Raw genomic sequence first — 144179 nt, 5'->3', positions numbered from 1 at the left:
GGATGCTGAGGATCTGGTTTGAAATCTTGAGGTCATCAGCTTGAGCCCGGGCTCATTTGGCTTGAGTATGGTGTCACCAGCTTAAGCATGGGATCATAGACATGAGCCCATGGTCACTGGCTTGAGCCCAAAGTTTGCTGGCCTGAAGCTCAAAATTGCTGGCTTGAGCCCAAGGTTGCTGGCTTGAGCAAGGGGTCATTCACTCTGCTGTAGCTCCCCAACCCCGTCAAGGCACATATGAGGAAGCAATCAATGAACAACCAAAGTGTTGCAACTACAAGTTGATGTTTCTAATCTCTCTCCATTCCTGTCTATCTGTCCCTGTCTGTTTGTCTGTTTCTCTCTCTCTTTCTCTAAAAAAGAAAAGAAAAAAAGAAAGAAATTAAATTTAACAGGGTAACATTGACCAAGAATACATAGGTTTCAGGTAAACATCTCTATAACATTTGAGAAATTGATTCCATTGTGTGCCCATCAACTAAAGTCAAATTATTTTCTGTCACCATATATCTGTCCCTCTTTACTTACTTCCCCCTGTACTCCTCCCTTTGGTAACCACTTCACTTTTATCTATGTCCTTTAGTTTCAGTTTTATATCCCACCTATGTGTGAAATCATACAGTTCTAGTTTTTTCTGATTTACTTATTTTGCTTAGTATAATATTCTCAAGGTTCATTCATGTTGCTGTAAATGGCAATATATCATCATTTCTTAGGGGGTTAAATTTTAATATATAATATTTATCAAGTTCAAAAAACTTTCTTTCTTTTAGATGTATAACAGTTTTTAATCATAAATATATTCTGAGTTTTATCAAATGTTTTCTTTCTATACATAATTAAAATTATTTTATACTTCTCTTAATCAATTAATATGGTAAATTGTTCTTATAAGTTCTATGATGCTGAAACACCTTCACATTCCTGGGATAAACCCTATTTGACTATGATGTATTTTTTATTTTGTTATTTATGAATTTATCATAAATATTCAACATTATATATTTACTAAAATAATCATTTCAATTATGTGATCATTAACCTAGAAGAAGTGTCAACAGCCTCTTAAGACTAATAAGAGATTTCAGAAAGATTATTAACTACACGATCAATTTTTTCTACATTATGATATAATTCAAAGTATGGGTGCCACTGGGATCTGGCTTAGGGAAAATGGAGTTGGTGATTCATTCAATTTGAGTTTACTCAAGTATATTGTATATTTCTGGTTCACAGCCACTCCCACATGTAGTCAAGTGACTGCTAGCCTTCTTAGAATAGGAATGACATCCAAGAATCCTACTACAGTTAACTGTGCTAATCAACTTGTCATTATGACACAGAGAGACAGGAAGTGTCCTACATCACCCAGCAGTAAATATTTGCATAAAGGAAGAAAACCAAGGCCTTAAATGTACAGAGTCAGAAATTCATTTGGAAAAAATTCTGCCAACTATTACATTTATAAAACTGTAAGCAAAAGACCCAGTTCTCATTAATGTCTAAACAAAGAGAAACTATTTCCTGTTAGGAATATACATGATAATGCAACTAATACAGTTATAAAAGTACTATATATTTTTCCCTTTCTTGAATTTTATAAAATATATTTTATCATAATTCCTGAGTGTGTAAAGCAAAACCTATAGTTGCACCAATAACTTTGAGTTTGTGTGTGTGTGAACATTCCTGCATTCTAATTATTATAACAATTTTTGACTAATCATGCAAAATATGCAATTACTTTTCCATTCTCCCTGTATGTGAAATATATTACAAAATTGTCTGCACTGAAGAGGTGATTAAAAGTATATAGCACTTTACAGTTTCAGCTCTGACATGTAAACACCTTGAAAATATCATTCCAATCCTTACAATGAAAAAAAATGCATTTTATTTCTTCTTATCTGATTGCTCTGGCTCATACTTCCAGTACTATGTTGAATAAGAATGGTAAAAGCAGAAATAAAAGGCATTTAAATTGGAAAAGAGCAGGTAAAATTGTCATTATCCACAGATGACATTAAAATGTACATAGAAAACCCTAAAAACTCCACACACAAAAATACTAGATCTAATAAATGAATTTGGCAAAGTAGGAAGGTACAAAGTTAATATTCAGATATTGGTGTCATTTTTATACACCAATAATGAACTACCAAAAAGGCAAATTAAGAAAAACAATTCCACAGCCCTGGCTGGTTGGCTCAGCAGTAGAGCATCAGCCCGACATGTGGAAGTCCTGGTTCGATTCCCAGCCAGGGCACACAGGAGAAGCACCCATCTGCTTCTCCCCCCTCTCCCCTCTCCTTTCTCTCTATCTCTCTCTTCCACTCCCACAGCCAAGACTCCATTGGAGCAAAGTTGGACCGGGCACTGAGGATGGCTCCATGACCTCTATCTCAGGTGCTAGAATGGCTCTGATTGCAGCAGATCAACACCCAAGATGGGCCAAGTATCACCCCCTGATGGGCATGCCGGGTTGATCCCAGTCGGGCGCATGCAGGATTCTGTCTATCTGCCTCCCCCTGCTTCTCACTTTGGAAAAATACACAAAAAAAAATTCCATTTAAAGTTGCAACAAAAAATGAGGTACCTAGGTATAAATTTAACCAAGGAAGTAAAAGAGCTGTGTTCAGAAACTTATAAGACACTGAAGAAAGAATATAAGGAAGATACAAATAAGTGGGAGCACATACCATATTCATGGGTAGAAAAAATTAACATAATTAAAATGCCCATCCTACCCAAAGTAACCTGCAGATTCAACACAACTCTAATTAAAATAACAATGGCATATCTTATAGATATAGAGCAAATATTTCAAGAATATATATGGAACACAAAAGACCCTGAATAGCCTCATCAATCTTAAGAGAAAAAAAGTTTCAGGTCTCACACTGCCTGATACCAAACTATATTACAAAGTCATAGTAATCAAAACAGCATGGTATTGGCACAAGAACAGGAAAATAGATCAATGGAGCAGAATAAAAAGCCCAGAAATGAACACACGCATTTATGGTCAATTAACCCTCTGAATAGTGAGTTTTTTTCATGCTTGCTGACCCCTGGGAGTGAGGTTGGTTTTTTTTTTTCAAAAAATGAAATTAGTTCCAGTTCCAGTTTAATTAACTTAAAATCATGTTTGTTTGATAACCAATTTATGGAAACAAGAATAACATACATTTGCTTTTTTAAAAAGTTGCCTTACACATTTTTTTTATTTATTCATTTTAGAGAGGAGAGGGAGAGACAGAGAGAGAGAAGTGGGGGAGGAGCTGGAAGCAACAACTCCCATATGTGCCTTGACCAGGCAAGCCCAGGGTTTCAAACTGGCGACTTCAGCATTTTCAGGTCGACACTTTATCCACTGTGCCACCACAGGTCAAGCACCTTACACATTTTTAAAATAAAAATTTTTGTATGATCATGCTCTAGGTCAGGAGACACAAGGACATACATAAACGTCAGAACTACTCAAAGGATTAATATTTGACAGAGAGGCAAAAACATACAATGGAGTAAAGGCAGGCTATTCAATAAATGGTGTTGGGAAAATTAGACAGATACATACAAAAAAAATGAAACTAGAACATGTTCTTACACCATACACAAGAACAAACTCAAAATGGATTAAAGATTTAAATGCTAGTCACAAAATCATAAAAATACTAGAAGAAAACATAGGCAGTAAAACTTCAGACATTTCTCATAGCAATAATCTTTTCTGATATAGCTCCTTGGGCAAGGAAAACAAAGAAAAAATAAACGAATGGGACTACATCAAACTAAAAAGCTTTGCACAGCAAAGAAAACCATCAACAAAATAAAAAGGCTATCCAATGAACAGGAGAACATATTTGCTAATGATACATATGATAAGGGATTAATTTTCAAAATATATGAAGAATGTGTACTCAATGTCAGGAAGACAAACAACCCAATTAAAAAATGGGCAAAGGACCTGAATAGACACTTTTCCAAAGACAGCATATGGAAGGCCAATAAACATATGAAAAAATGCTCAAAACTTAGATTTAATCAAAAGATTACAAAATACTTCACCTCCTCCACTCCTTATTACCATATCAGGAGGGTTAAATATAATATTAGTAATTAAAGCTTAAAGAGCTGTAGAGCAAAGACTGTATTTAAAAAGTACTTCTTAGGGAAACCCAAAGACAACAGCAGAGACAAAAACAAAACACCAGAGAAATCTGAAGACCCACATCTAAAACTATAATGTTAAACACATGCAACTCCTAGCCAGATTAACAAAAACCTCACAGTAAAGGCCTATTTAACTCAGTTCCTATCACCTGATATATCATTTCCAGCTTTCAATAACTACAACAACAACAAAAAACATAGGGCTTTTAACCCTATTAAAAGGCAGAAAAGAAAACATAGGCTGAAGACATAAAGTAAGTATCAGAACCACATTCAGCTATGACACAGATTTTGGAATTATCAAACAGGGGATACAAAATAACTATGAATAAAAAATACGAGCTCTAATGGAAAAATCAGACAAAATACAGAAACAAATAGATTGTGTAGATTTCATGCTCATGAATTAGAAGACTAATTATTGTTAGGATGTCAGTTTTTCCAACTAAGGTGCTGCAATAAAGAATTGATGCTTCTCATCTCTGTCTCTTCCTGTCTGTCTGTCCCTCTCTGTATCTCTGTGTGTGTGTCTCTCTGTTCCTGTCTCTCTTGATAAAAAAAAGTCAGTTTTTCTCAATTTGACCTATAGATTCAACACAATCCCAATCAAAATACCTGCAATCTATTTTATAGATATTGACAAACTGATTGTAAAGTTTACATGGAAAGGCAAAAGACCCAGAGTAGCCAACACAATGCTGTAGAACTTTGTTCTTCAGTTCAAAGTTCAAAGCACTGAACAAAATGTAGGACTGACACTACCTGACTTCAATAACCATGAAATGATATAGTAATCAAAAGGACATGGATTTAGAATAAACACATAGATCAATGAAACAGAATAGAGAGCCCAAAAATAGACCCACAATTATATAATCAACTAAATTTTAACAAAGAATCAGGGGCAATTCAATGGAGAAAGAATATTCCTTTCAAGAACGAATACTGGGCCTGACCTGTGGTGGCATCAACCTGAAATGCTGAGGTCGCTGGTCTGAAACCCTGGGCTTGCCCAGTCAAAGCACATGCAAGAAGCAACAAATTGATATTTCCCACTCCTCCCACACCCCCACCTTTCTCTCTCTTCTCTCTAAAATTAATAAATAAAATCTTTAAAACAAAATTTAAAAAGAATGAGAGCTGAAAGCCCATATGCAAAAAAAAAAAGAGAGGGAGAAAGAAAAAATTGTAACCTTCTGACTTCAACACTATCAAGGATGCTAGTAATCCAACCCATCTCTCTGATTTATATTTCTATATCCAGACCTTTAGATGTGTTTAAGTCACAATGCAGTAGAAAAATATCATTCATTGCCCACCAAGGCCCTTCAAATTACTAAAAATAATCAGTCATCTCTTTTTATGACAATCTTTACTTGGATAGGCTCTATTTTTAAGCAACCTAAATTTTAATGGATCTTAGTTTTTAAGTTGAACATTTTCACTTAGGACACAGATTTATTTTCCAACTGCTCTACCTTCAAATATCCATTGTATCCATTGCAATACCCCACTGTCCTCCCTATTCCGGTTTACATAAACAAATAACAAATATTCCTATTTGTCTTCCATTGCTTCACTGCAACTCTGTGAATTAAAAACCTCTTATTTTTATGGATGAGAAAATTATTTGAGATAATTATTAGGCTCCTTATGAGGAGGCACATGTTTACAGTCTAAAAACACATCTTAAATACAGTAATTTATTCAGTAATCCTGAGTTCTTTAAGTATTTCATTTGCCATGATAACATCATTAATAAAGCACCCATGGAAACAGCCATTGTCTGATACACATCGCACTGTGCAACATACATCGTATGGTTTACATGAAGAAAAAACACGAGTTTCCTGGGGAAAATACATACTGCAACTTTCCTGAAATTAATCACAAATAAAAAGACTGATTCGCATTTAAGCAAATACCAAAATCATTTAGCAGTTAAATTCTTGCTAATATGCTTTCTTATGTGCATTATCTAACACTTAAGTCAGTCTCTGCTGGAAGAGAATTTTGAACAGTCGACTACACAAAATCACCAATCTAATATATCCATATAACAAAGTTTACTGCTGTTATATTAATTTGGAATAATGCCAAAACATGATTTAAAATAATTGTCTTTGTACAACAGCATTAATTGTTGAAAGGACCTAGATGAGTTTTTACCTAAAAGAAAGTCATTCATCTTTTTGCCACACCGAGATTCTCTTCTTTGTTAATGCAAGATGCAAATGTTTATGTACTATTATTTTGTAGAGGCATTATAAATTAGTTGTTCCATGTACCATAATTAACTTGGTCTATTCAGGTGATCACAAAGGAAAAAGGAAAGTACCATTACTTGAGAAGTTCTATCCATTTAAAGTTACTTTTTCCCAAATACAGGTCATTCAACCTCTACAAAATGTGATTTTCGTACCATGAGAACATGTCCTTGATGCTGCTGACAACAAAATAAAAATACACTATTTGTCTAGACAACATACTAAAGTCCAGAATTTTAACAACATACTAAAATCCAAGTTCAACTTAAATAAAAATGTTACTGGTTCTGGCCAGTTGGCTCAGTGGTAGAGCGTCGGCCTGGCATGCAGGAGTCCCAGGTTCGATTCCTGGCCAGGGCACACAGGAGAAGCGCCCATCTGCTTCTCCCCCCCCCCTGCCCCTCTCCTTCCTCTCTGTCTCTCTCTTCCCCTCCTGCAGCCAAGGCTCCATTGGAGCAAAGTTGGCCTGGGCGCTGAGGATGGCTCCATGGCCTCTGCCCCAGGCATTAGAATGGCTCTGATTGCTGCAGAGCAACGCCCCAAGATGGGCAGAGCATCACCCCCTGGTGGGCATGCCAGGTGGATCCCGGTTGGGTGCATGCGGGGGTCTGTCTGACTGCCTCCCCGTTTCCAGCTTCCGAAAAATACAAAATAATAATAATAATAATAATAATAATAAGGTTACTGTGATTTACCAAAGATTTAAGTTAGAATATGTATCACTAATGCTCAAAAAAATATTATGAATGTATGTTTTAAACTGGCCCAAACTAATTTGACTCTGAAAACTGTCAAATTTTTTGATAACTATCAACAACCTCCAACAATCTTAAAATATACTGGCTGACACTAACACACTGTGCTAGGTTTCTTTTAGTTGAGATTTGCTTCTTTTTTCCATTCTTTTACTTTCAAACTTTCTGTGTCCCTATACTTTACATGCTTGTATGTTTTGTATATAACAGATAGCTAACTTTATTTTTGTTGTATTTTATCTTTCAATCTGGAAATCTCTGGCTTTTAACTGGGAGAATTTGGCACACCTGCTTTGATTATGATTCATCAAACTTCTTTCTAAAAACTTTTAAATGTATGTTCTGATTTTTATATTGTTTATTAATTAATTGCATATTAATTATGAATTTCACTTGTTATAATGAGAGGATACTGGCACTGTTCTATGATAATGTGATTAAATGAACACTTGCTCATTTCTAAGAAAATTACACAATTCCAAAACAAAATATTCCAAATATATTTGTAATAGCTCCATGGGCAAAATATAAGCTTTGCTTTGATTATGTTATCTAGAAATGTTTGATTTGTGTTACTTTTCCATCATTTTCTACTTGTGTGATGAGAACTAATACCTCAGTGCATAGCTGAACTACATATAGTATGAAGTCAATTATTTCTAATCCATTGATTAAAGACATAAACTTCACATGTAAATATCTTATATTAGCTTCACCTATAAATTTACCAGACAAGTAGTAATAATAAAAATTTGTATATGGCACATACTATGTGCCAGGCATTGCTCTATGTACTTCACATATTTTCATTCATTTTATACAGCAAGTCAATTATCTTGCCATTATAGATATCAAATGATTCTATTATTTTAAATTCTTTCCATCATCTCAGAATTATGACTTCTCCACTCTCTGCCTTCAGCTGTACTTTTATCTCTCTCCTCTCTCTATGGCCTTTTTTCTAGTTTTAGGAATAGGTAGTGTTATGACCTGAGTGTTTGTGTCCTCTCAAAATTCATAGGTTGAAATCCTAAACTCCAATGTCATGGTATTATGTGTCATTGAGCCCTCATGGATGGTACTAGTGCCCTTATAATTGAAGCCCCAGAGAACTTTCTCTTGCTTCTTCTATCTTGTGAGGACACAACAAGAAGATAGCTAACTATGAACCAGAAAGTAGACCTTCATCAGACACCAAATCTGCCTGAGCCTTGATCTTGAACTTTCCAGCCTCCAAAGCTGTGAGAAATAAATTTCTGTTGCTTATAAGCCCTCAGTCTGTGGTATTTTGTCATAGCAGCCCACAGGAACTGAGACAGGTAGTGTAGTAAAAATGAAAGAGCAATGGAATCTGAAATCAGAGAGATAAGTTTTAAATCCCACTTCTAAACCAGTTGATGGTTTGGCAACCCTGAACAAGTTCCCACTCTGTTTCTTTCTCTGTAGAATGCAAATAACAATATCTACCTCAGAGTCATTGTTATAATTAAACAAGCTAATATATATACATATTAGTCTCTCCTTCTGGTCAAATTTATAGTTTGGAGTCAACAGAATTAAATAAATCTTACTCTAAAAATAACACAACATAAATTTTTGATCTGTAATTTCAACAAAAACATTTCCAGAAATGTTTTCTCTGACCATCATCCTATCTAAAATAAAACACACTCACATACAACACACACAGCTACATTAATGCACAAACAACATGTACAATACATACAACACACACAAAATATATACACACAATATACATACAACTGCACTCAACACAAATACTACAAACATAAGATACAACATAACACATAATAAACAACTTCTTACACAAATACACATATCCATACACATAAATCTATATACCTGAACCATACATTGTTTTCTTCACAGCATTTATTCAGTATCTGAAATTATACAATTGGTTGTATTACTTATTAACTACCTGTGTTCACTAGAATATGTGCATTAATAGAAAGGCAAAGTGGCCCAGCTGTGGTGCTGGAAAAAAGCTAAGTCTGACAGGATGATAAATGATTCATTTTTTTCTAAGTGAAATACTTTGTGCCCAAAAGCTGAGGACCAGGATAGTAGAAGAGAAAAAGTTTCTGTCCTCTTGATATTTACATTCTAATAGGCTCTATTTTATAGTTTTTAAGAAAATTATATATTCACTCAACTTAAACCTCAGAATTGAATAAAGTTTATTGTACTTTTAATAATAGGTACTGATTCCTCTATTTGTTAGAGTTAAGTCACTGGACAGTGACTTACCTTTTGAGCCTCAGTTTTTCAGCCTATAAAATAGAGAATTATAATCTTACTCCACAGAGATGGTGTGAGAACTAAGTTAATTGGTAGAAAACATAAACTAATACCTCAAACAGAGCTAAGTGCTCATTATACATTCACAAGGATTTACTATAATTTAACGCAGCAATTTTCAATCATTTTCACCTCATGGCACCCATAAACTAAGTACTAAAATTCTGTGGCATTCCAAAAAATACGATTTTTCCCCATCTGACAAAAACATATAGGTATAATTTTGAATCATTTACACCAGATGGCTATTGTTGTGTTGGCTGTTGTCATTTTTTTATTTGACAATATAAGGGAAAAAGGTCAGTGCTTCTGACTGAATAGTCAGGTATTGAATGTTTTAAAAATTCTTGCGGACCCTGGCCGGTTGGCTCAGTGGTAGAGCGTCAGCCTGGCGTGCGGAAGTCCCAGGTTCGATTCCCGGCCAGGGCACACAGGAGAGGTGCCCATCTGCTTCTCCACCCCTCCCCCTCTCCTTCCTCTCTGTCTCTCTCTTCCCCTCCCGCAGCCAGGGCTCCATTGGAGCAAAAGATGGCCCGGGCGCTGGGGATGGCTCCTTGGCCTCTGCCCCAGGCGCTAGAGTGGCTCTGGTCGTGACAGAGCGACGCCAGGGATAGGCAGAGCATCGTCCCCTGGTGGGCGTGCCGGGTGGATCCCGGTTGGGCACATGCGGGAGTCTGTCTGCCTCCCTGTTTCCAGCTTCAGAAAAATACACACACACACACACACACACACACACAAAAAAAATTCTTGCGGTACACCAGTGTGTCTGTTGTGGTACACTAGTAGAAAATCGCTGATTTAAAATATTCTCAGATGATCAGTATGGTTCTAATTTTACCCACTCAAGAGTACTTACTTTCACCTGACTAGGCAGTGGCACCATGAATAGAGGATCAGACTGGCTTGCGGAGGGCCCAGGTTCGAAACCCTGAGGTGACCGCCTTGAGAGTGGGCTCACCAGCTTGAGAGCAGGGTCACTTGTTTGAGTGTGGGATCATAGACATGACCACATGGTTGCTGGCTTGAGCCCAAGGTCACTGGCTTGAGCAAGGGGTCACTCGCTCTGCTGTAGCCCCCTCCATCCCCCCCCCCCCGTCAAAGCACATATGAGAAAGCAATCAGTGAACAACTAAGGTGCTGCAACAAAAGAATTGATGCTTCTCATCTCTCTCCCTTCCTGTCTCTCTGTTACTATCTGTCCCTCCCTCTGCCTCTCTCTCTGTCTCTGTCACAAAAAAGAGTACTTACTTTCAAGTCAATAAAATATTTTAAATTGACCTCAGAATTAACTAAAATCTATATTTTTATAAAGAGTATAAAGTTATTTCATGAACATATTTCAAACTCATGTATGTCCAGTTTTTTTCAAACTATTTAATATCATTCCAAATTTGTATACTTGATATATAAAACATTGAAAACAGATAAAAGCCTATCTTTTACTATTTGTTTATATATATGAAAAAGTTATATAATTATATATAAGAAACTATAATATTTCTGCAAGTACATTAGCAGGAGGATTTTTCACTTGTAATTTTAAGCCCTTCTGCATTATGGTTTTTACAAGTATTGCTCACATAATCAATAAAAACACTAAATACATATTTTTCCAAAAATAGTCATTATAAAATTAAATTTATACCATTTTTCTGAAGCATTTTCACATAAGTAGGTATATTAAAAATTATATTTCAAAAGACAAGACTTTTGACTTAAGTCATTACTTCATCTTCGTTTATAGCCTTTTATTATATTTATACAAATAAACTTTATTTCTTGGATACGTTTATGAACTCACACCTCTCACATTTAAAATTAGGACTGTTCCAGAGGGTGAATTTTGCAAGCCAATCAGTTAGAACCAAATGCAATGACTTCACATTTTAGGAAAGTTGACATATTTTAAAAAACAGTTTTTCATATGCTATACTTGGCACTAACTTCAGAATGCCCTGGATTGTTCTGGATCATTTCATGGCAAACTTAATTTCTGTATTACCTCACTTTCTCCCCCAGAGGATGCATTTTTTTTTCTGTTAAAGCTAAGCAGACATTAAAATCTCAGCAGGGAAAATATGACTCTTTTTAATTTTTACAATAGTCTTTTCAGTCCCAACCATTACAGTGTTGGTTACAGTTACTGCTCCATAGCTACAAAAGGTTCTTTTCGGTTCAGTGCGGTTCAACATTTATTGGTCATCTTATATACCACAAACTGGCTGGAATTTAAGACTTACAAAAATAGTTAAGTATTCTCTGCTACCCAAATAGCCACCAACTAAAAGAGGGTAAAAATATCAAAAGAGAATTTCAATACAAGCACTAAGGATTCACAAAGGACAGAAACCTCTCTCTAATTTCTAATTTTCAAAATAAGCATACATTCTTCCTTTCAAACTGATATTTCTCTCTTATAAGTTTCAAATGGGAAAAATCCCTTTATACCTTTGTGCCAAGCTTTCTAGATAACTATGAATAATCAGTCTTTAAATGATATTTCTTGTGAATGACAATGATAGAAAGTGAGAAGAAATATGGCAGAGACATATAGTGAGGGTCACAGAGTCATGTGAGACCAAGTTCACTATGAGAAGCTTAAATATTAAGAGCACAGAAAGAATGCAGTTTATGGGGGGGGGTGGAAGAGGAAAGAAATGAGAGAACGTGACAAAATAAAACAAATTAACCAGTTCTCTAATTTCTCTACCCTATAAGCAAAATTTCCAAGTCAGGAAATTTTGTTAGCTCCTATGCGACATGCGACTACTAAGATCTTGGTGTGGCTTCCAAATACCTATTTTGAACTATTTGTTTTTAAGCAATGGAACATTGTGTTGACTTTTTTTTGTGAGCACACAAGTGAAGAGAATTTATCCTTGAAATTAATTTCGCTTTGTTCAAGAAAATGTCCTAGGAAGGAATAGGAAGCAACCTGCCTAAAGCCTATCTGGGAAAGCAGCTATAAAAGAAGGATTAAGTCAAAGGTCACTTATGAATTGAAAAATAATATTTTAATGTAACGAAACTATAATATGAAAGCTGAAATGACACATAGTGCATGTGTGACAGATTTCACTAAATTTTAAGTTAATTGAATCATGATATTTCTTCCTTTTTTTTTTACTTTTTCCTTAAGTGAGAAGAAAAGGAGGCAGAGAGACTTTTGCTTGAGCCCTGACCAGAATCAACCTGGTAGGCCCCGTACCCGGTGATGCTGTGCTCATCTGAGGCGTTGTTCTGTGGCTCAGCAACCAAGCTATGTATTTTAGTGCCTGAAGTGAGGCCATGAAGCCATCCTCAGTGTCCAGGGCCAACTTGCTCCAACTAATCCATGGCTGCAGGAGGGGAAGAAAAAGATAAAAAGAGAGAAAGGGGAGGGTGAAGAAGCAGATGGGCACTTCTCCTGTGTGCCCTGATCAGGAATCAAACCCGGGACATCCACACGCCCGCCAACACTCTACCACTGAGTCAACTGGCCAGCGCCAAATCATTATTTTTCACATTTTTCTTTTCTAGCGGCAATCTCAAAGTTTAGATGTTTTGGGGAAAACATTCAAATTCCTACAATTACTGAAGTCCCTGTGGTCCAATTTTACCCTTTTTTGGTTTTAAGATCACTCTTAAAAAAAATACTAATCATTGCCTCAAAGAAAAAATCTTTAATAAGTTTTACTTACCATATTTACAGAAATGACTCCTAGAGAACAAATTTTATGGAATAATTGGGAAGTCACACTTCCAGAAAATGTGTTGTGAATGGGTGTATTTGCTTATTTGATAATTCAAAAAATTATCAAAGATTCTCTTTTTCCTCAGTAGTATAGGAAGGACACCAAATTAAAGCAAAGCTGAAGTACTAAAAAGAATTTTTTTTCCAAATAATTTTTTGTTATGACTTAAAGTAAGAGCTTTTCCACTTGAAACTCTTCTAAGATAAATATTCATTATTTACTGTCAGACGTATTCTCCAAATTAAAAGTGTGTATTCAGGTTATGGGAGATGTAAGCTAAAGAAGCTATGAATGAATGAATAAATAAATATAAACATACATTAATCACCAGTGTATAATAGTAGTTTACAAATGACCTTTTCACATTATGAATCTCTTTAAAAAATACTTTCTAAGCAAAGGAGAATGAAGCACTTTAATTTTCAATAAAATCAAAAGAAATATGACCACTTGGAAGATTCAATTGTCAAATATGGTATGCTTCAAGAATGAAAATCTGAATAAAAATGTAAAAAAATATTATATACCAAGAGATATATGTATCCAAATATATTTATAAATATATTTATAAATATATACATATATATTCACATATATGAAATACATGAATTGGAGGAAATTCAAACCTGAAATCAATGAAAGTAAGAAACAGCATGAGAGGGCCCATATTTATCTAAGAATAGTCTATAGATGTAAATTAAAGTGTAAAATGTAATTACTGTGATTAATTTAAATGACCAAAAACAACTCATTGAATAAACTAATTTTTTATCTCTATACCAATCTATTTTACCAAATAGCATTAATTCATAACTATATTTTGCTAGATAGCTTGGAGGTCCCATTTTTATTCATTGAACAATAATGTGTGTAAATTATAAATAATGTATTCATTTTATGATTGTTTCCTTATCTTCTAAATGGGGCAATGATTTCTGTCAACTAATGTCTGTGTTTTATTTATAGAATAACTTGTACACAATTTGTCAATGTTTAAATTTCAACAGAGAGAATGTTAATTTTTCAAATTGGTTTAGCTTTTAGGATAAGAGAAGAGTTTGCCCAGTACAGTATTATCAATTATTACAGTAGACATACTGGTCTGGAAAAGCTCTCTGGCTAATTTGGTCCAAGATTTTGCCTCAAGATAGCTCCAAAGTGGTTAATAAGGAACATGATTTAATATAAACTGTGATATTAGAAAGTAATTACTTAGACATCTGGAATTCAAAAGAAAGTTAAAAGGAAAAAGTTAGTTTTCTTCTGCATGACCTTTTCTACAAGCATGTTAACAAAGTTCCAAGATTAGCAGAGGTCAGTCAGAACAGTAGAAAAACTACCACCCCTCCTGGGGAAGCTTTCAACTTAGCCCAAACTTCAACTTGGCTCTCTCTCTTCCTTTCCTCCATGGGGAGAATAAAACCTCTTTGCTGGTGTCTATTTTCTGGCACATTGGGTGACTTTATGAGTCTAGCTTTTCCACAATGTATATAAGCAATGCTACCTTTAAGGCTTCAATAAAACATTATAATTTATTTTATTATCTGATTCTCCTTCATCAACCACTTGACTTTTTTATGCTTATTGTCTTTGTATTTTGCATGTTGGTTAGTATTGGTATTTCATCACCCTCTAAGACACATTTTAAATTCTGCTTCTCTTCATCCTTTTCTAGTCTCACTATCAATAATGAAGAACTTATATAATTATTCTCTCACCAAATATATTATATCTTCCATAGTTTGCCCACCATAAGACCTAAGAAGATGAGGCCTCCAAGCTATTTTGGTTAGTTAATTTTTTATCATATTCTTTATATGTTTTAAAAACAAAATAGAGTATATTTGTGGCATAAATAATAAAACTTTGACTTGTGCCCCAAAGTGCAATAACCAAGGATAGCAAAAATGTGGCTACAACTCCCCCCCCTTTTTTTTTGTAAACTTCCCCTTTTTAGCACACAGAAGATATTGCTAGTCAATTACAAATGCACTCTTTCCCTCTGCACCCAGATACAGCCCCAGAATCTTTTTCAAAACAATGCTGGAGGCAATCACTACTGCTCTATAAATGTTGGCACAGGAATATAGGCATATTTGTATTCTCTGGTATAGAAAAGTTACTGCAATTTTGAATTTATATTATCAATACATCTGTGAAAATTCTAGGTGAGTAGTTCTCAGTTTAAATGGAATAAATATTGGAATATTCCACTTTTTCTTTGGTAATTGGCAACACAGGCACTGACATCCACCTGAAATATGTAAAGTAATAAGAAGACATCCATAAGCAAGGCAAAGGAATGACATCCCATTTACAAAGTGTGCAAGGTGCCAACCCCAATAACTAGAAAATAGACTTGTGACATTATGTGATTTGTGTTTTTAAAAATTCATTGTTGTGTAAAAATATAAACTGCAGATATAAAGCCTTAAGGAAAAGGAAAATAAAATTAAGAACTAGGAGCCTTGTAAATTCACTAAAAGGGAATTATGCTACCTTTGTTTTCATAACATTAAGTAATAATAATGCTGAGTACAGAATAGCTCTTTACTTCATCTGGTATATTGTATTTCCTTCCTTCCATTCATCCATGTTTTCATTCATTCACTCTGAAAATCTTCTCTAAGCACTGGTACTAATCAGAAAAGCATAAGTATATCCCCAATGCATTATGCAGTTATTTTTTTTATTATTTTATTTAGAAAATTAAATTTAATAGGGTGACATTGATCAACAAGAGTACATAGGTTTCCAGCAAACATTTCTATAGCATTTGAATTGTTGATTATGTTATATACCCATCAGCTTTATGCAGTTCCGATCCCAAGAAATGTTAATGGAAGGACAACTGAAAAATTTCAAGCACTCAATCTCAAGTTCTATTAGCTGTGATCTAATATTGGAAATCAGGTATCTTCTGGGTCTTCTGGGGGATTTTTAAAAAATTACTTTTGGGAAGGCCCTAGCTGGTTGGCTCAGCAGTAGAGCATCAGCCCTGCGTGTGGAAGTCCCAGGTTCGATTCCCAGTCAGGGCACACAGGGAAAAAAAGTGCTCATCTGCTTCTCCACCCTTTCTCCTCTTCTCTCTCTCTATCTCTCTCTCTCTCTCTCTCTCTCTCTTTCTCTCTGTCTGTCTGTCTCTCTCTCTCTCTTCCCCTCCTGCAGTTGGCTCGGGCACTGAGGATGGCTCCATGGCTTTTGCCTCAGGTGCTAGAATGGCTCTGGTTGCAATGGAGCAATGCCCCAGATGGGCAGAGCATTGCCCCCTAGTGGGTATGTCAGGTTGGGTTGATCCCAGTTGGGCACATGCAATAACCTATGTCTATGCCCCCCCACCCACTTTTCACTTCAGAAAAATACCCAAAAAAATTACTTTTGGAAAGTAACATTCAGAGGGAAATATGAAAACACAAATATGAGGATACATTTTATTCATCATACTAAAAATAAAACTTTATAATAAAGTCACAATGAGCAAATGGCAAAGATTCTGGGAGTTTTTTCCAAGATCCATTTTACCTTCTCTTTCAGAGAATTTATCTGTTCTAATGTGTTTAGAATGCCCAAATTGATACTGTCAGTCCAACATGTAGAATAAAATAACTATAAATTTTAAATTGAAAAAAAGCAATTTGGCTTTATAACTCATAACTTTATAACTCATAACTCATAACATGGCATATGATCAATTTGAAATTTGTAAAGAGGTTCTTATATTATTGCTTATTCCTGTCATATTCCCAGGAGAAGAAAATACCATTCAACAAGAGCTCCTAGTCCCCACACCACAACCACATACATATTGATATCATTGATTGGGTCATTAATGAAAACAAATGCTATTCCAATCAAAACTGAAGATCACTGCAATGGGAAATGTTAACTCCTAATGACCTGCCGGCATCAGTGAATTTGTAATAATTCTAAATATATCTCAAGTCTAAAAGGAAGATATTATTGTATCAAGAAGATAGATTCCATCAACACATTTTATCTCTCATTAAATTTCATACTGGGAAGAATTCTGAATTGTGAAAACACATTAGTCAGTGGAAGCACATAGTTTATAACTCTGATGAACAAGATGACTGAGTCCTGGAACGGAAACAAGTTCTTACAGGCTTCCTGGATCTCTAGGGCCTGCCCAAAATCTGGCAAGCCAAGCACAAAACACTTCCTAAATAGAGCACAGCTTGTAAAATGGATGCCCAGAGGATGACTCTGTGTTTAAGTGCAGGCTCACCACCTTAGCAACATCAGAACCAGAAGCTCACTAGGACAGACCACAATAGCATAGCCAAGATGGCTTGGCCCTCCAAGCCAAGGCATGCATAGTCACAGCAGATCATACCTATGTGGTGACCAAAAGCACCAGTAAGGATAAAAACAGTAAGTAAATATTTATTTTTAATATGTATAAATAAAACAAAGATTATTGAAAAACCAAATTTTAGCAATTTTTTTTCAGATTTGAAGAGCAAATATAAATTTAATTGCTCACACATCCTATTGAAGAAAAGGCCCCCAGAGGATGGAGCAGAAGACTATTTAGAATTAAGGTGAATTAGCCCTGGCTAGTTGACTCAGCGGTGGAGTGTTGGCTCAGCATACAAGTCCCCGGTTTGATTTCTGGTCAGGGCACACAGGAGAAGTGACATCTGCTTCTCCACCCCTTTCCCTTCTGTGTGTGTGTGTGTGTGTGTGTGTGTGTGTCCCTCCCACAGTCATGGCTCAAATTGTTCTAGCAAACTTGGCCCTGGGTGCTGAGGATGGCTACATGGCCTTACCTCAGACACTAAAATAGCTTGGTTGCCAAACAACAATGCAGTGGTCCCAGAGGGACAGAGCATCACTCCCATAGAGGGATTTCCTGGTGGATCCTGGTAGGGACACATGTGGGAGTGTGTCTCTCTGCCTCCTCACCTCTCATTTAATTTAAAAAAAAAAGAATTAAGGTGAATCAAACAAATCCAGCTGCTGTTGCCTACCTAGCAAGGCATGGACACAGGTTGGGATGGAAGAAGGAGAAAAATAAAGTTATGAGGTAAAGGTTACAGTCAAAGAAAAGCCAAGCATTAAAAGTTGGGATAAGAACTGATGGTTGCCAGAGGGGATAGGGTTTGGAGGACTGGATGGAAAGGTGAAGGGAATAAGAAGTTCAGTTTGGTAGTTACAAAATAGTCATGGGGCTATAAAGTGCAACATAGAAAATATAGTCAATAATATTGTAATAGCTATGTATGGTACCAGCTGGGTACTAGAAATAATAAGGGGAAACATTTGATAAAGCATATGATTGTCTAATCACTTTGCTGTATACCTAATTACTTTGAAACTAATACAAAGTAATACTGAATATAAACTGTAATTCAAAAAAAAAACATTTGACCCTGGCCAGTGGCACAATGGATAGAGCCTCAGCCCGGTATAAGGACATCCAGGTTCAATTCCCAGTCAGGGAACACAGGAGAAGCAACCATCTGCTTCTCCCCTGCCTCCCCCTTCTTTCCCTCAATGGCTCAATTGGTTTCAGCCTGGGCTTGGGTTCTGAGGATAGCTACACTGGAGTTCATCAGCCTCAGATGCTGAGAATAGATTTGTAGTTAAGCATCAGCCCTCCTCTAAGAGGAAGGGAGATAGTAAGGCAGACAGACTTCTGCATGCACCTTGACTGGGGTCTACCTGGGGTCTACCTTTCTGGGGCCAATGCTCTGCCTATCTGGGACCATGCTTACAATTGGCTATTTTTAGCACCTGAGGTGGAAGCTCTACAGAGCCATCCTCAGCACCCAAGTGGATGTGCTTGAACCAATTGAGCCATAGCTGTGGGAAGGAAAGGGGGAGTGGAGAAGCAGATGGTTGCTTCTCCTGAGTGCCCTAACCAGGAATTGAACCTGGGACATCCACAGGCTGGGCTGATGCTATACCTTTGAGCCAACTGGCCAGGGCTAAAAAAAAAAAAAAAGTAAGTAAAGAAAGAAGCTATCCAAACACAGTGGTTGCCCTGCTCTTAAAAATCACAAGAAAATGTGGAATAGACTATGCTCACCTATATCCAAAGGCTAGTAATCTTAACCATCCAGTTTCCAAAGGCAGTATTCACTTTATAGTCTAACTGAACACAAGAAAATGAAAAAGCAAAGGTAAGAATAGGTAGTCAGTAGTTAGAAGTCATTTCCCTGATTTGTTTAGCAAATTATGCTATTAATAAAGCATCAGTCATTTATTTTTGGAATTCATTAAAAATGAACTTTTTTCATGTTCTAAAACTGTTACCTTGGAGTGTATGCTAATTTCTTAAAATAATAAAGTTTTCCTTTTGGTCAACAGGTTTATTTAGTTTAAATGTGAGTTTATTAAAGTTGACTTAAAAGGTAAGTCATTAATCATGAAAATTAGTGATTGCTATTTTTCAAAGATTTTTTTTTAAAAACCCACTCCTTTTTTAAAGTGTCTATAAAGCAATAGCACTACTTTGAGAGTAACATGCTCTAAGACTCAAATTTGGCTGGGTCTTTCAAGATGACTTTGAGGTGAAGATCTAAAATGGAGGTATGATGACAGGACACCTTCTAATCCTGTCTTCCGTGTGCATCTGACAGACATGCTACATAGGAACTAAGTTTAGTGTTGGAACTTCAGAGGCTCCTAGGCTGTGCAGCAGTGAGAATTACAGAGGACTGCTCTGACTTGTGGCTACAGTTCCACTGACACTTAAAATGAGAAACCAATGCTCTGATGAAATGAAAGAAATTGATTTGCTAGTTCCTTAAACAAATGCTGATGGATTGGGGTCACAAAGAATACATAGAACCAGGGTGAACAAGGTGATATATGAACAAAATAACAATCTAGTGTCTCAGAGGAGGTGATGTTCTAAACGTAATTTATTCTAGATTCCCTTTTAGGAAGAGAAACTGATTATCTGATACATTAAATACACCATTCTCAGAGACCATCCACCAGATTTCTCCCAGTAGGATAAGGAACAGCACTGTTTATTCTGAGAAGATGGATCTGAACGGCTTCTTAAGTATACTACTTATTACATCTTCTTTCTTATTTCTGGAATATAAAAAGAAAAATATTAAAACTTACTTTCAGAAAGATTTATATCACATTAACTCACACTACATGATAAAATTATTTAATTTGTTTTTGTTGATGCTGTTGCTAATTGGCCACTAGTTTTTTCCATTTAAATGAATATGTTTGCTTACATTACTTGTGCATCTCAATATTACTAAGCCTGACATATTGAAATGGTGTTGATCACTAGCCTATGTAAGTGATTAATGTTCAGCTGATATATTAGCTTATCCTTTATAAATATATTTCTCAGCCATGTTAACATATGATAATTTTCCTTTATTCCCACTATTTAAAAAGTAAAATTATTTAAGCAAATTTAATATTAGAATGTATACAACCATTTTTACTTTTATGTATCAAGTTACAAAATATATAAAAATTTAAATATTGAGCTTAATTCAACCACTCAAAATTCCATATAACCCTGGAAAGAAAAATTGAAAGATATGAAAAACTGACAATGCAGTCTATACTACAAGTGTCGTTACAACCATATTGATAGAACTTGGATTCAACCAGAACTGGGAATACATGTACAACATTCAGAAAATACTTCCTCAAAAATGTCATACTGACTTTGACCTCGTCTACTACATGAGCAGTTATGTACTCTTGCGATCCCGGTTGTCCCAAACATTCACATTCATTTAAAATGATTGTGTGTCCCCTTACCTTAACTCTGAAAATAAAACCAGAGTTTACATTTTTCTACCTCTAGTAAGATGTGTCTTTCTCCATCCTCTCATTTTAAAGGACAAATGTGCTTCCACATCCCCTGATCTAAAGAAGCAAATCCAGCCTGACCTGTGGTGACGCAGTGGATAAAGCATCGACCTGGAACGCTGAGGTCGCCGGTTCAAAACCCTGCGTTTGTCTGGTCAAGGCACATATGGGAGTTGATGCTTCCTGCTCCTCCTTCCTTCCTTTCTCTCTCTCTCTCTCTCTCTCTCTCTCTCTCTCTCTCTCTCTCTCTCTCTCCTCTTTGAAATGAATGATTAAAAAAATAAATAAAGAAAGAAGCAAATCCTCCTGTATATCACCAGTAAAAGTGGCCTCCCTCCATCCCATCACCCCCCGACTGTAAACAGCTTGGACCTGGCCTTGCCGCACAGTGGAAAGAGGGAAGGGGTAAGGGACAAGTAAGAATTCACTGCACTGGTAGTGGGATTCATAGACACAGTAACTCACACTCACCACATGGCCCAAGGTGCAAGCAATCATTTGAAGCACCATCTGTTTTATAACTCTGCTTGGAAAGCTTGTTTAGCATCCTCTCTTTGGATTTAGTATAATAGTAAATTACCCTATCACCTGGGCAGGTAAAGTACTTAACCTGACAGTGCTGTTACCAGGAAGGGGAATTAATTTAAGAGATGTCACATCTGTATAAAAAAAAAAAAGCTTAATTACGTATAGGTTGTCCTTACATTATTCTTGTTTATTGCACAAAACTCAACCCGCAAATGAAAAACTTTACTGTAAGAACAAATAAATTTAAATGAGTCCTTTGCCGACTTGATTCTAACTAGCAATGCCAATGTAACATCATAGTGTGCCCCTGGAATTCATACTCTCCCATTTTTTTGACACTTTTTTGAAACCTTCAAAAACATTTTACAGAAAAACATAAGTTGGTTCCAGCTGTGACTTCATTCTATATGTTTAAAGGTACTATGATTTGCTAGCAACATTTGGGTCTGGCAACATTTATGTATATTTTTTAGTCCAACACTTTTTAAAAATTAACTATAAAATGAAAGAAAACTTATAACTAAATAGGATAGACTGTGTCTCATTTTATAGTAGCCAGAAATTTTCATATTTTAAAGGTTTATACACATTCTCATCAATTGACTTTTTATTATTTTTATCAGCTTAAATACTGGCTAGAAACACAGAGACCTGTGTTTCTACAGTGTGACTAATATCTTTACTGAAATTTTACAAGACTTTCATTTCTACCCGAAGAGAATGTGAATCATTGTCAAAGAAGTATCTGTATAATGTCTGATGGTGGCTGAGAAGGGTTTGTGGTTTGAGCAAGGATATTTAAGTTGGATTCCCCTAGACAACAGTGATAAAATTTCCTTTTTTCCACAAAGAGGGAGAAAAAGGGGAGAAGTGGGAAGGCATCAACTCATAGTAGTTGCTTCCTGTCTGTGCCTTGACCAGGCAAACCCAGGGTTTCAAACCTGTAACCACAAACAGTTTTCTAATCAAGAAAAAACATTAGCCATGAAGTGATAACTGGATCTTTCAATAACAAGTTCTTAACCCTCCATTCTTACAGCTCCTCTTTAGTCTGCTATTCCTAGAAAGCAAAAAAAAAAAAAAAAAAAAAAAAAAAAGAATGTGTGCCTTCATTTTAGGCCCAAAATTAATTCCCTCAGTATTTCTCAGTTACAGTGCAAGACATATGGCAAAGACCTATTAATGCAATGCCCGGCTTTTCACAGCATACAGGGCCCTCACCACACTAGCTCCCAGCTGCTTGTCTGCATTAAGACTTAGAAAACAATCTGTCTATATGTCTCACTCCTTCTCAGCCATATTTTTAAAGCTTCCCCATCCTTAGTAGGCCATTTCCCTGTGTTCAACTGTATTAATCATAAATTAAATTAAGCCTTCCTTTGGGCACACCTTCCAATCACAAATTTCCATGGCAACCAATCCCTTATAATTGCTAACTAGTCACTATTGTATTTTCTTTTCAAAGGTTTTCCCCTCTAGCAGAAGAATTCAATTGGTCCTGGATAATGTTGATATTAAGATCATTGCAGTAAGCAATGCACTGTGAAAGGCATAATAAAAATTAAAGAATATTGAAAGATTCTGAAAAAAACCATTCTTTTAAGGTTCTTCATACAAAGCTTCCCTTTTAAAAATTAATACACTTAAAACAGTTATATTATAAACAGAACGTTCATGTTCCCCATTTTCAAAAAAAAATGTATGTTGAAAATCCTAATCCCCAATGTGAAAATATTTGGAAATAGAGCCATTGGGGGATAATTAGATCATGAGGGCAGAGCCAGATGATGGGATTTGTGCTCTCTAGGAGAGACATTAGAGCTTGGTTCCCCTCTCTGGTCTCTGCCATGAGAAGATACAATGAGAAGATGGCTATCTGCAAACCAGGAAGAACTTCACCAAGAATCCAGCCATGCTGGCACACTGATGGACTTCTATCTCTAGAACTGTGAAAAAGAAGTGGTTGTTGTCTAAAACCACCCAGTCTATGGTATTCTGTTAAACAACCCAAACTAAGTTGCATGAACTCAGAAAACTAATCATGTGACAAAGACAGACACTTATAAAACTTTCTTTGATGTATATAAGTTTATAAAGACACAAAGATTGAGGCAAGATGGAGTAGGAAAAAGGTTTGCAACAAAATGAGGTGAAGCTCATTGAAGGCTAATTCTACCTAATTAAAAATTGTTCCTGTCCCAGAGAGCATCATTTTGTTCAGAGCACTGTGCATACTCTAAACCAAGGGTCCCCAAACTTTTTACACAGGGGGCCAGTTCACTGTCCCTCAGACCATTGGAGGGCCGGACTATAAAAAAAACTATGAACAAATCCCTATGCACACTGCACATATCTTATTTTAAAGTAAAAAAACAAAACGGGAACAAATACAATATTTAAAATAAAGAACAAGTAAATTTAAATCAACAAACTAACCAGTATTTCAATGGGAACTATGGGTTTGCTTTTGGCTAATGAGATGGTCAATGTGCTCCTCTCACTGACCACCAATGAAAGAGGTGCTTCTTCCAGAAGTGCGGTGGGGGCCGGATAAATGGCCTCAGGGGGCCGCATGCGGCCCGCAGGCCATAGTTTGGGGACCCCTGCTCTAAACTAAGCTGAACAGCAACTAGTCTTGATTTACACACTTTATTTTAGTCATTCATTTTAGGTTTGTCTTTTCATGAGATGGTTTACAGCAGCTACAGAATTTGTGTTATTTTCTTAGAGCATAATGGTCATTATCGAAATTTGCACAAAGCTCTTTAGATTAAAACTAAGAAGAAAAACAAACACCAGAGAAATGTCTGAATAACTATGAACACAGTCATAGAAAAAAAAATTTTTAAGTCAATAAAATTACTTTCATATAAAGCTACGAGAGTAATTTAATTTAATTAAGAGATGAGAACCTGTCCAAAAATGGGCCTAAGATGTTAACATGTTCTGTGTCATACTTTATTGCACATTTTTTAAAACCATTTTTTTATTTTTTCACACTTTTCATGATTCTGTGAACAAGGATAATTTTTGCATTGTTAATTAGAATGAAGTAAATTTATAAAGAAAAGCATAGTGTAGGTATAAGGTGAAAAGCAATGAGTTTTTATCAAATAATGGTTTACCAATGTCACATCTTAATTGGCAAGCCAAATTTTAGTCTCTCCTCCTTTTTTTAAAAAAAACCATTATGAGACATACATTTTTATCCATACAAAAAATATATAAGCTCTTCTTTTGGTTTTTTTCTTAGTGATACTAGATGCAACTTGGAATTTTTTTAATCTCTATTGAATTATTTGTATTAGTTAACAGCATTAAAAAGTATAGTTAATAGTTCACATTTCTAAATAAAATTTGGAGCAAAAATAATATAGAAAGCTGTTTTTAAGAAGCTATTGGCTCATTTACAAATTTACACAAAAAGTGGTAGCTACATACTTTTTGGTTTTCTTAGTATTTAGAATATACCATTTGCAAAGAATATATAGAAAGCATTTACCAGATAGAAATCAGGAGATTTGAGTAAGAGTAGAAGTCAAGGCCCATTCATTCTGAATTCAAAACACTTTATCACCATTTGGAGGTATTCTAGTTTTTATATGCATACATATAATTATATAATGTATATATATATGTATATACTCACACATAATTTTTAGTAAATTATTTCTGCTTTTTTCTGTAATGGTGTAAAGTTAAACTACTTAGTCAATAAAGATATAATAGAAATAAAAACCTGTCTAGTTATCTGCCAAAAAAACATACAATCACCATCTCTACTCTTCTCTTAAGAGAACAGAACCACAGTGAACAGAACCACAGTGACATGTAGAGATAAAGGCACTCCAGAGAAGGCTTAACAGTGAATTATCTTGAGTTATTCAAGTACATGTATGAGTCTGTCAGGTGTTTTGATATAATGAATTTGAGAAAATATTGCAATACATATGTACATTTGTATATGGTATATAAAGAGAGAGTATTAGTATTAATAGTTAGTGTGCCAAATGGACTTTGGGTATTTTTTACATTTTACTTTTGTTAAATGTCTGGCATTTCATTTATGAACATATACAGCCTTTTCTATTTAAAAGACATTCTAAAACAAATGTGGAACTTCGGTATTCTACTTCTTACAAAATATTTTCATTCATTTTAAGATAATTGTATTTACTTTTGTTATTTATGCTTTGTGCATAAAATGATTTAGATGGTTCACACTAATTCCATCATCAAATATTTACATTCATCCAATATTTTCCTACTCCAGAGGTAGAGAAGGACTCTGGAGACAGACTGGATATAAGTATCAGTTTGTCATTTGCTAGTTATATTAAATGGGATGAATTATTTGTTATCTGTGTGACTCAGTATTCTCGTCTATAAAATAATAATTTTATCTAATTTGTAGGGTAGCTGTGAAAAATAAATCAGATAATCCAGTAGAAATGTTTTGCTGGCACATAGGAAATTCTCTGTAAGTATTGGTGATTATTATCAATAAAATTATTACTAATATAAAGGCATTAGAATTAATTGAATAAAAATAAATAAAAAGAAACAAAAAACACACAGTGACACAGGATATCCATTTACAATTAGATTTCCTTTAACAAGTTTAGTGTCACATACCTTCTTAAGATGACTGCATTCTATAGAACATTCTATATATTGGCCATGGGGAGGCATGCAGGAAATAGACCCAAAGGAACTGGGTTAAAAATACAAAGCAGAGGCATGTAAAATAACACAGTGCTAAATCAAAAAGAAAAACTCTTGCACACAATTTAATGCTTTTTAAGATATATGTTAATGTATTATATTTGGGGTTGTGTCCTAATTTACTGTAAAGTTATATTCTAACTTACAGTCTTCCCTTGCCATATGGTGGTTCACTTTTCATGGTCTCACTGTATCATGATTTTTTTTTGTATTTTTTTAATTAATTTTACTAGGGTGACATCAATAAATCAGGGTACATATGTTCAAAGAAAACATGTCCAGGTTATCTTGTCAATCAATTATGTTGCATACCCATCACCCAAACTCCGATTGTCCTCTGTCACCTTCTATCTAGTTTTTTTGTGCCCCTCCCCCTCCCCTTGCCCTCTCCCTCACTCCCCCCCCTTGTAACCACCACACTCTTATCAATGTCTCTTAGTCTCGTTTTTATGTCCCAACTACATATGGAATAATACAGTTCTTGGTTTTCTCTGATTTACTTATTTCACTTCGTATAATGTTATCAAGATCCCACCATTTTGCTGTAAACGATCCGATGTCATCATTTCTTATGGCTGAGTAGTATTCCATAGTGTATATGTGCCACATCTTCTTTATCCAGTCTTCTATGGAAGGGCTTTTTGGTTGTTTCCATGTCTTGGACACTGTGAACAATGCTGCAATGAACATGGGGCTGCATGTGTCATTATGTATCAATGTTTCTGAGTTTTGGGGTATATACCCAGTAGAGGGATGGCTGGGTCATAAGGTAGTTCTATTTTCAGTTTTTTGAGGAACCACCATACTTTCTTCCATAATGGTTGTACTACTTTACATTCCCACCAACAGTGAATGAGGGTTCCTTTTTCTCCACAGCCTCTCCAACATTTGCTATTATCTGTCTTGTTAATAATAGCTAATCTAACAAATGTGAAGTGGTATCTCATTGCAGTTTTGATTTGCATTTCTCTAATAACTAATGAAGATGAACATCTTTTCATATATCTGTTGGCCATTTGTATTTCTTACAGAGAGAAATGTCTGTTCATGTCCTCTTCCCATTTTTTTATTGGATTGTTTATTTGTTTGTTGTTGAGTTTTATGAGTTCTTTGTATATTTTGGATATTAGGCCCTTATCTGAGCTGTTGTTTGAAAAATCATTTCCCATTTAGTTGACTGTCTATTTGTTGTCAGTTTCTCTTGCTGAGCAAAAACTTCTTAGTCTGATGTAATCCCATTCATTTATTTTTGCCTTCATTCCCTTGCCTTTGGAGTCAAATTCATAAAATGCTTTTTAAAACTAAGGTCCATGAGTATAGAACCTATGTCTTCTTCTATGTACTTTATTGTTTCAGGTCTTATATTTAGGTCTTTGATCCATTTTGAATTAATTTTAGTACAAGGGGACAAACTGTAGTCCAGTTTCATTCTTTTGCATGTGGCTTTCCAGTTTTCCCAGCACCATTTGTTGAAGAGGCTTTCTTTTCTCCATTGTGTGTTGTTGACCGCTTTATCAAAAATTATTTGATCATATATATGTGGTTTTATTTCTGGACTTTCTATTCTGTTCCATTGGTCTGCATGTCTATTTTTCTGCCAATATCATGCTGTTTTGATTGTCGTGGCCCTATAATAGAGTTTGAAGTCAGGTATTGTAATGCCCCCAGCTTCATTCTTTTCTTTAGGATTGCTTTGGCTATTCGGGGTTTTTTATAGTTCCATATAAATCTGATGATTTTTTGCTCTATTTCTTTAAAAAATGTCATTGGAATTTTGATGGGAATTGCATTAAATTTGTATGTTGCTTTGGGTAATATGGCCATTTTGATTATATTTATTCTTCCTATCCAAGAACAAGGAATATTCTTCCATCTCATTGTATCTTTTTTGATTTCCCTTAACAATGGTTTGTGGTTTTCATTATATAAGTCCTTTACATTCTTTGTTATGTTTATTCCTAGGTATTTTTGTTGTTGTTGCAATTGTGAAGGGGATTATTTTTTTTAGTTCGTTTTCAAATGTTTCATTGTTGGCATATAGAAAGGCTATGGACTTTTGTATGTTAATTTTGTATCCTGTGACCTTACTGTATTGGCTTATTGTTTCTAGTAGTCTTTTTGTGGATTCTTTGGGGGTTTTGATGTATAGGATCATATCATCTGCAAAAAGTGATGCCTTTACTTCTTTTTTTCTGATATAGATGCATTTTATTTCTTTGTCTTGTCTGATTGCTCTGGCTAGGACCTCTAGCACCACATTAAATAAGAGTGGAGCGAGTGGACAATCCTGCCTTGTTCCTGATTTAAGGGGGAAAGCCTTCAGTTTTGTGCCATTTAATATGCTGTTAGCTGATGGTTTATTCTATATGGTCTTTATCATGCTGAGATATTTTCCTTCTATACCTATTTTGTTGAGAGTCTTAAACATAAAATTGTAATTTATTATATCAAATGCCTTTTCTGCATCTCTTGATACGATCATGTGGTGTTTGTTCTTTGTTTTGTTGATATGGTATATTATGTTAACCGTTTTACATATGTTGAACCATCCTTGAGATTCTGGGATGAATCCTACTTGATTGTGATGTATTATTTTTTTAATATGTTGTTGTATTCGATTTGCTAGTATTTTGTTTATTATTTTAGCATCTGTATTCATTAGAGATATTGATCTGTAGTTTTCCTTTTTTGTGCCATCCTTGCCTGGTTTCGGTATGAGGGTTATGTTGGCCTCATAAAATGTGTTTGGAAATATTGCTTCTTCTTCAATTTTTTGGAAGACTTTGAGTAGAATAGGAACCAAGTCTTCTTTGAATATTTGATAGAATTCGCTAGTATAACTGTCTGGGTCTGGATTTTTATTTTTGGGGAGGTTTTAAATAGTTTTTTCTATTTCTTCCCTACTAATTGGTCTGTTTAGGCTTTCTGCTTCTTCTTGACTCAGTCTAGGAAGGTTGTATTGTTCTAGGAATTTATACATTTCTTCGAGATTGTTGAATTTAGTGGCATAAAGTTTTTCATAGTATTCTACAATAATTCTTTGTATATCTATGATGTCCGTGGTGACTTCTCCTCTTTCATTTGGGACTTTGTTTATATGAGTTCTTTCTCTTTTTTCCTTGGTAAGTTTATGAATTTTGTTGATCTTTTCAAAGAACCAGCTCCTTGTTCTATTAATTTTTTTCTATAGTTTTTCTGTTCTCTATTTTATATATTTTTGCTCTGATTTTTATTATCTCCTTTCTTCGGCTGGTTTTGGGTTGTCTTTGTTTTTTTTTTTTTTTTTTTCCAGTTCCTTAAGGTGTGAAGTTAACTGGTTCACTTGGGCTTTCTCTTGTTTGTTCATATAGGCCTGAAGTGATATGAATTTCCCTCTTATCATGGCTTTTGCTGCATCCCACAAATTCTGATATGTCATATTGTCATTTTCACTTGTCTGTATATATCTTTTGATCTCTGTGCTTATTTCTTCTTTGACCCATTCATTTTTTAAAAGTATGTTGTTTAGTTTCCACATTTTTGTGGGGGTTTTTTCCTCTTTTTTGCAGTTGAATTCTAGTTTCATTGCTTTATAATCAGAAAATATGCTTGGTACAACTTCAATTTTTCTGTATTTGGTGATGTTGTTTTTGTGGCCCAACATATGGCCAATTCTTGAGAATGATCCATGAACACTGGAGAAAAATTTATACTTTGTCACTGTGGGATGAAATGTCCTGTAGATGTCTATCATATCCAGGTGCTCTAGTGTTTTGTTTAAGGCTAATATATTTTTATTGATTCTCTGTTTGGATGACCGATCTAGAGCTGTCAGCGGTGTATTGAGGTCTCCAAGTATGATTGTATTTTCATCAGTTTTTTTTTTAAGGTCAATAAGTAGCTGTCTTATATATTTTGGTGCTCCTTGGTTTGGTGCATATATATTAAGAATTGTTATGTCTTTTTGATTCAGCGTCCCCTTAATCATTATGAAATGACCATTTTTGTCTCTGAGTACTTTTGCTGTCTTGTAGTCAACATTATCAGATATTAGTATTGCTACGCCTTCTTTTTTTTGGGGGGGGGATGTTATTTTCTTGGAGCATTGTTTTCCAGACTTTCACTTTAAATTTGTTTTTATCCTTGTTGCTTAGATGAGTTTCTTGTAGGCAGCATACAGTTGGATTTTCTTTTTTAATCCATTCTGCTACTCTGTGCCTTTTTATTGGTGAGTTTAATCCATTTACGTTTAGTGTAATTATTGACACCTGTGAGTTCCCTATTGCCATTTTATAGATTGTTTTCTGTTAGTTTTGTGTCTTGTTTGATTCTTCTCTTTCGGTTTTCTATCTTTTGTTTTGTTTGGTTGTATTCCATACATCTTTCCTCTGTTGCTATCTTTTTTAAATCATGTGCTTCTGTGGTGGTTTTTTCAATGGTGTTTACCATTAAGTAATGAAAAGGGTTCCTACCCTGTTCATTGTAGTGCACTATCTTGTGAGTACTTTTGTACTCCATCGTCCTTTGCTACTGTTAATCTCCATCCTCTCCCCCTCTTTTTATTTTGTTGTTGTCACAGTTTAAATTTGGTTTTATTGTGTTCTTGGTGAAGCTTTTACTTGTGGTTTTGTTTTGTTTTGTTCTTTGTATCTGGATGGAAAACCCCTTTTTAGTAATTCCTGGAATGGGAGTTTTCTGATGATAAATTCCCTCATCTTTTCTGTATCTGTGAATGTTTTTATTTCTTCTTCATATTAGAAGAATAGCTTTGATGGGTATAGTATTCATGGCTGAAAGTTCCTCTCTTTCAGGACTTTAAATATTGGGGTCCACTCTCTTCTAGCTTGTAGAGTTTCTGTTGAGAAATCTGATGATAATCTAATGGTCCTTTCTTTATATGTTGTATTCTTCTTTTCCCTGGATGCTTTGAGAATTTTTTCTTTGCCATTGGTTTGTGCCAATTTCATTATGATGTGCCTTGGAGTAGGTTTGTTGCGGTTAAGAAAACTCGGAGTTCTGTTTGCTTCTTGAACTTGAGGCTTTAGTTCTTTCCACCGGCTTGGGAAGTTCTTATCTATTATTTGTTTGAATATGTTCTCCATTCCATTTTCTCTCTCTTCTCCCTCTGATATACCTATTATTCTTATGTTATTATTTTTGATGGATTCAGACAATTCCTGTAGGGCTTTCTCATTTTTTTTTTCAGTCTCTTTCTTCTTCTCTCTGTTGTGCCTCAAGTTGCTTGTCTTCTATTTCACTAATCCTACCTTCTATCTGGCCTGTTCTATTAGCTAAGCTTGTTATCTCATTTTTCAGCTCATGAATTGAGTTTTTCATCTCTGTTTGATTTGTTTTTATAGTTTCAATTTCCTTGGTAAAATATTCTTTGTGTTCATTGAGTTGTTTTCTGAGCTCTCTAAATTGCCTTTCTGTGTTTTCTTATATATCTCTGAGTATTTTTAAGATTTCTATTTTAAATTCTGTCATTTAGCTCCAAGGTTTCCAATATATTAAATATTTTCTCCATAGATTTTTCCTCATCTATCTGTGCTACCTCTCTGTCTTTTGTATTCATGATATTTTATTTTCTCTTTCTTAATGACATCGGAGGGTGGTTTCATTGATAGTACTAATGAGAATTAATAAAGAATAAAAAGTTAAAAAAATAAATATAAAAAATAAAATAAATAAATAAATAAATATTATTTCTCTTTTTTTCCCCCTCTCCTCTCCTCTCCCCTCCTTCTTGATAAAATCTTGTGGTGAACTGTGAATTATACTGTGCTAAATAGAACAAAAACCACCTATAATGGAGGGCCTGAGTTGGGGAGAAGTGATAAAGGGGCAAAAAAGAGTATGGACCTACAAAATGCAAAAAAGGAAAAAATTTGGGTCAATAATAAAATGATTTGCTTTTAGGTGATGTTTGACTAAGAGGTATGATGAGAGGAATAAGAGGGAAACAGGAAAAAGGGGAAAAATTAGTACTGTATTTTGTGGAGCAAGAACTAGATAAAAGGGAGAGCCAGGGTTGGGAAAACTGCTAGTGTGTTTAAAAAGTGAAGTAAAAAAAAAAACCCAAAGTGCCACAAAGAAAAATTTGAGTTTCAGATAAAGTAATTTGTTTGTGATTGAGGATTAAATGAGAGGAAAAGTAAAGGAGAAAAGAAGAAACTAATATAGAGGGGAAAAAAAGAAAGAGGAAAACACAAAAAGAAGAAAAAAGAATAAAAGGAGAGAGAGAGAGAGTTAAGGGTTTTGGAGTGCAACCCGCATAGAGAGAAAGGAAGAAGAAAGAAAAGATAATGGGAGATGTAACACTTGTGGGTAGTGTAGTTCAAGGAGAGGAGAGAGTAAGACCAGCAGAGAATTAAACTACCAAATTGGAAGAGGAAGAAAATAATCAAGACAAGAAGATAAGAGAAACAAACGAACAAATATAATAAAATGGGATAGGTTATAAAGTCTGTGGATTATTCTTGATTTTGAGAGGTTATCTTCTTGCTTTTTTTTTTCTCTCCTTCTTCCTGGTCGGTGACTCTGTACCCCAGGTTCTGCCTCTGTGGCACGCTCAGGTAGAGGTTTGCAGTTGATAAGTCTCTATGGTGATGTCATATATTGGGCTTCAGTCTCATTGGCAGTCAAGGCTCATTAGCAATTGCAGGCTCTGCCAATAAGAGAGTCCATATTCCCGGAGCTTCTCTCCTAGTCTTTCCTTCCTGAATTGGTAGCCTGATGATCCAGTTATGGGGTTGCTGCTGCCTCTGCCTGGAGAGTAAGAGGCTCAAAGATCTGATAAATCCACACTCTATTCCCACTGAGCACAGGGCTCTGAGTAAGGCTCAATCAGTCAGAGCCGCTAGTATAATCAGGCAGGGCTTCGGCCCACACAAAGACCTCTGACTCTGCCCCTCTGTTCGGGAACACGGGTTCACACTCCTGGGGGAATCTCTCACCCACTCTCCATGCTCACCAACCAGGATATGAGGCTGGCTGCCTCTCACTCCGAGTGAGGCGCCCCCACCCACATGGAAAAGTTTGAGTGTAGGGAATTTTGCTGCCACTCACTCCCCATGTGCTGCTTTTCAGGGCTCAGGGGTGACCCCGAGACTCCAGTTTTGGCCCACAGAGAGACCTCTGACCCTGCCCCTCTTTCTGGTAACATGGGCATCCACTCCTGGGGCTCTAGGAGGAATCTCTCGCCCACTATCTGCATGCGTCAACCAGGAGATCAGGGCGGATGGCTGTCCCAAGTACCTTTCTTTGTCTGGATTTGGTATGAGCATTAGCTTGTGTTGACTGGGTTGCCACAAGCACAGTTTTTCCTCGGCTTGGATGTCCGTGCCACAGCCTGGTTTGGACGTTTGTGCCTCAGACTGGTTCTATTCACACCCTATGCCCACCTTAGTTCCTATACTCTCAGTTCCAGTGAAAGCAGCCCTTATTTAGGTTAGTGAGAAAGGTGGAGTGTTTCTTCCTCCTTATTTCCTTCTGGGTTGATTATATATTTAGTCAATCTTTCGCTCGATCATACCTTCTCGTTTAGTGTGGAACTTCTGGAGGCTCCAAGTATAGAGTTTTCTGTCTCTGGTTGAAGATCTTGTTGAATTTTGGGGGAGATTTATCGGTATCACTTCTTACGGCACCATTTCTCTGACGTCATTCCTGTATCATGAATTTTTAAATTGTATATATCTAATTTTGTATCACAGATTTTTTCATCTATATCGTGGGATTTTGCAGCATATAGGTATTTTTATATATTTATTATTTTAATTATTTTTACTGTAAAATAAACATGGAAAGTGTTTATGAGTGTAGGAAAGGTTTATAAGAGTGTGGGGAGCATTTATAAAGCCTTAAAATATATATAAATAATAAAATAAATATAAGGTCACTACTTCGTGGATTTTTGCCTATTGTCGAGGGGGGGGGTTCTGGAACCTAACCCTCACAATAGACAAGAAACCACTGTATTGTATATTTCACAAGAAAGACAACAAGGTGGTAGATTCTATCTCTGAGATTGTACCATCTCAGATACTATTAAAATTTGACTGTATTCAGATTTTCAAGACCAGCAAAAAGCTTTTATTGCAAAAATCTGAAATATTAGTTTTAGGGCATATTTCCTACCGTGAGTTAAAATCTTATCCTTGCAGTGTTCCTTAGTCTAAAATCAAGTTCTTCTTCCTGCTATGTTCCACCAGAAGATGCTCTCCTTGAGATATTATAAGAAAATTTCTATATGGAAAAAGTTCTCTAAACATGATTGACCAAGCTCTGACATCTAGTCATGTGACTAGGAAGATTGTTCAAAAATTGTTAATACAATTACAAAGGTGTGGGAAGTTCACCAATGATATGCAAAATCATAACATTGCTGAGAAAAAGAACCCATAAAGGGTGGCAAGATGGCGATGGAGTAGGGGGACATACCAACTTCCACCTCCCAGAACCAAAGTGAATTATATTAATTCTAAGAACCATCATCCAAAAACCAACTTTGGACTAAACTAAGAGGAATATTTAACTAAGGATCAATGAAGAAGCCACACTGAGACTGGTAGAAAAAGCGGAAATGTGAAGAGGGCTGCCAGCTCCTGGGAGTGAACAGCAGCCCAGTGGGACTCACATGGCAGGAAGTGAGTTTAGCAGAGAGGGTAGAGTCCTGGGCCCCAGGAGCAAAGCCCCAGCCTGCAGCCCTAGAGCCTAGAAAAGGCATATAGACAGTATTTAGCTGGAAACAAGACAGGATACTGTTTGAGAGAAGGAGACAGATTTCTCAGACCCAGGATTCTTCTTAAAGGGACTGCGCAGAAAACCTCTTTCACAACCAGTCACCCAGAACTCTGGGGGATGGAGAGAAATGAGAGAACCAGAGTAGTAGGAAGAGAGTGTAATCTAGGAGGCATAAGGAGAAACACTTTGAAGGACAGCCACCCTAACCCCTGGGCTGAGTCACTCCCAAAATCTAAAGTGAATATTTCCCCTGGAACCAGCAATACCAGCAAAGGGAAGCAGGACACTAGCCAAACAGAAGCTCTCCTTAGGCACTCAAAGCAGAGTCACTTAGAAGGAGGGAGCCATCAAGGATATAGCATTGAGTGCTAAGGTCTCAGCTGCAACGCCCCCACCCACACTGCTGAGGGCTTGCCAGAGGGCGAGGGAAAGCAGGATGTAAAAGAGTGGTCCTGTCGGCAGGGGCGGAAGCCAGACCAGCCATGACTGAGGCCCAGTGTGAGCTCAGTCTCACACAGCGGGGGCAGAGGCTAAAGGTGGCTGTGGGGGTGGAAGGGGCTCAAAAAAGCGGTCTGACCTGGCTGCCAGCAGGGTGAGTAAGAGCGGTCCTGCCTGCAGTCCCGCTTGCAGGGGCAAAGCAGTGGTATAGGATAGATCACATGTTAGGGCACAAAAGTGGTCTCAAACAATTTAAGATTGAAATCATATCAAGCATCTTCTCTAATCACAATGCATGAAACCAGAAATCAACCATAACAGAAAAACTGAAAAATACTCAAACATGTGGAAACTAAATAGCATGTTATTAAATAAGTCGGGAAATTGGCAGAGACCCGCAGCTGAGCAGGGATACAAAGCTCTGCCCATGTTGCCGGGGCTTGTGGCCCCAGTGCAGTGCATGGGTGCAGCCCCATCTGTGGGGGCAAGGCAAAGGCTGAGGCTAGCCAGGGCTTGTAGCCCTGGCATGTGAACACAGCCAGGCCGGTGGAGGTGAGACAGAAACTGCAGCGACTGCCACAGTGGGCCAGTGCCAGCAAAGCCCATACCCAAATGCCCAAGGCAGTGGCAGAGACGGTGGCAAGCCTGCAGACAAACCACACCTAGGGAACACAAAGGCCACACCCATTGGACTCCTGTGGCCACAACCTTCTTATACACAGACAAAATGAAAGGCAGAGAAATGCAACCCAAATGAATCAAGAGAAATACCAGAAAAGGACTTGAATGAGTCGGATATAACCAAATTACTAGATGCAGAGTTTAAAATAATGATTGGATGGACATAACAAGCAACTAAATAAAGAGATAGCAAGTATAAAAAAGGACATTGAAATAATAAAAAAAGAATCAGTCAGAAATGAAAAATACAACATCAGAAAATAAGACCACAATGGAAGGAATTAAAAGCAGGATGGATGAAGCTGAGGATCAAATCAGTGAGTAAGTGGACAAGATAAACAAAGGCATGGAAGCAGAGAGCAAAAGGAAAAGAGACTCAAAAAGTCTGAGGAAACTCTAAGAGAGATCTGTGACAACATGAAGAGAAATAACATCTGCATCATAGGGGTTCCTGAAGAAGAAGAAAAAGAATGAGTGATAGAGACCTTTTTCGAAGAAATAAATCATAGCTGAAAACTTCTCTAAATTGATACAGGAAAAAGTCACTCAAGTTCAAAAAGCACAGAGAAATCTATTAAAGGAAAACTCAAAGATATCTACACCAAGACACATCATAATTAAAATACCAAAGCTAAGAGATAAAGAAAAAATACTAAAAGCTGTAAGAGAAAAGCAGTCTATTACCTACAAAGGAGCCCCAATAAGGATGACATCTGACTTCTCAACAGAAACACTTGAGGTCAGAAGGGAATGGCAAAATATATTCAAAGTAATGCAGAACAAGAGCCTATAATCAAGACTTCTTTATCCAGCAAGGCTATTGTTTAAAATGGAAGAAAAATAAAAAGCTTCCTATCAAAAAAAAAACAAACCTCAAAGAATTCATTAAAACCAAACCAAAGCTGCAAGAAATGTTAAGGAGCCTGTTGTAAACAGAATAAAAAGGGAAAAGACTATAGTAAAAGAGCAATGTAGCTTTAAAGAATAAAATGGAAATAAACAATCACATATCAATAATAACCTTAAATGTAAATGGATTAGATAATCCAATCAAAAGACACAGTGTAGCTGCATGGATAAAAAACGGGACCCATACATGTTCTGTTTACAAGAGACACACCTCAAAACAAAAAATACACAGACTGAAAGTAAAAGGTTGAAAAAAATATTTCATGCAAATGGAAATGAAAAACAAGCGGGGGTAGCAATACTTATATCAGACAAAATAAACTTTAAAACAAAAGCTATAGTAAGAGATAAAGAAGGTCACTACATAATGATAAAGGGAGCAATCCAACAGGAAGATGTAACCATTATAAATATCTATGCACCTAATATAGGAACACCTAAGTATATAAAGCAGACTTTGATGGATATAAAGGCTGAGATCAACAGCAATACTATAACAGTAGGGGATTTCAATACCCCATTAACATCAGTGGATAGATCCTCAAGAAAGAAAATTAACAAAAATCAGCAGACTTAAAGGACACACTAGCTCAACTGGATTTAATAGATATCTTTAGAATCTTTCACTGTGAAACAGCAGAATATACATTCTTTTAAAGTGCTCATGGTACATTCTCTAGGATAGACCATATGTTAGGGCACAAAAGTGGTCTCAAACAACTTAAGATTGAAATCATATCAAGCATCTTCTCTGATTACAATGGCATGAAACCAAAAGTCAACCACAACTGAAAAACTGAAAAATACTCAAACACGTGGAAACTAAATAGCATTTTATTAAATAATGAATGGGTTAATAAATCAAAAAAGAAATTTAAAAAATACTAGAAACAAAAGATAATGAGCATTAAACAACTCAAAATTTGTGGGACACAACAAAAGCAGTACTGAGAGGGAAGTTCATAGCAGTATAGTCATACCTTAAGAAGAGAGAAAAAACTCAAATAAATGACTTAGCCCTGCATCTAAAAGAACTAGAAAAAGAACAGCAAGTAAAGCCCAGAGGTAGTAGAAGGAAGAAAATAATAAAGATCAGAGTGGAAATAAATGAAATAGAGGCTAAAAAAACAATACAAAAGATCAATGAAACCAAGAGTTGGTTCTTTGAAAAGGTAAACAAGATTGATGAACTTTTGCCTGACCAGGTGGTGGCGCAGTGGATGGAGCATCAGACTGGAATGTGGATGTCGCCAGCTTGAGCGCAGGCTCATGGTTCGAGACCCAGAGGTTGCCAGCTTGAGCGTGGGCTCATCTCGCTTGAGTAAAAGCTCACCAGCTTGGACCCAAGGTCATTGGCTTGAGCAAGGGGTTACTCGGTCTGCTGCAGCCCCCACAGTCAGGGCACATATGAGACGGCAATCAATGAACTAAGGTGTTGCAACAAAAAGCTAATGATTGATGCATCTCATCTCTCTTTGTTCCTGTCTGTCTGTCCCTATCTGACTCTCTCTCTGTAAAAAAAAAAAAAAATGAGGAACTTTTAACCAGACTCATCAAGAAAAAAAGAGAGGACTCAAATAAATAAAATTAGAAATGAGAGTGGAGAAATAACAGCTGACACAACAGAAATACAAAGGATTGTAAAAAAATACTATGAAGAACTGTATGTCAAAAATTAGACAACCTACTTGAAATGGACAAATTCCTTGAAACATATAATCTTTCAAAAATCAATCTGAAAGAATCAGAAAACCTAAACAGACCAATTACAACAAATGAGATCAAAACAGTTATCAAAAAACTCCAAACAAACAAAAGCCCTGGGCCAGATGCCTTCACAGGTAAATTCTACCAAATATTCAAAGAAAAACTATCTCGTATCCTTCTCAAGCTATTTCAAGAAATTCAAGAGGAAGGAAGACTTCCAAGCTCCTTTTGTGAGGTGAGCATAATTCTGATTCCAAAACCAGGCAAAGACAACACAAAGAAAGAAAATAGTAGGACAATATCCCTGATGAATTTAGATGCTAAAATCCTCAACAAAATATTAGCAAACCAGATCCAGCAATATATGAAAAAAAATCATACATCATGATCAAGTGTGATTTATTGTGGGGAGGTAAGGCTGGTACAATATATGCTAATCAACATGTGATTCATCAAATAAACAAAAGGAAGTAGAAAAATCACGTGATAATTTCAATAGATGCAGAAAAAGGATTTGATAAAATCCAGCACCCATTCATGATCAAAACTCTCAGCAAAGTGGGAATACAGGGAACATACCTTAACATGATAAAAGCCATTATGAGGAACCCATGGCTAACATCATACTCACTGGGCAAAAATTAAAAGCAATCCCCTTAAGATCAGGAACAAGGCAGGGGTGACCCTTTCAGTACTCTTATTCAACATAGTTCTGGAAGTCCTAGCCACAGCAATCAGACAAGAAGAAAAAAATAAAAGGCATCCAAATTGGAAAAGAAGTAAAACTATCATTATTTACAGATGATATGTTATTGTATATAGAAAACCATAAAGTCACAGTCAAAAAACTACTGGACCTGATAAATGAATTCAGCAAGGTGGCAAGATATAAAATTAATACTCAGAAATCAGAGGCATTTTTATACACCAACAATAAACTCTCTGAAAGAGAAATTAGGCCCTGGCCGGTTGGCTCAGTGGTAGAGCGTCGGCCTGGCGTGCGGGGGACCCGGGTTCGATTCCCGGCCAGGGCACTTAGGAGAAGCGCCCATTTGCTTCTCCACCGCCACCCCCTCCTTCGTCTCTGTCTCTCTCTTCCCCTCCCGCAGCGAGGCTCCATTGGAGCAAGGATGGCCCGGGCGCTGGGGATGGCTCCTTGGCCTCTGCCCCAGGCACTAGAGTGGCTCTGGTCGCGACAGAGCGACGCCCCAGAGGGGCAGAGCATCCCCTACTGGTGGGCAGACTGTCGCCCCCTGGTGGGCATGCCGGGTGGATCCCGGTCGGGCACATGCGGGAGTCTGTCTGACTGTCTCTCCTCGTTTCCAGCTTCAGAAAAAAAAAATGCCATGAAAGAGAAATTAAGGAAACAATCCCCTTCACTATTGCAACAAAAAAAATAAAGTACCTAGGAGTAAATTTAACCAAGGAGATTAAAGACTTGTACTCAGAAAATTACAAAGCATTGATAAAAGAAATCAAGGAAGATACAAACAAGTGGAAGCATATACCATGCTCATGGATAGGAAGAATAAACATCATTAAAATATCTATATTACCCAATGCAATTTATAAATTCAATGCAATACCGATTAAAATACCAATGACATACTTCAAAGATATAGAACACATATTCCAAAAATTTATATGGAACCAAAAAAGAACACGAATAGCCTCAGCAATCTTGAAAAGAATAAAATAGAAGGTATCACACTTCCTGATATCAAGTTATACTACAAGGCCATTGTACTCAAAACAGCTTGGTATTGGCATAAGAACAGGAATATACATCAATGGAACAGAAGAGAGAACCCAGAAATAAACCCACACCTATGGACAACTGATATTTGACAAAGGAGGTAAGAGCATACAATGGAGTAAAGACAGCCTCTTTAACAAATGGTGTTGGAAAAATTGGACAGCTACCTGCAAAAAAAATGAAACTAGACCACCAACTTACACCATTCACAAAAATAAACTCAAAATGGATAAAAGACTTAAATATAAGCCGTGAAACCATAAGCATCATAGAAGAAAACAATGGCAGTAAGCTCTCCGACATCTCTCGGAGCAATATATAAATACTTGCTGATTTAACTCCATGGGCAAGTGAAATAAAAGACAGGATAAACAAATGGGACTATATCAAACTAAAAAGCTTTTGCACAGCTAAAGACAATAAGAACAGAATAAAAAGACAACTTACACAATGGGAGAACATATTTGACAATACGTCTGATAATGGGATAATAACCAAAATTTATAAAGAACTTATAAAACTCAACACCAGGAAGATAAACAATCTAATCAAAAAATGGGCAAAAGAAATAAATAGACACTTCTCCAAAGAGGACGTACAGATGGCCAATAAGCAGATGAAAAAATTCTCAACATCACTAATCATTAAAGAAATGCAAATTAAAACCACAATAAGATTATCACCTCACACCAGTCAGAATGGAGCTCATTAACAAAACAACACAGAATAGGTGCTGGGGAGGATGTGGAGAAAAGAGAACCCTCCTGCGCTACTGGTGGGAATGCAGACTGGTGCAGCCACTGTGGAAAACAGTATGGAGATTCCTCAAAAAATTAAAAATCGAACTGCCTTTTAACCCAGCCATCCCACTTTTAGGAATGTATCCCAAGAACACCATATCACTGATTCTAAAGGAGAAATGCACCCCCATTTTTATGGCAGCATTGTTCACAATAGTGAAGATCTGAAAACAGCCCAAGTGTCCATCAGTGGACAAGTGGGTTATAAAGCAGTGGTACATATATACAATGGAATACTATGGGGCCATGAAAAAAAAGGAAATCTTACCTTTTCTGACAACATGGATGGACCTGGAAACTATTATGTTGTGAAACAAGCCAGGCAGAGAAAGAAAAATATTATATTACCTCACTTATTTGAGGAATCCAATGAACAATATGAACTGAGGAACAGAATTGAGAGAGAGAGGAGAGATCAAAGGGACTAGAAGAAAAGGAAGGGGGAGAGCTTTGGAGAGGGGGCAAGGGAGGTGTTGAGGGGAATACAGGGGAGGGTGGATGCATTCAGGACGACACTAGAATCTATGTAAACACAATAAATTAAAATCAATAAAAGAAATCAATTTAAAAAATCCAAAAAAAAAAAAAAAAAGAAAAAGAACCCATAGACAAATAATCACAAAGCCAAGAAAGATGGAGAAATCAAGAAAGATGGAGCTATGATATAACAGTTTGAAGACACTGAAAGGATCACTTCCTATAAACTCAAAGAGAACAGAATTATAACTGACTTGCCTGTTTCAATCCGGATGTCTATTGAATGTGCATTAATTTGTACCATGTGTGTTGGCCATGTTCTTCCCAAGCAGAAAATGCAGTGAAAATTAAAAAAAATGTTTCGAGATCTTATACTATTTTTTTAAATGATTGTTTTTCAACCATTTTTAGATTGTTCAAACTTCATCTCTATAAAAGTTTGCTTATAAAGTGTTATTCAGTTAAAAACATAAACAGCTGTAGGAAGTACATGATAAAAAGAAACTGCAAAGTTTTTAAATCCTTTGCCTTGAGCCTGGAAAGTGTAAGAATAAGGAGGAGTTTGAGGGAAATGTTTATATCATTCAGAACATAGCTACAGCTGTTTTGCATCAAAGCAAAAGTTTTTAAAATGTGCTAAAAGCTAAGTTCCAAATAACTAAAAAAAGATTCACCACACATTGAAAGGAATACCCACCTTCTTGAAAACATGGCTTTCTAAGCTATTATGTTATTTGGCATTATTTAAGTGTGACCACGTGTTAACGTTTTAATCACAAAAGATAAAATTCTTTCTGCCTTTGAAAAAATCTAGTCTTCCATTAACACAGCAGCTGTGTATGATTAAGAATGTAAATAGGCTCAAGAGACTGATTCCATTTCCAGGTCCTCTGTTTATGAATCCCTACCCAGAAACATAATTTTAATGGAAACGGAATTTCTTTCTAAAGTAACAAATAAATTAACTTGCAGGAATACTACAGCAAGACAACACTTCTTTAGTAACACTGTTGTACTGAACAAACACGGGCTCCATTTTCTTTGCTTCAGACATTTGTAACAGTTGAAAAGTAGTCAAGAAATGGGGGTTTCTCTGTTTTTCATTTTCTGGGAAAAGGAAAATATTAAGGTTGCCTTTTCAGTAGTTGGAACATAACAAGAACTTAAGTTCTTACTACGGCAGCTAAAAGGTCCTTCACTGAGGATGGATGCGGTATTTTTCATGGGGAAAGTAGAATGCATTACCTAAGGCTGCTCAAACCATGACTGGGTTGACTGGCTCTATTTACTTCTATTTACCTGGTCCTCCTTGATCCAGATTCATGTGTTTGATTTAAATATCAGGAATAAATACACTCTAATGTGGGAAGGGGTGGCAGAAAAATGTTTACAAATATATTTATTTAGCCAGTTATTTGGCATTTAGGGATCCATTTCAAGTCAAAAGGCCATACTGTTTCTAAGTGAAGGACAAAGATAAAGCTGAGTAAAAATAATATTAAGTTATCTGAAATAAAAGGCTATAGCTAAAGTTGAAGCTAAAAGTAAGTTAATTCCATCTCAGAAATATTGATATCATAGTCATTTTATTATATACTATAACACCTGGCCAATGCAGTTTTCCTTTTTGCCTCTCAGATGTTATGGTGTCGAAAGAAATGCATACATAGCATTATCATGTAACTAGAGTTGGCATATTACATCCACACTCTGAAAAAATTGTGTGACAATCAAAAAATCAACTTGTGTACCTTAAATGTATAAAACTTTTTTTGTAAGTTATACTTCAATAAAGCTGTTTAAAAAAAAATCTGTGACTATTAATTCTTAATACTGGTCTGAATACCACAGGATATAAATCATAGAAAAGGAAAGCAGCCCATAGAACAAAGCTCAGTGACCACAGTGACCTTTAATAGTCATTCTCTAAATTGGAATATAATATAAATGTATCAAATCAGCATTGTATCTCTTAAACTTACACAGTGATATATGTCAATTATATCTCAAAAATATCTATAATAATAATTTTACATAAATAAGGATATTGGAATATAATAAAAATTAAAATACTACATGTAATGCCAGTGGCTGGGGCCAGGCAGGTCCATATTGGATTAGGGTAGATGGTAGAAAAACTGTAGAGCCACAAACCATTTGGCCATTAATGTTTAAGAAAGTCTTGTAATGGCAGACAAGGAAACAGGCAGGGGAAAACCTCTTCTCATAGCAACAAGTGAATGAACAGCAAAAATGACCACAATCCACAATCTACCATCTGCCCTAATGGCAAGTACTCATAGCCTTACATAGACTATACACATGTGGCACTGCCACATACTCACACACTAATTGTGCTAAGTGCTAGCAGCCGGTAAGCTAGCAAGCAAAACTAATATATCTGTTCTCCCAACATTCCACCCCTTTCGGGTTGCTCACTTCACAATTTACATAACAGGTATCTTTCTCAGGTCTCTGCATGAGGAGTGAGGTACATTACATAAACAAACAGGCTATAACAACAGCACAAGTTTACAATAATTACAAAGGAGTCCTTTACAATATCTCCCTGAGCACTCTACCCGGAGTTAACTGGAGGCTTACCTACCTCTAGCCCCCTAACCCATGGTAGGTGGGAGGGCCTGTATAATGCAGGGCTATGTCCATTGAAACCATAAAGTGTCCTTGGTGCGTCTCTACAACTGGATGAGAGCAGCTTCCCAGCACAAGAGGGTCTCCACAGGTGTGCCAACTCCTCTCCCCATCGAGGTCTCTTATAGTACTGTCCACAGCAGTGTGTCCATCCAGCAAGGGAGCTGGTGCCACCCTCTGGTCGCAGTCTAAGAGTCAATTATACTGCTCAATAATCAGTTCACAATAAACAGCCCAGCTGCCTCCATCAAGTAATCCTGCAACCCTGCAACCTGAACACCAGCCATCTTCTTGGCAGCTGCCAGGGCTGCCCTCCTCCCCCTGCTTTTTCAGCAGCTTGGACTTCTGTTCTGGCTCAAGCTGCCGCCAAAGCTCTAACAAGATTTCATTCGACTTGCCATCTAATTTTTTTTATCTGTCCCAGCCACGATCAAATCTACCCACATCAGTGTTTAGGTAACCTTTATAGGCCCATTTCTCTTGTTAGTTGTGAGGGCAACATGGGCAGCTACCCTCACAGCCTTAAGGTCCCATGCTGTCTCCAACTCCCCCAAATCTGTTGCCATCTGTGTAACTGCATTGATGGGCTGCCCCACAAAGGGTCTCAAGATAGCCACTAGTGACCCAAAAAGGGCTGATGAGGTGTTATGGAGAACAAGGTCCCTCATCCCTGCCATAAACACTTCATCTGGCTTACAGGATGTCCAGTTGAGAGCAGCATTCCTCAGACTGAGTTTGCGCAGGACCTTCGGCAGCTCAGCATATGACTGCTACCAACTCACTGCCCCTGGCAAGTCCCCAGCATTCTTCCAGACTGTACGAATGGCAGCCATCACCCACCCACTCTAATAGGGTATAGTTTCCTGGGTTGTCATGGCAGTTCTGAAGATGCTGCCTCAGGGAGGAGTGCATGGTAATGGCAGCCAATTTCTCCATCTCTCTTCTGGAGTGCATGATGCCAGACCTATGTCCCACAACCACAGCAACCAGGCTTCCAGGGGCTTGATGGGTTTCTGCCTGAATTATGCCCTCAACTCCATTAGGTCTGCCTGGGTATAGGGCCAGACCTCAGAGTGCTCAACTACCTCTGGAGGGGGCTGTGCCTGCCCCTGAGGGACTCTTGGCTGCTGGGTTTTCACCTTCTGGGTGACCACCAGCCAGGCTCTGAGTCTGCAGATGGCAGTTTCAGCTCAAACCTCCATCTCAGAAGAGGATTAGGAAGTGCTTGCTCCTGCTGACTCAAAGCCACTCTGCAGGCACAGATGCAGCTCAGTCTTCAGCCTCTGCTTCAGCTCCTGTGGCTGCCAGCTCATGGTCTGAAGCTAAAGTTTGAGCTCTTGAACCCACAGTTGTTTCTTCAACAACTATTGCTGCCAACATTCAGCTTCGAGGGAAAACTGGAGCTTACAAAACTATAATTCCTTCTCCAGAAACCATTCCAGTTCTAGGCACCATTGGTGCTCAGCCTGTATTTCACACTGCAGCTTGAGAACTTGGTCAGTCTCCTTCTGCAGCAACTATTGCAGTTCACACTGCTGTCAGCACTCTATCTGCAGCTCATTCTAGAGCTTTGGACCTTGGGAAGCCTCTCAAACAGGGCTCTTGGTTTCTTCTCACAGAGTTGTAAAAAACACCCAGCCCACGGCCCCCAAAAGGACAGTCATGGGAAACTATATGTTGGAGAACAATGACCACTTCTCTATCCCACCCTTCAAGGGTGTTGGCGGCTCCATACTGATCTGATCTGAATCCTGCTCACAGCGCCAGATGTACTGCTGGTGGTTGAGGCCAGGCAGGTCCACACTGCATTCAGACAGATGGTAGAAAAACTGTGGAGCCGGAAATAATTGGGCCATTACTGTTTAATGAAGTCTTGCAATGGTGGATGAGCAAACAGGCAGGGAAAACCTCTTCTCATGGCAGCAAGTGAACAAACAGCAAAAATGGTCCCTCACAGTAGTGAGCAGGCAATCCGCAATTCGCCATCTGTCCTGAAGGCAAGCACCTGTAGCCTTACATAGACATACACACACGTGGCACCGCCACGTGCTCACGCACTAATTGTGCTAAGTGCTTGCAGACTTAAGCCAGTAAGCAAGCATAACACAGCTGTTTTCCCAACACCATGATTCATATATACTGTTTTACTTTTTTTTGCCACCAACCTTACTTTAAATCATCTTTCTAAACACTGGATAGAAGTCAGACAAGATATAATCACCACCTTGACTATTTCCTTGACCTTATGTGGACCTGAACCACAGTGGTGTCTAGTGATGAAAGCCATTCCGTCTAAGTCCTGACACAATCATTTAACCACATTATCCTGAGTTATCCAGGAGTGCCTGTGAATGCATCCGGTGTTTCAACATAAAGAACTGGATTATTTAGTTAACTGATCTCTTGACTTCAGTTGTAAAAACCCAACCTGGAGACAATCAAAGAAAAGTGAACTAAAAGTGTCCAAGTTCTGAGTACTTTACAATTTTAATGACTACAGTTATTTACCTGAAGTTCAGCACCAACCCATTCCCTTATTTGACATTTTGTTTATAACATGTTCACTTCATGACATTTATTCTTGTTTAATGATATACATCTTTCTAAAAATCACCATTGTTTCTTTGTTTCAACATTAAAATTACACTCACAAAATGACACAGAATAGATTCCACTCACAGAATTCTACAAATACCTTAAATTTTATTGATTTTTATAAATCCACTCAATGCTAGAACATATGCTATTTATAGAACAGATTATCAACCTTTTTCATCTCCTGGCATGAAAAAGTTTAAACTAATTACTAAAATTCTGTGGCACACCCAAAAAACCCTATTTTTTGCTGCTCTAACAAAAAAAAAATAGGTATAATTTTGATTCATTTACACCAAACAGCTACTGTTGTGTTGACTGGTATCATTTTTTTTTTATTTGACAATCTAAGGGAAAAGAAGTCGGTGACCCTAAGTAGTCAGGTATTGCATGTTTTAAAAATTCTTGTGGCACACCAGTTGAAAATTGGTGCCCTAGTAAGTCAGAAATAGAAGTCTAATTGCTCAACTAGCATTGTTTCACAGTATTGTGTAAGGAATCCATGAAACAAAGTAATTATCTTTAGTTTCTCCTTAGTATTGTCTCTGAGAAGTGCTAGAGATGACAAATTTTATTTCTAATTGGGAGGCAAGGAAATCTTAAGTAATTCTAAAAATTTAGATTAAAACTATCAATTAATTTCTCAAAACCTATTCACTTCATCCAAGAAATAAAAATATTTTAATGTAAAAAAATAAAAGGACAATATTTATAACACCCCTTTTTAAGACTGTATTTATTTCTGATATTATTAGCCAATTATTTTTTCAAGTGGCTTTCATAAATAAAATTACTAAAGCTTTACTGTTTATTTATGAAATCATTCAAGCACACTAGAAAACCTAAAGAATGTCTTCATAATTTTATATCCACTCTTGAACCCCAGTTTAATGGAAACTTTAAAATGGAAAGGCAAACACTTAGAATCTGTTTGTTTTAGAACTATAATTCATGCTGAAAAAATAAAGAGGGAGTTCAATATCAGGCATTAAATGAAAGAGAGCAATATAAAGTTTTTCCTATTAATTTAGAAGTATGCTTTATTCTGATCTAATAGAAAAATAAGATACATATAATATTCTCAGGCCAAACTTCCAATAACATTTTTAAAGATATCCACATATGCCCCAACAAACAACATCACTTATTTCCATGCAACTAAAATTGTAGTGACATGATCAAGTTGTATGGTTTGAGAATAAAACAAATATTAAAGCCAGAAGTAGAAAATTTAACTTATTTTTATAAAATAGTAATGTGGAATTACCTAAAAAGCAGCTATAGAAACACTTTCATCAGTGATTCAAAAGCTAGACAAAATAACACAACTTTATTTTTTGAACATAGTTCCTCTACAAAACTTTGGATTTAGTTTTACTTTTTGAGAAAAATACTATATTAATAATTAAATCATTTCTGTTACATTTACCAGAGCAATCATTTAGCCAAGTTAGCCATTAATAAAGGCCAATTTATCAGTTAATTACCAATACATTATATTACACACCTGTATTATAATTATATAAGTGCCTAATACATATTTTTCACTAAAGATGTGCCTCTTAATCTAGAAGCTAAATGTCCACGGTCTTGAATTATTAAATATAAAAAAAATCTAGTCTGATCAGATGGTGGTACAGTGGATAGGGCATCGGACTGGGACATGAAGGACCAAGGTTCGAAAACCTGAAGTTGCCAGCTTGAGTGTGGGCTCACCAGCTTGAGCGCAGGGTCACTGGCTTGAGCATGGGATCATAGACATGACTTCATGGTCTCTGGCTTGAAGCCCAAGGTTGCTGGTTTGAACCCAATGTTGCTGGCCTGAACAAGGGGTCACTCGATCTGCTGTAGCCCCCTGGTCAAGGACATATGAGAAAGCAATCAATGAACAACTAAGGTGCTACAACAAAGAATTGATGCTTATCTCTCTCCCTTCCTGTCTGTCTATCTCTATCTGTCCCTCTCTCTGATACTCTGTCTCTATCAAAAAAAAAAAAACTTTAAAGAAAAATTCTAAGGAGCTTTTTATGCTTACATAACAAAGCAAAAATTATGTGAATATACATGAAATTGCATAAAATTTTAGTCAATTAATCCATTTTACTGATACATATAGAGGGTAATTCATTACCTAAAGAATATCAGCTATTATATCTGACTTAATTTTTACCATGCAGTAAAAGGGTCATATATAATCACCTTGAAATAACAAATTCAAACTTTATCATAAACCAAAATATGCATCAAAACTTTAAAACTATAATCAGTAATTTTTAATTAAACAAAGATTTTGCATTTATATCTCCAACCCTTTAGACATAATTAAATATGATCTCACCTTCTTTCTATTTTAATCACCTAATCCCCCACTACTACCATGTATCTGTTAAGAAAACCACAGCAGAGTTCTTCATGTTCCACAAATCCAGTGCTCATTCCATCCTGCTGCCTAGAAAATCTGCTTTCCCCCTCACTACCTAGAGAAATTCCCCTCCGTCATTCATTATCTAGCACCAATATCATCTTTATAAAGCCTTCTTTAGTTCTCCAGAATTATGGGTTAGGTCTTCTGTGCTGTCAGAGATTTTTAATTTGTGTTTCTTTTCTAAGTTATATTTACTGTTCCTTAAGACAAGTGTCTGTCCAGAAAAAAATCCTGTTTTGAGCTCAGCATAGTACTTGAAGTAGGCCCTTAACAAATACTTTTGAAAAGAGAAAAGGTGGCCCTGGTTGGTTGGCTCAGCGGTAGAGCATCGGCCTGGCATGCAGGAGTCCCAGGTTTGATTCCCGGCCAGGGCACACAGGAGAAGTGCCCATCTGCTTCTCCACCCCTCCCCCTCTCTTTCCTCTCTGTCTCTCTTCCCCTTCCCGCAGTCCAGGCTTCATTGGAGCAAAGTTGGACCGGGTGCTGAGGATGGTTCCATGGCCTCTGCCTCAGGAGCTAGAATGGCTCTGGTCGCAACAGAGCAACACCCCAGATGGGCAGAGCATCGCCCCCTCATGGGCATGCCCGGTGGATCCCGGTTGGGCGCATGCGGGAGTCTGACTGCCTCCCCGTTTCCAACTTCAGGAAAAAAAAAAGAAGAAAAGAGAAAAGATACCTGATCAGGCAGTGGCACAGTGGATACAGCATCAGACTGTGACATAGAGGACCCAGGTTCAAAACCCCAGGTTGTCGGCTTGAGTGCAGGCTCAACCAGCTTGAGCGCAGGGTTGCTGGCTTGAGCATGGAATCATAGACATGACCCCATGGTTGCTGGCTTGAGCCCAAGGTTGCTGGCTCTGCTGTAGCTCCCCCCCCCCATCAAGGCACATATAAGAAAGCAATCAATGAACAACTAAGGTGCTGCAAAGAAGAATTAATGCTTCTCATCTCTCTCCCTTCCTGTCTGTCTCTATCTGTCCCTCTAGCTGTCTCTCTCTCTCTCTGTCACAAAAAGGAGAAAGAAAAGAGAAAGAGAGGACAGAGTAAGAAGATACAATAGAAAAGAGTTAAACATTATTTCATTATTTTCAAATATAGTGCTTTAACATCTGTCACCACAGCAGTGAGAAGGTGCATAGGTGTTGCAAAAACATATGCTTTGACTGCTAATCTTTAAATAAATGAAAGTTTAGAGTTGTTATTTAAATGATAATATCAGTACGATCTAGTTTGGTTTTAAGAAAGCCTGTATTATTAGAGTGAAGAACTTCCTAATGAAAGAACAAAGCTTATGGGGAAGAAAAATAAAAGGATATGGTTATGAAGGAGTCTAAAACAGAGTTTAACATTTATTTGCAGAAACTGTTTCCCAGGAATGAATTGCTACATACTAATAGGGTCAAAGACACTGGAGTCTCTGGTTCTCCAGAGACCTTTTTCTATTCAAAAGGCCTTTCAAAATAAAATAGGGGTGGAAGCAGAGGCTAAGGAACTGTTCCTTCGTGCACCAAATACATTCTCAGAGTACTAACATCTGTTTCAGTTTACATACTTTAAGTATGACTTTATACATGGAAATTAAACTTCGGCAACATGCCTAAGAAGCCTGTCTGCAAAGAACTACGTGTACCATCAACAGCTGGAATTTGTATAGGTCCACACACTCACTACACAGCATAATTTCCTGTGAGTCACCAATGACCCCAGTCTCAAAATACAAATGTCAAAGATCAGCTCCAAATGTTCATGAAGCGTTTATTATTAAAGAGGGCTAAGATGGCGAGGGCAGAAGAATCTGATTCCAAAACAATACAGAGAAGTTCTAGAATTTAAAGAGCTGCTTTCTTTGTAAATAAAGACAATTAAAGATCCAAAGATATTTTTGAATTTCCTTATACTAAAAAAAAATGTTTATTCTGTAACATTCCAGTAAGCTTAGTTACTATCAGACATTGAAAACATGCCCTTGCCCTGGCTGGATTGCTCAGTTGGTTAGAGTAGTGTCCAGAAATGCAGAGGTTGCATGGGCTTGAACCCCATTCAGGACATAAAAACGCTTTTAAAAAATAATATATACATATATATATTATATATATATATATTATATATATATATATTATATATATATATATATATATATATATATATATATATATATATATATATATATATATATATATATTATATAGCCAGATAGCTTGGTTTGGTTAGAGTGTTGTCACGAATCGCACAGGTTGCCAGTTTGATCCCTGGTCAGGGCACATACAGCAGCAGATTGATGTTTCTGTCTCTCTTTTTCTCTCCTTTCCTTTCTAGCTAAAATCAATATATTTAAAAAAAAATTTTAATATCTTTTCAGTGTGCTAATAGGATAATTACAATTTCTGGTAGCTTGAAGTATAATATAAATCTGCAAAAATAATGATGTATCTTTGCTGCCACCATGTGGTTTGTCTATATTTTTGCACTTGTTCAACTGCATAATAATGGTCATACCTACAATAATAGTTCTGAAGTCACCATCAGCAACTCAGACCTCTGGTATGGAAATACTATTAAAGACATTAGGAATATAGGATCTTTTCCAAGATAATTTACATATAAATGAATCACAATCAATAATAGCTACCAGATGCCCAAAATGCAGGAAATATTCATTGTATTATGGTAGTTAGAACAGTATATATAATTTTGTCTTCAGAGAGCATACTGTACATCTGTTAACATAAAACACAAACAAATCAAGCATTAATGTGAGACAATTCAAGAGCAATTACATAATTCAGTGGCTATGAATGGTAAAACAAATTTTAAGTGCTATGAGTGGAAAAGCATATATGACAATGTTCATATAAGAGAACTGAGAGGTTTTTAGGCTCTTGGAAAGGGTTTAGGCGTGAGAATAAAAACGAGGGCATTTCAGATACAGGTATCATTAAATAAAAATACAAATCTAAAATCATCATCTGTATTGAGGAGAGAGTGTAACACAGTGTGTGTTGGGGAAGGAGAATGTAATGTAGGGTATGTTGGAGAAAAGAAGCATCAGATATCAGATAAAGGAACAAAACACTGGGACAATTGCGAGATGAGACTTGGATATACAAGTAAAAGTAAATTCAACCTGACCAGGTGGTGGAGCAGTGGATAGAGTGTTGGACTGGGACAGGAGGGCCCAGGTTTGAAACCCCCAGGTTGCCGGCTTGAGTGCAAGCTCATCCAGCTTGAGCACAGGGTTGCTGGCTTGAGCATGGAATCATAGACATGACCCCATGGTCGCTGACTTGAACCCAAGGTCACTAGTTTAAGCAAGGGGTCACTATGTCTGTTGGAGCCCCCTCGTCAAGGCACATATGACAAAGCAATTGATGAACTAAGGTAAGGTGACCAATCATCCTCCTTTAGGGAGGATAGTCCTTCTTTTGTAAGTTCCATCCTCCCTCAAAAAGTGTCATTCTACATGTCCTCCTTTTTTACATTGGAAGACTAATCTGTAAATCTCCATAGTCAACTGATGCAGAGTCGATCCATTCTATGTGATGTGACGTATTTGTATTTGACATGACGATTCATCAAAGATCAGTACAGTGTGACAGGACACGACTCCTCACGGGAGACCTTGAGAGAGCGCGTTATATACTGAGTGGGCAAAGGGCTTTGTATACTTCTTACTGAAACATGACCAGGGCACATACACATTATAGACTCACGATTATTTCTTTCTCAGTGAATATTCAATCATAGACATGTAAGCACAATTCACATTTTATTAATTCATTATCTATTTAATAATTTCTAAATACATATAATTTCATTTACACATATTTTCCCAAAATTTAACTTTTAAAGTGGAAATCTAATGCCAAACCATATCAATAATGCATTTTGATTAAATAGTTGCATAAGACTTTTTAAATTAGAATGACAAATACACCCAAACAGCACTCCAAATTAATGATTTTGTTTGATATTGTTTACTAAATGAGTATTTTTCTTACAATTATTAAAAATTAATAGGAATTAAGTATAATTACAATATAAAATATTACAAATATTTTTATTATGCATTTATCATATTATAGTATATTATTGTTGCAATGAATAAAATGTTTCTTTTATTTACAATATTGTTTTCTTCTATTTATTTTTGTCCTCCTTTTCATTGTAAAACAGTTGGTCGCCTTAACTAACATGGTGGAACAAAGAATTGATGCTTATCTCTCTCCCTTCCTATCTGTCCCTCCCTCTGTCAAATAAATAAATAAATAAAAGTAAATCCAGCATTGAGTCTATTTGCTTTACATGGTGGACGTAAAAATATTTAAGAAAAATAGAAAGCTTATTATTGAATTCTATATTAATTTGTTCTTAAAAATGAATTTACAAGCCCTGCCCGGTTGACTCAGTAGTGGGATATCCCAGGTTCCATCCCACGTCAGGGTCCAAAGAAGCAATCATCTGCTTCTCCACCCCCAAAGGCGGGAGGGAAATTTATCCGTGCTAGATAGAGATTTAGAGATTCCCTACTATAAACTAGTGCTTCTGCGTCTCTTTCACTGTCACCGAGTTCAAATCGACACAGCCCAAACGAAAGATGGCAGCGCAGGCGTCGGGTTCTACCATAGAGACGCAGACCTAGAGGCGCATGCGCGACGACTGTCACGTCCTTTCAGCCGGCCGTAAAGGAAGTCCGGGGCGGGGCTGCCGGCGGGCTTGCGGCGTCTCCGTGAAGATGGTGGAGGAGGAGGAGGAGAGCCTCCGCGTGGTTCGCAGTGGCGGCAGCGAGTTGAGTTTCCGAAGAGCGGTGTTTTCCGCGGATTCTAAGTATGGGCCCACTGCGCTTTGCTGCCGGCTGAGGGGGCGCGTCTCCGGGGCGGGGGAAGAAACTGTCAGGTGTCCAGGCTTGCCGGCGGCAGATCTGGACTCAGGGTGCGGGCGCGCGTGGGAGACCCCGGGGCACGCGGGCGGGAGCCGGTGTCTGTGCTGTGGGAGAAGAGGCCCTTCAGTCCCCTGACACCTCGGGCCTCGGCGCGCTGCCTTCTCCCCGGACGGGTTACCTGCGCAGGTAAATTGAGAGGCCCAAGGGGCGGACCTACGTGCCTGGAATCCGCTGTGTTGGGGCGACTAGAAAATGGTCCAAGCATGGATGACAGGGATAGCATCGTGACTCGGAATTATTAAACTATTAAATACTTCTCTTTATCCTCACTCTTCTACCCCACCACCACCACCCTCAAATACATTTTGACACCCTTTTGGAGCTTTGTGTCAATAGTGGTGTTAGAACCTGCGGGATAAAAGCATATGTAATCCCTGATCCTGACCTGGGTTCAAAACCTGGTTTCCCATTGTGTGCAAACATCTTTTGTAATTTCTTAACCTAAAAATATGGGTCGTTCTTGCCTTTCTCATTTCTAAATTATGAAGAGCTATCTGTCTTCCTTATTCAAAATGGTTTTACCTTGAAGCTCGTTCTAGATACTGCTGCTGTACTAGTTTTCCTCAAGTGTTACCATCATAACATTACCCTAACCCTATTCCTAATCTTGTTTAGAACCCTGGACCAGTCTTCCGTTGCCTTCCTTAATTATAGCCCTTCTGCCTGGTTTCAGGGCCAGCTAGCTTAACTCTGCATCATACCCACTTGTGTTTCCTTGTGCATGTCTTGTTGTTCGATAGGTACGTTCTTTGTCACTCATAGGAACCATGTTAATTATTTTCTCCTTTTCCTCGTGTTGCTGTTTGTTTTCCTTCTCAGCTCTTAAATCACACATCCTTCAGATCTTCATTTAAATCCAGGTTTCTGCTTAAGAATTTGCCTAAGTTCTTCTCTCCATCATCAAAGATGATTGAGTCCTGTGTGACAGGCACTGTGGTGGGTGCTTTACACATATTCCTGTCTGCAAGGTTTAGGTGTTATCCTTATTTTACAGAAGCATTTAGTGCAGCGGTTCTCAACCTGTGGCTCGCGACCCCAGCGGGGTCGCCTAGAGCCATCGGAAAATACATAGTGCATATCAGGTATTTACATTCCGAATCATAACTGTAGCAAAATTACAGTTATGAAGTAGCCACCAAAATTAGTTTTTGGTTTGGGGTCACCGCAACATGAGGAACTGTATTGCGGGGTCATGGCATTAGAAAGGTTGAGAACCCCTGATTTAGTGAGTACTTGCTATATAAGCTAAACCTGTATTTGCATGCTTTTTTTTCATTTACTCCTCATAATAACAGTATGAGAAGGTGGTACCTGCACTTTACAGAGGATAACAGGTTTAGGGAAGTTAAGTAAATTCACCAACATCGTTCAGCTAATACAGGGGTCCCAAACTACGGCCCGCGGGCCCACATGCAGCCCCCTGAGGCCATTTATCCGGCCCCTGCCACACTTCCGGAAGGGGCACCTCTTTCATTGGTGGTCAGTGAGAGGAGCATAGTTCCCATTGAAATACTGGTCAGTTTGTTGATTGAAATTTACTTGTTCTTTATTTTAAATATTGTATTTGTTCCCGTTTTTGTTTTTTTTTACTTTAAAATAAGATATGTGCAGTGTGCATAGGGATTTGTTCATAGGTTTTTTTTATAGTCCGGCCCTCCAACAGTCTGAGGGACAATGAACTGGCCCCCTGTGTAAAAAGTTTGGGGACCCCTGAGCTAATACATAGTAAAGCGGGCATTTAAACCCATTTGTGTTTGACTTCTTAAAAGGTTCACTTCTTCCACCATTCCATATTTCTAATATTGTTTATAATAAGTGAACAAAAATTTTTCCTATCAGGGATCTCACAGTCACTTAGGAGAGGTCTTCCATAATGCCGTGTTTGGTTAATGCTGTGACAGAGCCAAGCCCCCCATCCAGTAGAAGCACACTGAGGCGGGTGCTAATCTGGAATAAGAAAATGAGGGGAGGATTGTCGAGGAAAGACCTGAGCTGAATCTTAAAGAGTAGTTGGAAAGAAAGAAGTATGTAGAGAGCAGCATGTGCAAAAAGCCTCGAGAGTTTCCTTTGGAGACTTGCATTCAAATAATTAAAGCCATTAGTCTCTGCTGAGGATCATGGAAAGGAGGAAAGGAGATTCCTTTCCTTTGGGGAAGCATCTCAGAATCAATTATAGGGAGTTTTCTTGGCACATAGTACCCACCATCGTCTGAAGGAGACTCTGCCGAAAGGACCTGTTTATTGGTACTAATGGGGTATATCTTAGGGGGAGAAGGTTGTTGGAGTTATGAGCCACTTGACGCAGGGTTTAAGTGAACAGCTAGTCCCAGTCAGATGGGGGTCAGACCACCAAAGGCCTTTGGAGTTTGGATCATATCCTGAAGGCAGTGGGAAAACATTGAAGAATTTAAATTTAATTTTCTTAATTTAAGGAAGTAATATGATAAGATCCGCAATATTAGTCTCATACAAGTATGAAAGTTGAATAGAAGGGCCACATCTGGAGACTAGAGGAAGTCTTTAAAAGTGGTCCAGGCTGGAGATGGTAACACTGAACTAAGGTACTCAGGGGAATGGCGAGGAGATCCAGCTAGCAGGTAGACCATAGACCTCAGATACCCTGATGCTCACGCTCTCTTGATCTTACTGTAACAGTTGCACACAACCATGCCGTGATGGCCACCTAGCAAGAGCATTTATAAGATGCATCCTGCTTTCAAAGAGTGAACATGTGAAAAATCAAGAGTCTTAGAATTGGTAAAACAGTAGTGACCCCAGTCAGCATCAGAATATTTAATATTATTTTGTAATAACTGTTTATTGGTTCATTTTACCTACCTTTAAAGTTCAGGCAAGTTCTGTTCAACAAACTGGACTAGACATTGGGAATCAAACATAAATAATACCTCTGCTCTGTAGGATCTTACGGTCAGGTAAAGGAGGTATATTTTATATATATGTATGTAAACAAGTAATGTTAACACAGTGAGAAATACCTGGACTGAGTCATGCACAGGTTGATTTGGGATCACAAAGAAGAGGTCCAGCCTAAGGATTCTGTGACTGTACCTTCTACAGTGTATGGAGAAACAATGAGACATGGACAGTGTTAAATGTAATAGGCGAAAGCAATCACTTTATTTTATAGATACTAGAAGATTGACATTTCTGAGCCTTGTCCTATGGTTATATCTATTATGAAAATAGTCAAACAAATACCTCAACTTCACCACTCTTAATAATTTAGTAGTCTCTGCTGTATGGAAGGAAGCCACAAATCCAGAAAGGCAAAAGCAAAACTTGCATTTTAACAGTAAGAAAAGAGCTGTCATGATGTGTGCACTTTGCTAAAGAAAAGACCTCACTTACAAGAGAGAACCTTTGACTTGGTGTTTGTAAGCTGGTGTCCCCAGTGAACGTTGGAAAGTTGGGGGACATGTGAACATGCTGCTGTTAGCAGAACCATTAAATATAGTAGTAAGAACTGATAGTAAGTGCATAGCACAGTGTCTACATCCATTAGTGAGCAGACAGCTAGGTTAAGTTGGCTGTTTCTGCTGGATGGTTCCATAAGCCTATCCCTGGAACCCATCACAGGTACTACTTTTCCTCATTAATAACTTTTCAGAGTTAATGAACTATTCAGTCTTAGATGTCTCTAGAGACTTAAATAGCACACAAATTTGAATATGCAGTTTTTTAACTATGGCTTTGGAAAAAATTTTTGTTGCAGGTTATATATTTTCATGGACAATAAAGAGATTTTACAGCTATGGAGATGTGAAACTTTTCTCTCTTGTTTCTAGGTATATCTTCTGTGTCTCTGGAGACTTTGTTAAAGTGTACAGCACCGCTACAGAAGAATGTGTACACGTGCTGCAAGGGCACAGAAATCTGGTGACGGGAATCCAGCTCAACCCCAACAATCATCTACAGGTGCTAAAGCATTTATAATTGCATATTTTAATATTAGCTTTTTGGTTGCCAGAAAAATTTGAATTGAATTTGAATGGGAAACTCCCGTTTGTGATCAGGGCAAGAACTATGTAGATTTTCTGATTTAGGATATTTTTCAATTATTTTTAATTATCAAAATAGGGCCACAGCCCAGAACTACATACATTGCCTATGGTGCATTCTGTTAACAAGTTGTTACACAGAATGCTGACGGCTGTTAGTTGAATGAAAGGGTTCTTGGCTGTATGAGTTTCTGAAATTAAGGGTTTGGCACATAAGTGACTTTCGTGATTGGGGTCTTCTTAGGTTCCTTTATATATGTGAATATCCAAAAGGGGTGTATAGTATTTGGTGTTTCTCAATTTGTTTGACCTCTGAAGTCTTGTTTTTGGAACACATTTTTTTTTTAATGTTGACCAAGAGGTATTGATTTTGTAGATCTGTTACTTTAGAAATGAGGCTTTTTAGTTTTAATGCAAATGTCATCTAATGGTAAGGCCAGCCTGGACAAGAAGAAGGGATACTTTAGTCAGTGGATCAACCTGTTAATTTTAGGACAAACTTGGGCCTCCCCACCCCCTCCACAACACAGCTCTTCTCAGAATTCAAGAATAAAAAATGGTCATCTTAATTCTGTTCATGAGTTCCAGCAAAGCTGCCAAAGATTTATCTCAAAAATACTTTGCTCTTGCTCTTCTTTTTGATCAAGTTCCACTTTTCTGGATTAGTCACAGCCAACATGGAAGTTATTGCTGGATTTAAAAGTGGATTTGCATTGTCATCCATCACATTATCACAAAAAAAGTAGGACATAAAGTAACACTGATTTTTTTCTTTCCAAAACTAAATGAGCCGCTCTTGTAAGTCAATTAAGTAGTTTTTCTGCAGGGTTCAAGCACATTTTTTCCTTGCTGTACTCTGAGGGCTTGAGAACAGTTTATTGTCATGTGTAGCATTTTAATTATTTTGTAACAGGAATATCCTTTTGTTAAACTTGGAATTTGTGAAGTCTGTATTACTAAGTTTGATAGCAAAATGAAAAACTGTATACACATTGCATGCATAAAAGATCTATTTCATAGAACTGAAAGCTAATAAAATTAGGACAATTTTAACAACACGTTTGGTTGAGATAAAGGGTTAGGTGCTAGAGACTGTGGACTTTGGAGTCAGTGTTTGTATTAGCTGTAGTTTTTTATTGTTTATTTATTTATTTTGGTGAGTGGCGGAGTGATATTCATTCAATAGTATGCTATACAACCATTTTTTAAAATGCTAGATCTCTGTGTATTAACTTGAAAGATTATTTAACAAATATGTACTGAGTGTCTTCTATATGCTAGGTACTCTTTGATGTTGGGGATACATCGCTGAGCAAAATGGAAAAAAATTCCTGCCCTCTATGGAAACTTATGTTTTGGGGCGATGTGGGTGGTAGATAAGACAGCCAATTGACAATACAGTATTCTTTCAGACTTTCATAGTTGGACATAAACTTCATGTTCTCTTTAGTCATGTCAGTGCCCACCAGGGGGCGATGCTCAGCCCATCTGGGGCCCTTGTGCTGTTGCAACTGGAGCCATCCGAGCCTGAGGCGGAGGCCATGGAGCCATCCTCAGCGCCCAGGGCCAACTCACTTCAATCGAGCCATGGCTGCAGGAGGGGAGGAGAGAAATTAGGGAAAGGGGAAAAGCAAATGGGCGCTTCTCCTGTGTGCATTGACCAGGAATTGAACACAGAACATCCACATACCAGGTCGACACTCTATCACTGAGGCAGTCGGCCAAGGCCTGTATTAGCCATAGGTTTGACAGTGATTATATAGCTGCCTTATTTTAATAATCCATGTTCATGATTCCTAGATTATATGTAGTAATTGTGATGTGTAATTTTAACTTAATATAAATCTTTTACTTAGATAGATAATAATTTCTTCATTCTTTTATTTCAAGTCTGATTTCGTGTCCTCATTGGTAGAAATCTTAAAATTGCCAGTTTCCTTCAAAAAAATGAAAGTCCTTTGTAAACATTATAAGCAAAGTGTTTTCACAATAACAGCAACAAAAAATGTAGTGTCCACTGTGTCAAAAACAAAAATGTGTGTTAAGGTCTTCTGGTGCTATGGAAGTGTAGTGCACAGACCAGTGCCACAGTGGCTGGTGACTGGTCTGCAGTGAGATAAGTACAGAAATTGAGTATCCTAAACTTCAGGGCACTTTGACATCGCCACAGCATCCAAGTACATAACTTACATTGTGTTTCACAAAAGTATTGGTCCTTGATGTGTTGGAAATTTAAAAAAGAAAGAAAACTAATACAGTTCTGATCAATTGAGAAGCACTCCTTTAAATACCCATGTAAGATGAAAGCAGTTCTAATAAAATAAGGAAGATAACGAAAAGCTCTTAAGTGTTTTTCATATCAATACCATATCATCTCCCTCCTGAAGACAGAGGGTTGGCCTTTCCCCCCCTCGTTTTAATTAAAACTTTAAATCGATGGATCTGCTTCCTACAAAGAGCTGTGATGAGAATGTCACAAACAATGTGAGTTTTGAGGAAACAATATAAATGATCTCACCTCTCTAAAGCAAATAATGAATTAATTTTAAAAATGCCTTCTGTATCAGCAGTTACTTCATTTAATATCTTAATGGAGTTTCAATGTTTAATCAGTTTTGTGCTATTTTTACCCTTTTAGCTGTATTCTTGTTCCTTTGATGGTACAATTAAACTGTGGGACTATCTAGATGGCATTTTGATAAAGGTACGTAGATTGATCTTTCATTTTTATTATGTGAAAAGGAATGGCAACATAATTTAATGACAGATACATTACTCCTTTCTATAAGTTCGTTTAGATAGCATTTTTAAACAAGTTGTGAAATTCACACACTATCAAAGACTAATTTGATTATATGAAAATTTTAAACTTCCAACAAAACTGAATAATAAAACTAGAAGAAAATATTTATAAGAGATATTATCTAATAAATACACTGCTCTCAAAAATTAGGGGATATTTCAAAATGATATGAAGGGATAAAAAAAGAAGCATTGATTTTTTTTTTTATTAAACAACATCAGAAAAGCAAACTACAAGTCAAAGAAAGTTGTTTGATTATGCAAATGGGGTGAAAAACCAACTCTTATTTCACTGGTGAAAATGCACTGCGCAAAAAGCTGAAAGTACTGGAGTATGTATCCACATTCCCTGATCCCCTAGTCGTTGTGAGCAGTGTATAAAGAGATGCTTATAAACCTCATTAATAACTAAAGAAATGTATGTTATAACAGATGACCCTGTATTTTTCCCTACCAGTGTAGCCAAATTGCAGATTGAAAAAAAAAATCTATTGATAACTTAGAGAAACATACTTTTGAACACAACCAATGAAAATAAAACTGAAAATGAATACCTTTGCTCCAGCAATTCACCTCTGGGAATCTCTTGATGAAATAATGGCGTGTATATATGTAGTCCTTAAAACATTGTTTATGATAGAAAAAATAATTGAATAGAACGTTGATGTCAGTTAAAATGTGATATTCATTCAGTAGTATGCTATACAACCATTTTTTAAAATGCTAGATTTCTATATGTTAACTTGAAAGGTTATTTATGTACTGAGTGTCTTCTATATGCTAGGTGCTCTTCTGATACTGGGGATACATCAGTGAGCAAAATAGAAATAGAACAGCTGCCCTTTATGGAAACTTATGTTTTAGGGTGATGTGGGGGGTAGATAAGACAGCCAATTAACAATATGGTATTCTTTCAGACTTTCATAGTTGGACATAAACTTCATGCCCTCTTTACTCATGCCAATGCTGAGGATTCTGTCTTTGTTACAGTGAATAAAGAAAAACCAGGTATAGTTTAACTATTTTGTTTTATATAGCATTGAGTGACTCTACATTTTATAGTTTCTCAAATTCAGCAACGCCACTGCATCCTGTATTGTCCTTGATAAAATATGGTTTTCAGAATTCGAAGTACAAAGCAGCTTGGAGATGGTTACTGGGGCAGTCAGCTAGATTGGCTCACAGCTCATTAGCTACGTGAATCCTTTCCAGGGTCCTGGTTTTTGTATTTTGTGCGGGAAGGGGATTGTTTTCCTTTCTGGTGGGGTGGGGGAGTTGGCTGAAACAAATCTGCAGATTGTTATATATCATGGACCTTTAAGTAACCTGAGAATAGTCTAAACTTCAGCTAATTTTTCTTTTTTGTTAAAACTTATTTGGTGCCAAGTCTGTTAGTGAATAATTTATTTATTAAACTATTACATTAACAAAAAGCAGTAAGTATAGTTTTTTGTTTTGTTTCATTTTGTTTTTATGTAACTCATAAGCCATCTCTAAAGGATAGTCCAAAAATGTTCTGGAAATGGCAACATTTTAACATAATTAAGTTGCCTTCCCAATGACTACTTTAAAGGTAACACTTTAATATTAAGGTTCTGTTTTGTATATGATTATGTAGATTCTTAGTGTCTATCCACATACTTACTAAAAATTCAGATTCCTCTCTCCCTAACTGACAGTTAACTGATTCACTAGCTCTGAGATTCAGTCTAAGAATCTGCATTTTCATCACTGCATTTTCATTAGTATGTTCATCACTCATATTTGGTAATCATTCTTCATACTCACCCCATGATTCCTTAATTGAAAGAGGTTACCAATAGCAGAAACAAAACTTTTTATCCATATCAATGACACCAGTGATCCTTAACATTGTTTGCACATTGGAATCACTTCCGGGAAATTAAAATGTAAGATTCTCTATGATGCGGCCTATTTACTTAAATATTCCCCAGTAGAGTCAGTGTGTAAGCCACTGTAGCAAACTGCTGATCTAAAGTAAAGACCTTGGTCATTAGCCTTTTGAAGTTAACTGCAAACTTTTTGTGTGACAATCTGAATTGTATTTATGGTGGGGTTTAGTGTTACTTCCAGCACTCTGGCACATCATGGGCCCTCAGCATGTGAAAATCTAGTAATCTATTGCATAAACATGAATCGGGCTCTAAAAGATTTCATGTGATTCGATTCTCAAAATACACAGTTAACCCTTGAACAATGCAGGTTCACTTATGTGCAGATTTTTTTCAATAAATACAGTAAAGTATTTTTTTAAATAACATTTTTTCTCTAGCTTACTTTATTGTAAGAATATAATATATAATACATATAACATATAAAATATGTTACTGAACTGTTCATGTTATTGGTAAGGCTTCCTGACAATAGGTATTAAGTTTTTGGAGAGAGTCTAAAGTTGTAAACAGGTTTTCGACTTAGTGCTCACTGAAGGTCCTGAGAGGAGATTGAGCTGTGCAGCAATATTGGAGAAACATATTCTATAGCAGTAGTGTTCAACCTTTCTATACCTGGGGATTGATTAAATTACCCTGAGCATAAGCAAATTTGAGATCATTGAATCTATAATTTTCATACAACATCAGAGTGGTTAACTCTTTTATTGACCAGCCTTAAATTTCTGGTGGACCAGTCCATTGACCAGTAGTTGAAATGTTTGAGGGATAGCAGGGAGGCTGGATTGGAGTGAGCCAAGGGAGAATAGAGAATATAGAGCCTTGTAGGCCATTGAAGGACTGGTTTTTACTCTGACTAGATAAAAAGCCATTGATGGGTTTTGAGCTGGACGTTATCTGACTTAGTTGGAATACTGACTTCTGTGTTTAGAATACTAAAGGGGGACAAAGGTGGGAAGTAGGGAGAATTGTCATTGTTTCAGTCACTTAGAGTATGAAACATGATCATGGCTTTAGACTAGGTCTGGATATAGTTTTTAAGATAAAGCCAGACAGTGTTTGCTGATGGTTTAATGTGGGATCTGAGAAGTCAAAGATGACTTGAAGATTTAGTCCCAGCAGCTGGGTAAAGGGTGGTGCCATTTCCTGCAGTGGGCATTATAAGGGAAGACTGATTTTAGAACAGGGGTCTCAAACTCGCGGCCCACGGGCCGCATGCGGCCCGCCGAACAATTTTGTGCGGCCCGCAGACTAATCCACGAAGTTCAAAATATTTTGGATAAAATTAAGTAAGCCTTGGGGCCTACTTGTATTTTTCATTTCTCTAGCATCCTAGCTAGATATTAGCTTAGTTAACAGCAGTTGTGATGCGAACTACAGTTTCTGGTCGTTTTGTGACACTGAGTAAACTGCATGTACGATTGTGCTTGTTGTACTGATTTTTTTTTGTTTTCAACTGCAGTGAGAAAAGTGTTGCGTAACAGTTGCCTTTTGTAGACCTAGTGCGGCCCACCGAACGGCTGTGATCTTGCTCTGCGGCCCACATGCTGAGTTGAGTTTGAGACCCCTACAAAAGAATCAAGAATTCAGGGTTTGGACATGTAAAGTTTAAGATGACTAAGGCTAGAAGAATCACGAGTTCAGAGCATATACTAAATAAGCAGGCTGGGAAACAGGAAAATGGTTGATCATAAAGACTAGGAGGGTAAATAGCACAGTGAAATACTTCCCCCTTGTGGAAATTTTCTAAACAGGATGTAGAGAGAAGAAGCATGTCAGTATTATAGAAAATGAGGTTTATTCTGTGAATGTGTGGAAAGCCCATAGCATTTCTAAAAACTTGAATGGTTTGTTGCTTTTGGCTGTTTGGTTCACCAATATTATAATTCCATCTCAATTTTAAAGCTCAGCTTAGAACTTTGGAATATAGACTACACCAGTAAAACAAATTGTTTTCTGTTTTTATATATATTGAGCATATATGTATATGAGTTGTGGAATTAGACTTACATTTAAAACTTGTGTATTTAGCCTGTCTAGGCAGTGGCACAGTAGAGTGTCAGCCTGGAACGCTGAGGTCCCATGTTTGAAACCCCAAGGCTGCCAGCTTGAGCACAGGCTCATCCAGCTTGGGCATGGGGTCGTCTGCTTGAGCACAGGATCATAGACATGTCCCCATGGTTGCTGGCTTGAGCAAGGGGTCACTGGCTCTGCTGGAGCCCTTCAGTTAAGGCACATATGAGAACGCAAGCAATGAACAACTGCAAGCAATGAGGTGCTGCAGCTCTGAGTTGATGCTTCTCATCTCTCCTTCCTGTCTGTCCCTCTATATCTTTCCCTTCCTCCTTCCCTCCCCCATCTCTCTCTCTTGCTAAAAAAAAACCCAAAACCCTTGTATATTCAAAAGAAGAGTCCAACTTTAAGGTACATTTTGTTCAAGATGGGAGTTATCTTGGCATCCTGTGTATTCTAGAGTACTGGTTAAGTTTCATGTGAATGAATGCACTTATTTACTTTATCTAGCAAAGCTCTATATTAATTAATATAACTTGCTTTGGCTAGATGTATTTCAGCTGGTTTCAGTGAAACTGCCCAAATCATCAAGCCAGGAAGTAGAAGCCAAGGAGCTCTCCTTTGTTTTGGATTACATAAACCAGTCACCCAAGTGCATTGCCTTTGGAAGTGAGGTAAAATCTATTTTGTTGGTCCTCTTTTTTGTACATAAAATCTGTTTCCTACGATCTTTCCTCTGAACATTTTACATTATAGTGATTTAATAATACCTTGAGTTACATTACTTTTGTTAGTAACTAAGATACTTTGTTAGTAACTAAGAAGTCTTGTTTCATTAGTTTAGCATGTATTAATGGTAGAGGTTTTTAGGACTATCCTAATTTTGTCTGTTCTGTATTGCTTTCATGAACTCTCCGATTGCCCCAAACGTAATCAGTATTTTTGCATTTGCACTGTATTTCTTAGTCTGTCTCATGTAAAAGCTACTTGAATCTTTTCATTTAGACTATTTTTTCTTTAGAAAATATGACCTCCCTATCATTAATATGCCCATTATAGAAAATTTGGAAATGACAGGAAAATATAATGAAGAAATTAAATCTTATCAGTGATAATATATAAGGAATCTTCTACTTTTTCCTAAACATATATATAACTTTTCCCCAACTAAATTGTATCTCACAGCTTTTTCTTTTTTTAACTGAACATTGCAACATGAGTGTGTACTTTCATATTCATCAGAAATAAAGATTGTGTGATGTTCATACCGTGACTTATTCAGCCATCACCTATTAATAATCACTTTATTAAAATCAAGTACCACCAAAAGGCTCTAGAAAACGTTTCTTTAGTCTTAAGCTTTATAGCAGGGGTCCCCAAACTACGGCCCGCGGGCCACATGCAGCCCCCTGAGGCCATTTATGCGGCCCTCGCAGCACTTCCAGAAGGGGCACCTCTTTCATTGGTGGTCAGTGAGAGGAGCAGAGTTCCCATTGAAATACTGGTCAGTTTGTTGATTTAAATTTACTTGTTCTTTATTTTAAATATTGTATTTGTTCCTGTTTTGTTTTTTACTTTAAAATAAGATATGTGCAGTGTGCATAGGGATTTGTTCATAGTTTTTTTTATAGTCTGGCCCTCCAACGGTCTGAGGGACAGTGAACTGGCCCCCTGTGTAAAAAGTTTGGGGACCCCTGCTTTATAGCATTATTTTGGCTTTATCCTGAAAAGGGCTAATTTCTTAAGAGTAAACTCTTTAATGTTATAAAATCTTTAGCCTTATAGTCATCAGTTAAATGCAAATTAAGTTACAGTAAGGTACCACTTCATATTCACTAGAACAGCTAAAATTAAAAGAATTACAGTACTGAGTGTTGGCAAGATACGGAGCAAAGTTCAACACGCCTTTACACGGACCCAGCAGTTCCACTCCTTTGTAGAGAAATGAGAACGTTACCAGAGAATGACATGCAAGAATGATTAATATTCATCATAGATACAAAATGGAAATAACCCAAATGTACATCAGTAAGAGAATATATACAGTATATTCATTAGAATGCTGATTCATAATAAAAAGGAACTAATGATACACATAGAGTGTGGGTGACTCTCAGAAAGGAGATGCTGAGCTAAAGAGTTCAGAAACGATGAAGTATTTACTGTACCATTCTGTTTGTGTGACGTTCTAGAAGAGGCAGGGATATGGTTATAGAAACCAATAGTTGCTGGCCAGGGTGAGGACATTGGGGAACTACTGGAAGGAGAAACAAGGGAACGTTAATCCTTATTGGTAGTGATGGTTACATGGATATACACATATGTGTGAGACATTGCATTTTATTATATGTAAGTTATGCCATAATGGAAAAAATTTAAATCATATTTTTATTGAATTTACTGGGGTGACATTGGTTAATAAATCAGTACACTGTATTTCCCCATGTACAAGACACTCTCATGTATAAGATGCACCTTAATTTTGGGGCCTGAAATTTGGGGAAAAATGTATTACATAAGGTTTTGAACTCAAGTTTTATTCATCGTAAAATTCATACAACTCCTCATTACTGTCAAAAAAGCGGGAAATGCAAGTACAATATCTACCACCACTGTATAAGACGCACACAGTTGTTAGACCCCAGTGTTTTGGGGAAGGATGCGTCTTATACATGGGGAAATACGGTAGGTTCCAGGTCTATGGTTTTATAATACTTCATCTGTACATTGTATTGTGTGTTCACCAACAAGGGCAAGTCTCCTTCCTTCACCATTTGTCCCCTTCTACCTTCCCTTCTTTCCCCTTTCCCTCTGGTAATCGACACACTGTTGTCTGTGTCTGTGAGTCGTTTTCCTCTGTTTAATCCCGTCACCTTTTTCACCCAGTTCCCAACCCCCTGTCCTCTGACAGCTGTCAGTCTGTTCTCTATGGTCTATTTCTATTATGTTCATTAGATTTTGTTCATTAGATTTCACATGTGAGTGAAATCATATGGTACTTGTCTTTTATACCTAAAGCTGGACAGCCTAGTCTTAGGATTTAGGACCTAAGTTCTTTTAATTTCTATGATACTAAAGTAGGATTAGTATATTCATAGCTTAACTATGATAAGTTGTTTTATATTAATACTCTTAATTTGCAAATAAAATTATTGTTTCTAAGAGTGTTGGCTATTTTTGTGAACGTTACCTTCTCTGAATCCCCAGGGAGAATATGTTGCTGCAGTACGGGACTTTTACTTATCTGTTTATTTTTTCAAAAGGAAAAAAACATCAAGGTACGAAATCCTTCCTGATAGCTTTATTTACTCGAGATTTTTATTTTGCCTGACCAGCGGTGGCGCAGTGGATAAAGTGTCGACCTGGAATGCTGAGGTCGCCTGTTCAAAACCCTGGGCTTGCCCTGTCAAGGCACATATGGGAGTTGACGCTTTCTGCTCCTCCCCCTTCTCACTCTCTCTCTCTCTCTCTCTCTCTCTCCCCTCTCCCCTCAAAAATAAATAAATAGAAAACAATTTTTTTTAAGTTTTTTCTTTCGTTCTCACACCTGTGATCTAAAACTATTACTAGTTTCATATTACAAATGATTGTGAAACCACAGATACAGAGGTAGTTTTGGTTTGGGGTTTTTGTTTTTATTGGGGCAGAGGAGTTTTTGGCCTGCCACCTAATAACATTTAACTATTAATTACAATTATATTTTGTATTAACTTGGTGGATTATGGCAGACTTGACATATTTTCTTTATCTGATCTATGACTTGGCCTTGTAAGACAAATGTTACTTTTGGCCACATTTCTTCAAATTTCTTTTTATTTTTTAATTACAGTTAACATATATTAGTTATAGGTGTTCAGCATAGACCTTTATTTAACTTACAAAGTCTAGTACAGCCTGACCAGGCGGTGGCACAGTGGATAGGGCATCGGATTGGGACGTGGAGGACCCAGGTTCGAAACCCAAGGTTGCCAGCTTGAGCGCGGGGTCGCTGTCTTAAGCATGGGATCATAGACATGACCCATGGTCGCTGGCTTAAGTCCAAAGGTTGTTGACTTAAAGCCCAAGGTCACTGGCTTGAGCAGGGGTCACTCTGCTGTAGCCCCCCAGTCAAGGCACATGTGAGAAAGCAATCAATGAACAACTAAGGAGCCTCAGTGAAGAATTATGCTTCTCATCTCTCTCCCTTCGTGCCTGTTTCTACCTGTCCCTCTCTCTGTCTCTGTCACACACCAAAAAAAAGTCTAGTACCCACCTGACACCATACACAGTTATTACAGTATTATTGATGACATTCACCATGCTGTACTTTACATCCTGATGACTGTTGTAACTACCGATTTGTACTTCTTAATCCCTTTACCTTTTTCACCCAGCCTCTCAACCCCCTTACCACCTGGCAACCATCAGTTCTCTGTTTGTTTCTATTTGGCTTATTTTATTTTTTAGGTTTCAGTTTTTAATCCATAATGTGTGGGTTTGAGGAATCTTTAGTCACAAAACCCTGGGGAGCTTTTTCTAGCCAAAACCCCTTGTACACCAAGATTCTGGTGTGCACATTTATGTCAGAATTGGCTTTGATTTGGAAATGCTTTTCATCTGACCAGGCGATGAAAAGTGGACAGAGCATCGGCTTGGGACACAGAGGACCCAGGTTCAAAACCCTGAGATCACTGGCTTGAGCACAGGCTCACCAGCTTGAGCATGGGGTCGCTGATTTGAGCATGGGATCGTAGACACATCCCCATGGTTACTGGCTTGAGCCCAAGGGGTCACTGGCTCTGCTGGAGCCCCCTGATCAAGATATACATGAGAAAGCAACCAGTGAATAACTAAAGGTACCACAATGAGTTGATGCTTCTCATCTCTCTGTCCATCTCTCTCTCGCACTAAATAAAAGAAAAGAAAATGCTTCTCAAGATAGTCCTTATTGCCTTGTTAAAGCTGTAGGACTAAGATAGGCTTTGGAAGACCTGGGTTTAAAATGAGTCAGAATTAATTCATGTGAATTTTGCTGTACCTCAAATTAACATATATTTTAAACGGGGATAATATCTTTCTAATAGAGTTATAAAGATGAGTAAGATAACATATTTAAAGAGCCTAGTGCTAGGCATGAGGAGTCACTTCTCTGATGACACTGTCCCTTCTTCCCTTTGACCATGTCAGTATTAGCATTTTTTTTTCTTTGCAGTATAAATGAGAATTCCAGCATTTTTAGATACATTAGCCAATTTTCTCAGATAGAATTTCTTAGGCTTGTGCATGCGTATCTGATGGTAAATTAGCTTTGACAAGAAATTTGAACAAACTTTGTCCAGGCAAAAAGCCACTAAAAGGAATACCTTTTTTTTATTTCAATGTCACTGGCCTCTGCAAGCAAGTTATGATAGAATGTTAGTCACATGAAGTATTCAAGTCAGTATTCAGTGAATTCTGAGAGCTCTCCCCATTTCGGGTGGAAAAGATAAGAAATACCTTTTACTTAACTACATCACCCCTTAACCAAAAGACTAATAATCAAGAAACTCCCTGCCTGACCAGGCAGTGGTGCAGTGGATAGAGCGTCAGACTGGGATGCAGAGGACCCAAGTTTGAGACCCCGAGGTTGCCAGTTAGAGTGCGGACTCATCTGGTTTGAGCAAAGCTCACCAGCTTGGACCTGAGGTTGCTGGCTTGAGCAAGGGGTTACTTGGTCTGCTGTAGCCCCACGGTCAAGGCACATATGAGAAAGCAATCAGTGAACAACTAAGGTGTCGCAACGAAAAACTAATGATTGATGCGACTCTCTCTCTCTTGTCTCTGTTAAAAAAAAAGAAAGAAAGAAACTGCCTGACCAGGTGGTGGCACAGCGGATAGAACAATACAGCATTGGCCTGGGATGCTGAGGACCCAGGTTCGAAACCCCAAGGTTGCAATCTTGAGCGCAGGGTCACTGGCTTGAGCAAGGGGTCACTTGCTCTGCTGGAGTCCCCCCCCCCCTCCCGGTCAAGGCACATATGAGAAAGCAATCAGTGAACAACTAAAGTGCCGCAATGGAGAATTGATGCTTCTCATCTCCCTGCCTGCCTATCCTCCACCCCTTGCTAAAAAAAAAATTAATAATAATCAAGCCTGACCAGTTGGTGGCACTGTAGATAAGAGCATCAAACTAGAATGCAGAGGGCCCAGGTTCCAAACTCCAAGGTCACTGGCTAGAGCAAGGGGTCTTTTCCTCTGCTGTAGCTCTCTGGTCAAGGTTCATATGAGAAAGCAATCAATGAACAATTAAGGCGCTGTAACAAAGAACTGATGCTTCTCGTCTCTCTCCCTTCCTATCTGTCCCTCTCTCTCTGTCTCTGTCACAAAAAAAATGATAATAATTTAGAAAATATTGTTTTCTTTTAGGTTTACTTTGTCATCTTCAAGAAATAAAAAACATGCAAAGAACAATTTTACATGTGTAACATGTCACCCAAAGGAAGATTGCATAGCAACTGGTCACAAGGATGGCAAAATCCGTCTTTGGTCAGTAACTTATGAAGAGCATGCTGGTGATTTCTGTGCTGTTTTATCTTAGTGCTGCCGAACATGGCTCTCTGTGGGCCCAGGGTAAAGAATGGCATTGAAAAACCACTACTAGCAAGAAAGATGAGGCTGTGCTGACGTCCTCCATGTCTGCTGTTATATTCTTCTTGCATCGACTTACTGTTTTACGTGGAGGGAAATTTTCAGTTTTGCCTATAGTCATTTTATTGAAGAGAACTTTCTTTTGTCTGCCTTTAAGTAAAAAAGAAAGAGTGACAATACGAAATATTTAAATAGACGCACAGATGGCCTGTTGTTTATAGAAGTGACTCCGGTTAGAAGTAGAAATGTAGTTTTTGGACATTAAGACCCATAAGCTTTATATAATTTGCTATTTGAGGCATACCCTGCCATTATTTTTCTAATTTATGCCTTGAATGAAATTTAAAATTCGGGTTTTCCCCAATAGGAGGCATTTTGATGACGATAAGAAGTACACATATACATGTCTGCATTGGCACCATGATAGGGTCATGGATTTGGCTTTTTCAGTGACAGGTAAGTGCAGATTTAGTAATTAAAATGAAATTTTGAAGCATGTGAATCTAGTATTTAAATTCACTATATTTATAATTTGAAATATTTAGAATTGCATGAGCCAAATGAATTGTAAACACTTGTATATCACTCCTGTATTCTGAGCATTGCTCAGCACCAAACCATATACTTGAACTTTCAGAGCCCTTCAGAATATTTCAAAGTGTACAACTGTAATAAAGTCTGTTATTAACCTAAAGAACCCATGTAAATTATAATACCTGTTTCTTTTAAAGTATGTCTGCATAGCTTGGTGCTTATTTTTCGTGTGTAGCTACATGATTAGTGCTTTAGATCCATTACCTCGTTTATGGCCCTGGCCAGTTGGCTCAGTGGTAGAGCATTGGCCTTGCATATGGATGTCCCAAGTTTGATTCCCTGTCAGGGCACACAGAACAAGCTCCCATCTGCTTCTCTACCTCTTCTCCTCTCACTTCTCTCTCTCTTTCTCTCTTTCTTCTCCCCCCTCCCTCCTGCAGCCATGGCTCAATTGGAGCGAGTTGGCCCCAGGCACTGAGGATGACTCCATTACCTCATTTATTCCTTGACCCTATGAAACAAGTTTTCTTTATTCTCATTTCACAAATGTAAGAAATGAAGTTTATAATTGAGATTTAATTTGCCTCAAGTCCCAAGGCTAGTAAGTTGGATTTGGACATAGGTCTAATTCAAAGGCTTGTTTTAAGTGTAAGATTACCTCATTGGCATTCACTTTTTAAAATTAATTAAGACCTTTATTTCATTTAAGCTACGTGAGAGTGTGGCTATAGTATAGTAAAACCACCTCCTTGAAAATATAGTAGGATGTTCTTCAACAGAAGTTTGGAGAAATACATTGTATCTTTGGTTACTTTCAGCACCCAGCACCCTCATGCCCATGTGACGAGCGTTGGATCAGCATTAGTCTGGTCCTGAAAGAAGAGAGCTGGGTGCTAGGGAAGATGTGTGCCTGGAGAGAGGCATCTTTCTCCCGCAGGCTAGCTGGAGACCAGGTCTTCTCCAGGCTCCCTGGATCGTTGCAGGGGTACTTGGGTTTAACCCACTGGAGTCTCTGGAGGTAGGAGGCGTCTCTAGCCGCCGTGCTTGGGTTTGGGGAACAGTGACTGGTAGATAACATGCCAAGAGTAGTATAGCAGGAGTACATTCGCAGTGTGTGGGAACTTAGAATAAAAAGGATATTAAGCCTACAAAAAAAGATGTAGGCTACTCTTATCTTCCCCACTGTCCTCCCCCCACCTCCCCCCAAAAGTACAGACAAGCATGCATATGTACATACATACATAATGTTCCAAGTAGTGTCTTTATTCTCTCCTAACCTAACATCAGTTCCTCTTCCTTCCTCCTCAACTTCTCTGCTGTGGTCCCGGCCCAAGTCAGGGCCAAGACAAATTGAATTTATTGTCACTGTGACTTTTCTCTATTTTTTCACTTTATCCATCTCCTCTCATGTAGCTAGCGGTCACAGCTTTCAGTGGTGACCTTAGTTACTCTTGAGCCCTGAGACATTCAGGATTGGCTTTTTCAGGTGGTTATCAGCACTTGAAGAATACTAAATGCTTCTACCTTTAGCCAGGGCTTTGATATAGGAGGTACTATAGATAATCGTGGTTATCAGAGTGCTGAATTCTTGATTTTTATATTTCAAGTTGTGTGAGTATTTATAAATGAAAAGTAATGGTTACATACAGTACATGGTTGTCAATATTGACCCTGTGTAGGTATAAGAAAAGTAATAGAAGAAGAAAGAAATTACTTAGCTGTGTAAAACAAACTATACATTATGGTTGTTTTGAGAACCTTTGTAAGTTAAGGCAAATAGGATCAGTATAAACTATTTGGGCTCTGCTTTGAACCCAGTCATGCTGTGTGTGAACACTGAAGTAATTGTTGCTTTTTCTAATCCTTAAGCCTCTCATATCTTAGGACTTCCAGATAATGTTGAATAAAAGTGGTAATAGTGTTCCCAAACATAGAGGAAAGTGTTCAGCATTTTATTCCTTAAAGTAATGTTTGCTATAGATTTTCTCTTGGTATAAATGATGTAAATATAAAGGTCCCATCATTGCTGAATGTTGTTATAAGGATAGAATCTTATCATTTAATACTTTTTCTGCATCTGTTAAGGTACTTGTGATTTTCCCCTTTATTCTGTAAGTGGAATTAATTATGTTCATGTTTTTCCAACATTAAAACAACTTCACATTCCTCTGCAGTGATGTCTTATCCTTTTAATAGATCATTGGATTCAGCTTGCTAATTGTATTTTGTTTGGGAATTTTCATCTGTCATAAAATTGGTGTAGAATTGGTTTATTTATTTCTTGCTATTTGGGAAAACTCACCAGCAAAGCCATCTTGGCCTAGAGGATATTTGTTTCATTCAGTTTTTCTTGTTATCAGAGGATGAGTTGGTCAGCAGCAATATTACTAATCATATATTACTGGAAAGGAAAATTTCTAAATCAGTGATCTTTAAATCTTTTGTCTTCAGAGTATATTAAAAGATTAAAAGATATGAATGCCCTTGTTTACATGTTTTTAAAAATAGTTCATTTCTCTTAACATGGTCAGAAAAATTAAAATGCTAATTATATTTTTCCTTCTATTTTTTTCTCCCAAAACACTGTCCTTTTCATTTCCATGGCTGGATGCGAAGGCACCAGCCTGCTGAGTGGCGGGCGGGAATCTGTCCTTGTCGAGTGGCGTGACGCCGCGGAGAAGAATAAGGAGTTCCTCCCCCGGCTAGGAGCTACTATCGAACACATCTCGGTCTCCCCGGCGGGGAACTTGTTCTGTACGTCTCACTCGGATAACAGTAAGTCTCAAGTTGTTATTGTGAAGAACACAGTTTGTGTAATGCCTCAAGTCACCTGACATCTGTAAGGGACAGAAAGTCAGAGACCTCAAACTAATTAAGACTGGCACCAGATTTAGTGAGCAGTTTTTTCCTACATCCTCCTGTTTTTGTCACCCCTTTCTGCCTCAAGATGCCACCAGAATCCAGTATTTTCAGAATTGTTATTGGGAAAATGTAGGACCAAGTGTATTTGGGTTTTGTTGTGCCACTTGTATTTCAGAACTCTTTTATGTGGAATGATGTGGGGAAGTAAAGAAAGAGTTTTGAAATGGGCATTTGTGCTTTCAAAGATACAATGGCCTTTTCGAAAGAACACTAAGATTCTTCTTTGAGATAGCCATCATGTCAGTGTGGGAGTTCTGTAGATTCTTCCAGAAGGGGGCAGTCTTGTTTGTTTTATTCATCCTGTGACTGCTCAGCCTAGGTGTAGATCCCATAGTCTGTTGCCTCCTTCCCCTTCAAAACAGAACATAACTGAGCAGTACATTAGTGTTATAACTCATTTCAAAGGGAATTATCTGTTACTTTCACGGTATATAAGCTTCTGAATTAACCCTTAAATTGTATTCATAGGCACGACTGTTAAAACTTAAGAGTTTCCAACAGAAAATCTCCAAATCTCCCCATCCGGTTAAATCATAAAAATACATTCTTGATTTTCTAGTAACACTTAACTAAATTGAGCACACTCACTTGTTTTGTATTCTGGTATATTTCAGAATAACAAATTCAGTTAATTTTTTTTTTTAACTTGAAGTTCTGACCTATGTATGTTTAAATATTTTTTCACCCCCAGAGATAATAGTCATTCACCGAAATCTGGAGGCAACCGCAGTGATTCAGGGCCTCGTTAAAGGTATTGTAGAACGCAGTGGATTTGGAATTGTGTACATTTTAAAAGTGAATATTTGTCTGACTTCAGCTATCATTTGTCACTCTTTTTGCAGACAGCAGTATCTTGACCGGTTTGATGATTGATCCAAGAACTAAAGCTCTGGTTTTAAATGGAAAACCTGGCCACTTGCAATTTTATTCTCTCCAAAGTGATAAGCAGTTATATAATGTAAGATTTTGACCCATTAACTAGCCTTAAAACTAATGAAAACTCTACAGTACTGCCAGGGTCTGTAGTTGACTTAGTAGCTTGTAAAACAAGGTCTTGTTGCCTGTGTTTGCTTGAGCATAGTCAGTACTATCCGTTGTTTACAGCATAATTCTAATAGCCATAGTCACAGACCAAGTCTACATGTAAGCTAGGTGGCGCTCTTGGGCAGTCTCTATTTTATTGTGTTTCAGGCTACACTCTAATTAGCTGTCACACGTATCTGTGACTTCGAGTCACAAGGCTAGGAAATGAGAGGAGAGAGCTTGACAATACAAATATGCCTCTGCTTTGTGGTGAAGCAGTACACTGAAGAGTAAATGTTGAGTGTAGATTAAAGAGGAAGGCTTCCTATCATCCTGATAAATGCAATTCAGCCTTCCCGTTTTCCCTTTGTTCCCCACAGTGCCCTTTACAGATTGCTGTCAGGGGGCATAACGCTTTATTTCTCTTCTTCACTTTTAAACCCCTCAAAGATAGGAAACTATTGATCTTTGTACATTTCTACTATGCCTGGAAATAGTAGGCACTTAATACATGTTTAGTAAACAAAGTGGGATTTAAAAAAACAACAGTAAATAAAATGCTGGCCTACTTAACAGTATTTCTATTTTCTCTTCTTAAAAATTTGAGATTTTATTTTTGTTTGTGTTTCTAGTGATGTGGAATCTAGCCTTAAGATTTTACATAAAGCTATTTGTTCTTAGAAACAAGTGAAAAATATTACTATCTAAAGCAGGGGTCTCAAACTCGCGGGCCGCATGCGGCCCGTCGAACAATTTTGTGCGGCCCGCAGACTAATCCACGAAGTTCAAATTGAGACCCCTGATCTAAAGGCTCTGTTGTATTGTATAAATAGGTCATAGTAATCACTAATATCCAAGCACATTGAAGACTAATCATCACCGAATTGGTACTATATAATGCACTCCATTTTTTAATTGCAAATTTGATATCCATAAATAACAATTAGTTTACTTTTCCCTTTTAAGTCTATTACTATAGATTCTAAAAGTTATTTATCATGTGGTTACTATTCTTTGAATGCTTTAACTTATATGTATTTACATTAATAAGCATTTTGGACTTTTTTTTAACCCATCAGTTAGATATTGTGCAGCAAGAATATATCAATGATTATGGTCTGATCCACAGTCAGCTAACCAGGGCTGCATTTGGCTGCTCTGGTAACTGGCTTGCAACAGTGGAACAACGTCAAGAAAAGGAAACTGAGCTTGAATTGCAAATGAAACTGTGGACATATAATAAGAAAACACAAGGGTAATACTATTTCTATAGCCATTAAGTTTTAAAGAAAATATTTTACTTTCTGTATTTGGTTTCAGTTCTTGGTTTTTAAGATGTTTTATTTTGATAAGTTTTAAATTCAGAGTAATGAAGGAGGTATTATTTATCTAATAAAGCCTTTAAGCATGGTGGCACAGTGGATAAAGCGTTGACCTGGAACACTGAGGTTACCGGTTCAAATCCCTGAGCTTGCCTGGTCAAGGCATATACAGGAAGCAACTACTACAAGTAGGTGCTTCTTGCTTCTTGCCCCTCATTCCCTCTCCTCCCCTCTCTCCAAAAATCAATAAATCTAAAAAAAAAATTATCTTTAAAAAAAAAGCCTTTAAGCTTTCTGCTCTGAGAAAGCACAAGTGTCCTCCTAGTTACCGTGTCGTCTCATTGTGTAAATGAGAAAACATGGGGTAGGGTAGAAAACATGTCCCAGAGGACATACTGCCTATTCCAGGAAAATCCAGGAGTAGAATCTGACTGTCTTAGCTCCTTTCCTCTTTTAATAATATTATATTATACTATTATTCTTTGGATAAATGGCAATGGTGGACAGCAGAGAAGTTGAAGTGTAGCGTGTGTTTTGATTAAATAAGGAGCCCACCACTTTCTCATACCTTGTCTATATTAGCCGTTTCTCAGTCCTTGCTGTGTGCCAAGAACTGGCCTTTGTGCCCATTGTCTCACTAATCTTCCCAAGATTTCATAGGTGAGGAAACAAGCCTGAACTTTTTAAAACCACATTATCTTATTCTGATGTTTTCAAAGTGCATAGTCCTAGCAGTTTATCTTTCGTTCATAGTCATGCCCGGAAACAAGCTTTGAAAGTAGTTTGGGTGATTATAGAGGTGTCAGGTTACGACACAATTCCGTTCCTATGACAGTGATGAAACCCGAATTTTGGTGTAAGTCGAAACACCACCCTAGCCTAAGTCGCTTAACCTATCCTAGCACAGTTGTAAAATCATAATCTAGAACTTAAAAACACAACTAAGCCACAGAAGAAGAATATTGCATATTCTCTCGCCGCACACAACCAAACTGGTTCGCCCACGTGGTCTGTTGAGGACAATGCTAACGGCGTAAGCCAGAGTAATTTATGTGTCAAATTTTAAAGTTTTTATGGTAGTGAGCATTGTAAACTCAAAACGTCGTATGTCAAGACTGTCGTAGCCCAAGGACCCTTTATAAATATTAAATACTGATTAGGACAGTTTAGGTAGATTTCTTTCTGTTTTCATGTCACAGTGGAGTCTTTTATAGTTATTTCATTCTTTGCTTATTTTCAAAAGTAGATAGTGAGGCATCTGTATTCTATACAATTTTTCTGTAGTACAGTAGGCTTTCAGGTATTATTTTTTGATGACTATTTTGTATCATTAAGCTGACATTATGCATAATCATCTATATTATATAATTACACAGGACAGAAATAATCTGTTAGGACTCTCCATTCTGTGGCCATTAGAGACAAAGCACTCAATTGTTTGTCATTCTACGTGATAATGTGTTTGTTGCCCCTTCTTACAGATGCTATTGTAAGATATACAACATGTAAAAAATTCTTATATGACAGTATATCATACTGTCCTGGTGTAAGAATAAATTGATGATTTTCTTCCTACTAGGTTTGTTCTTAATACAAAGGTTAACATGCCACATGAAGACCACATCACAGCTCTCTGTTTCTGCAATGCAGAAAAACATGAAACCCCCACCTTGGTGACAGCTAGTAAAGATGGTCACTTCAAAGTATGGATATTAACAGATGATTCGGATATATACAGTAAGTTAATTAAATATAGTATATCTGAAGACCACACAATTTTAAGAATTGATATATTTACTTTTTATGAATTGTATCCATTCTGGGAGGGCATTTTCTGTCTTGTTTAATTCTATAGGATATTGCCTAATTTTGAAAAGGTTTAAGAGATTATGTTACTACATGTCTTTTCTCCAAATCTCTACTTTTTTTATGGCCTACTTGATTAATCATTTGCTGATTATTCTTTTTCCGGTTTGCAGGGACACGGTAAAAAGGGCTTCCTTCTGTGGGTAGTCTTTGCCCTGCTCCACTAGAGGGAGGTCAGGGTCTCCGGGAGGGGACATGAATTTCAAATCGGTCAAAGCTTTGTAGCATTGCTTAGTAAAGTTATGGGGAGCACGTTTTTCTGTTGTTTATTTGTTTATTAATTTTCATTGCTTCCCTAAAATGTTATCTAGCATTTATACAGTTTCTGAACCTATGGTCTATATTTCCACAGAAGAAGCTGTTGGCTGGACCTGTGACTTTATGGGTAGTTATCACAAATACCAAGCAACGAATTGTTGTTTCTCTGAAGATGGCTCTTTACTGGCAGTTAGTTTTGAGGAAATCGTTACAATGTGGGATTCAGAGACATGGGAACTAAAATGCACATTTTGTCAACGAGCTGGGAATATAAGGTAGGTAATTAATTTGGGGAATATGAAGTACTTTTTATCGTTATTTAAACCAGCCTTTCTACATAAACTTTAGTAGTAATTTATCCTTTCACTAAAGGTAGCCTTGGGTCAGTGGGGCCTGCAGCTAACCAGAGTGCTGGGAAGCTAAAAATTCTTTGCATATGAACCATGTGCTATGATTTACCAATTTCTGAGATTAAGATTAACATTTAATTCTAGGCCTACACATTTTCTCTTTGTAATAATACTTTCATGGTTGTGCTACATAATAATAGAAGCTATACTTATACCTCAGTGGTTCCAAACAATGCTTATCAGCAGTACCTGCCATTTTATTTCATGTGACCATTTGAGGACAGAATGGCAGATGACTTATGAAACTGTTCCTATTTCCCAACATTTTTGATTTTGAATTTACTTTTAAAACTTCCTTCAGAATTCATTTTGCAAACTGCCATCTTTAGGTAAATGAGCATTAAAAGGGATTTTTATTAAATGACCATACATTTTACATACACTTTTTGTATGTCTTAATTGTTATACCACTCAGCATTATTAGAGAAAAGAATCACTGGAATTGGTCAGCACACCTGTTTTTCTGAAGAAACAATATATCTAAATAAGTCTTTCCTTTTATACTACTTAGTCCCTTTTTCTGCAAGGTAATTAACAAAAATATGTGTCTAAGAAACAGCTTTGCAGAAAGTCTCTGCAGAAAGTGTGCGGTCATTTGTAACAAAGTGTGATACAACTGACTTTTACTCCCCTATGGTTTTCATCTAGGCACCTTTGCTTTGGGAGACTGACTTGTTCGAAGTATCTTCTTGGTGCTACTGAAAATGGGATTCTTTGCTGCTGGAATCTGCTTAGTTGTGCATGTAAGCTACTTTTTACTGTAAAGTGACCTGGCAAAGCGAGTAGGGAGTGGCCGGTATACTTTGACATTTTAGGATTTCTGGATTATATTTTCATGTCTCTACCCAGAGAATATATAATTTTTTAAATGATACATTATACCACTAAAATTTGGAGTGGTAGGCCTGTAATAGACCTGATTATTTATAAAGAGTCTGTTGTCAGTAAGTAAACTCCATTATCCTCGCCTTTCTCCAATGTCTTCCGTGTGTATGACTCTGCTACCCTCCCTAGTCTCCATCCTCCTGACAGTCTGAGGAGTGTTTCTGCTAATTCGTAATGCATATTAACCCGCAGTACACCTTACAGCTTTATATTTGAATGCAGCCTGCCACCAACTTCCTAACAGATGTGAACTTAGTGACATTTTACCCATCTGGAAGGCATGGTCATTGCTTAGTAATGAGTGTGTGTGATAACATTGATTATACTCTCCAAGTGGCTCGGGCGAACATTTTACCCGTGTATAGTAGGAGCAGAAAAGCACCTGCCAGTGTTGCCCGATTCATCGTGTGGAGGGAGCGCTTGTTCTGCTCCCTTCCCTCTCGAGTTGCTCCCTTCCACAGATACCTTCAGTGTCTGCATGTGCATTTGCAAGTGTAAAATACTTCTTCCTAAGGAGAATAGAATTGATTGTCCCAGTAAAGATTAAGGTGACCTACTTTAAGGAGCTTTGAAAAGTTTTAGGTAAATCTCTTACAGGTGAATTGCTTTTTTCCCCCCCAGTGGAGTGGAGTACAAAATTAAATATTACAGTTATGGAACCTGATCCTAATTCAGAGAATGTTGCTGCAGTTTCTAAGTCTTCAGTGGGTTCGGACTGTAAGTCGGTTTTTTTTCCTTAACATCTTTAATGTTATACTTGAGTCAAACTTGCCTTCAGATCTGGTGTTTGAAGCCATTATGCCTGAGGCACTACCTTTTTCTTTCTTGAGTTCTTATTCCAACATCTTGTTACTTAGGCATTGTACTCAATGCTAGGACAGCTTCAGTGCATGCCTCATTGTTCAATGTGCCAGTTCCTACTCAGCTTGTATTGGGAGAGATTTCACCTCTGAAACGTTACTGATTTCCCTGAGGAGCTTTAATCATTCCTCCTCTATGATCTTAAAACACTTTCTACATATCTCTGTGCTACTACTTAAGACAAAACTGCCTTGATATTTTGGTAGCTGTCTTTTGCATTAGGCTCCGGTCTCTGGAACTGAGATTCCTTTTCTTTTTCATCCTCATGAGCCTCATTCCTAGCCTGCTTGGCACATAATAGGCACCCAGTAGATATTTGTTGAATGAAAACTTAAAATAATCGTGACCTGTGTTATTTACTCAATGGGATAAGTCCCAGGATTAGTGTAGTCTGCCAGTCTGAGGCTAGAACTAACCTCTGCATGCGAAATGTTATTTTCTGTTTTTTTTTTTTCCTCTAGTGTTTGTATTTAAACCTAGTGAGTCAAGGCCATTGTATGTTCAAAAGAATATTTGTAGAGAGGAAGTCCAGTGGGGAGTGTTTGTTCCACGAGATGTCCCTGAATCATTCACCTCAGAAGCTCACCAGTGGCTGAACAGATCACAGTTTTACTTTCTAACAAAATCACAGGTATCCATTCTTCCTCAAAAAAGGCAATCACTTTGTATGTATAATTGTCAGTTGCTTTAATATTTGAGAGTAATAGCCTGTGAGAGGTGCAATATTTTTATTAAAGGATAACTTCCTAAAAAATTGTCTAGTATGTTCAGTGTAACAGTATTACTAGTGTGTCTGTGCACCGATTTGATTACCCACACCTTCGAGGTTTTATAAATATATGTTTATGTGGCAAAACAAAAAATTGACCTCATTTTCTAACTTTAATATCATGTTTAGGTTTGTATGCTGCAATTTATTTTTTGCATTATTGATTGATCTCTCTTTTCAGAGTTTATTAACATTCAGCACAAAGTCTCCAGAAGAGAAACTCACACCAACAAATAAACAGGTATGTTCTAGCCACTTGTGGTACAGACTGCATTGCTTCCCTACAAAAATAGGGTAATCTTTTAGAACGCAACTATGAGGAAAAATGTTTTGTCTGGCCCTAAAATTCAGTTAAAAGCCATACTTACAAACTCCTTGAGGCCTGACCTGTGGAGGCAGAGTGGATAGGGTGTCGGCCTGAACACGGAGGTCGCCGGCTTGAGGCCCGGGCTACCTGGTCAGGGCACGTCCGAGAGGCAGCTGTGAGGCCGTGCTGCCCGTCTTTCCCTCCTCCCTCTGAAATCAATAAATGCAATCTGAAAAATAAACAAACTACTTGCCTCTTTGGAAGTTTTATTGTTCTTTTAAAATGCAGTTTTAGTTTGTAATATCAGTATTATATGCTTGTGATTTAAAGAGTCAAGTAGTTCTGTAAGACTTTGCAGGAAAAAACCTTTTCAATACCACTGCCATTACCCACAATCGTTCATATCTCTGAGAAACACATTTGTGTTGCTGATCCTGATTTTTCAGATTTAGGTGTTATCCGTTGACTCTGATCTTTTGAAGTTGAAGTTGTAGCCCTTCCTCACACTACCACTCCACACACATACACAGCACACACATATACCCTTCCTTTTCCCAGCTTCCCAATATGGATAAATCTTAAAATGGGTCGTGTCAGAATTCATCATTAAACCAAGTAAACACAACATAGATAAGCCATGTATAAGAGACAGATTGTTTTTTCCTTTGTGACCAACTTTTTCCTCTGGATTGGTAATTATCTTCTTCCTTTATTTGCTTAGTTTTCTATTTCTTACCTACTTCACCCCAAACTTGATTCTAGTTGGGCAAGCTGCCTTATCAGTATTTTCAGACACATCAGGTACTCGTTCAACTCTTGTATAAATTTTTTTTTTTTTGTATTTTTCTGAAGCTGGAAACGGGGAGAGACAGTCAGACAGACTCCCGCATGCGCCCGACCGGGATCCACCCGGCACGCCCACCAGGGGCGATGCTCTGCCCACCAGGGGGTGACGCTCTGCCCCTCTGGGGCGTCACTCTGCGGCCACCAGAGCCACTCTAGCGCCTGGGGCAGAGGCCAAGGAGCCATCCCCAGTGCCCGGGCCATCTTTGCTCCAGTGGAGCCTTGGCTGCGGGAGGGGAAGAGAGAGACAGAGAGGAAGGAGGGGGTGAGGGTGGAGAAGCAAATGGGCGCTTCTCCTATGTGCCCTGGCCGGGAATCGAACCCGGGTCCCCCGCACGCCAGGCCGACGCTCTACCGCTGAGCCAACCGGCCAGGGCTTGTATAAATATTTTTAAGAGCCTCTGACTTGCTTCCATCTGAACTGGTTGCCCTATAAATCCAGTGCACAGTAATGTTGAATCTATATTTGCCATGGTTCAGGGGATTTGTTTCACCTTTCCTGTAAGAGAACCCCAGTCCCCCTCTTTCTGCGGTCACTCCCTTTGCTGAAGCTCTTTCAGTTGGGCCACGGGAGTTAAATGTGTAAGACTTTCCGTGTTTGGAAATGTTTTTATTTTCTCCTACTTGATTGGTTGAGTATAGATTTCTAGGTTAAAAACATTTTCTCTTAGAACTTTAAAGGTGTTTTTCTCCTGTGTTATAGTTTTGAGTTTTACTAGAAGCCAAATATGATTCTTATTCTTGATCCTTTACTCACTGAATTCGTTCAGCAACTTTTTGTAGGTCATCTACTATGTCTAAAAGTTTGAGATACATCAGTGAGCAAGTCTCTAAACCGGTTTCGTTTGCAGTTTAACAGGACGATACAGACAACAAGAATGAAATAAGTTAGTATGTGGTACTTTAAGTGATTAGAATTATGAGGAGAGGAATAAGAGATACTGGAAGGTTCTGTAGCTCTTCCATCCCTGATTTTCAGTGACTCTATAGTACTTCTTACTGAGTCAAAGGCAGTTTCTTTTTCCAGATTAATTTCCCTTTGTCTTAAACCCTTATAGCTACTAGCAGAAGAAAGTCTTCCAACAACCCCGTTTTATTTCATACTGGGGAAGCACAGGCAACAGCAGGATGAAAAATTAAATGAAACTTTGGAGAATGAACTGGTACAGCTACCCTTAACAGAAAACATACCTGCCATTAGTGAGGTAAGTAATTATTAAAGTATACAATGTGAAACAGATTTAATGTGCTAAAGCACCTTAAATTAGACTTTATACATTCAATCTGTAAAAAATAACTTTTAAATAATTACTTGTATACTGTGCAACTTTAATATCTAAGCCAAATAGCACAAACTTACAATTTCAAATTATTTGAGGTGAGGGAAGGGGTTGTTTATGTAAATGTAGGAAGGTAGGAATAGATTTTGCTTTGGTTTGGTTTTTCTGTGTGGAAAGCCTGTTGTGTTTGGCTATTGGCATTTAATCTTAGATGAAACTAGTTTTCTGTTTGTACTCCAGCTTCTTCATACGCCGGCCCATGTACTGCCACCTGCTTCTTTCCTGTGCTCCATGTTTATAAATTCACTGCTGCTGTCTAAGAAGACTAAGAGGTAACAGAATTCTTAGAATATGTGTAGCTATCCTGTTTGTGGAAACAGGATGGTTTTTGTTACCCTTTATTGAAATATTCTTCCGCTGTATTTCTCTTTATTTTGGATTTAACATGTAGTTAAAGAACATGGGATTATTAAGTCAAGTAAATAAAATACATTGAAAATAAGTGTTACAAAAGAGTCTTTTTGTATGTAGGTTATAAGGCTTTGACATATAATTCAAAATGAAACTTTTTGTAAATTTATCTGCTTTTATATAATAGCCCATAATTTTTAAACTGCACAGAATAACAAGATTTTTTATTTACTTTGTCTATATGATTATATTTCTACATAGATAAATTAGAAAGTTTTGTTTTAGAACTATGTATAATTAAATAGTAAGTTTATGTTTTATTCTGTTATTGTTAAAGCACTGAAGAAATTCCTGATGATGTGGATATGGAAGAAGAAAAAGAAAGTGACAGTTCAGATGAAAATGATTTCACTGAAAAGGATCAGAATACCAGTACCACTGATTTGGCAGAAGATGGGGAGGACATTATACATCAGTTGTCAAAGTCTGAAGAAAGAGAACTGAGGAAGCTCAGGAAAGTGGACTACAGCTGGATAGCTGCTCTTTAGCCTCAGAGATGGAGGTGATTTCTTGCACTTCTTTTTTATGTTGATACTCCAGAAATACCTACTTTAATGTAATTTTCCGTTTTTCAAATAAATATTAACAGGATTTATTTTTTAGATACTGATAATATGAAATTGTATTTGCATCATGCTTTCTGTTTTCTGCCTTCATTCATATATATCATTCTTTTGTTGTTGATACTTTTTTTTTTCAAGTTTGACACCAAAGTTTATTTGGGCCAAATGTGATCCAAACTGATAGGTTTTCGATAGTGTTGATTCATATCTCAGTATATTTGTTTCTTTTGAGAAATCTAGAAAATTGATTTGATTATGTTATTGCACAGATCCCGCTGAGGGTGTTATATAATAATATGGATGACCCAAAATCTGAAAAATTTTAAATTCAAATCATCTGGCCCCAAGCCTTTCAGATAAGGGATTATCCACCATACTTTTAAATATAATTTTCACGACAGCCTTGGAAGGTAAGACTTGCTGGTATTACTCTGTGTCAGATCTATGTAATAAGGTATACCTTATAGATACTGTGGGTTCATTTCCAGACCACTGCAAAAATGAGTATTGCAGAAAGATGGTAGTAATTTTTTCTTCTGGTGGAAGGTCTTGCCTAAAATTTGTAAAACACAGTATCTGTGCAGTGCAATAAAATGGGGAATGCTTATATTGAGTCAAAGAACAACTAATTTTTAACCATAGTGCCATTGTTAATAGAAAGGTATCTGTGTCCTCTATATTATGTAAAAGTAGTAAAGTGCCACATTTTCACTTAGTATTTAGAATTTTTCAGTTACCTGATAAACTTCTATAAAACTTCTATAAAAACTATAGTAAAAAGTTAATGTAAGGAGGTGGAGTGGGTAAATTCTGAACTCCCCTCCTTCCACGAACACTTTAGCATTACAACTAAATTATATAACAACCATCACTGAGAACCGCCTGAATAGCTACCTGCACAGAGTTCCTATAACTAAGGATATAAACAAGTCACATCTAGACAAACAGGGGGTTAGAGACATGTTCCAGACAGATCCCACACCCACAGTGTGATAGAGAAATGGGAGAGAGAGCTTGGCTGCAAAGGTGCCCCCTTAGAAGTGTTAGGGTCCCAGCCTCATCCAGGCTTCTCAGACTGGTGCACCTGTGCCAGGAAAAAGTCCCAGTAACATCTGTCTTGGAAAACCAGCAGGGGTCAGACTCCAGAGAGACGGGAGAGTCTTAAACAAACTCACTTGCTCCAGCACAGAAGCAGCATCTCTAGAGGCACTGGGGTCATGTGGAGAGGAATTAAGTTGACTGACTCTCAGGCGAAGACTAGGGAAGGGAACCGGGAAGCCTTCGGTAAGGAAGTGCTGGCAGCTACCACTGTTCTTTCACTGAGTTCTTCTCCCACCTAGATGGCATGGTGCAGGCAAGCGAAAACTCAGTTCTCCATTAATCTGCCTGACGCTTTGCCCTGCCCCAGCCAACCTGCTCACCCAGCCAGAACTTCTTCTACTGGCCCCACACAAGTGGCAACCAGCCTCAGAGTGCCCTGCAGTCTTTCCCAAAAGCCCACAATCTCCACACAAGTGGAGCCAGCCTCGGCTCATGTTGTAGCTCCTTCCAAGCAGCCTCAAGCCCCACACAAGTTGCAGCAGGACTCCGCTTGCACTGTAGCTCCCGCCAAGTGGCCCCAAGCTTGGTACAAGTGGCATCCAGTCCTGGCTTGCAACATAGCTCCTACCAAGCAGCCCGAACTCAGCACAAATGGCAACTACTGTCGCCTTGCATTGTAGCTCCTACTAAGCAGCCCTAAGCCAGACACAAGTGGGGGCCAGCCTCAGACCACACCAGAGCCCTACCTAAACTGCTACACAACTGATACACCCAACAGGCAGCCTCAGCTGGGACCAGAACTGTACTTAAGCACCTCTTGTTCCATGGAGTCAGTACTCAGAGCCAACCATTCTAAAAATTAACCCCACCCATTGATATGCCTGTGGCAATCAAGGCCCAATTATTGTACATACAACAGGTGGGCACATGGAACCCACATGGGCACCCCTAGACTACCTGACTTAGTTGACCAGGGGATACTGCATCACCGGGCCCCATAGGACATCAACTACATAAGCCGCTCTCAAGGTGGGATATGTGGTGGGTCTACCAAATACAGTGGTACCTTGAGATACGAATTTAATTCTTTCTGTTACCAAGCTCGTAAGTCAATCAGCTCTGTATATCAAACTGCCGATACCGGACCTGTGCGCCAACACACCAAGTAGCAGCAGCTTCCTGAATCACGACTCGTATCTCGGAATTTCGCTCGGATCTTAAACAAAACTACGGACCAAGTCGTAGCTCGTATCTTAAAAAAAATACGTATGTTGGTCTGTTTGTATCTCAAGCTCGTATCTTAAAAAAAAATACATATGTTGGTCTGTTTGTATCTCAAGGTACCACTGTAACATACAAACATGCACTGGGTAGCTGGAAAATAAATGAACCTTGCATATATGCTGCCTACAACAGACTCACTTCAGATGGAAAAACAGGCTGAAAGTGAAGGGATAGAATAAAATATTTCATACAAATCGAAACAAGAAATCTGAGATAGCAATTCTTGTAGACAAAAATTGTAATGAGACAAGGCACAAAGATAAAAGGATCAGCCTGACAAGGCAGTGGTGCAGTGGATAGAGCGTCAGACTAGGACACGGGACCCACGTGCAAAACCGAGGTCACTGGCTTGAGCGTGGGATCATAGACATGACCCCATGGTCTTTGGCTTGAAACCTAAAGTCACTGGCTTGAGCAAGAGGTCACTCATTCTGCTTTAGCCCCTGGTCAAGGCACATAAGAGAAAGCAATCAATGAGCAACTAAGAAGCCACAACAAAGAATTGATGTTTCTCTTGCCTGACCTGTGGTGGCGCAGTGGATAAAGCGTCGACCTGGAAATGCTGAGGTCGCCCGTTCGAAACCCTGGGCTTGCCTGGTCAAGGCACATATGGGAGTTGATGCTTCCAGCTCCTCACCCCTTCCCTCTCTCTGTCTCTCCTCTCTCTCTTTCTCTCTCTCTGTCTCTCCCTCTCCTCTCTAAAATGAATAAATAAAAATTTTTTTAAAAAAATTTAAAAAAAAAGAATTGATGTTTCTCATCGCCCTTCTTGTCAGTCTGCCCTATCAGCTCTTCTCTTTCTCTAGCTAAAAACAAAAATTTTTTAAACCTCATGAACTTACTAATATTTACAAAGCATTTCACACAAAACAAAATACACATTTTTTCAAGTGCATATGGAATATATTCCAGGATAGACCCTGTATTAAGCCACATAACAAGTCTTAATATTTTTAAGAAATTTAAAATTGTACGACGCATCTTCTCCAATCAATGGAAACTAGAAATCAATTGCAAGAAGAAAACCAGAAAAAAACACTGATATGTGGAGGGTAAACAACATACTAGTAAAGAATCAATGGGTAATGAGGAAATCAAAAGATAAATTGAGAAAAATCCAGAAACACAATGACTAAAATCTATAGGACACAGCAAAAGCAGTCTATGTTGAAAATTCATAGCAGTAAAATCAGAGCAAAATAAATGAAATAAAGAAAAGTAGAAAAGATCAATGAAACTAATAGGTTCTTTGAAAAAATAAAATTGATAAACCAATAGCTAGAATAGTCAAGAAAAATTGTAAAATCAGAAATGAAAGCCAAGTAACAGCCAACACCACAGAAAACAAAGGATTATAAGAAAATACTACAAGCAGTTAAACATCAACAATTCGGACAAGCCAGAGGAAATGGATAAGTTCCTGGAAACATACAATCCTACAGGACCGAATCAAGAAGATACAGAAAATATGAACAGATTACTAGTAACAAAATGCCATCAGTAATCAAAAAGAACCTTACAACAAATAAAAGTCCTGAACCAAATAACTTCACAGGTGAATTATACCAAATATTCAAAGACAAATTAATACCTATACTTCCCAAACTCACTCTGTGAGGCCAGAATTTCCAATACCAAAACTAAACAAAAATACTGCAAAAAATAAAAATTATATGCCAATACCCCTGATGAACATAGATGCAAAATTCCTCAATAAAATATTAACAAACCAGATTTAGCAAAACATTAAAAGGATCATACACATTAAAAAGATCATATACCTAATCAAGTAGTATTCATTCCAGGGATGCAAGTTTGGCTCAATATCCACAAATCAATGTGAAATATCACATAAACAAAATGAAAGATAAAAATCATAATAGATGCAGAAAAAGTGTTTGACAAGATCCACCCATTTATGATTTAAAAAAAAAAAAAAAACCTCAGCAAAGGGAGGATAGGGAATATACCTCAAGATTATATAAAGGCCATATATGATAAACCCATACCTAACATCATATAGGTGAAAAGCTGAAAGCTTTTTACCTAAGATCAAGAATAAGAGAAGGATGCCCAGTCTCACCATTTTTATTCCACATAGTATTGTAAAAGAGTATAGCCACAGCAAACAGACAAAAGTAAGAAATAAAAGACATTTAAATCAGTAAGGAAGAAATAAAATTTTCACTATCTGCAGATGACATGATACTATATATAGAAAACCTTAAAGATTTTACCAAAAAACTATTAGAACTAATAAATGAATTCAGTAAAGTTGCAGGACACAAACATTCAGAAATTGGTTGCATTTTTATATTATAATAATGAACTATTAGAAAAATGAAGAAAATCTCATAACTGTATCAAGAAAAAAACACCTAGGAATAAATTTAACCAAGTAGGTATAAAATCTGTACTTTGGAAATTATAACACTTGGATAAAAATATTCAAAGAAGACACAAAAATCGAAAGAAATGCCTGTTGACTGAAAAAGTAATAACTTAAAATGTCTATTTTATCCAAAGTGATATACAGATTCTGTGCAATCATATCAAAATACCAATGGCATTTTTCACAGAACTAGAATAATCCTAACATTTATATGGAACCACAAAAAAACCCAAATATATGAAGCAATATTAAAAACAAAATTGGAGGTAACATGTGACTTGATTTCAAACTATACCACAAAGCTGTAGTAATCAAAAAGTATGGTACTGGCACAAAAATAGGCACTATATCAGTGGAACAGAATAGAGAGCCTAGGGGAAAAAAACACTTATTTGGTCAAACAATCTATGACAAAAAAGGCAAGAATATATAGTGGGGTAAAGACAGGTTCTTCAATAAATGGAGTTTGGAAGATGATACAGATTCATGCAAAAAAATGAAACTAGACCACTTTCTTACACAATATACAAAATAAACTTGAAATGAATTAAAGACATATATGTAAGACCTGTCAATGAAAAAATAACTTCTAAACCTGTAAGAATTTTACGAATTTATTTATGCCAAACTGTCAACAATTGTCAGGAAGCAAAGTCTCAAAGGATTGAGAAAATGTTCCAGCAAATGGCAGTTTCACCACTTATTTTATATAAATACATTAGAATCAGAGGGGAAAGTGGAAGGGGTTACATGAAATTGGGGAAGCGGGTGAAGGTAAAGCGGGAAATCTCTGGGGTTAGGTAAAAGTGAAAATGCAGAGGTATGTTGTTGAAATGTTTACAGAGGCAGGATCAGGACAGTTAACAGTTAATGGTTCACATGATAACAGGAGTCTGTTGGCTTCTGCTCTGGTGGCATGTCTGGCCTGATGAAGAAGGAAGATGACCCTTACATTCCAAAGGCATGTTATCAGGTATATTATCATAGATGCAAAGGACAGCAGACAGGCTTGAGTAAAAGCAAGCATTGATCTCTGTTTAAAGGAAGTTCTTCCCTAGGACGTGACTACCCACCATAAACTGCTTTTAGTTAGAAAGGTTTGATTTAAACCATCCTGTGTTTACCTATTTGCAAGGCAACTGTGCAGACTTTTCCTGAGCTTGTCAGGTTTAGCTCTTGGCCGCTTCTTGATTTATTTTAAAAAAAATTTTTGTCCACAGACCCAAAGCCATAAAACTCCTAGAAGAAAAGGTAGGCAAAAACTCTGACATTTGTCTGAGCAATATTTTTGAGGGTATGTCTCCTAGGTCAAAGACAACAAAAGCAAAAGTAAACAAATGGGCTTACTTTAAATTAAAACATTTTTGCATCTGAAAGGCCAGTAGCCACAGCCACGGCCACCATCACAGCCGCCTGGTCCATGCAGGTTCGCATTTGATTCAGACAGACGGTAATGAAACAATGGAGCCAAGAACTGGTGGGCCATTAGCTTTAATCCTAGCTTGCACTGGCAGGCAAGAAATACATACAGTGGGAAAACACTTCCCTTTCCATTCAGGGCTCCCAAAGCCACTGACTTATCCGAGTTTCTTACAATCAAAGGTTTCTACCTCACCAGCCTTATTCACCTCTGTTCCCCATCTCCTTCTCTCTGCACAAAGTCTGCACAAACTGGCCTCTCCTTCAGCACTCCGCCATCTTGGCTGCTTCTCCTCTCCTCCATGTAGCCTTTCTCTGCTCTCCTTCTAGCATGGGCTCCTCTGCCCCATTTTATAGTATAGAAATCAAAACCTTTAATCCAATATACAAACAAGGAATTCTCTGATACAAAGTCACTTATCTGAGGCATAATGGGATTCCTCATAAGAGTGCACCACCCCACATCATGCAACAGTCAAGGGTTTGGGGAAAAGCTTAGTTTTGAAAAGATCTTAGTATTAAAAGGGTGGGAAAGGCTTACTCTTAAAACTAAGCCTTAGGATATAACCACCCTGCCTGCTTACAGCCTGTCCCCCACACCCAATGCAAGCAAACATATATATCATATTTACAAACTTATTTGACCCACACCATCCATAAAACAAAAAGGCAGTCTACTCAATGGGAGAAAATATTTTCAAATAATATATATAATAAGTGGTCAATATCTAAAATATAAAGAACTCATACAATTCAACATTGAAAATACAATTCAATTTAAAAATGGGCAGTGGAAATAGACATTTCTCCAAAATGGACATACAGATGGCTAACAGATGTGAAAAGATGCTCAACATCACTAATCATCAGAGAAATATAAATGAAAACTACAATGAAATATCAGCACACACCTGTCAGAATGGCTGTTATCAAAAAAATAAAAGGAATAAGGTTTGGCAAGTGTTGGGCAAATGAGTTTGCAAAATTTGTGTTTTTTGAGTTTGCTCACTTTTATTGTTAAAAATGGCTCTGGGCAGCAGCAGGTATACTGGTCTGTGAAATTGCAAATTACTTTCCTGCTTGGGAAGGGCCATTGTTTTGCTAATATTTGCTGGAGGAGAGGTTTTCAGTTCAGAAAGTTTTGAAAAGGGACGAGAAGAAGAAGAGGCAGAGAGAAGCCATGTTTTGCAGGGAGAGCAGAGAGAATGCAGAGTGCTAAAGAAGAAGCCAGTTTGTGCAGGGAGGAGAAGGGGTGCAGATGGGGAACCAGAGCTGAGGGGCTTTGTGAGCTCCGCTGAGACTGGTGGGGCCTTTGATTCTAGGAGGAAACAGAGAAGATTCTCCTGGTTGTGGAACCGGATAATGTGTCAGGGCTTTGGGAGTTTGGAATGAGTCAAGAGGGAAATGTTTTCCCTGTGTGGTGCTTGTTGGCCAGTGCGAGACTTTAATAAAGGAATGGCCACCATTTTGGAGCTCCACTATTTCTTTACCATCTCCTCGAATCCAGTGAGAACCTGCATGTGCATGACCACGACAACAACGACTACTGGCCATACAGCAAGGATGTGAAAGAAAACCCTCATTCATTGTTGGTGTGATTGTAAACTAGTCCCACCACTACGGAAAACAGTATGGAGATTCCTCAAAAATATAAAAGCAGAACCACCATATGACCCAGTACTTCCAGGTATTTATCCAGAGAAATTAAAAACACTAATTGTAAGGCCAGCGGCCATCACCATGGCCATGCAGGTTCTCATTGGATTTGGGCAGATGGTAAAGGAACTCTGGAGCCAGAAACTGGTGGACCATTTTGTTTATTCAAGCCTCATAATAGCAGACAAGCAAACAGGCAGGGAAGATAGCTTCCCTTTCTCTCTCCGGAGTCTCCCGAACTCACAGGCCCCCACCAGCCTCAGCAGTATTGGAGCCCCTCAGCACTCTCCAGCAAAATAGGCTGGATGGAAATAGCCCTACTCAGGCAAACAATTGCCTCTCCCCATCGTGGCAGGCAGTCCACAATTTACAATCTGCTTCCCTGAGGGCAAGCACCCCAGCTCCCCACGACCATACACACATGGCGCTGCCCCGTGCCAATACAAAATACAAGCAAGCAAACCTAAACACATTTTTCTGCCAACAACTAATTCAAAAAGATATACAAACTTCTACATTGATTGCAGCTTTATTTACAATAGCCAAAATATGGAAGCAACCTAGGTGTCCATACATGAACAGATAAAGAAGATGTGGAATAATCATATTATATAAGGTCTACAGGAAAGTTCTGTCCACTTTTGGAATAAAACAAAATACAAATTCTTCTGACTTAATTCATGTGGCACCCATCTTGAATATTTCCACACCAATCCTATCTTCCTAATATGGTCCGAAATGGTTTGCTGAGCTGAATTAAGCCTTTCTGCAATCTCCGATGTTGTCAGAAAAGGATCTTGCTCCAACATGGTCTTAACAACATCGTCGTTGATCAAAGATGGTCGCCCAGAACGTGGCTTATCAGAAAGGTCGAAATCACCTGTTTCGAATTTTTCGAACCATCTTCTGCATGTCCTATCAGAAACTACCTTCACCAAACACTTTCAATAAATTTCTACATGCTTTTGTAGCATTTCTTCCTTGTTGAAATTCGTATACAATACAGTGGCATAAATGAACTTTATTAGTAGCCATGGGTACACTATTACTTCACACATAAGACTAACATGAAACAACTTTGTTTTAGTTAATTTGTTACATCAGTATGTATACATTAAGTGATAAAAATAGAGAGGCACACATGCGCCAAATAAACATGTGCTTACGTGTTGAAACTTGTGATAGAAACGGACAGAACTTCCCAGTAGACCTTATATATATGATGGAATGTTGCTCAGCCACAAAAAACAATAAAAATCTTAGCCCTGGCCAGTTGGCTCAGTGGTAGAGCGTTGGCCTGGTGTACAGGAGTCCCGGGTTTGATTCCCAGCCAGGGCACACAGGAGAAGTGCCCATCTGCTTCTCCACCCCTCCCCCTCTCCTTCCTCTCTGTCTCTCTCTTCCCCTCCTGCAGCCAAGGCTCCATTGGAGCAAAGATGGCCCGGGCGCTGGGGATGGCTCCTTGGCCTCTGCCCCAGGCGCTAGAGTGGCTCTGGTCGCGACAGAGCGACGCCCCAGATGGGCAGAGCATCGCCCCCTGGTGGGCGTGCCGGGTGGATCCCGGTTCGGGCACATGCGGGAGTCTGACTGCCTCCCCGTTTCCAGCTTCAGAAAAATACAAAAAAAAATAAAATAAAATAAAAATAAATAAAAATCTTTCCATTTACAATAAGATAGATGGACCTAGAGAGTATAATTCTAAGTGAAATAAGTCAGAGAAGGTCAAATACTATATGATTTCACTTCTATTTGGAATCTAAAATAAGTAAACAAAAAAACCAAAATAGAAACAAACTCATAGATACAAAGAATAAACTGATGATTGCCACATGGGAGGGAGGTGGGGGATGGTGAAAAAGGTGAAAGGAATTAAGTACAAATCGCCAGTTATAAAATTAGTCATAAAATACAACATAGGAAATATAGTCAATAATACTGTAATAACTGTATGGTGTTAGATGGGTACTGGACTACCATCATTTCATCAGGTAGGTAAATGTATAATCACTATGTTGTACACCTGAAATTACTATAATATATGTCAAATATAATTTTTAAATAGATTTTAAAAAAGAAACTTTTAAAACATTTAAAAAAAAAACAGTGAAGTGTACTAATCATAAGAGCACATCTCAAGGAATGTTCATAAAATTGCGCAAATGGCTTTTTAGTGCGTTTTGAGTCAGTATTCAAGTAAGGCCTTTATAGCTAGATTGAGATGTAACTCACTAACTATATAAGTCACCCATTTAAATTGTATTGTATAATACAGTAGTGTTTTTTTAAGAATATTCAGAGTTGTACATCGTCACCACCATTAACTTTAGAACATTCTCATCACCCGAAAACTCAATAGTTACCCTCCATTTCTCTCAGCCTACCTACCTACCTCATGCTCAAGGCAACCACTACTATTTCTGTCTCTATAGACGTGCCAATCCTGGGCATTGCATATAAATGGAATCATACAGTATGTGGTCTTCTGTTAATGGTTTCTTTCACTTAGCACCCATGCTGTAGCATGTATCAGTACTTAATTCCTTATTGTTTTCTTTTCCCCTGGGTATATACCTTGAAGTAGAAGTACTAAGTCATTTGGTAACTAACTCTGTTTAACCCTTTGAAGAACCACAAGAATGTTTTACAAAGCAGCTGCACCATTTCACATTATTTCATTATGTGGGGCCGAAACTGTTCCACAGTCTGATCTCTACATTTAGGTACCTTTACAGGATTAGTTTTTGAGGCTAGTCTTTAAGGTTTATTCTGATTAACAAAGGACTCTCTTTCAGCTGTCTCTTTTCCTGGTTCCTTCTGGTGAACTAGCTGTTTGTGGTTTAGATTATTACTCTCGTGAAGCTACTGGCATCCTCTTAATTTCTTACCACCAAACTCACCATTGTTTTCAAGAGCACCCTTAGGCTTGAGTTTGACTCTGTTTCAAAGCCAGAGCTCTCTATTCTTATGGACTCCCACCCCCAAGGGGTGGGACATATTGCCATAATTACAAACAAATTTTGTTATTTTTTCATATTCAGACACTGATGTGGGTACCTCTAAGTTTAAGAAACACTTATATTTTGCAGTTAGATATAAAAAAGGCTGTTTACTTTCAAATCAAAAGACTTAAAGTGAATTTGAAACACGTCTTTTGAAAATAGTGATTATTATATAATCTGAATAATTGCTTTGTCAGTGTGGATCTAATTACTTTTTCTAAAAAGTTGATCATTCATACTAAATTATTCTAATTCCTCCTCCAATATAAATTTCTTTTTTCCAAAGACAACTATATAGATAAATGGGAGATAGCCACTCTATTCCGTAAAATCTGGACTTCTGTCCTAAAGATCTGTAATGCTGTGTAAGGCTGGTGGCTGTGGCCAACCAGGTTCGCATTGAATGTGAACACATAGTAAAGGAACTGTGGAGCCAGAAAATGGTGGGCCATTCTATTTATTAGAATCTTGCAACGGGGTTTGAGCAAGCAGACAGGGAAGACTACTTCTCTCTCTCAGGGCTAACTAGCAAACAGGCTAGGGGGGATCCCCTTCTCTGGCAAACAGTAGCAAAAAATGGCCCTCCCAATGGCAGCAGGTAATCCGCAATCTACAATCTGTCGCCCTGAGAGCAAGCACCTGCAGCCTTACATAGACTATACACACATGGTGCTGCCCTGTGCTCATGCACCAGACAGGCAAACTGCAAGCAAGCCTAACACACTTGTTTACCCAACATGCTGTCTTTCAGTTCTTTTTCCACAGAAAACTGGTCCCATCATAGTAAATGAACCCATAAAGATTATTCACCTTCTGTCCTCCCTCATTTCTCTAATTTATCACGGCATGAACTCATGACTTGGTGCTCTCACTAGTGCAGCCTGTACTTCAGGAAGTATACGCTCTCCACACACTGGGGGATGGACCACATGTTAACCACCTACTATGTGCCATGCATTTCACATGCATTATACTTTCTCTACATCAACTCCATATGTCCCGGATTTACCTCAACTTTACAAATGAGGAAACTCACCAGAGAGCCAGTAAAGCCTATCTCAATCACTGAGCTCTCAAGAAGTGGGGCTAAGACATGAATCCTTCTTTGTCAAATCCCAAATCCTGTGCTCTTTCTGAGCACATTGTCTCCCAGACACTTAAGGCTGCTAGTCAGTATTACAGAGGTGTAATTAGGGGGCAATTTTGATCAGCAAACAATAGACAGCTCAGATTTAGGGCTGGTCCCAGCTGCAGACAAAAGCTAGTGAGCATTGTGACTTGGCTAAAGTCCTTTCTTTATTCTGAGTTTCTGCCCCCTCATTTGTAAAATGAAGTGCTCCCTCCCCCATGTAAATGGTTTTGGTTGTCTGCCTATTATATAGTGCTATTACATTTCAAATATAGGAAAATGTATAAAATGTGGATATTGTATGAGATTATGCACTTGAATATGTGCAAAATTTTAATAGAAAATCTAGGCTGATTGAATGACTGCATATTAATTAGAATAGGCTCATTGTCAATGTGCTTCAATAAAGTCCTTATTTGTTTTTTTCCATTATAATACACGTGCACCCAGTATAGAAATTATAGAATATGTTGTTAACGTTGTGCATAATATATCTTAAATAATTTCAGGTCTTCGTACTATGACTATAGTGGCGCCTTTAGCAGAAACCTATTAAACTAAGCATAACTATTAGGTTTAAATTAATGAAGTCCTATAAATGGCACTATGAGGCTGTATTATCTGAACTATTACTTCTGAAAATTGTTTTTTCCTCTGTTACCCATCAGGCTTCTTGATAGCCACGAAAATCACAAAATTATCTTACATCAAAGTCAAAGTTCTGATAACACCACACAGTCCTCAATGAAATGGTAAAGATAAGACCCAGGAAGGATTTGTGATCCCAGGTAAATAATGTATCATTGAAATGAAAGGGAAGTGGGAGTGGAAGTAACTGGGATGTGATAGTAGTACGCCAGAATAGAATCAACCAGAGAGAGAGAGATAATCAGTGAGTAGATTGCTCAAATTGTTTTTATTTTTCTAAAATCATTTACAAACAACTTATTCTATGAATCACAGTTTCTTCATCTGAATTGTAGAATTAGATGAAATAATCTCTTCCAGCTCTGGTACTCTGTGACCACAAGACCGTGTTAGAAGCCAGAGTGGTATGTTATAGCCCGCCCCTCACACCCCAAACCCCCAAATGCCAAGAACCTGGTCTTGCAAGTACTAAATCTCTGGAATTTTATATGAATACCTAAAGTTGTAGCTATCTTAGTTTGCCATCTTTAGGCATGACACACCTCTAGCCTGGAAACTCCTTAGGAGATCAGAGCACGTAGTTCTCAAAAAGAAATAATCAGACATGAAAGTGCACCACTTCCGCCCATTGTCATGGTAGGTTTTGATAATCCTTGTTATTCCGTGGTGCCTACTGAAAACAAGCACTTGAAATGGAAATATGGCTGTTATATCCTAGCTTGCTTAGGAAGATAAATTTAAGCCCTTGTTCCCGCAGAAACGCCTGTCTGCAGTTGTGAAATTTGAGTTCATTAGTCCAGCTTTATTTGGTGAGCAGGTCTCATGCCAGAAAGGGAGACCACTAACTCCAGCTCTCCCTTTTAGTAGCACTGTGCTCATATTGTTTATTTGAGGCCTTAGTTTGTTCATCGCTAAAATAAGTGAGCTGTGTTTCATTAGATCAGGGGTCCCCAAACTACCGCCCGTGGGCCACATGCAGCCTCCTGAGGTCATTTATCCGGCCCCTGCCACACTTCCAGAAGGGGCACCTCTTTTATTGGTGGTCAGTGAGAGCACAGGATGAGGATGCATCCTGTGCTCCTGGAGTACTGTATGTGGCAGCCCCGCAAAGCGCAGCGTCGTTCACGTATAGTACTACTTCCGGTGATGCGGGACGCACACATTACAGCTCCGGAAGTGCGTCATATCACTTGTTACGGCTAGCAGTGACAAATATGGAACTGGACATTGACCATCTCATTAGCCAAAAGCAGGCCCATAGTTCCCATTGAAATACTGGTCAGTTTGTTGATTTAAATTTACTTGTTCTTTATTTTAAATATTGTATTTGTTCCTGTTTTGTTTTTTTACTTTAAAATAAGATATGTACAGTGTGCATAGGGATTTGTTCATAGTTTTTTTTATAGTCCAGCCCTCCAACAGTCTGAGGGACAGTGAACTGGCCCCCTGTGTAAAAAGTTTGGGGACCCCTGCTTTAGATGGTCCTCTGAGGCCCTTTCCTGACTCTCAAATTGTGATTCTCCGAAGTGCACAGAATTCTATTGGTCCTACTCTAAAAAGTATGTGGGACTGATTATTAATTACAGCCTCCTTTGTTGCTGGAGAGAAGAGGAAACAAGAAGCTTAAAAGATTTCATTTCTGAATAAGAAAGTAGATCCTGCACCTACTTGGGCTCCAGATGCCCTTAGCCTGAATCTCTGCGGACTATACCCAGGAGAACAGATTAGAGTCAGAACTCCTCATCAGCAACTTCCCCAGAAACTATGACAAAAGTAAGTGGAATGAGGGAGCAGGCTGTATGACTGACAAGAAGCACTCATATTTGGTTGAATGAAGGAGAAAAGAAAATAAGAGAAGATGGGTTTACTGATTTTACGTATATTCAAAGTCAAGGTGAAAATGAAGGGCCAGGCTTGTCCTATGTAATCAAATCTATTTCCCAAGATCCAAGTACTCCCAGAAACCACTGAGGAGTTATATATTCTACAACACAGGCAGTATGGTCCATGAATTTTAGTCAGGCAGTGGGATAGCCGAAGAAAATTGAGTATAGGTTTTTCAGTCTCAGAGTACGGAGTTCTACTGGGTCTTTGAAGCTACTCCCCACTCCCCACATCCCTCAGTACCAGGAGGGAAGTGTGGCTCGCTTTCTGTTCCACAGTGACTCTTGAAAGCATTGCTGCTTCATCCCTGTGTAAGAGCATATCCTTTGAGATTCATGAGGGACCAATTCTCATTCCTCCTCCCAAGGCACTGGCCCCATTCTTGCCAGTCTGCTTGGGACTGCACGCCAGCACCCATTACCTCCAATTCTTCACTTTCCGCATTCTGTTTGGCATAGGAATGTGTTACACTAAAGTATCTTCAACCTTTACAATAAAATCTCACAGCTTGCACCTTATGCTGTATATGAATCTTATTCTTGGCATTTTTCTTTCACCTCAGTTGCTTACATTTTTTGTTGTTAAAACCTATGTATGCTATCTTAAGTCTTTGGAAACATTTGAATATAGGGAAATGCAAATATGATATTTGTATATCTTAACAAGTATCATGTCCAACAAGTCCTGTATCTAGCAAAGCAAGTTCCAAATGAAAGTTTAAGAACTGAATAACCAAAGGAATGTTTTAATTTATTAGGTAATATCAGTTAAAACAATGAACCAAAGTGAGATTTTTGTTTTATCTCAATTAGCCCAATCTCTCTGGTAACCTGATCATTTTAGTAACCAGTTCTGCAACCCCCACCTTTCTCAGGTGGACGGGAAGGCAGCGTATGCATGGTTGCAAACCAGTCTCAACAAGCAATGGACTATGAGTCTCACTTAGAATTAGGACCAATCTCCTCTTTGAGGTTTCAGTCATCTCTCAACCTCACAGGGTTATTATGAACATTAAATGCGACCATGTATGATAAAACTATTCATAGAAATATAAATTTTAACATTTGTACAAATGTTAAAGCAAGGCAGTTGGCAAATTAGTCACCTTAGGTAAAATGTATCCCCTTGAACAGCAAAAGGATTTCAATTTCAGTTTAGAGGATGAGATTCAGCAAGAGTCAACTTTATCTTGAGGTTAACACATTCATATTGCCAAACATATTGTATCTGCTTTTCAAGTAAGTTCCTTTAAGACAAAAGAAGGTACAAAGTGTAAGCTCTAAAATAAAAAGATTTGATTATCAGTAACAGAAACCAACCCTCTGCTTTTTGAGCTATAGGTAGCAGAGTGAAGTAGAATTCTGAGCGAATCCAATTTATATCATGGAGGTCCAGATCAGCTCTCAGCCCAGCCCGACCTCGCTGAGGAATCATCCTATTTGTTCTTTACAAAACACATATCCAAGATGAAAAGCAGAACCACAGCAGGCTGGTAGCACTTTGGTGGACTGGGACCTACTGTAAAGCTTACTACCTGCAGTAGCACTTACATGGTACTGCTGGAAAAAAAAATGTTTAACTTAAATTCAATCATAAGAACACAGACAAGTCTATCGAAATCAAAGGACATTCTGCAAAACAATTTTGGGGAAAAAAGCATTAATAAAGCTAAGGAACCATTGCAGATTGAAGGAGACTAAAAGATATAGTAATTAAATACACTGGATAATGCTGGAATAGATGGGGGAAATACTATAAAGGACATTTTGGGGATACCTGGGGGAAACTGAATATATACAAATTCTAGATATAGGATTATACCAATGTTAAATTTCCTGAAAGTGATAAGTGAATTGTAGTCATGTGTCCATGCTCTTGTTCTTGGGAAATAACATGATGAAATATGGGGGTTGGAAAAAGCAGGTTTGTAGTTGTGAGTATATGAAACACAAAGTTTATTCTTGTATTATTATATATTAATTATTGCATCATTTACCACATGAACAACTATATAAACCTGCTGTTTTGCCCACCCTTGTATTTAGGTGTAGAGTATGATACAGACCGTTTAAAATTCACAGGTAGTGTAAATGGTTCAGGAGAAAAAAGATGTGTATGAGATTAGATACATAGACAGACAGGAGCTGCAGTCTGCCCACAGCCCTCTGCATATTTATCTTCCTTGTAGCCCTGCCGAGCCTGTTGGTCTAGTTGTTGGAAACAGGTGGAGGACAAGGAGCCCATGGTTTGTCTGGTGCTCATCTGCAGGATTATTTTTGTCATCCCGGTCCTGACCCTAATCCCCACCTGCTGGGCAACCCACATCATCAGGGATTTTGACAAGCACCTGGTGGTGGGGGTGGGAAGGTGCTGAGTGGGGCATGGGAGGGCTCCCTGTTCCTGGGCTCCCTCAGCCTGTAGCCTGTTGCTGGATCTGGGCGGAGAGGCTGGTGTGTTGGAAGTGCCCTCTGAGGGACCCAGGGCTGCCGCCATTACATGGCTCTTTACTCTGTCTGTCTGGTCTGTACCTCTCTCTGGGGACCTGTTGGGCAGATAAAATATATTATGCTCACTTTGTTAAAGATGGCGCTGCCCACGTAGAGGCCGTTGCCCAGGTGAAATTAATGTGTGTCTCTGTGGGCAGGCAGGATCTTTGTAGCCTGGGGCTTGGTTTTGGGATTAAACCTTTCCCATCCTTTTTGATGTGGGGTGGTACAATCCCATCATGACTCAGAGAAGTGACTTTGTATTAAAGACTTCCCTATTTTGTATATTGGATTAAAGGTTGTAAAGCTACACTATAAAATAGGGGCAGAATAGGAGCTTGCTCTCTTGGTTCCTGGGATGATTAGCATGAGAGAGCAGAGGGAGCAGAGCAGAAAGAGGCCATGTGGCCAGGAGAAGCAGCCAAAATGGCGGAGTATTGAGTGAGAGGCCAGTTTGTGCAGTTTGATGCTGGAGAAGGAAGGAGATGGGGAACAGAGGTGAATAAGTCTGGTGAGCTAGAAACCTTTGATTCTAGGAAACTCGGATAAGTCAGTAGCTTTGTGAGCACTGAATGTGACTGGGTTTTGGAGCCCAGTGTGTGTTTTTACTTGCCCGCTGGGTGCAAGCTAGGATTAAAGATGAAAGCCCATCAGTTCTTGGCTCCGTTGTTTCTTTACCGACTGTCCGAATCCAATGCAAACCTGCATGGGCCGGGCTGCTGTTATAGCAGCTCTGGCCTTGGCTGCTGGCTTTACAGGGCCTCTGAGTATCCCCCCAAGAATTATTTCTGAGGAGGACGGGTGAGTGAAAGCTTCTTTGACAATAAAGAATTTCCCTTTTGAACAGGAGTCATCAAGGAGATAGTGATGCTTGTCAACGTTGGGGTTGGCTTACTTTTTTGTTTTTGCTTTTTTCCCCCCCAGGTTTTTAAACACCCATTGAATGAGCCAAGAAAATGACTGGCTCCCACCCTAGGCTCTGCTGCTGCAGCCTCGCCTTTGGAAGATGGAGCTAAAGAGATGATGCTTTGAAGCTTCTGGATTTAATCCCCCCTCCAAGCCCCGGAGATTGCAGGTCCCTGACGCTTCCCCATCGTGGAGGCCAAGCCGGGGCTGTGGGCCTACCGTGAAGGGCTGCTTTCTATCCTGGCCCTTCCTGACAGGATGGTCTGTCTCTGAGGGGACCTGCGGCTGCTGGGGAAGGAGCCTCCCTGGGGCTGATGGGACACCGCCTGCTGCCCCCTCAAGCCTCTGAAACACCCACCCTCACCCAAGGGTGTAACTCCTCAAAAGGCAGCTGATAATTTACAAAAGAACTCTGACTTCCAAGACTTCCGACCTCTGGCCCTTTAACTTGTCACAGCATGCCCTCCGGGAGTGGGGGCTTATGGCCTCCCAAGTCCCAGCTGTGTCCCTCCCCTTTCACTTCTCAGTCACGGCATGCTTCTGCCTAGGTCCAGCCCCACAGTCATACGTGTTTTTCTAAATAAAGTGTGTTTGTATGTGTAAGCATGTGGCAGACAATTCAGGTCACATCTTGGTCATTATGTCAAAACTATTGAAGTTTTAATATTAATCTTTAATATTTTTTCCTAAATATGCACACGAGGTATTCTGGATCAGAGACAGATTTCATGTTAATTCCCTAACTGTAAATACGAAACGTGCTCACCCCCACAGTATTGCAATGAGAGCCAGGTCAAATGTCTAAGTAGCTGGATACCACATAGGTGTGTAATGACAAAAAGTGAATTTTCTCTCTCTGCATTACAAGAGGAAGGGGGCAGCTATTTCCCTCCCCTTCTAAGTCCCCTTAGAAATATGAGTCTGAGTCCTGGCTCCTTATATTAAAAAAATAACCTCTAGGGACCAGATACCCCCATGTGTCTCAATATTTATGGCCCAGAGATTTCTTCAAGGTCTGGGTTTCAAGTTCTGTCACTAAAGGAGATAGAACTGCTGTCCTGGGGCTTAACCTAGGGGCCTAGTATGTGTTGTAAACATGTGGCTCTCTCAGGGGTATAAGAGCTATTTTATTATTTCAGATTGATAGGGGAACTCAAGAGTTAGAAATTTGGCCGGTTGGCTCAGTGGTAGAGCATCAGCCTGGCGTGTGGATGTCCCGGATTCAATTCCTGGTCACGGCACACAGGAGAAGCGCCCATCTGCTTCTCCACCCTTCCCCCTCTCACTTCTCTCTCTCTTTCTCTTCTCCCCACCTCCTGCAGCCCTGGCTTGATTAGAGTGAGTTGAACACTAAGGATGGCTCGGCCTCCACCTCAGGCGCTTAAAAAAATGGTTCCAGTTGCAAGGGCCCCAGATGGGCAGAACATCACCCTCTAATGGCCTTGCTGGGTGGATCCCAGTCAGGGCGCATGTGGGATTCTGTCTCTCTACCTACCCTCTTCTCAATGAATTTAATTAAAAAAAAAAAAAAAATTAGAAATTTAGATTTAGTAATAGTATGAAATTATAAATAGGATTAATGAGTAATGAAAGTAAAAAGCTTTGTTCTAGGAGCTGGATACATGAATGGGCCTACATGACATCCTGAGGCTGCAAGCAACCCACCTTTGTGCCCTAGGCCCAGAAGATCCACAGAAAAACAGGATCTAAGCCCCTGATGCTCCAAGGATGGAATGCTTTCTGACAAGGATGTAGATAAAGAATTACTGGTCAGCAGATGAAGAAATGCTAGAAGAATCCCTGGACTTTTATCTAACTAACTTTCCCCTACATTCCAACCCCCTTACGGACCCCATTCTTCCCCTTATAGAAAAGGTTGTCTGAGGCGAGGTGTTAAGGGGGGTTTTGGATACAGAACCTCCATCTTCTTAGATCACCAGCCACCTGAATAAAGTGCCCATAAAGAACCAATCCTTGTCTCTCTTTATTTGTCTGAGTGGTGACAGGCAGCACAAACGTGGATATTTTCCCAGTTTTAAGATCAGAGCACTTAAGTAAGTGGGTCCACATCCAACTCATGGTCTGTGAGGAGTGTTGGGAGGGTAGGGCTTTCTCCTGGGGCAGCAGGAGATTCAGGGAATCTTTATTTCCCTGCGAAGATCCACAATGTTCTAATCATACCAAGGAGTGCCTGGAAATTTTTAGTGTTAAAAAATTCAATTTTCTTCAATAATTTTTGGAGTTTATACTTTATGATGACTCGAGAAAGCGGCGGTTCCTGTCCACATGTTGCCACAATACATGTGGTCAGTGGGTATAGGCCAGTGGGACCTGAAGGCTTACACAATTTCAGAGCAGGCCCATGAGGCAGGCTTACTGTTAAACAGCAAGTGAAGATTCTAACCAGATATACCGGCTCAGAACTGCCACATGGAAGTCGCTGCCTCACTGGTACTTAGCACAGCTGTTCTAGATACATACTACTAATAGAAACTTTTACATCCAAAACCCTCCACAATTTACAAAATGTAATGCCCATGGAATACTTCAGGGATCTTTATAAGTATATATTAGGAAAAAGAGTGACTAACTATTCTGTTAAATAGCTGACTTGTCTAAAGTCATATGATAAATAAGCAAGAAATTTCAAATTTTTGTTATTTTTTATTTTTAGTGAGAGAGACAGAGATAGAGAGAGTGACAGATAGGGACAGACTGAAAGGGAAAGAGATGAGAAGTATCATTTTTGTTCTTCTTTCTCATAAGTACCTTGACTGGAGGTTTTCAGCTGAGCCAGTGACCTTGGACTCAAGCCAGCAACCATGGGGTCATGTCTCTGATCCCACGCTCAAGCCAGCAACCCCGCGCTCAAGCTTGTGAGCCAGAGCTCAAACCAGTGACTTCAGGGTTTTAAATCTGGGTTCTCTGCATCCCAGATCAATGTTCTATCCACTGTGCCACCACCTGGTCAGGCAAGAATTCAAATTCTAATTCAGATCTTTGAATATAAAATCAAACTCTTTTTCACTAAATGAGTTCTATGTAATACTGTGTAAGTACCCAATAACATTATTATTATAAGTTAATGATTATAATAACTGTATCTCTCATTCAACTTCTTTTCTTTTTTGTGTGTGTGACAGAGACCAAGAGAGAGATAGAAAGAGGAACAGATAGGGACAGACAGACAGGAAGGGAGAGAGATGAGAAGCACATTCTTCATTGAGGCACGTTAGTTGTTCATTGATTGCTTTTTCATGAGTGCCTTGACAGCAGAGTGTGTGACCCCTTGCTCAAGCCAATGACCTTGGGCTCAAGCCAGTGACTTTGAGCTTTAAGCCAGCGACCCTTGGTCTCAAGCCAGCAACCATGGGGTTATGTCTATGATCTCATGCTCAAGCCAGCAACCCCATGTTCAAGCTGGTGAACCCACACTTAAGCTGGATGAGCCCATGCTCAAGCTGGCAACTTCAGGGTTTCAAACCTGGGTCCTCTTCATCTCAGTTCGATGCTCCATCCACTGTACCACTGCCTGATCAGGCTCATTCAATCTCTTCATTTTTTAATTTTTTTCCATTACAGTTTACATTTAATATTATTTTATATTAGTTTCAGATATGTAGTATAGTGGTCAGACAATCATATACTTTACAAAGTGTTTCCTCTGATACTTCCAGTACTCACCTGGCACCATGCATAGTTATTACAATACAGGGGTGGGCAATAGAAGGTCTACAGTGCCATTGTGACATTTTTTTAAAATAAATTTTTATTTTAATGGGTGACACCAATAAATCAGGGTACATATATTCAAAGAAAACATGTCCAGGTTATCTTGTCATTCAATTCTGTTGCATACCCATCACCCAAAGTCAGATTGTCCTCCATCACCTTCTGTCTAGTTTTCTTTGTGCCCCTCCCCCTCTCCCTCCTTCTCTCCCCCGCCCCCCGTAACCACCACACTCTTGTCCATGTCTCTTAGTCTCGTTTTTATGTCCCACCAATGTATGGAATCCTGCAATTCTTGTTTTTTTTCTGATTTACTTATTTCACTCTGTATAATGTTATCAAGATTCCACCATTTTGTTGTAAGTGATCCAATGTCATCATTTCTTATGGCTGAATAGTATATAGCATGGTGTATATGTGCCACATCTTCTTTATCCAGTCTTCTATTTTTTTTTTTACAGTGATTAAAGCCTTTAAGCAAACTCTTGGCCAATACAGCAAAAATTCATAAAAGAGTAGTGTCCTTAACATGTTCACCAAGTCCAAGTTGGCCCCAACACCATGCCAAATCCCTGAAAAATGCAACCCAACCCCAGATCAGTCTGTTATGAGCTGTCACAAGGAGCAGGAGACCAGGAAAAGTCCACATCCAGGAAATGTCCGCATGGCACTGGAATTGTTGTCACATTTCTATACTTTGCAGCTCACATCCAAGTCCCAATGACTGCTGCTTCTAGCTGGTAATGATTCAGGTAGACTGGAAAAGCCATCTGCAGCATGTGTGGAGATAGAGCTTCTGTTCTCCTCTGCCTGGAGAGATGAGACCAGGTTGCTTTTCCCTGGAGCTCTGCGACTGTGGCTTGGTAAAGAGAACCTTGGGATACATTAAGCTGGGTGGCAAAGGTAGATTCATAATAGAAGTTGGCAAAAGGGGGAAAGAGAGCTCTAAATTAGGAGTAGGTCCCAGTCTGAAATATGAGTGGGACACTGAGGTAGGAGGAATAAAGAAAACACTATATATTAAACAAAGCAGCAGAAAATAGGACTATCAATACCCATAGCAGAGATCTTTGAGGGAAGAATAAAAAACCTGACTATTCAGGCAAGACATAGTTAAGTGGACCTTGTGCAAATGAGATCAGTTTACCTGCTTCTTGGAAGAAATACCCTAGGCTCGTCCACAGTGTCGTAGATGGGGCCGACGGCCGTGGGCACCTTCAGCCTTCAGTGGCAAACCCCAGCATTCTGGGAAAGGTTAGGTCATAGGTGGCTGGAGCAGGGCTGGAGGAGACTAAACCCTCCCTTAGAGGAGCGAGGGAGAAGCCTACCTTCCAGTGTCCCTGTTTCTTCACAGCAGAGGCATGTAAGTCTGGCAGGCTTTAGCTCAATGACCTTCCTTTCCACTATTGAAGCAGAACCCAGATGGCATCCTATGAGACCCCTTTGGGGCATTGGAGCCTTTAAGGGTGTATCCTAAAAGCTGGTAGTTCCCCTGATCTCTATTGGGCTTTTTCTGGCTCTTGGTATCTTAAAGGCCATGTTCAGATCTCGCTGAGGGGTTTGAGGATCCCCATCCACCTATATAAATCTTTTCCATATATCTGGAGCTATCTGGAAAAAGACAAAACAGTTTTATTAGCTGGATCAAATAAAGAAGGTAGTAGTTTGCAAGAGAAAAAGATTTAGCGTCTCCTGTTCATCAGCATTCAAAAGAAATTAATTTTTTTTTTAGGTAAAAAGCATGATATGGTAGAACCATAGCAGTTCCAGGATATGACTCCCCCCTTTTAAATTTTTTTTAAATTGACCTTAAAATATTTGCTGGGTACACTTCAATAATACCTTGACTTTAAAGATTGTAAGAAATACCCATAATTCGAAAGGTTTGACAAAATACAGTAAATGCTTTTGCTCCATATGCAGGAGCATTGTCATTTTAACCGTGACATTTTTTTGAGTTAATAAAGCTATTGTAATAATCATACTCTGCATGTCTTTTTACATATGAAAAACTGTAAGCCTACTTTACCTGCTCCATATTATTATTTTTTTAAATTTTTTTAAAATTTTTATTTATTCATTTTAGAGAGGAGAGAGAGAGAGAGAGAGAGAGAGAGGAGAGAGAGACAGGGGGGGAGGAGCTGGAAGCATAACTCCCATATGTGCCTTGACCAGGAAAGCCCAGGGTTTCGAACCGACAACCTCAGCATTTCCAGGTCGACGCTTTATCCACTGTGCCACCACAGGTCAGGCCTTTAAAAAAAATTTATTTTTATTTTTATTTATTCATTTTAGAGAGGAGAGAGAGAGACAGAGAGAGAGAGACCTGCTCCATATTATTGACCGTATTTCCCATGCTATACTTTATATCCCATGACTATTTTGTAACTACCAATTAGTACATCTGAATCCTTTCACCTTTTTCACCTGGCCCTCATCTCCCTCCCTTCTGACAACCATTAGACTGTTCTCTGTGTCTATGAGTCTGTTATTTGTTGTTGTTTTGTTTATATTGTTTGTAGAGTTCACATATTAATGAAATTATTTGGTATTTGTCTAACTGATTTATTTCAGTTAGCATAATACTCTCTAAATCCATTCATATTGTTGCAAATGGTTAAGAATTTGTTCCTTATTATGGCTGAGTAATATTTCATTGTATATATGTACCATAACTTTTTTATTCACTTGTCTACTGATGGGCACTTGGGCTGCTTTCATGGCTTGGCTATTGTAAATAATGCTCCAGTGAACATAGGGTGCATATATTCTTTCAAATTAGTGTTTCAGGTTTCTTTGAATCCAGAAGTGGAATTGCTGCGCCATAAGGCAGTTGCATTTCTAATATTTTGAGGAACTTCTATACTGCTTTCCACAGTGGCTGCACCAATGTGCATTTCCACCAACAGTGCATAAGGGTTCCTTTTTCTATACATCCTTTTCAACACTTCTTGTTTGTTGATTTATTGATGATAGTCATTCTTATAGGTGTGAGGTGATATCTCATTGTTGTTTTAATTTGCATTTCTCTGATGATTAATGATGTTGAGCATCTTTTTTTTTATTATTTGAGGCAGAAAAAGAGAGAGAGAGATCCATTTATTGTTCCACTTATTTATGTATTTATTGGTTGATTCTTGTATGTGCCCTGACCAGGGATCAAACCCAAACCTTGGTTTATCAGAACAGTGCTCTAACCAACTAAGCTAACCAGCCAAGGCTCTTTTGAGCATCTTTTCATGTCTGTTTGCCATCTGTATGTTTTCTTTGGAGGAGTATCTACTCAAGTCCTTTTCCCACTTTTTAATTGGCTTGTTTGGTTTTTTGGTCTTTAGTTTTATAAGTTCTTTGTAAATTTTGGATAGTAACTCTTTATCAGATCTATGTTGGGTGAATATGTTCTCTCATTCAGGAGGTTGTCTTTTCATTGTGCTAATGATTTTTTTTCTGTGCAAATACTTTTAGTTTAATGTAGTTCCATTTGTTTAGTTTCCTTTCATTTCCCTTGCCCAAGAATATATTAATATATATATATATTGCTCTTAGTAATATATATATATATTAATATATATATATATTACTAAGAGCAATGTCCAAGATTTTACCGCCGCCTATGTTTTCTTCTAGGATCTTTAAAATGGTATCAAGTCCTACATTTAAGTCTTTAATTCATTTTTACTTTATTATTTATTTATTTTTGTGAGAGACAGGAAGGGAGAGAGATGAGAAGTGTCAACTCGTAGTTTTGGCACCCAATTGCTCATTGATTGGTTTCTTATATGTGCCTTGAACAGGGGTCTCTAGTCAAGCCAGCGACCTTTAAGCTCAAGCCAGCAACCATGCGGTCATATATGATCTCATGCTTGAGCCAGTGACCCTGCACTCAAGCTGATGAGCCTGCACTCAAGCCAGTAACCTCGGGGTTTTGAACCTCGGTCCTCAGCATCCCAGGCTAATGCTCTATTCACTGTGCCATGGCCTGGTCAGGCTTTACTTTATTTTTGTATATGGTGAAAGAAGGTTGTCTAGTTTCATTTTTTTTTTTTTGCATGTATCTATCTGTTCAATTTTCCAAGCACCATTTATTGACTAGACTTTCTTTACCTATTAAATTTCTTCTCTCCTTTGTTAAATATTAATTGACCATATAGGCATGGATTTATTGGGGCTCTCTCTTCTGTTCCACTAATATATACTGTATGTCTGTTTTTATGCCAGTACCATGTAGTTTTGATTACTATGACCTTATAATATAATTTGATGTCAGGTAGCATGATTCCTCCAATTTTGTTCTTCTTTCTCAAAATTGCAATAGCTATTTGGGATTTTTTATGGTTCCATATAAAATTTTGGATTATTTCTTCTAGTTCTATGAAATATGCCATTGGATTTTTTATAGAAATTGTATTCAATCTATAGATTACTTTGAGTAGTTCAACTTCTTATGACATAAAGGTGTTTAATATTCCTTTTTCTTAGATTTTATTTATTCATTTTAGAGAGAGAGACAGAGAGAAAGAAAAGTGGAGGAGGAGCAGCAAGCATCAACTCCCATATGTGCCTTAACTGGGTAAGCCCAGTGTTTCAAACCGGCGACTTCAACATTCCAGGTCGATGCTTTATTCACTACATCACCACAGATCAGGCAAAGTTGTTAAATATTCTTAAAAGAAAGCAGTTTAAGAAATTGCAGCCTGACCAGCTGGCGGTGCAGTGAATAGAACATCGGCTTGGGATGCTGAGGACCCAGATTTGAAACCCTGAGGTCCCCTGCTTGAGTGTGGGCTCACCAGCTTGAGCATGGGATCATTGACACAATTCTATGGTTGCTGGCTTAAGCCCAAAGCTCCCTGGCTCAAAGCCCAAGGTCACTGGCTTGAGCTCAAGGTCACTGGCTTGAGTAAGGGGTCACTGGCTCAGCTGGAGCCCCTCAGTCAAGGCACATATGAGGAAGCAATCAATGAAAACTAAGGTACCGCCCTAGCTGTTGGCTCAACAGTAGAGTGTTGGCCCAGCATGTGGAAGTCCTAGATTTGATTCCCAGTCAGGGCACACAGGAAAAGTGACCATCTACTTCTCCACCCTTCCCTCTCCCCCTTCTCTCACTCTGTCTCTTTTCTCCTCCTGCAGCTATGGCTCCAATGGTTTAAGCACTGAGGATGGCTTCATGGCCTTGCCTCAGGTGCTAAGAATAGCTTGGTTGCTGAGCAACAAAGTAGTAGCCCCACATGGGAAGAGTGTTGTCCAGTGGGGGCTTGCTTGGTGAATTATGGTCAGGGTGCAGGTGGGAGCTTGTCTGTCTGCTTCCCTATCTCTCATTTAAAAAAATAAAGAAAAAAAAAGGGTTGATGGTTTTTATCTCTCTCTCTTCCTGTCTGTCTGTCCCTATCTGTCCCTCCATATCTCTTGCTCACTAAAAAAAAAGAAATTGTGTAAGAATCCATTGAAGCACCACTTGGTGCTATATGGCATGAATCGAATACTGAGGAATGAGTATGTGATAATCTAAGATGACATAATTGTTTTTTTTTTTACTCCACACTGTAACACCTGGAAACCACTGATCCTTTTTATTATTTTTATAGTGTTGTCTTTCCCAGAATGTCATATAACTAAAATCATACAGTATGTAGTCCTTTCTTATTGCCTTCTTTCACTTGGTAATTTGCTTGTAAGGCTCCTCTGTATCCTTTTCATTGCTTTATAGCTCACTTCTTTTTAGCACTCAATATTTCATTGTCAGGATGTAGCACAGTTTATTCATCTATTCACCTACTGAAAACAACTTGGTTTCTTACAGGTTTAACAATTATGAATGCAGTTGTAAACTTCTATGTGCAGGTTTCTGTTTGAGTTGTCAACTTCTCTGGGTAAATCCCAGGAGTGTGGTTGCTGAATTACATGGTAAGAATATGTTTAGTTTTGTAAGAAACCACCAAACTGACTTTCAAAGTGACTGTGCCATTTCGCATTCCTGCCAACGATGAATCAGAATTTCTGTTGTTCCACATCCTTGTCACTATTTGGCGCTGTCAGTGTTTCAGATCTGGGCATTGTAATAGGAGTGCAGTGGTATCTTGTTGTTTTAATTTGCATTTCCCTGATCACTTATGATATAAAGCATCTTTTTATGTACAATTTCATTGCCATATGTATATCTTCTTTGGTAAGGTGTCTTTTAGTGTCTTTAGCTCATTGTTTAATCAGTTTGTTTTCTTATTGTAGAGTTTTAAGAGATCTTTTGTATATATTTTGGATAAGAGTCCTTTATGAAATGTGTCTTTTACAGATATTTTCTCCCAGTCTGTGCTGTCTTCTTATTCTCTTAACATTGTTGTTCCCAGAGTGGAAGTTTTTAATTTTAACGAAGTTCAATTTATCAATTCTTTCTTTCATGGATTGTGCCATTGGTGTTATCTGCTTATGTAAAAGAAGTTTCAACATGTCATTTTTACTTTTTACCTAATCCCAGAGATCCCCCCCCACACTTTGCTTTCTTCTGCCTCCCTAATCTATCACCAGTCAATTTCATGTCACCCCCTTACGTTTCCCCTTCGATTCTAATGGTGAAACTGCCATTTTCTGGAGCACTTCCTCAATCTGTTGAGATGTTGCTTCCTGGCAATTGTCGACAGTTTGGCTCAAATAAACTCATAAAAGTTTTTACAGGTTTGGAAATGTTTTTACATTGACACACCTGAAAGATCAAGAGACTTAGGTAGTTGCTTATAAATAGTAAAGCTACGACTGGAACCCAATTTGTCTGATTTCATTCACTCAGGCATCCACTACTTGCCAGGCATTGGGCTCAGGATGCAGATCAACATCACAGCCCCTGCCATCCAGGAATTCAATTCTATTATTATTATTATTATTATTATTATTATTATTATTAAGAGAGAGGTGGGGAGGCAGATGCAGACACCCACATATGCCCTGACCAGGATCCACCCAGCAGGCCTACTAGGGGGGAATGCCCTGCCCATCTGGGACATTGCTCTGTTGCTCAGCAACTGAACTATTTTAGTGCCTGAGGTGAGACCATGGAGCCATCTTTAGTGCCCAGGGCCAACTTTGCCATGGCTGCAGGAGGGGAGGAGGCAGGTGGTGGAGAGGCAGATGGTCACCTGTCTTGTGTACCCTGATTGGGAATAGAATCCGGGACTTCCACGCACAAGTGTGATGTGCTACTGCTGAGCCAACTGGCCAGGGCAAGACTTCAGTTCTTAGTCTCTAAATTACACAGCATTCTGGAGATTACATGTCGACTAAAAAAATGAGTCCAACGGAATTATGTGTGTTCTTTTTAAAAATGCATATATTATGTACCAGGTACTCTTCTAAGTGCTTATGTTGTCAAAAATCATTGGCCCATCAAACCAACTCTATGGAGTAAGTACAATGGTTGCCAAAAAGGAAGACCTGGCCCAGGGCGGGTCTGCCTAGGGCTGACTAGTAGTGTGTAATTCCTTGACTTCATGCAGGAAGTCAAGCAGGAAGGCAGTGAAACAAGGGAAGGTCTAGGACAGAAAAAGCAAAAGGAGAGAGCCTAGGCAGGGCTGCTTCGGCTCACGGGAAAGCTTGAAAAAAGAAGGCCTTGGAGACAGGTTCAGAGGGTTAGCCCTATATGAGCTGCTGCTGCCCATTGCTCCCCTGTTTGCAAGTCTCTTGGGATCTTTCAGGCAAAAAAGATATATTTTGCTCACTTTGTTAAAGATGGCACTGCCCACGTGGATGGTCGTCACCTAGGTGATAATATTAACTGCCCTTCTTGCTTAGGGAACGGGTATGGTTATGCTAATGCATGTTAAGGGAGGGCTTTTGCCCCAAAAGGTTTTTAAAAGGAGGAGCTATGAGGCCATTTGGAGAGAGATCACTTTGTTCCGGGGGAGAGTGGCCATGTTCTTGTAGAGAAGAACAGCCCATGCAATAACAGGGCAGAGAAAGGCCACATGGAGGAGAGGAGGCAGCCAAAATGGTGGAATGGGGAAGGAGAATCCAGTTCATGGAGGAGAAGGAGATGGGGAACAGAGGTAAATAAGACTGGTGAGGGAGATGCCTTTGATTCTAGGAAACTCGGATAAGTCAGTAGCTTTGTGAGCACTGAATGAGTGGGTTTTGGAGCCCAGTGTGTATTTTTACTCATCTGCCGAGTGCGAGTCTAGAATAAAGGGAAATGGACCACTGTTGATTCCTTATCATCTGTCCGAATCAAACCTGAACCTGCAAAGGCCAGGCGGCTTTGATGGCAGCCGCGAATACTGCCTCTAGTCTACAGGGTCCTTTAGAACTTAGGAGACACAGAAAGACACCTGGGGGGAAGAAGAGAGGGAAGGCATGGGCATACTCCTGGGAGGGAGAGCAAGTTGGGGCCTTCGTCCTAAGGGCTCTTAAGCCTTTAAGGGTGGAGATCCTAGGGAAGGTCCCAAGGGAGCATCTCAGTAGTATATTCATCAACTTCCCAGTTGTGACCGTTTAGGTTGTCTCCACTGATGGGTCAGCACCAGAGCAGGAGGTCGTTAGTCAACGCAGCTGGCCCTGAGGCAATCCTAGCGTTGCTTGTCTGGCTTTGCTGCTTTTCTGGGCCTGGAGTTGAAACACAAGGGAGACCTAGATGTATTCGATATGGGTCAGGACCTCATCGTCCTGAAGCCTTAATGCTTAAAAGCTATTATTTGCCCCCCTTGTCATCCGCCCTCTAATGAGGTCTAACCAGTGATCATGCTGGTGGGGGAAAGGTTATCCTGGGGGTGAGATTCTTGTTTTCCCAGTTTTGCCTGTTGCTAGGCACCTTTCCACCATGGTGACCCTTTTTGCCTGGCTTGTCCTTCCTATTCTGCTCATGCCTAACTGCCTACCACACTATTATTCCCCACTTTAAATATTAAGAAACTGAGATGCCTAGAAGTTACCTTTGTTACATACTAGAAAGTGACGGAGCAGGATTAGAAACCAGGCAATCCGACTCTGGAGCTCCCCTTTCCCAACACCACAAGCAGCCCATGACTAATAAAATACAAGTGTATTTAAACATGCTAACAAATCAACCGAGCTTTCTCTAATGTATTTCTCAATAAAAGATATTAACTATAAACTTAGTCACACAAAAGCCTGTAAAATATTCTGTTAAAAAGTGTTCATCACACTTTAAAAACTTGGTCATGGGTCTGAGATTTCTATAGTCTTTCAAAATAATAAACTAAGAGGGAAAATATTAAAATATAAAACAGTAAGTCTAGTTTCTTCTTCCTTAAATCGCAGAGACTGGATTTCAGTTATTCCACTACTTAATCTGTGTTTGATATTTATATAATACTTGACAATTGTTAATGATTCAGTTCTTCCTAGTGACAATTTGAGCATTGCTATTAAAATCACTTTATGAGGGGCTGCCCAAGGCACCATTGGAACTGGCTTGGCTTGAGAGCTGAGAACACAGATTTTGGGCTGGATTTCGAGCCACGAGGCATCTGGTGCCTGGCCACTTGGTGACCCCTGCGTGTGGTGTTGCAGCCGCCTCTGCTGTGGCGCTGCCAGTGGCTCCCCCAAGGCCTTCGCTCGGCCCATCGTCGCAGAACCCTTCCCCCACTCCACTGCTGTTCGCCGCTGCCTGGCATCCAGTGACGTGAACTCTAGAGCCAAATTTTAAAACATAAGACAAGAGTATAGTCATTCCCAGAAGTGGGTGTGAAGCTTGTTCTTAAATGAGCCTCACTCAGCACTTCAGGGCACCTAGTTCACCAAGATCCTCTTGGATGAAGAATGATCAGCCTCCTTAACCCTCCACAAGTTGGAATAATACTAAGCCTCTCTTAGAAGACTAGGAGATCAAATTTGGGACGGGTATGAGCAAAATACTCTATACCAATCTAGCAGAACAATATGACTCTTTTGTGAAATTCATACCTGATCAGATTATGTGAGGAGATGGAAGGAAGCCAACTCAGGTGAAACTCAGCCGTCTGTCATGCTCCTGAATTCAAGCAGTTGAACATAGTGCGAGGAAAAGACACAGCTAGTCTCACTCAAAATCCATGGCCACCAACTCAAAAGATCACAACATGAACCAACAATCCTACCATACTTGCCTAATATGATGACTTCTCCTTTCTCCAAAATAACCACATCACATTTTCTTCTCTCCAAAAACATCCTCATATCCTTCTCCTCCTTCATTCTTAGTTGCTTGCCTTGCCTCATTCATCACGGGGAAAATAGAAGCTATTAGATAAACATTCTCTCCTGTCCCCACCCCCAAATCTACCTGCTTTTCTGCACCCGACTTCTTTCTTCGGTCTCTCTGTGTGGTCCAGACCCCACTTTATTATTAATAAATAGTTAGGAAATTGGCTCCACACATTAACCCAGAAAAAAAAAATTGGAAAAAACTACTAAAACGATACATAATAAAAATTTGCCTAAAATTAATGGAATTCAATATCCTTGTAAAAGTTAGATTTGCAAATTTGACCTGGGAAAATCAGATTTGATAGTAATAATGCACCCAAATAAAGGTCAAATACTATGTTCCATCACTAATAATAATAATAATAAATCTTCATTGAAAAATTTCCACAGAAAAGCTATCCTCTAAAGAAAATAATTTCAGTAAAATAAAACTGAAAGTCTAGTTCACTCGAACAATGCAGGGGGTTAGGGACACCCTACTGCACAGTAGAAAATCTCAGTATGACTTTTGACTCCCCCAAATTTAAGTTTTTCCTTGGTATCCACAAGGAATTGGTTTCTTTTGCTCTATAGACTTCTTCTATTTCTATTTTAATAAATATCCTTTAATATTCATTAGGAAGAACCTCATTGTCTGTAATGCTGATGGCCGAGGCCAGGTAGGTCCACACTGGACTTGGGTAGTCAATAAAGGAATTGAGCGAGAAAGCGTTGGGCCATTCCTGTTTAATAGAGCTTCCCAATGGCAGATGAGCAAACAGGCAGGGAAAACCTCTTCTCACGCAGCAAGGAGCTAACAGAAACAATGGCCCTTCACTGTGGCAGGCAGGCAGGCAGGCAATCTGCAATCCGCCCTGAGTGTAAGCACACATAGCCTTACATAGACTATACACACATGGTGCTTCCACGTACTCATGCACTAATCAAGCAAAGTGTTTGCAGCCAGTAAACTAGCGAGCAAGCCCAACACAGCTGTTTTCCCAACAGTGTCTCATTAAAAATAGATTTCAAGCAGTTTATAGCTCTGCATTTAAAAAGCTTGGTGGTAACCACTTCATCCTAAAGCTAAACACACTGGAAAATCAACAGCTCTTCATAAAACCCACGAGAGAGGGGAAAACACAGGGCAAATCTCTGCCTTCAACATTAGAGAGGCCAGCAAGCGAATGCAGAGTCCTGGCTTACGGGGCAGAAATTCATTCAGCAGAAACCACCTCAGGAGCAGGAGCCAGGGCAGGAAAACCTAAACTGCAATTGGTGAATTGCTGCCCACTCAGTGTGTAAAAACCCCAGGGGGCAAAATAATAGTGGACCCCCACAACTGTAAGAGACTCACCTCCAGGAGCTTGAGCAGGTTCCAATAGTAAATGTTGGAGAAAAATTCCCTCCTGCTTTCAGCAAGATGAATGATAAGAAAACCATTTTGAAATATTCCAGACTTCTCTGTCCTTAGCAAGGCCAGCCCACAGGAGAAAGTAATTAACCATAACCTAACTCACCTGTGGGAAGGAACTACCATTCCAGTCAGCTCTAAACTTCCAATTTGGAGGAAGGAAAATATCAAACTCCAGCCCCTTCTGGTCATCCTGTCTTACCTAGAGGGGGAGAAAAAGTCTGAGAAACACCTGTGAAGTTCACAGGCCAGAGACACAGGCTCACTAAAAGGCTGAGATCTAATCATAGGATTATATAATACTCCCACACACAAATACCTTACCACTAACAAAGGCCTATTTACAGCAGTTCCTTTTACCCCAATATATCATATTCAGCTACAAAAGAAACAAACAAACAAAAAAAAATGTGAGGAATACTAAAAGTAAAAACAAAAAAAGAGAACAGTGCCGACATAGTCATACAATAGATGAATGCATCGTATTTTATTTATACAACCTCCCATCTATGTTGTTTAAATTTTCTACTATTCTAAAACAATAAAAATCCTTGCACACAAATAACACCATATATTTATACAATTAGACAATAAACTTCCTTAGGATATATTTCTAAAAATCATTTGCCAGATTTAAAAAATAATAAATTATCGGCTAATTTAATAATCTACTCTGGCAGAAAAGGGAAAAAGAATATGAGGAGAAATGTGGAAAGAGGAGAAATAAGACAGTTTAGGAAAATTTATAACCACATATTTTCTTTTTTTTCTCTCTTAAAATGTTTACCTTTTTTTTATATGGTAAAAAAAATGTCTTGGATTTCAAAGACAAAATATAGACAAAAATAAGTGCCTCTTGTATGTTTCCCAATTTCCAGTTCTCTCTCTAGTTTCTTATTTATTCTTTTAGCTATTAGGATGAACCATACAAAAAGCCATTTCCATAGCTCAAACACAGTTTTAACAAACAAACAATCCAATAAAAAATGGGAAGAGGACATGAACAGACACTTCTCCCAGGAAGAAATACAAATGGCCAACAGATATATGAAAAGATGCTCATCTTCTTTAGTTATTAGAGAAATGCAAATCAAAACTGCAATGAGATACCACCTCACACCTGTTAGATTAGCTATTATTAACAAGACAGGTAATAGCAAATGTTGGAGAGGCTGTGGAGAAAAAGGAACCCTCATACACTGTTGGTGGGAATGTAAAGTAGTACAACCATTATGGAAGAAAGTATGGTGGTTCCTCAAAAAACTGAAAATAGAACTACCTTATGACCCAGCAATCCCTCTACTGGGTATATACCCCCAAAACTCAGAAACATTGATATGTAAAGACACATGCAGCCCCATGTTCATTGCAGCATTGTTCACAGTGGCCAGGACATGGAAACAACCAAAAAGCCCATCAATAGATGACTGGATAAAGAAGATGTGGCACATATACACTATGGAATACTACTCAGCCATAAGAAATGATGACATCGGATCATTTACAGCAAAATGGTGGGATCTTGATAACATTATATGAAGTGAAATAAATAAATCAGAAAAAACCAGGAACTGCATTATTCCATATGTAGGTGAGACATAAAAGTGAGACTAAGAGACATTGATAAGAGTGTGGTGGCTGGGGGGGGGGAGGGAGAGGGAAAGGGGGAGGGGGAGGGGCACAAAGAAAACTAAATAGATAGAAGGTGACAGAGGACAATCTGACTTTGGGTGATGGGTATGCAACATAATTGAACGATAAAATAACCTGGACATGTTACCTTTGAATATATGTATCCTGATTTATTGATGTCGCCCCATTAAAAAATAAAATTAAAAAAAAAACCAAAACACAGTTTTAAAAAGCTATATGGTTCCACCTAATATTATATGCACATCCACTTACTTTTCTAAATATTTGACCATAATATACTTAATGACTTTGTAATATCAGTATATATATCAGAATGTTTTTCTACAAACTTCTTTTCTTGGCTTGATCTGTGGTGGTGCAGCAGATTAACCCTCAACCTGGAATGCTGAAGATCCTGATTCAAAAAAACCTGGGCTTGCCTGATAAGGCACAGATGGGAGTTGATGCTTCCTGCTTCCCCCCTTCTCTCTCTCTCTCTCTCTCTCTCTCTCTCTCTCCCCTTCTCTAAAATGAATTAAAAAATTTTAAAAAAGCTTTTCTTATTGGAGACAAAATATCTAAAAGTTAGGTTTTAAAATTAAAACTGCCAAGGAGTGTTAGATAAGTGGAGTAGAGGAGGTCTTGGGTGTGTTGTTATTCATTTCTTTAAAATGAATAACAGTTTCCTTTAACCTGAAGAGGGAGTAACACTTTTGAAGTCTATAACTTACACCAACAGATAAGAAAACATACTGTCTGAAAAAAAAAATCTACTAACAAAACCCAGTAGTTTCCTATAGGATCCTAGGAAGCCCAGCTCTGACTATGCAGAGAGGCAGGCTAGAGGGCGCTGTAGTCCAATCCTAACCTGCTTCCTGTTGCCAGGATTTGAGAGTAAAATTGCCTAATAGTTTTTGAAAAAATAAAGGACTATAGATGAATAGTTTGTCTATTGTGACCCCACTTCTTAAAGTAGCTTTTCTTCTAGAAAAGCAAGAGGACTTTACTAAATTTTCCCAGCTGTATAAGGAGAATAATATTTTTTCCAAGGAAAATTTATATTATAGAACTGGAAGAAACCCTAAAGACCATATAGGTTCATGGTTCTTACAGGGAAGTATATTTGTATTCCTTGTGGCATTTGGGGGAAATGGTCCAAAGACAGAAAATGATTTTTTTTCCCCAAGTTTGAACTCATGCCTTTGGGCTTGGCAACATTGGAAAGTGGTTCTTCCTATATTAGTTGACGAGCTTTTTCAAAGTACTTCCCAGTCACCTTCTCTCAGAAGACATCTCTTACTATTCTTTCTAAAAAGTGTATTTGAAATCACTATGGCCTAGTGAAGTCTGCTAGCCCATAAATATTGTACATTTCCTCATTTCTGATGCCTGAAATAAATTCATACAGTATAAATTCTGTCCATTCATGTGTTGGGTTTATTTTAGCCTTCCCTTACCTCTCTTTCGTGAACATGTGCTCCTGTTAATTTCTAACTTAAAAAGCACTAGGCTGAGTGTTCAGCTGACTGTTTCAGTGGGAAAATGTGTCCCTGTTTCCGATTAGAAAATCGTTGGGGCTTCCAAACCAGATCACCAAAAACTATTTAACCTATAATTTACTTCAAACACGATGCTAATGGTCCGTTTTATCAACTCTACCACCATTCCAATTAACTGGGCATTGAATAGGCATGGAATGAAAAATTCTGATGTGGTCCTGCTGACACCAGCAACAAAAATTTTGCTCGACTTCAGTAGAAAGCATGAGTCAAAAAAGGATGCCTGGGCATCAGTTTCAGTGTTCACTCACTATGTTTGAAGTACTTCTGGTCCTCGAGTGCATTCTTCTTATAGTATTCTGTAGGCATTTATTATTCTGAAAAACTATGCATAGTAGATCTCAGACTAATGCAAGAATAAAAATAATGCAAAATTGAAGTGGGAACAGTTAGTCCAGACAGTATTTAGTTTACTAATGAAATGAGCTGAGCCAAAGTAAGTCAACCTACAGAACACTTCAGGCTTTCTGACCTACCCACCCCAACTGTTTTATTTAAAGTTAGCAGCACATATTCAGGAAACATTAGGTCAACAAAAAGAAGAAATGTAGAAGACTTCCCTAAATCTTGTCACAGTATTGTCAAGGTGAAAGTAAAAGAGCGTGAGGACAAATTTGAGATGGGCAAGAGCCAAGGTTATCTGAACACCATTGGTGAGGAGAGTGGTCAGTTCTTATAGCCTGGTTAGCTGAGGGTCGTTCTGGTTCATCTGGAAATGATTATATGAGGTTTTCCTAAAAGCAACAATGATATCACTTCTATTTTACCAGTTACATCACTTCAGAAATAGGAACTTACTTGGACAAGAGTAAAGCTCTCAGGTCCGACTTACATTCCTGACCTCTGCCAATTGCCTGTCAAATTGCTTGTAAGGTCACCAGTGATGAGGAGGAGAAGTGTGGGTGGACCTGTGAAAACTCCCCATCACTAATGGAAAACAAATTCCATTGTCTGGCCCAGTGTCAATGAATCATTTGCAACATATTTGTAAGGAAAAGACCACAGTATTTACTGTGTGGATAATGTTTCACTAACACATTTTTCTTTCAGATATTAGTGTATTGGCTTTTAAGTGAACATATTCACTGCACAAAGACAAAGATTCTCATGCTGAGCAGAGGCAAACACTGCTGGCCATGTTTTCTCTGTGAGATCAGCTTCACTGTTTAGGTAGACTATTGAGGGTAATGGGGAAATAGAGAGGATGAATTGTGAAATAAATAGCAAATGTTTCCTGGTAACTGGTTTACATAAGATCACATGCAATTACCTGTTTCTCTGACTCACTAAAATTTCTCAGTCCAAGAAACAAGGTCTGCACCCCGCCATTTGATGAAAGCAACTATGTAAATAAAATCTCTCTTTTCCAATATAAGAAAAACTGATACAGTTGGAGGCATTACCCCATATCACAAATATGATACATAGGCTATGTATGTAGTCATGATGCAAGCTACATCATTCTCTGGGTATTGTTAACCATAAAGATCCAAATTAAGACTTGACCCAGTGAAGAGAAGCTATGAGCAATCATCTCTCAGTGGATAAGACAGAACCTGGCATTGCAAAGTCCAGATGAAGTCTCTGCTCAGTCTGCTATCAGCTGAGAAACTTCATTAGTCACTTATTCCCTCTCAGCCTCATGTTCCACATCTGTCATTTAAGAAAAATATTTTATTTCAGAGGTATTTGGGAGTTCAAATAACATAATAAAAAATGTATGTACTTTGTAAATTGTAAAATGTTATTCAAATGTTATTTAACAATATTAAAAAAATTAAATCTGAGACAACTTCCTGGTTGAGCAGGGCTTTGAGGAATTATTAAACAATCAAAAAAGAAGAGCACTAGAAATTGAACTTGACACAATTGAGTCGGAGACAGTCGCAATCCATGCTCACTTTTGAAGCCCAGTATACTATTTCAGGATCCCCAGAGGCCCTAGCTTTTGAAGACCCACTCCAGACCTGGAGACCAAGGGGAAAATCTTTCGGCTCTTGGACAATTATAACTAGTTGGTTTCTTCACTCCATCTTAATATTGGGTTCTAGATATACAAAGAGGACTATTTGCCAAGGTACCACCTCCTCTAGAATTGAGAGTCTAGTCAGAGAGACACAAATTAATCAAATATTCACCCACACATATTTAGAGAAAGTGAAAAAGCCTTTAAAGGTAGAGGTCAGAAGGCTCCAAATCATGTGAGTGAAGGACTTGATCTATTGGTGTTGTCAGGAAGCTTTTCTGGGGAAGTAACATTTCGGCTAAAACATAAAGAATTATTAGGATACAACTAGATTAAATTGGATAGAATAGGGAGGATGTGGAAATTGTCTAGGCAGAGAGGGACTACCTTAGTAAAAACCTTGAGACAGAGAGAACATAGGAGGATGTGATGCTAGCTAGATCTTGAGCAGAAGCTAGTCTTTAAGAGCACAGAGTTACAAGACTACTTTTAAAAATAATACACTGGAGAGTGACTTGGGGGGCAGGAGTTTAAGAGTGAGTAACAATAAGTTTTATTAGCATAGTAAGATTGATTCAATGGAAAGATTTGATAACTTCAGAGAGGTGTGGGTCACATCCCATATCTATGGATGTAGATTAAGAGAAAAGTTTAGAAATAGTCTTGGGGACTTGAATTTTTTTTAAGTGAGTGAGAGAGAATGGGGGAGGGGAGACAGAAAGACAGACAGGAACAGACAGACAGCAAGGGAGAGAGATGAAAAGCATCAATTCTTCGTTGTGGCTCCTTAGTTGTTCATTGATTGCTTTCTCATATGTGCCTTGACCCGGGGATACAGCAGAGCCAGTGACCCTTGTTCAAGCCAGCGACCTTGGGCTTCAAGCCAGCAACTTTTAGGCTCAAGCCAGCAACCCTGGGTCATGTCTATGATTCCACACTTAAGCTGGTGACCCTGCACCCAAACTGGTAAGCCCATGCTCAGGCCAGTGACCTCAGAGTTTCTAACCTGAGTCCTCTGTGTTCTAGGCCAATGCTCTATCCACTGAGCTACCACCTGCTCAGTCAGCAGGGTCCAATTTTTAAGATCTCATTAGAGGAGGCTAAGTTTAAAAAGAAGAGATAAGGAGGTATGAAGAACATTAGGAATCACAGGAAAAAAACTAACAAACGCTGCTGAGTGGTCAGGTAAGATGAAAACTGGATAAAATGCAGTGGTGGGATCCAAGTATTTTAACAACCCATTCTCTGCCCTAATGACCATTTTAAGTATAAAAAAGAGATACACTGAAGAGTAGATTATTATTTTATGCATTTAATACTTAAATAAGAACAATAAAAGAGTTACACTAAACTAGATTATAAGTTTTAAAATATTAATGAAAAAAGTTAAATAATACCTGACAAAAAACAATAAAACTGTTATTTAAGATCTTTCTGTTCTCACTTGCAATTTTTTTCACCTATGGCTAAAATAAACATTACAATGGGCACTTAGAATATGCTATTGCTCAGGTGAATGTTAAAAAAGGTAAGAAATGTAAATTTGTGATTTCCACATTGGGTGGCTACCTAGATGCCCACCTTAGAACCCTGATTACAAGTTCCATTTTAACAACCAGTTCACCAAACTCAACAAAAAATTAGGTATCAGGCCCTGGCCAGTTTGCTCAGTGGTTAGAGCGTTGGCCCAGCATGTGGAAGTCCTGGGTTTGATTCCTGGCCAGAGCACACAGGAGAAACACCCATCTGCTTCTCTATCCTTCTCTCTCTTTTTTCTCTCTAGCTCTCTCTTCCCCTCCCGCAGCCAAGGCTCCACTGGAGCAAAGTTGGCCCTGGGCTCTGAGGATGGCTCCATGGCCTCTGCCTCAGGCACTAGAATGGCTCCGGTTGCAGTGGAGCGACGCCCCAGATGGTCAGAGCATCTCTCCCTACTGGGTATGCCAGATGGATCCCAGTCAGGAATATGCAGGAGCCTATCTCTCTGCCTCCCCACTTCTCACTTCAGAAAAATACAAATAATAATAATAATAATAGTAATAATAATAATCAGATATTGGTTCTCTTGAACTGGTGCAAACCGGCTGAATCCCATCACTGCAAAAATGCTCATTTAGTGACATGGAGGTCATTAGCAAGAACTACATTGGAGGAGATGTGAGGACAAAAGTCAGGTCAGAGAGAGAGAGAGAATAAGGAAACAGGGCCCACCTGTTTAAGAAATTTGATTTTGAAATTAGAAGTAAAATATCATGGTAGCTAAGGAAGGAGATAAGCAGGGAAATATTGGAGAACATTTTATTCTCTCAAGTAATTAAGAGTCAATCTCTTAGTCTACTGGTCTAGAATTTCTCTCTCCCTTTAATTTGGGGTGGTATTGGTTCCATCTAGACTATTGCCTTAGGAAGTATTTGAAGAGGAGAATGGAAATTGGACTAATATATGTAGACTCTAAATTTTTTTAAAATAATGGGTTATTCACTCACTACATACCACCAATGACACCCATACCAGGGTTTATAGTTTCTAAAAGCCACTCTCACTGGTAAGATTTTGGAAGAAAACGAAAGAAAGAAAGAAAGAAAGAAAGAAAGAAAGAAAGAAAGAAAGAAAGAAAGAAAGGAAGGAAGGAAGGAAGGAAGGAAGGAAGGAAGGAAGGAAGGAAGGAAGGAAGGAAGGAAGGAAGGAAGGAAGGAAGGAAGGAAGGAAGGGAGAGAAAGAAGAAAGGAGGGAGGGAGGAAGGAAGGAAAGAAAGAAAAAAGAAGGAAGGAAGGAAGGAAGGAAGGAAGGAAGGAAGGAAGGAAGGGAGGGAGGGAGGGAGGGAGGGAGGGAGGGAGGGAGAGAGAGAGAGAGAGAAAGAAAGAAAGAAAGAAAGAAAGAAAGAAAGAAAGAAAGAAAGAAAGAAAGAAAGAAAGAGAGAAAGAAAGAAGAAAGGAGGGAGGGAGGAAGGAAGGAAGGAAAGAAAGAAAAAAGAAGGAAGGAAGGAAGGAAGGAAGGAAGGAAGGAAGGAAGGAAGGAAGGAAGGAAGGGAGGGAGGGAGGGAGGGAGGGAGGGAGGGAGGGAGAGAGAGAGAGAGAGAGAGAGAGAGAGAGAAAGAAAGAAAGAAAGAAAGAAAGAAAGAAAGAAAGAAAGAAAGAAAGAAAGAAAACCATAAAATTTCTCCACACTGTAGGTCTGAGGCTTCCCTCCTATTCAGACTTCTTTCCACAAACCACTATGCGAAGCCATGTCCTGTTCCCTCCTAACATCTCTCATGTTCTCTGGCTGTTCCCTCCACCATCTCTGTCTTCACTGGCTTGGATTCTCCCAATTCTATATTGGGTCCTCCACTACTTTCTTTACTCCGGTTTCCATTACTCAGTACTCCTGCTTTTCTCACTGTAGAGAGACTGCCATCGAGCACCCAGCCACTGGTGTCTTGCTGGTCTGTGCTGTGGCTCATGAGATGAGGTTCCGGCCTCTCTTGATACTCTGTTAGTTCTGTCTTGCCGCTCACTGATAATAAACCATATGTCAAGGACTGGCAACTGATGGTTGTCTTGCAGGTTCTACTGAGCCCAGCTCCTCAACATAAATTCAGCATCTTCTTAGAGATGCTGTCCCTTCTAGCTGAAAATAGTTGTTGAGAGGGAATGTAGTACATTAAAATATATTTTTAAAATGTAAACTTATTTTTCATTACTGATATAACCTAATTTATTAATATTAGCCAATCAATTGAAAGAATTAGAATCCCTAAGGTTCTCCCAAATTTTATGAAATTAAAAAAAATATTAGGGCCTGACCTGTGGTGGCGCAGTGGATAAAGCATCAACCTGGAACACTGAGGTTGCCAGTTCGTAACCCTGGGCTTGCCTGGTCAAAGCACATATGGGAGTTGATGCTTCCTGCTCCTCTCCCCTTCTCTCTTTCCCCTCTCTAAAGTGAATAAATAAAATCTTTACAAAAAATTAGGACTATTTTGGAAGCCATTTTCCTAATTCTTGGTTGCCGAGCTCTCAAATGAATCCTGAATAGGTTGTATAAGGGTAGTTAGTATCTGTGGGGAATGTGTTGGCACCTGTGGTTGAAATGAAACAATGACAAGATAACTGTATATAGCATCAATGTACTTTCCAGTGGAAAAATAATCTATAACTGAAGTTAAAAAGTTGTGCATTTTAAAATACAGAGCAGGACAAAAGACACAAACATTTTATTGAAGAGGGTATATGGATGGCAAATAGCACATAAAAAGATATTGAACTTCATTACCCACCAGATAAACACAAATTAAATCCACAGTGAAATATCACTCTATCAGAATGGCTAAAATAAAAAAGGTGACAGCACAAATGCTGCTGAGTGTGTGCAAAAACTAGATCACAGGTACGGAAGTAAAAAGGTACAGCTACTTCGAAAAACAGCTTGGTGGTTTCCTATACAAGTTAAATATCCAGTTGCAATTTAACCCAGTAATTGCAGTCTTGGAGCATTTATTCCAGAGAAATTTAAACTTATATTGCTACACCAAAAGCTGTATGTGTGTTTTCATAGCAGCTTTATGTGTAATAGCTAAAAGCTTGGCACAGCTGAGATATCCTTTGACAGATGAATGGGTAAACAAACTGTGGAACAACCAGGCCATAGGGCAGGGGTCCCCAAACTTTTTACACAGGGGACCAGTTCACTGTCCCTCAGACCGTTGGAGGGCCAGACTATAAAAAAAAACTATGAACAAATCCCTATGCACACTGCACATATCTTATTTTAAAGTAAAAAAACAAAATGAGAACAAATACAATCTTTAAAATAAAGAACAAGTAAATTTAAATCAACAGACTGACCAGTATTTCAATGAGAACTATGCTCCTCTCACCAACCACCAATGAAAGAGGTGCCCCTTCCGGAAGTGAAGTGCTGTGGGGGCCGAATAAATGGCCTCAGGGGGCCACATGCAACCCGCGGGCCGTAGTTTGGGGACCCCTGCCATAGGGTATTATAACAATAAAAAAAGAAAAAACTACTGATATTTGCAACAACTTAGATGGATCTTCAGAGAATTATGATGAGTGAAAAAGCCAATCCTAAAGGCTACATAATACGTTATTTCATTTACATAACATTTTGAAAATTCAAAGTGTTAGAAATGAAGGGAAGATTAGTAGCTGTCAGGAGTTAGGGATATGGGGACAAGAAGTGTAGAGGGAGAGAGAAATGGGTTTGGTTATAAAAAGGATCCTTGTGCTGATGGAGTTGTTCAATATCTTGGCTGTGGTGACAGACACGGGAACTGTATAAAATCGTATAGAACTTACTACATTCACACACACATATACACAGAGTACAAGGAAAGTGGGAGATAGCTTAATAAGATTAGTGGATTGTATTAATGTCAATAAACTGGACGATAGACTAGTTTGCAAGATGTTACCATTGAGAGAAACTGGGAAAAGCATAAATAGTATCTCTCTATATATTATCTGTTACAACTGCATGTGAATCTATAACTATATTAATATAAAATTTTGAGTAAAAAAAAGAATACAAAGCACATTTTCTGACCCCAAAATTTATCACCAAAGTATTCCTCTAAGCAAGAAAGTAATGAGGAATGATCATGAGTAAGCAAATAGTTTGCTATACATAGATTAAAACAGCTGTGTCAATAGAACACCCACCACATGAGCTGGAAAATGGTAGTTGAAACATTTTTTTTAATCCAGATAGTCAATGAATACTTCATATTCTTTTCAAATAATATGAAAGTAGCCAATTTACCACATAAAAACCACAACCATTAATTTTCCCCAAACCTTGTGTTTGTGGTAATCCACTTCTACGAAAATGTAAATAGGAACTTCTATGTGGGCAGGAGTTTGCACAAGACTGTTTAAGTTGCCCAACAGAACTTTTTTTTTTTTTTTTTTTTCTGAAGCTGGAAATGGGGAGAGACAGTCAGACAGACTCCTGCATGCGCCCGACCGGGATCCATCCGGCACGCCCACCAAGGGCAACGCTCTGCCCACCAGGAGGGGATGCTCTGCCCCTCCGGGGCGTCGCTCTGCCACAACCAGAGCCACTCTAGCACCTGGGGCAGAGGCCAAGGAGCCATCCCCAGCGCCCGGGCCATCTTTGCTCCAATGGAGCCTTGGCTGCGAGAGGGGAAGAGAGAGACAGAGAAGAAGGAGGGGGGGGTGTGGAGAAGCAAATGGGCGCTTCTCCTATGTGCCCTGGCCAGGAATCGAACCCGGGTCCCCCGCATGCCAGGCCGACACTCTATCGCTGAGCCAACCGGCCAGGGCCCCAACAGAACTTTTGATTTTGCTTCATATATGAGTAGTAGCTACACGAGGAGCTCCTATCAATTTATAACCCAGAGTCCTGGGATTTTAGGAGCAGGCTTGGTTTTGAATTCTCTTCTCTGTTCCTCTCCTCACAAGCTCATCGGGGATATTCAAATCATGAGAGGGGAACTCATTGCCTCAGCTGCTCAACAGTTTACCACTGCTGCGATCAGATCACATTTTAAAAAGCCCATTAGTTATTTAACACAGACATATTTTCTCAGGTTTGACTTAACCTTTTCCCTTCTGTTTTAGAAAGGGTTGTTATACAAATAACCACATGGAGACTATTTCAGTACTTCCTTAAACTATGAATTGAATGTACTGTCTACCATATTATTAAGTGTTTCATAGGTAATTTTTTTTTGATAAATTGCTTTGACAGTGTTGGAGAAAACAAATTTCCCTTTGGATACAAAGGTGTAATTCCTTAGATTAAATAATGAGAAATATAGAATCCAAGTTTTCTAAGTTTTCTACTGATACTACTATTAGCTTAGCCAAAGAAATATTTTCCTCCTTCCTACCCTATTTCAATGCAATTTGTCTTAAAAGATGTATTTTTTAGAATTTTATTAAAGATTCAACCAACTTAAATTCATTTAATTCTAACAATTTAATAATGAAATCTTTTTGTGTGTGTGACAGAAACAGAGAGAGACAGAGAGAGGGACAGATAGGGAGACACAGACAGGAAGGGAGAGAGATGAGAAGCATCAATCCCTCATTGTCGCATCTTAGCTGTTCATTGATTGCTTTCTCATATGTGCCTTGACCAGAGGGCTACAGCGGAACAAGTGACCCCTTGCTCAAGCCAATGACCTTGGGTTCAAGCTGGTGAGACTTGCTCAAACCAGATGAGCCCACACTCAAGCTGGCAACCCCGAGGTTTCAAACCTGGGTCCTCCACATCCAGTCCGATGCTCTATCCACTACGCCACCGCCTGATCAGGCAATAAAATTATTTTTATGATTCTACTTTAAACATTGTTTTAATTCTTTTTACAAAAAGAATAAACAATATACTTGAAGGGAAGAAATTGCAATAGGACATGTGTAGGTTTATTTAATGTATTTAAGTTTCCATTCACTTTAAAACTTAACACTCAGGGATATTTAGTTCCCTATTTTAATAACCTCATAGATTTCTCTTGATTTAAAAGAAATTGATTATTTGAATCTAAATTCATGCCTGACCAGCCAGTGGCGCACTGGATAGAGCGTCGGACTGGGATGCAGAGGACCCAGCCAGGTTCAGAACCCTGAGGTCGCCAGTTTGAGTGTGGGCTCATCTGGTTTGAGCAAGGGGTCACTTGGTCTGCTGTAATCCCCCTCCCCCCCAGTCAAGGCACACATGAGAAAGCAATCAATGAACAACTAAGGTGTCACAACAAAGAATTGATGCTCTTCATCTCTCTCCCTTCCTGCTGTCTGTCCCTATCTGTCCTTCTCTCTGTTGTTGTCACACAAAAAAAGATAAATTCACATCACCAAATATAACACATATAGTAGAGCTAAAAAGAAAAAAAAATCGAAGAGCCTGCCCAAGATTTCATTAAATACTTTCTGTCCCTAAATAAAAAATAAAAGAAATAACTCTTATATAAATATATTTTCTGTTGGGTATAAGCAAAATCACAAAGGAAAAAAACTTAGGTTGACCAAAAGGCAATGTATTAATTAAAAAAAAAAACTGACTAGGGTATAATAGTCCACCAGGTCACCAGTGAAGGAATCTTATTTCTGATCTGCTACTTTGAAAACCAAAACCCAGTGACAAAGGACATCATATACAGTATTTCTTGGTTTTCTGTAGTTCTTTTCTCTTCCCTGCTATCACAAGTTCAAGGATAGGTTATAATTCTGTACAAGTTTGCCTAAGCCTTTGCCTGGAGCCAGTTTCCCAATTCCCTTTCATATTCATTCCTTTTTAATATCAAAAGTAACTTCTATTAGGTCCTGGCTAGTTGGCTCAGTGGCAGAGCACTGTCCCGGCATGTGGAAGTCCTGGGTTCCATTCCCGGCCAGGGCACACAGGAGAAGCGCCCATCTGCTTCTCCACCCTCCCCCTCTCCTTCCTCTCTAACTCTCTCTTCCCCTCTCACAGCCACAGCTCCACTGGAGCAAAGTTGACCTGGGCACTGAGGATGGCTCAATCGCCTCTGCCTCAGGTGCTAGGATGGCTCTGGTTGCAATGGAGCAATGCCCCAGATGGGCAGAGCATCACCCCCTACTGGTATGCCAGGTGATACCAGTCAGGCACATGCAGAAGTCTGTCTCTCTGCCACCCTGCTTCTCATTTCAGAAAAATACAAAAAAAGAGAAAAAAAGTAACTTCTATTAGAATTTCAGAGAAAATGGATAGAGACCACTAAGCCATTGGTCTTCCAACATGATCCATTAATTCCCATTCTAGGGGCTGTTTTCATTTTGGGGCTCCCAGTTGTGATTTTTTGGGGGTTTCTTTTGATAATAGTTCCCCATATCAATAGTTCCAGGTGGTGGATCTTGGTAACTTTTTGGTTTACTAATACTGCCTTCTTCATGAGTGCTCTTGCAGGTGATAATTCTAATCAGTGGTGACTATTCTGTCAACAGTATTTCTCACTTCTGAACTAGTCTATCATGATTCTACATCTTAAATTAAGCTGACTTATTCATGCCAGTAAAACCAGTGCCCAACAAAGGAGAATCCAAGCATTACTACTCTGCTCTTTGCAAAAATTACTGACCTAGATCTGTTCACTCATGAGCCTTTTGCCCTTCTTCTTCTTCTTCTTCTTCTTCTTCTTCTTCTTCTTCTTCTTCTTCTTCTTCCTCTTCTTCATGGATTCCTGCTTGACTTTTGGACCCATAAATGCTTTGAACTTTTTAATTATGACCCCTAGCACTCTTTCTTAGACTTGTACAGATGAGCTCTCTGAATGCCTTTGGTTTCTATAGTTAAATAGTAACTATTTTGTGTAGGGCCCCACAGGCCCGTCTCACTCTCCCTTTAACCCTAATGCTATAGAGCATTATGGGGCTCTACAGTTCCTTCTGGGATCATACTCAAAGCCTCTTATGAATGCTAATTACCATTCCTCTTGAAAAGCTACTCCTAGTAAGGGCATTGAGGAGAGTAATCAGCTGCCTCATGGACTTTTTCCTGCTCTTTCTTGAGCCAGGGCCTAACCTTACACTTGTCACAAATGAACCCTCAGAATATTTGAGAATATTCACCTGGAGAATGCCGTGCAGACTTTATCACTTCCATCCATACAATTCACATATGAAGGCAACTTGACCAAACACCCAAATTCTTTTTCATTTTTCTTGCTCACCTAAGGCACTCATCCAAATTGGATCACAAGAGCATCCTTAACTATTTCATAGTTCAGCAAGCTGGATAAATTTATTGAATGCTAATGTTCAAATTGGTCACCACTCATACTTATGATTTTAAATATTCTTCTTAGATGATTCCAGTCACAATGGCCTCCTTGCATTTCTTGAAATACACCAGTACATAGTCTGGTCAGCTTCTGCTCACTTCTTAGTTCTCTTCTTCACTTCCTTCCTCACTCCAGCCCTGCTGAACTTCTTTTGGTTTCTCAAATGCTCTCACTGAGATCCTGGATTTTATACTTGTTTGTGCTTTTGCCTAACATAAGTTAGCCCCCAGTTCTTATTCATCTTTATGACAATATCTCCTTAGCCCACATTTGGATTATATGTGTGCCTAGATGGTGGAGAGCTACAGAGAATTATGATTTAATGGGAATTAAAATTACATCTGTTTAGCATTTTTAAAATGTTATCCTGATTACGTCTGTTTGCTTGTTAGTTTCCACCATTAAACTGCAAACTTTGTGAGGTCAGAGGCTGTGTCAACATGGTAAATGATCAATATATATTTGTTAAATAAATGAATAATCAAACTATAATTTTCCAATAAATCCTTTTATGAAGCGCCTTGCTTCCACTTAGATATAGGCACAACCACACTCTTTTGTGAACGTGGAAAGCTTACCTTGCCAGTGTAGCCTGACTCTGTCTCTCTATATCAGTCTTACATCTGGACTTTACCTGTTTTGACAGATACATAAAATGTGGTTGCCTTGGTTTTGAGTAATTAATTTTGTAAAATAAGATAAAAGCTCAAACAGCAAATACATGTTCACAGACGAAGCATGTATGCTTTAACCAAAAAGTAATTGAAAAACCATTCCATTTTTTGTTCTTGTAAAAACATTAACTTTGACAGTTTGTAGTTCAAAATACAGAAACCTCAAATTTGGCAGACAATGTTATCTGGAAGGCAATGTCTGACCAAATTCTGAATTATTATCTCATTCCCAGGAAATGTCCTCCCAATCAATCCCTTTGGTGATGATTCTACCATAAGCTTAAAATTGAGGGGATTTTATAAACAGTCTAATTTTTCTTCTTCAGAGAATTTTAAAAGCAGTGTTTTTGAGAGTCAGTGGAAACGGTGCTGAGATTTCAACTGCTTTTTTTCTCACCAAAGCCATCCTCATTTTTGCTGACTCGCCAACCAGGCTATGCTTTGCTTGTTGCTCTCACTCAAATGTGTTTACATTCTTACTAAAATAGAAACAGTCACTGTAATCAGTTCTCTTGGAAAGGAAGAAAACATTGGCCCTTACTTCACAAGAGGATGTTGGTTCATGGAAACAAGTGCCAACAGTAAGTCCCAACTGAAATACAAGGAGCATTGATTCATTTTTTATTAGACCTGGTGAAAATTAAAATATTAATTTTTTTCTCCAACTTTTTATTGCCTGATTCAGTTACTCAAACATTTGAAGAGATAGCCTTTGATATTAAACTTTTTAATAATGAAAGAAATAACCATTTTAGCTTCTAACTTAAAAATCCAGATTATCTTTCAAATAGTTTTATGATTAACTAAGTAAACTGCCAAAACTAATACGTTATTTTCAAATCATCAAAGAGTATCCTGAGATCTGAAATCAGAATATTCTAACCAGAGATTCTGAAATTATCATATTCATTCTAAGATCCTGGAATATGCTTAACTCAAGAGCTAGTATAGTGAAATGGTTTGGTGACATAGCAAGACCGAGCCCATATGGCTGAGATGTAGAAAGAAGTGTTGATAGTGAGAAGAAATAAAATGTGGCAGATTGTATTCTTGAGTTGAGCCACAGTCTATTTAAGGACACTGACCCAGAAAGAGACATCTGGGACAGATACCTTGTCAGCATTCCCAAGTTGTTACAGCAACTTGGCCAAGGAGGACAAGCTCCAGTCATGAGTTGTTTTCCTTATTGCTTTGAACAAAATTATCTCCTCTCTTACTTTACCTTGCACATATCTATCATGTGCATTATCTAGTTGTATAGCTCTCTTTTTTTAGCTTCTTGAAGCAAGGATCTGTGTCTTATGATAACTGGCACCATCACCCAATTTTGGTGGCAGAGAGCAATATGAGAAAAGGATTTGTTAAATAATGAATAACTAAATTTTTATAATACTTGAGGTTCAATGTAAAAATTCGCAGCATAGTTCAATCTGTACTATTTAGATTATAGACAACATATAATTTGGTACTTGATTACTAATCCTAATTACATAAATTTAAAAAGAACATTAATTCTTCAAAAGAAAATGCAAGACAATGATCTTATTTTGAGTATGCTGTTATTTAAATAAGACAATACTCAGTATTTTAAGTTGCTTAGTTTGGGGCTAGTTCTGCTTTCTCATCTTTGCTAATCTGTACATCTGTCACAGGCATAGTCACATTCTATTTATTCCATAGCATTAGCTCATCTCTAAACAAAATGTGGTGCTTCCCCTCTTTGACATCTTCTATTCTGGTTTCCTCCACAACCAACCCCATCATGCTTACTAATGCTACTTTTCATCCTTCAGTGTTCAACACAACATTTATTCATAGTAAAAAATAATTTCCATTTTCCTCTTTTATTCTGAGAACATGGCAAGAAATGTTATATTATTTAATCTGACTGCCACATTTTACAGATGAAGAAATACCTGGAAGTCCAAAACCTTACATAAATTGTCCACGATCGTATAGATGTCCAAGCTGTTGTCATTAATACATAAATGGAGATCAAAGAGGGTCAATGAAGAAGGAATAGATTTCATATCGGTAGTTGTTGACACTGTGAGAACACCTGGAATGACTAACTCAGGGAAAGAATACTGAAAATAAAGAATGTCAAGTTATTCCTGGATGAACAAAAATATTTATGGGTCAGGATAAAGAAGTAGAAAGGAGAGAAGCTGAGATAGAATAGTAAATAAAGCAGGAAGAAAACAAACAAAAATAGTATTGTTGTTACAAAGAAGTCAAGGAAGGTGAGAACTTCAAAAGAGGTTCTAGACTTGTCAATTATAAAAAGTTACTAGTAATTCCAACCAGCGCATTTTTTAAGGAGCTGTGGAGACAGTCAATTTGCAAAGAAAAAGCAGGAAGTTAAAGAGAGCAAATGTAGACAAACTTAACACAAATATTGGTGCCAAAAAGAAGAAACATGAAGCAGTAGTTGAGGTGGAGGCAGAACTAAGGGGAAAAAAAATTTTTTTTAAAGATTTTATTTATTTATTTTAGAAAAAGGAGAGAAAGAGAAAGCATGGGGGTGGGGAGAGGAATGGGAAACATCCACCTGCTTCTCATATGTGCCTTGATAGGGCAAGCCCAGGGTCTCAAACTGGCGTCCTCGACATTCTTGGTTGATGCTTTATCCACTGCACCACCAAAGGTCAGGCAGGGAAAATTCTTTTAGTCTTTTTGGTTTTGTTTTGTTTTTTTTTAAGAGGGAATAGACAAAGCATAGTATGTGGAGCCAACAATAACTGATTCAAACAAAGTTCTAGAGAGAAGGGAGACAGGTTTTGAGGAGGGAGTGGTGGGTGAAGTTATTAATGTTGGAAGAATAAAGAAGAAAAATAAATGGGCTTTGGACTTTATTTTATGACTTAAGAGAAAATTTCATACACTTAGAATGAGAAGATGAGTAGGATAAAGATCTGTAGAAAAGTTGAAAATATTTAGGATCATTCCAGTGGAGAAAGAGAGGGAGGGAATCATTTTAAATTCCTCAATTTTCCCAACAGAACTCAAGGTCAGCAAGTTCCCTGCCCACCATGGCTCAGGCCAGACTGGCCAAGTAGCAAGGTTGCACTCTGAAATCAGCTACACTCAAGAAACCAGGAGTTTTAAAATCAGATGCAGGGCTTGGGTTGTAAGATAAAGTGATGACCTCCCTGTATCTTTACCCTCCTCACCTGTCATTACTACTACGTCTTCTCAAGGATGGATAGCCTTCTCTTTCCTTTCTTTCTCTTCACCTATTTTTTCACAAGTCCACCTCAAGTTGAGCCATTTATGAAAATCACAGTTGAAAAATACATGTGTTGCCTGACCAGGCAGTGATGCAGTGGATAGAGCGTTGGACTGGGATGCGGAGGACCTAGGTTCCAAACCTGAGGTCGCTGCTTGAGCATGAGGCTCACCAGCTTGAGTGCGGGGTCGCTGGCTTGAGCGTGGGATCAGAGATATGACCCGTGGTCGCTGGCTTAAGTCCAACTGGCGCTGGTTTGAAGCCCAAGGGCACTGGCTTGAGCCCAATGTTGCTGACTTGAGCAAGGGGTCACTCGCTCTGCTGTAGCCCCCCAGTCAAGGCACATATATGAAAGCAATCAATGAACAATTAAGGAGCCACAACAAAGAACTGATGCTTCTTATCACTCTCCCTTCCTGTCTCTCTGTCCCTATCTGTTCCTCTCTGTCTCTTTCTCTGCCTCTGTCACAAAAAAAATAAAGAAAAGAAAAATGCACATGTCGTTTTCTTATCTAAACATTACATGATTGAAAAAAAAATTTTTTTCATGTTGTCTCAGGTCAATGTGCCAGTTATTAAGCCAATCACAAGTCTCAGCAATCATTCCTAAGAGCAGCAAGGCAAATAATCTTTTTTTTTTTTTTTTTTTTTTTTTTTTTTTAGAGAGAGGCAGGGAGGACAGACAGATAGGAAGGAAGGGAGAGGAGAAACATCAACTTGTAGTTGCAGCACCTACGTTGTTCATTGATTGCTTTCTTATATGTGCTTTGAGCAGGAGACTGTAGCTGAACCAGTGGCTTCTTGCTCAAGCCAGCAAACTTGGGCTCAAGCAAGGACCATGAGGTCATGTCTATGATCCCACGCTCAAGCCAGTGACCCTGCACTCAAGCTGGTGACCCTGTGCTCAAGCCAATGACCTTGGGGACTTGAACCTGGGTCCTCAGCATCCCAGGCCAACACTCTGTCTCCTGTAATACTGCCTGGTCAGGCAAGGCAAAGAATCTTGTAGAAATGCAGGCATTGTGATTTAACTGAGTTACTAATTAGAACTTGTAATTTTGAAAATTTTTTTTTTTTGGAATTAAAATTTTCTTAGCTCTCCCATATTAGTAGAAATGGATTAACAAATCATTTTGAATCAACTTTCATTTATGAATGAAATGAAAAATTATGTTTTCAGGTATCTCTCTCCCACCCCACATGCATTCAACTTTTAAAATGACAATTTCTCATTAATTCAATATTTTCTCTATTGAAAATTTGAGGTAATTTATAAATGGGTAAACTTAAAAATTTCTTTTTGCATATCTTTAAATAAGAAAATCCATACAGTAAACACAATTTCAGGGGTAATTGTTACTTGAATGTATAAACCACATTAAAATTTAGAGTGACTAAATTTAGAGTTGCCTATGGAAACATGTTAATGTAAGGTGACTCAGTGACATGTTGTTTAATTCAGAGTTGCAGATCATTCTTATACAATCCTTAAAGCAGGACCTCTATTAAAATGCATGCTAACCTAGGTTCAAGTCCTATTTGAAAGTAATAAAATTGCATTCCTATTTAAATATTTTATTAATTCAAGTAATTCACAAATTCTCATTAGTCATGGTCATAATTACTCTGTGTTTTATTATCATTTTATTTCACTTTTAGCTTTTAAAGCATAACAATTTTGTTCGTATGAAATTTCAGAAAATAAAAACTTCAGTGTCAGTATATAATTTTTTTCTTTTGTTTCAGATCAAAGGTAGTGTTTTAAAAGGAAAATTCTAAAGAGCCATGACATTTCCTGCCAAACAGCTGAGTTAAAACAAAGAAGACACTCTGGTATGAGATATGCTGTCTACTTAAAAGTAAGAGAGCACATCATCTGCTTTTAAAAAACAACAAAAATTTACTATTTACAGTTCGCATTAATTTTGACTAGGTATCTGTTAAGTCGTTTATTGACAAATATAATTGTTCAATGGAATTTTACTATACATTGACCTTTTTTGAAATAACCTTTACTCTTCCTGTTTTTATTTTAGAATATTTGCTTAAAAATGACCTCCCTAAAATCATAATTTCTGGACACTGCTCTAATTCTGTTCATTTTTTTTTTACAAAACTAGCCTGCTGATTATAATTTTCTCAGCCATGCTACAATCTTATTCATGCTACACACATATATTAGGTGTGTCCTCTGCAGCCAGGCACAGTGCTAGATGTGCTAACCCAGAAATGCACTTTGCTTTAGAGAAGCATGCATTCAGGTGAAGGATCCAATCAGGGAAACAGATGCAGCATGCAAAATGACTTTATAAGAGGAATATGAATTACCTGGCAGTGAGAGGATCACCTACATGGGGGCCATGTACAGACAGGACTGTTTTACAGGGAAGTGATGCTTGAGTCTTGAATGAAAAGACCTTGCTGATCTCTCACCTGTGGAGTTGGGATCTGTGAAGGAGGCCTTCCAGGGAAGGTGAAAGTATAGGGAGGTGATCTGGCCACAGTGATGGGGGAAGGTTACACAGTCAATATTATTAGATTTTCAGATGCACAGGAGAAAGGAAGGGGCTTATTCTCCTTGTTTTATAATTATCTGAAGATTGGACATTAGCCTTAAATTCAAATTGCTTCAATATTGAAAAAAGATTGTATCTCCGAGTTTGAATAAGTTACAGCTACTCTGTTCTTGAACATAAGATGTTCTAGAACAGGTCTTTAAATAGATAATTCTTTTACTTTGAGAAAGGACATGTTCAAAGAGCAAAAATGGAAAGCATGGAGCACTTCTGAAAAGGACTGCTGTATACACGAGGGGAAGCAAAGGTTCGATGAGCTTGTGGGTGGAGAGAGAAGGAGATGGGGTCAGGATTCGATTTCTTTCTTATACAGCTCTGGACCATTTAAGTCTGATAGTGAGGGCTACCCCAGAGATGTTTCCTAGTAATGAAGAGAAATTACATGAGGGGTTATCTTCTTCCTGATTATTTCACCTTCCACCAAACACACAGATAGAAAGCAGATTCTCCAGACACCTAGAAGTATAATAGAATTGCCCGAGGAAAGTCTGACATCTGCAAATCAGCCTAGACTGGGTCTCAAATATGTTGCGTGAATAATAAATGAAAACAGCACCCAAGCAGGACAAGGCAGGTGATGAAGAAAACAAAACAAACAAAAAACCCAGAAGTCTGGGCTGCAGATAAGTGCTTGATAAAATTCCTTTCAAAGAATGCCAAGAACTTAGATTTAAAGATTGTCCTCATAAACTTTTTAAGACTCTGATTCCTCTCAAGAAAAGATCTAACGAATAGATAAGAGTACTAAATTATAATTAGCATTTCAGTAGTTGTTTATAAAGTACTTAAAAGCAGTTCTTTTAAGCCTCTTAAGTGGTTGGGTGTGCTATTAATTTGTTATAAAGAACATGGCTTAGTTTGCACATTACACATTGGTAGCCAATTATCTCAGACCTCTGAGTAGTAGAGTCTACACCAGGGGTAGTCAACCTTTTGTATCTCTGTGAGTAGTAAAATTTTCTAACCGCCCACCGGTTCCACAGTAATGGTGATTTATAAAGTAGGGAAGTAACTTTATAAAATTTATAAAGTTGAGTTACAGCAAGTTAAAGCATATAATAATTACTTACCAAGTACTCTATGTCAGATTTTTGCTAAGTTCGGCAGAATAAATCTTTATGAAACAACTTACTACAGTTAAATCTATCTTTTAATTTATACTTTGGTTGCTCCGCTACCGCCCACCATGAAAGCTGGAACGCCCATTAGTAGGCGGTAGGGACCAGGTTGACTACCACTGCTCTACACCAATGAGGCTATACTGATGTGTGTTTGCTCACACAACTAATTTAGCATTTGAAGCTAAATTTAAAAACAAAAACCTATTACCTTTCATATGAGGCTTCATAAGTAATTAATTAGAGATTACACATTCTTACACATTAAATTCATATACACAAGGCTTCCTTTTAAGACAAAAGGAAAATTTTATAAATAGACTTATAAGGCATGACAAATGCCCTAGCGCCTAGCCAATGGGGAGGGCACTCCCTGTTCCAAAAGCATGTCAGCAGAGGAGTCTCTCATCTGCTAGGATGTCTCCGAGACCCTGAGTGCTTGGAGGCAGAGCTACTCTCTAGCTGTGGACATCCCAACTCTGGCTGGGGCTGAATCAAGAATTGTTATGAAACTATTGAAATCTATAGATATAAACAAACAAACAAACAAAAAACCTCTCATATATTATGAATTAAAAGTTTTAGGTGGAGTTCTAGAGGCAGCAGGCTCAAAACATGGATGAGTCTCTAACAAAGCTTGATGATTTTAAAGCCTAATCTAAAGCATCTCTCCCAAATGAAGAATTGGTGTGCTAAGAATAAAAGCCTAAATTTGTAAATTATTGTTGAACTCTGCTTCCTAAGTAAGACCTTTTAGGGTGCTTTGACTCTTTTAGTTCTTTTCTCTCTCTCTCTCTCTCTCTTTAGCAAGAGAAAGAAAGAGACAAAGAGAGGAAGGGACAGGAAGGGAGAGAGATGAGAAGCATCAATTCTTCATTGCGGCACCTTAGTTGTTAATTGATTGCTTTCTCATATGTGCCTTGACGCAGGGGCCCCAGCTGGGCCAGTGACCCCTTGCTAGAGCCAGCAACTTGGGCTTAAGCCAGTGATCTTGGGCTTCAAGCCAGTAACCTTTGGGCTCAATCCAGCAACCATGGGGTCATGTCTATGATCCCACGCTCAAGCCAGTGACCCCACACTCAAGCTGGTGAGCCTATGCTGAAGCTGGCAACGTTAGTGCTTCAATCCTGGGTCCTCAGTGTCCTAGGCCAACACTCTATCCACTGTACCACTGCCTGGTCAGGCGACTCTTTTAGTTTTTAAGGGCAGTATTATCTTGATCTAAAGTAAATGTGGTTGACATTTTATAGTTAGGAAACATGAAGCCAGGGAGGTTAAGAAATTTTCCCTACATCACACAGTGAATAGATGACAGTTTTTAATAGAATTTAAATATCTTCAACCAGTCACTAGACATAAAACAATTATATAGTTAACTTTTTAAAGTCACAGTTTTTAATTTGCTACATACCTTTTCATGTTTATTTGACTCTCTAACCTATTATAACATATATGCTACTGTCATTTTCATTTTGTAGATGAGGAAATGAAGCACAGTGTGGCATATAACTTCAAAGTCACACACAGCTAGTAAATATGAACTTAGGAGTGAAACTCAGTCCTGGACTCCACAGTCCATGCTTTAACCACTATTCTTTTACCTTTTATTTCTCAACTCTCTTCTCTCTCTTCTGGGTAGTTTGTCTACTGGGCACCATAAACCAACTTGGTGTAGAGTAAGTCCTTCCTCTAGACTCTAAAGCCAAGCAAACACACAGGGGTGCCTTTTGGTCTAACAATCTGTGAACCAGGATCTACCTAGAGGAGGCTTTTGCATTACCTATGATTCCTGTCCCAGCCACTGTGGCTCAGAGCCTCGGTGTTGAGGCTGCCTAACTCCAGCACTGTTCATGTTTGTTGGATTCAGGCATTCTCTCCATGTTTGTTTTGTAGAAACATAAAAACATTTCAACTACCCACCATTGCTTAAATCCTCTCTATAATATTCTTGCCAAATGCACTGGAGATTTAAAACCTCGTATGAGAGTTCATTCCATCTTTGGACAGCTTTAACTGAGAAGTTTTCCTCATATTGAGATAACGTCAGTCTGTAGTTTCATTTTATTTTCTCCAGTTGTAACCTTTAGTTCTATTCTGGTTTTTCTTATTTTGAGAAGTTAACAAACATCACAGGTTCTATCAGCAGGGGTGGAGTGGGGGGAGGAAAGTAGACTGAAGACATGCACAAAAGGCTTACAGGCACTTTCTAGAGCTGTGATGGTGAACCTTTTTATAAAAACTGCCCACTTTTCAGTGCTGATCAACCTGGTCCCTCCCGCCCACTAGAGGGTGTTCCAGCTTTCATGGTGGGTCAATCGCAGCGCTGTTTGGTTGCTCCGCTAAACCCACCATAGTGAGCGGTTTTTATAAAAAGGTTCGCCACCACGGTTCTAGAGCATTACAGACTCTAAAACCTATGAATGGT

The 144179-nt window shown here is 38.4% G+C and overlaps 1 protein-coding gene across 2 annotated transcripts; it reads left to right on the top strand.

Moving 5' to 3' along the window:
* The first annotated feature begins 54170 nt into the window (after positions 1-54170).
* Positions 54171-105879, top strand: WDR75 (WD repeat domain 75). 2 transcript variants are annotated; one of them, XM_066280448.1, is made up of 22 exons: positions 54171-54307; positions 58229-58358; positions 61080-61145; positions 62161-62251; positions 65719-65843; positions 68377-68447; positions 71554-71673; positions 72143-72231; positions 74926-75084; positions 75923-75982; positions 76074-76189; positions 77334-77509; positions 79156-79313; positions 79795-79975; positions 80759-80853; positions 81617-81712; positions 82318-82487; positions 82807-82866; positions 84834-84980; positions 85296-85387; positions 85804-86028; positions 103952-105879. In XM_066280448.1, exons 1-21 carry the CDS (start codon positions 54216-54218, stop codon positions 86012-86014), a joined length of 2505 nt encoding a protein of 834 aa, XP_066136545.1. In that variant the 5' UTR covers positions 54171-54215; the 3' UTR covers positions 86015-86028; positions 103952-105879. The 2 variants fall into 2 exon arrangements, with proteins under 2 accessions (XP_066136545.1, XP_066136544.1); XM_066280447.1 differs by lacking the exon at positions 103952-105879 and having other exon boundaries at positions 85804-86696.
* Positions 105880-144179: the final 38300 nt, after the last annotated feature.

The sequence above is a fragment of the Saccopteryx bilineata genome, chromosome 5 (genome assembly GCF_036850765.1).
Source record: "Saccopteryx bilineata isolate mSacBil1 chromosome 5, mSacBil1_pri_phased_curated, whole genome shotgun sequence".
Lineage (NCBI taxonomy): Eukaryota > Metazoa > Chordata > Mammalia > Chiroptera > Emballonuridae > Saccopteryx > Saccopteryx bilineata.
Note: the sequence above shows the minus strand (reverse complement) of the source record. Positions and strands in the feature narration are given on the sequence as shown.

What these genes read in the sequence shown, in the direction of transcription:
- WDR75 (XM_066280448.1), top strand. Translation starts at nt 54,216, where the DNA reads ATGGTGGAGGAGGAGGAGGAGAGCCTCCGCGTGGTTCGCAGTGGCGGC. An exon ending in GTGATAAGCAGTTATATAAT is followed by an intron (nt 76,190 to 77,333) that starts GTAAGATTTTGA and finishes TTAACCCATCAG; the next exon opens with TTAGATATTGTGCAGCAAGA. An exon ending in GAATCTGCTTAGTTGTGCAT is followed by an intron (nt 80,854 to 81,616) that starts GTAAGCTACTTT and finishes TTTCCCCCCCAG; the next exon opens with TGGAGTGGAGTACAAAATTA.